Raw genomic sequence first — 144179 nt, 5'->3', positions numbered from 1 at the left:
GGGGTTTGAGTGCTCAAATGATCCTAGAGGCTATGTTGTCTGGGGCCTACATGCCCCTGGTAGGGTCTCCCATGGCAAACAGACTCTAGGTGATGGGTCAGACAAAGAGTGGTTCAAGAATCCCTCATGAGGACCAAAATATCGAGGCACGTGACGTCGCCCGGTACGGCGGAGCCGGGGTCCCACCCTGGAGCCAGGCCTGGGGTCGGGACTTGTCGGAGAGCGCCTGGTGGCCGGGTTGCTCCTCGCGGGACCCGGCCGGGCCAAGCCCGAACGAGAAACGCGAGACCATCCCCCAGTGGGCCCACCACCTGCAGGGAAACCGTGAGGGACCGGTGCAAAGAGGATTGGGTGGCGGACAAAGGTGGAGACCTCAGCGGCCCGATCCCTGGATGCTTAGGCTGGCTCTAGGGATGTGGAATGTCACCTCGCTGGGGGGGGAAGGAGCCTGAGCTTGTGCGGGAGGTCGAGAGATATCGACTAGAAATAGTCGGGCTCGCCTCAACGCACAGCGTGGGCTCTGAAACCCATCTCCTTGAGAGGGGTTGGACTCTCTTCTACTCTGGAGTGGCCCACGGGGAGAGGCGGCGGGCTGGTGTGGGTTTGCTTGTTGCCCCCCAGCTCAGCCGTCTCGTGTTGGGGTTTACCCCAGTGGATGAGAGGGTCGTATCCCTGCGCCTTCGGGTTGGGGAGAGGTCTCTGACTATCATTTCAACCTACGGGCCGAGTGGTAGTGCAGAGTACCCGGCCTTCTTGGCGTCCCTGTCGGGGGTGCTGGATAGTGCCCCTCCCGGGAACTCCATTATTCTGCTGGGGGACTTCAACGCTCACATGGGGAACGACAGTGACACCTGGAGAGGCGTGATCGGGAGGAATGGCCTCCCCGATCTGAATCCGAGTGGTGTTTTGTTATTGGACTTCTGTGCTAGTCATGGATTGTCCATAATGAACACCATGTTCAAACATAAGGGTGTCCATCAGTGCATCTGGCAAACCGTCCGGCGCCTCAGGAGGGGGAGGCAGTGCTTCGCCAACACTGTTTATAGTGGGGTTGGGAGACTGCTGACCTCGACTGAGGACATTATCGGCCGGTGGAAGGAGTACTTCGAGGATCTCCTCAATCCTGCCATCACGCATTCCGTGGTGGAAACAGAGGCTGGGGACTCAGGGTTGGACTCTTTCATCACCCAGGCTGAAGTCACCGAGGTGGTTAAAAAGCTCCGTGGTGGCAAGGCTTCGGGGGTGGATGAGATCCGCCCTGAGTACCTCAAGTCTCTGGATGTTGTAGGGTTGTCATGGTTGACACGCCTCTTCAACATTGTGTGGCGGTCGGGGACAGTGCCCCTGGACTGGCAGACTGGGGTGGTGGTCCCCCTTCATAAGAAGGATGACCGGAGGGTGTGTTCCAACTACAGGGGGATCACACTCCTCAGCCTCCCTGGTAAGGCCTACGCCAGGGTAATGGAGAGGAGAGTCCGACCGATAGTCGAACCTCGGCTTCAGGAGGTGCAATGTGGTTTTCGTCCAGGCCGTGGAACACTGGACCAGCTCTATACCCTCTACAGGGTACTTGAGGGTTCATGGGAGTTTGCCCAACCGATTCACATGTGTTTTGTGGACCTGGAGAAAGCATTCGACTGTGTCCCTCGTGATGCCCTGTGGGGGGTGCTCCAGGAGTATGGAATCGGGGGCCCTTTATTAGGGGCCATCTGGTCCCTGTACGAGCGGAGCAGGAGTTTGGTCCGCATTGCCGGCACTAAGTCGGACCTGTTCCCGGTGCATGTTGGACTCCGGCAGGGCTGCCCTTTGTCACCGGTCCTATTCATAACTTTTATGGACAGGATTTCTAGACGCAGCCAAGAGCCGGAGGGGGTCTGGTTTGGGGACCAGTGGATTTTGTCTCTTCTTTTTGCAGATGACGTGGTCCTGCTGGCCCCCTCTAGCCAAGACCTACAGCATGCACTGTGGCGGTTCGCAGCCGAGTGTGAAGCGGCTGGGATGAGGATCAGCTCCTCCAAGTCCGAGGCCATGGTACTCAACCGGAAAACGGTGGCTTGTCCTCTTCAGGTTGGAGGGGAGTTCCTGCCTCAAGTGGAGGAGTTTAAGTATCTCGGGGTCTTGTTCACGAGTGAGGGAAGAATGGAGCGGGAGATCGACAGACGGATCGGTGCGGCTGCCACAGTAATGGGGGCACTGTGCCGGTCCATTGTGGTGAAGAGAGAGCTGAGCTGAAAAGCAAAGCTCTCAATTTACCGGTCGGTCTACGTTCCTACCCTCACCTATGGCCATGAACTTTGAGTCATGACCGAAAGAACGAGATCCCGGATACAAGCGGCTGAAATGAGCTTCCTCCATAGGGTGGCCGGGCACTCCCTTAGAGACAGGGTGAGGAGCTCGGCCATCCGGGAGGGGCTCGGAGTAGAGCCGCTGCTCCTCCACATCGAGAGGAGCCAGTTGAGGTGGCTCGGGCATCTATACCGGATGTCTCCTGGACGCCTTCCTCGGGAGGTGTTCCAGGCACGTCCCACCGGGAGGAGGCCCAGGGGACGGCCCAGGACACGCTGGAGGGACTATGTCTCTCGGCTGGCCTGGGAACGCCTTGGGCTCCCCCTGGAGGAGCTGGAGGAGGTGTCTGGAGAGAGGGATGTCTGGGTGTCTCTGCTGAGTCTGCTGCCCCCGCGACCCGGTCCCGAATAAAGCGGAAGACGACAAGTACGAGCACGAGTATTTTAATATTTTATCAAATAATATTTCGGTCTGTTAAGGGTTGTCCTGTGAATACCAGCCCAGTAAGGCAGTGGTAATAGGACAAAATCAAAAGGGTGAGCCAAGCTCTGACATTTTTGAACAGCATAAACTCTGCACATATATGGAATGAATTCACACAATTTCTTAAAATACAAGAATTTATTAACAAACATAAGTCAACTCAAAGTAAAACATGTTTCAATCAACAAACTCTTCACCATGCTAAAACAATCCAACTAAACTACCAAGCAGAATTAAAGAATAACGAAGACTAATGGGCTATGTACAACATAAACAAGTTGATTAAAGATGATTGAAAACCATGACCAAAAGAGTGATGCAACATTACCATGCAATGTTTATGTTTGAGGACCAAGGATTATCTTGAAGAATCTGGAAGTGAAGTTAAGTTAGTCTTGGAACCAACTTAGGCAATAATCAGCAAACCTTTAGACAACCATTCACAATGCAAGATCAGATAAAATATTATTTTAAAGAATGATCTGCTGAATAAAACCAACCTTCTGGATGACTAATTCTCAACAGTGTTTCCTTAGCTGCCTTTACTTATTTAAATAATATTTAAAGAAATATTATTAAGGAAATGGTCAAATATTTAAGGGAATATTTTGGAAAAAGCCAAATCTTTCTGGAGAAATGGGGCTTAATGGTGTTTACTTAGTTATCAAATTTAGTAAAATAATGTTAGGGAAATATTATTTACTGGATTGAAAACTAACAACCTTTCAGGGTAAATATTCTTTAGCAACAAGCACGTGTCCTTACCTGTTAGCAGTTAAAGCTAACAAAAGAAGCTAATAGCTTAGCACCAGAATCAAACACACACCTTTAAAAGTACCGTCAATAAAAGGGTTAAAATGCATAAGAGCAGACGGCGCGTTATGATCAATCTTCTGTTTCAAATCACCCTTCAAGTAAAGTTTGTCTTAACTTTAAAAACACACAAACACAGAACACAAACGGAGCATGTGTGCTGCAGATAGCCTGCTAGCACCAAGATAGCTGAGTTTCACACAAACAAAACCAAACTTCATAAAATGAAAAACGTTCCGATCACTTCACCCTAAATCCTTCTCTGCCCAAACCCTAACCTCATGAACCGTGGTGAGGAAACGTTGTCCGGGGCGACAAGGTTTGAAGAACATCCACTGTGAACAAACGGTTAGCTTCGGCTAACCTCCGTAGCTATGGATGAAAGACGGCTCGTTGTGTCCGCCAACCAACTGCACAGTTACTGTAACCATGGTGATGCGGTCTCGGTTGTCCTCCTTCCAGACTGGGAAAACCGCTCCACTCCCCCCCCCCTTTTCCAAATGTTGGAAGTAGATTAAATGCAATTTATTTTGAAAGTTCCAGAAAGTTTCCATGGCTGTGGGTCCCAACAATAATTTACTAAGAATGTACTTTATTTATAGCCAGCTTTATATTTATTAGAGCTGTGACAATATAAATAATCAATGGAAATAGAAAAGTAGTCTACCCTTAATCACGCAGAGGTTATTTCTTTAGCATGTTATTGGCTGTTTCACTGTCAGACCAGCATTAATGCTTACACTGCTAATTGAATAGATAAAAAAAAACATTTAACTTATGGTGGTCCTTGGTCAAATTGCCCCTTTAGCAGTTACATTTTATGTACTCGGATTAGTACGTATCAGTTTAAGTATTTTTTTATGATTTATAGAGATAAATAATCATAAGAATGTTCAAGTTACATGATATTTAAATTTAATTGTATATTATTTCCTGATATTGTATTACACCACCTTTCTGATTCTGTGGTCAAACCAAAATGACTCTGAGCAAGCACCTGCTGATGGATGTTATTAACAGGAGATAACCAGATATTCTATATATATGTAGATTATAGAAAAATAGCATAAATCCTTTTCTTGTGAAGCAGGTTAAGCTTCCCCAATGCAATCACAAATTGTGGTAGATACAAAATGTCCTGATTTAAAATAACCAAGACCGAAAAAGTAAACAAATATAAATATGAAAAATGACCACTACCCACCTATGGTGCATTATATTTTTACTCAAGATTTCTGAGTTACCATTTGGAAAAACCTACAGCCCCTGGGGGCTATATTAAGATGTGTAAACTCAGCGCTTCCTCACTTAACCTGGCTTGAAAAAACAATATGGCTGCTGTGTATATACATTTTGTGAAAGTTGTTTGTTTGCATTTCTGGTGGTTTTTAATCATGTCAATTCAACAACACTGCTACGAGTGTTTCAAATGAACCAAATCCCTTTAGTGACTGACCTGGATCCATAAAATGACCCAGATTTACTCCCTCTATTTTTCAGGTGGGAGGGGGAGACTGATGAAATAACGCATTCAGGAGCATTTGGATAACTAAACTCCCAGCAAATTAGAGGCAGAGGGGAAAAATGTTATAGAAAATTATATCTATTTGGAAAAAGTATCATTTTCATTTCTCACCAGAAATTTCAATATATTATTTATGTCTTCCTGTCCTAACTGCAATTATTTGCAGATAAAAACGGTCTCAGCAGTAATATAAAAATGAAAAACAGTGTTGTCAAAAGTATTGTCTTAGCAAACCTGTTAAAGTTCACAAGTACTCTTCAGAATAAAGGCCTCAATCTTTTCTGATTTTATTTATTGCAAAACTAGTTACAAAGAGGGTATATCACTTAAGGACCAACAGTTAGGCATGTAAAACGGGATTCTGTAGGTCTTTCAGAAAAAAAGGTCATAGAAGCTTCACAATATAAAAGTTTAAATGTTTTTATTATTGAAAAGGTAGGTTTCAGATTCTTCATCAACTTAAAAGAACAAAAATTATGTATTTTGAGCCTTAGTCAGCAGCAAAATGTTTATCATGTTATGGGGCAGTCCACACTATATACAGTGCCTTGCGAAAGTACTCGGCCCCCTTGAACTTTTAAACCTTTTGCCACATTTCAGGCTTCAAACATAAAGATATAAAATTCTAATTTTTCGTGAAGAATCAACAAGTGGGACACAATTGTAAAGTGGAATGAAATTTATTGGATGTGTCAAACTTTTTTAACAAATAAACTGAAAAGTGGGGTGTGCAAAATTATTCGGCCCCCTTGCGTTAATACTGTGTAGCGCCTCCCTTTGCTGCAATTACAGCTGCAAGTCTCTTGGGGGATGTCTCTATCAGTTTTGCACATCGAGAGACTGAAATTCTTGCCCATTCTTCCTTGCAAAACAGCTCAAGCTCAGTGAGGTTGGATGGAGAGCGTTTGTGAACACCAGTCTTCAGCTCTTTCCACAGATTCTCAATTGGATTCATGTCTGGACTTTGACTTGGCCATTCCAACACCTGGATACGTTTATTTGTGAACCATTCCATTGTAGATTTGGCTTTATGTTTGGATCATTGTCTTGTTGGAAGATAAATCTCCGTCCCAGTCTCAGGTCTCTTGCAGACTCCAACAGGTTTTCTTCCAGAATGGTCCTGTATTTGGCCCCATCCATCTTCGCATCAATTTTGACCATCTGCCTTGTCCCTGTTGACAAAAAGCAGGCCCAAACCATGATGCTGCCGCCACCATGTTTGACAGTGGGGATGCTGTGTTCAGGGTGATGAGCTCTGTTGCTTTTACGCCAAACATATCGTTTTGCATTGTGGCCAAACAGTTTGATTTTGGTTTCATCTGAACAGACCACCTTCTTCCACATGTTTGGTGTGTCTCCCAGGTGGCTTGTGGCAAACTTTAAACGAGACTTTTTATGGATATCTTTGAGAAATGGATTTCTTCTTGCCACTCTTCCATAAATGCTTGATTTGTGCAGTGTACGACTGATTGTTGTCCTATGGACAGACTCTCCCACCTCAGCTGTAGATCTCTGCAGTTCATCCAGAGTGATCATGGGCCTCTTGGCTGCATCTCTGATCAGTCTTCTCCTGGTTTGAGATGAGAATTTAGAGGGACGGCCGGGTCTTGGTAGATTTGCCGTGGTCTGGTACTCCTTCCATTTCAATATGATTACTTGCACAGTGCTCCTTGGGATGTTTAAAGCTTGGGAAATCTTTTTGTATCCAAATCCGGCTTTAAATTTCTCCACAACAGTATCTCCAACCGGCCTGTTGTGTTCCTTGGTCTTCATGATGCTCTCTGCACTTTGAACAGAACCCTGAGACTATCACAGAGCAGGTGCATTTATACGGAGACTTGATTACACACAGGTGGATTCTATTTATCATCAGTCATTTGGGACAACATTGGATCATTCAGAGATCCTCACTGAACTTCTGGAGTGAGTTTGCTGCACTGAAAGTAAAGCGGCCGAATAATATTGCACGCCCCACTTTTCACTTTTTTATTTGTTAAAAAAGTTTGACACATCCAATAAATTTCATTCCACTTCCCGATTGTGTCCCACTTGTTGATTCTTCACAAAAAATTAGAATTTTATCTCTTTATGTTTGAAGCCTGAAATGTGGCAAGAGGTTGAAAAGTTCAAGGGGGCCGAATACCTTCGCAAGGCACTGTAGCAGCTAGCATTAAAATTCCTTCAGGAATTTTTGATTATAACTACTTGTCATTATTTCTCGAAATAGCTCTGACCCACATACAGAGAACACTCCGGAGAAAGAATGTAAAGTAATAAAGGTTGTTTATTTGGGAACAAAATGAATAGGGAACGTAAACAGGCGAAACTCCAACTGTTGGGGAACAGAACTGCTAAATACAGGGAACACTCGTAGATGACAATAAACAAGAAATTTCAGGAAAGAAACATAAACGGCTTACTGAATGGATGTGGTCAGGTCACCAGGGAAAGAGAAATTCGGGGTTCGGGTTGTTGAAGTCCAGTCTACTTAGTTGATCACTTGGTTGTGACTTAATTGTGCTTGGTGAAAAGGTGAGGTTGTTTCCTTATGCTGATACTTGCGGTGGAGGGTGGACAGGTTACGCTTAGTTCTTGGTCCAGGAGATGAAGGTTGCAGGAAACTGCCAGCTTGGTTGAAGATCCAGACGAAACAAAGTAGAGAACGAAATCCACAAAATGAAGTTTAACCAGGAAACACTTAGCTCACAGAGTCCGTGGTTCAGAGACATAAATCCCAAATGACCTGGTACTTGGTCTGCAAAAACACATGAACAAAGTTAATCCAAAAACGAGAGACGAAGCATAGACTTTGCATTGGCTGAGCTTGTTACCACAGAAGGCAAACACTCTGGCGTCAAAGTACTGGCAGCCTCCTGCTTAAATACTCCACCAAGCAATCAGCAGGATAAGTGGCACCTGTCACCCAGCACACCTGAGAACTTCAGCACAGTCTGGAAACACTGAGACACAAGTTGCAAGCACAAAACACACAAACACAATCCAGATCCCAACACTACTTTATATATTAAACACATTGTTTGGACATTTGTGTAAATACAGCCTATAAAGGTATGTTTTTTTCTGCGGTTCTTTGGCTGAGTTATCCAAAGCTATTGATAAGAAGAGTACCGAGTTGGTCATGTTTATATTTAGCTATTAGGAAAAGCATGGTGCTTTTAATATATTCATCAATACAAACTGTCAGGTACGTCTTGAGGGTTACATAGATATAACCACCGAATTCAAACTGTCAAGTCAGGCACAACAAATCCTTATTAGTTCTTATCATGTACGTTTCTGACAGTGTTATTAAGGCAGTGCATGCTTGACTGGAATCGGTGGAGGTAGTTGCTAAGGATGAGTAGGTTTTCCATATTGAAAACATTTTTTTTAAGTTGTGGTTGCATTTTTTTTTTTATTTGTAAGCATTTATAGTTCTGCATTTATATTTCACTGTATAAATGCAAGTTAACTGTGTGATACCTTCTTGTTTTAGTGCTACACATGCATGATAACTCAGAGTCTAAACTTAATGAAAGATTTGTTAATTAGATTCAAACTTGCTGCCATTTTTTTGTGCAGACATAAGCCCCACAGCAAGCTCATGCATATTCCTTTGGTTAATAATTCTATCAGGAAAAGCAAGGTCCTGTCACTGACGGTTATTTTCCACAAGGAGATGTTAACCTGCAGATAATGAGTCTGAAAATAAAGGTAAATAAATCCATCATTATTTAAAAAAATATCTGTCTCTCTTTATTAATAAATTTGCATATTACGCAACATGTTATGCTTTATGGCTATTACACCTGATGTAAACGCTTTTCATCCTAGTTGCTCTGAGTGTTTTAGCATAACTACATGATTTGAATGTTCTGATTTCAGCCTTCTAATTAAACTTGTCCATTCTGACAGCAGTTAAAATAATAGACCTGAATGCTTAAAATGTCTGATAGGTACCCACTCAGAGAAGGAAACTCCTACAACCACCAGCTGAGGGGGTCTTCACATTCCTGGTTTCTCTATGAGCTGCACCGCAGCCTAATTAGCCACTGAGAAGGTACACAAGGTAATGTATCATTTATGCAATTAATTTTTTTTTCTGTACCTTTTCATCAATGATACATGGGCCATTTTTGTATTGCGATAATTGTGAAACCTCATTATGATTAACCATTGTTCTCAGAACAAACATTGCTTATCTGTAATTATATCTGGGTATCCATTACAGTCTGTTTGTACAAACACATTATCATACACATTAGAACTTCATTTCATTGTCAAATGATACAATTTGTTTAGTTGCAAAGCCTCGTAATCAACTTGTCCAGTGAATATTTGTACATTTCCAATTTGATTGCATTATCTAAAGGTTAATTATATATGGATGTCATAACGGGCTGTATTGCTAAATGTACAGGAATTTGCAAAGATATGTATAGCCTTTCAACTTTTTAGATTTTGTTGCTTTGTATTTAAACTTTAATGACTGAGATTTTATGTGAAAGAGCAACAGAAAGTAAAGCATAATTTTGAAATTGGAAGGAAAAGGATGCATGTTTTTTTTATTCTTTAGAAATATACATTTGCAAAGCCTGCCATACATTTTCAGACAGGGTCAAAGAGAGCATTTCAGAGAAGCAGCCAAGAGGCCTAATGATGTACTACATAATTTTTGTCTTTATAGCAAGCAAAAAACATTTGTTAAAAGAAACACCATTGATGCAGTTTTCCACAGGTTATGCAGAATACATAGAAAATGAAATAATGTGGCCAGATAAGACTGAAATTGGACTTTGGCCTACATGCCTAACACAATGCATGACAGAAAAGTAACACATTTACATCATCCTGAGCACACAAGCCTCACTATTAAACGTGATGGCGGTAGCATCATGCTAGAAAATAAATGAAACTAAATATAAGGCAGTTGTGGAAGAAAACCTGATAGAGCCAGCAAAGGTCTTGAGACTGGGGTGGAGGTTCATGTATCATTTTACACCCAAATCACAAATATGTGCTACTTTGTCTTAATCTATCACAAAAAACTCCTAAAACATAAAATGAAACTGGTGGTTAAAACAAAACAAAAAGAGCAAAATTTCAATGGCTATGAATTATTTTGTACTGTATAAGTCAGCTACACTGACCTGTGTTGTTGCTGTTAACTGTGTTATAGCTATTTTATGTATTCTAGCAACCTGTCACTGTAATGTACAGAGAAAATGTAGTGAGCAAGAGGTGGAGCAGTAAGAACACAAGCAGCTCCAAATTAAAATACTGAAACAGAAGCTTTACATGAGTCCCCCAATGTCTTAAAGTGGATTTAAAATAGGTGGGAAAAGAAGCAGTGTGGCGTTCTTTAAGGGGAACAAACTTCAATCCCTAAGATGTCATTGACTGTGTACCTCCTGAAGGGAATTCTGAGACTTTCAAGAACTAATATAACAAAAATTATGCTTCTTACCTGGTTCTGACAAAGAAGTGCTTCATTCGTAAAAGCGATTGAAAAGCTAAAATGTTCCGATTTATGTGCAAGGTTGTTATTCAGCTGGAGTCTTTTTCAAACAGAAAAAACATCTTTATTATTTTCCCCTTCTGCTTTTTGCTCTTCAAAGGAATGTATTCCTCCTGTCTGAGTGGATAAGAAGAAACATGTCTGGCTGTATGCATACTGAAGGAATGCTCTATATTTACTCTACTGCTCTATATTTACTCTCACTCACTTAAAACTGTGCACATATATTTATATTATATTGTAGATATGTTTATACTGTTTAATTTGTATTGTATTGCACCGACTACGCCAAAACAAATTCCTTGTATGTCCAAAAACGTACTTGGCAATAAAGCTTTTCTGATTCTGATTCTGATTCTGAGGAATTCGAAATCAGTTTGATACACCCTCCACAAAATTAATGGCCCAGATACACACAACATCTGAGTTCCCAATCTATATGGGTCTACTTACAAACACACAGATCTACAAAATAGATGGAAGGGCTATGGATGGTTTTAGTTACAAATAAGACAAGTCTGTCCAATAACAGACCTTTTTAAGGCATTTTATAGATTATGAATGGCAGATTACAGTATTTGGGAAAGTAATTGTTGTCAAGTGTTATGAACATGCAAAACTCATTCGCCACCCCTGGCGATTCTCAACTGTAGAGATTAGGCTCAGAGGAGAATATTTTCCCTTGATGGAGTGAAGGGGTAAAAAGAGGTCCAGACAGACACAAACGCACTAAGTATGTGTAGCCAATCAGCTTTTGGCTTTTCCTGTGAGCATCCTGTTCCTCTGGGCGTTTTGAACCAGGAAAAGAAAAGCCTCTCCTTTTTTCCCTCGGGTCCTGTAATACCTGCGTGATGAGTGCCAGCAAGCAAACTCAATCCCACCATGTGAATGCCCCACACAGAAAATCCAAAGGCTGTATCAGCCACTCAGGGAACACTGAAGCTCTTTAGAGCCCCCTGGTGTGCCAATGTAATACAGCGTTTACTAAAAACTGCATTTCAGATATTAAAAAAGGAAAATTGAGTGTTTTCTGAGCATTCTAATTGCAAATCCTATTTAAGTTAACAAACATGTAATATGTGTGTGGGATTGTGAATAAGACTGTAAAAAGGAAATCACTAATTGAAATTTACTATTGACATACAATTAAATACTTTATTATCTTTTCATTTAAATCGATGAGTTAAATTTATTTTTTGCCATACAGTCAGCATCCAGTGGTGTGTTTTTTGCACTAACAAAAGTTCACTGGCAATAAAAACACAGGTGGATAATGTAGTACAAAGTTCCACTACAGGATAAAAAAAAAAAATGCAATGGTTTTCAAAACGCACAGAAAAAATAATACTGCTGTGTACTTTGGTCTATGACATCTCAAGAAGCAAAAGAATACATTAATTTGTTGGCATTAGTAAGCATAAAGACTGAGGGGCAACCTTTAAAATATGTCAATAAACACCAAATACAGATATTTGTGCATACAGTGATAAGGTAAAACATTATTACCACTAACAGGTGAAGTGAAAAACCATGTCACGGTACCTGTTAGAGAGGGGAATACATTAACCACCAAAGCATACTTTTTCCTCATAGTCGATGTGTTAGATGCAGGTAAAATGGGCAAGTATATGGATTTAAAAAAGTTTGAAAAATGAGTAGTTAAACTGTCATGTCTTGATGACTGGCTGAGAACCTGCCCAAAAACTGCAGCTCTTTTGCAGTGTTCCTGGTCTGAATTGGTCTGTATCTATTAAAAGTGGTCCAAAAAAGGAATTGTGATAAACTGACAACAGAATCAAGGCTAATTTATGCACATGGATCGTGAAGGCTTGGCCAGATTAGTAGATTAGATTGCTGAAGAAGTTAATGCTGGTTCTGTGAAAGCTACAGACCTGTCAGATTGCCTGTGTTGGTCATAATGTTTTGGCTGCTTAGATTTCCAAGCCACACTTTCACTCTGATTACCCTCAGGCCACAATGATTCATCTGCAGATGGCAAATGTGAAACAAACAGTGATAATGACAATGATTGTCTTCAGAACTTTAACTGGTTCCTGATCTTTTTATATTCCTATTTTCCATATGATTGGTTTCTACAACCCAGTGACCCAGCATACACCAATGACCCAGTTTTCTTAATTAGATTACTTAATTCAACTTCAGCACCAGTAAAGCAATATATTATGAGCACCTGAAAATGTGGATTAAAGCTGTTTTGTACCAGTGACTCAGCTTCACTAGTTAGAATTCAGTGGAATGATTAGACTTCTTAGCACAAGATGCTTTCCCCAACATAGAGGACTTAATGATATAATTACCTCTTTAGAAAGATTGGTTTAGAACCAGCTCTTACCAGTGAAACCCAAAGGATTATTAATGTTATCTGTATCATTGTAATATTGACCAGATACTTTTAGATTTCTCAGAAGGATTCATAGATTTTTAGATTTCTTAGCATTTGATTTGTTTTTCTGTGTTCTTTGTGATTGTATTGTAATTGTATGTACAACGCTTTGAGTGTCTCGTTACTGAAAAGCGCTATATAAATAAACTTACCTTACCTTATGCATACTTAAACCTCATAACCAGAGTAAATTTTGTATTCTGCTTGTATTACTTATATAATTTGCTAGTACAGCACTATGGCACTGTATGCATTTTAACTACTTTATCTTCTCTGTTTCTGACTGCAGAACAATGGGAATATTCTTCCCTACGTCTATGCTGCAGGTGCATGGAAGGTGTGGCTAACCGGTCGCATTGGACTCATTATAACTCTGATCATTTTTGTTGAAGAAGTAGGAGCTCTACAGAATACAAGTGAACACCTTTAAATGAGAAATCTGAATAAAAATAAGCAAAACAAAAGAAAAGAATCACAAAAACACAACTAAATGCATTCTAATCAGTCTTCCCATAGCTCATGTGATGTCACCACAGGCATGTGCATGAAGGAAGTTTGTTCGTGGCAGAGCAGATTTTTTTCTTAGGTAACAACATTTGTAAAAGCATTGCTGAACTAATAACTAACAATGGCATATTGTTCTAAACCAGATTTAAAGTGAGTTTGATTTATTTAACCGAAAATGTAAAAAACAAATTTTACACTTCTGATTTCTTGTTTTCAAGCACTGTGATGGCAGATCACAAATGGAGTTTAAACGAAAATTCAACATGGAAGACTCACCACCCCCACCACGTCCAATCACTCCTCTCTGGCTGCTCCAATCAACGGCAGGTCCGCACTCCTCCTCAGCCAATCATCTCCCAGGGCATGACTTTTAAAGACCCTCTGCATGGAAAACCTCTGACCTGGCTTTACTCTCCGGAATTGCTGCCGAGATTGAAATTTGTTAACAGTATCGAGCAGATAGATACTGAGAGATTATTTACTTTTGGACGTGGCGGTAAAAGGCATAAACTGGTATGTGAATGGTTCAGAATGGATACACAGGAGGACAATATGGACTTTGATGAATGGAAGAAGAGGGAGAGGACGGGGAAGAGGTAAAGCAGAAGAAGGAAAAATGTTAGACAGCCAAAGGAGTAAAAGAGAGTTGGAAGAAAACAGTTCTGAAGAAGAGAGAGTAGTTAGGAGGAAAATTGGAAGGGAAGAATGTAAAATAATATTAAAGATAAAAATGAAGAAGAAAAAGAGAACCTGAGTCCTATTTCACTATCTAGAGAAATAAAAAAAAAAGATAGGAGATGTTGAAATGGTGAAGGTCTTGAGAGATGGAAATATACTGGTGTTGTGTAAAACCGAAGAACAAAGAAGAAAGGCTTTACAAGTTGAAAACATTTGCAAGAAAACGGTGACAGAGAGGAAGATTATAGGAGAAGATTAAATCGTTCAGGGGGTAATTTATGGCATTCATCTGGAGGAAGATATAGACAAGTTAAAAAAAAGCATTGTTGGTGTAAAGGTAAAAAATCTCAAAAGACTGACAAAAAATTTAAATGGAGAAAGAGTAGGAAGCCTGTCAATTTTAATAGACTTTGAAGAAACAGTGTTGCCACAAAATGTCAAAATAGGATATCTGAGTTTTCCTGTAAGGCCTTTCATTCCTCCACCACTAAGATGTTATAAATGTCAGAGATATGGTCATATAGCAGCTGTCTGCAAAGGTAAGAAAAGATGTCCAAAGTGTGGAGAAGACCATCGAATTGAAGATTGTGGGGAAGAAGTGCAGGAAAAATGTTGTAATTGTGGAGGGTAACATAGAGTTACATTAGGGGGATGTGAGGTAAGGAAGAAAGCAAAAGAAATTCAACAAATTAAAATGATTAAAAACATAAGCTATGCTGAAGCAGTCAAAAATGTACAGCATGAAAGAACAAGGGATGTAGGTCAAATTAAGATTCCAGTTTATCAACAAAGAAAAGTAGAATTAGAGAAAAATGTCACAATGTCTGTGGACAAATTTATATTATTTGTAGCTTATGTCATTAACTGCACTGAAGAGGCCAAACACAAAACAGAAAAGATTAAAATAATAGTCAGAGAAGCAGAAAAGTTCTTAGGGTTTAAAGAAAGACCTTGGAAATACATTCATAAAAAGCTGGAAACAGATGGGAGGCAAGGAGGAACCCCAGCTAATAGAAACATATGATAATATTACAGTGGAATGCAAGAAGCCTAATTGCTAATGGACAGGAATTTAAATGGTATATAGATGGAATTGATGTAAAACCAGAAATTATATGTATACAGGAGACATGGTTAAAGCCAAACCTAGATTTTGTGTTTAAAGGGTATAATAGTATCAGAAGGGATAGACAAGAGGGAAGTGGAGGAGGATGTGGAATATTTATAAAAGAAGGAATACAATATCAGATATTAGGAAAAGGTAAAAATTTAGAATACATAGTAGCTGAAATTTACAATAAAAAAGAAAAATGTAAGATAATAAATTTTTATAATCCATGTAAAATATTATCATTCGAGTTGATGGATGAATTAATGGGATACTTAGAAGGAAAAGTAATCTGGTGTGGAGATTTTAATGCTAACAGCACATTATTGGGAAAATGTAATGATAAAACTGGACAGATTATTGAATGGAAATGAAAAATTTGGTATAAATGATGGCAGAGGAACAAGAATTAATGTAAAAACAGGTACAGAGTCTGTGATTGATTTAACAATTGTATCAAATTCTTTAGCCAAATAACTGTGAGTGGGACATTGACAAAGATACAACAGTAGGCAGTGATCATTACCCCATTAAAATCACAACAGGAATATTAATAAATAACAGGAATACAGGGTTATATAAAAGATGGAATTTTAATAAGGCTGATTGAGAAAAATTAAAATATTTAAGTCAAAAGAAATTGGAAGAAATAGATGAGTCAATTGATATAAATAGTTTAAATATAAATATCTGTAAAAAAAATCTTACAGGCTGCAGAAGAATCAATAAAAAAAGGAGGAAGACAGAACGAGAAAACAAATTGTGCCATGGTGGACAAAAGAATGCAGTGAAGTAATAAAACTAAGAAATAAAGCATTTAAAATGTTAAAAAGTAACCCAATTTATCAGAATCTAATTGAGTACAAAAGAAAGCAGGCAAAGGTAAGAATGATCATTAAGAATGCAAAAAGAGAATATTGGAGAAACTTTTGTAATACCGTAGGGAGAGAAACAAAAATTGACCAAATTTGGAAAACAATTAAAAGAATGAATGGTATTAGAAAAGAATATGGATATCATATATTAAAAATAGATAATACAATTATAACGGAAGATAAAGAAAAAGCTGAAATATTAGCTAAAACATTTAGTAAAATTCATAGTTCAAGTAATATTAGTGAAGAGGGAAAGAAATGTTGGGAAATCACAAAGATGAAATATAAAGACTTAATGCGAAATAACGTAGATACGAATAAATTAATAAATGAACCATTTACAAAAGGAGAGTTGAACTTTGTAACCAGGAAAACAAAAAATACATCACCTGGAAAAGATCAAATTTACTATTCGATGATAGAACATCTCAATGGCAAAGCAAAAGAAAAAATGTTAGAATTATACAATACATTCTGGGAGGAGGGAGAGCTGCCACAGAGCTGGAAGGAAGCAATAATTATTCCAATAGCTAAACCAGGAAAAGATAACACAAAACCAGAAAATTATAGACTGATCGCATTAACATCAAATATTTGTAAAATAATAGATTAACATATTATTTAAATATTAATGGGTATATATCTAGATATCAAAATGGTTTTCGAAAAGGGAGAAGTAGAAATGACTCTGCATTGTGTTTAGAATATGAAATTAGGAGAGCACAAATAAACAAAGAAAATGTAGTAGCTATATTTTTTGACATAGAAAAAGCATATGACATGATGTGGGTAGAAGGATTATTAATTCAATTAAATAAAATGGGTATTACTGGAAAAATGTTTAACTGGATTAAAGATTTTTTATCAAATAGAACAATACAAGTAAGAAGTGGTCAAGAATTGTCAGGTAAATATATAATAGGTAATGGTACTCCTCAGGGAAGTATTATAAGTCCGTTATTGTTTTCTATAATGATAAATTATGTATTTAAAAATATTGGTAAGGAAGTTGGTTGCTCACTATTTGCAGATGATGGAGCTATATGGAAAATGGGTCGTAATATCAAACTTATTGAAAAAAACATACAGGATGAGATTATTAGAATAGATCAATGGGCAAATCAATGGGGATTTAAGTTCTCAGTGGTAAAAACAAAAGTAATGGTGTTTACACAGAAAAGGAAAAGAGAAAATATCAAACTAAAATTATACAATCAAGTTTTAGAACAAGTAAAAAATATAAACTTTTTAGGTATATGGTTTGATGAAAACATTATATGGAAAGTACATATAGAAAAAATCATAGATAAATGCAAAACAATATTAAACATTATGAGATGTATGGCTGGTGTTGATTGGGGAGCAGATCGAACATCATTAAAAAGAATTTATATAGGATTAATTAGATCAAATATTGATTATGGAAGTATAATTTATGGATCAGCAACAAACACACATCTTATAAAATTATACAATATACAACATCAAGCTTTACAAATTTGTACAGGAGCAATCAGAACCAGTCCAATAGCAGCACTCCAGGTAGAGATGGGAGAGATGCCATTAGATATAAGAAGGAAACAGTTAGCAATAAATTACTGGATAAACTTACAAAGCAATAATCCGGATCATCCCACATGTGATATTTTAAAACCATGCTGGGAAAAAGAAAAAAAACAAGTTAAGAGTTTTGGTTGGATTATCAGTAACATAGCAGAAGAATTTCAAATATATGAAAAAGAAATAAGTTCAATGTTGCCTTTGCCAGTAGTGCCACCGTGGCTGTTACCAGAAGCAGTGGTGGATATGGCATTGATGGAAAAGAAAAAGGATACGAAATGTAGATTAGATTCAAGTATAATACAGGAATATATAAACAATTACTATCATTATGTCCAGATTTACACAGACGCATCAAAAACAGATGAAAAAATAGGAGTAGCATTTGTAATACCGGAATTTAAAATAAAAGTAGGAAAAAGAATTACAGATGGATTATCGATATATTCAGGAGAATTATTAGCCATATTGTTAGCAGTGCAGTGGGTGGAGGATATAAAACCATTAAAAACAATAATTTGTTCAGATTCAAGTTCAGCATTATTAAGTTTAAAACGTAGTCATTCAGAGGGTAGACCAGACATTTTGTTGGAAATAAAACATACTTTATTTAGAATACAAAGGATGGGATTAATATTAGTGTTTTTATGGGTACCAGCACATGTAGGAGTTGGGGGGAATGAGATGGCGGACAGGATAGCAAAGAAGGCAACACAAAACAACATTAGCTTTATAATTAATATTAGTAGGTCAGAGGCAAGAAATATAATTAAACAGAGAATCAGGAAAGAGTGGCAAAAAAGGTGGGATGAAGAAAGGAAAGGAAGATGGTTTTACAGAATCAATATAGTAATATAATATAGTAATATTAATATTACTAATGATCTAATGTGCATAGACTAATAACAGTACAGTTAACATTTTGAATTGCACAACGATTCCGTTTTATTGTGTAATTATATTAGGAAGAAGGAGTACATTTATTGTGAACAAAACAATTACTGGAGGAAAGCAGATACTGGCAGATACAAATAAAAGCAAATATAGAAACAGTCATATCTTTACTTTACGTAACAGGAATTTCCCAACAGGGATCAATAGTCTGATTCTGATCACCAGGCTTCAGAACAGCTTTATTCGCCTGCTGCTATGTTTTTTGGCAAACACATCCACAAAGTCATCAAGTTCTATTTCGTATAGGCTTCGCCCTTTAAGGCTATCGCTAGTGGGTTTATACCTTCGCGCGCAGCGCAGCACTGAAAACTTTAGTACATGCCCACCTGCTGTGTGGGCCCCACCCCGGTCCGTAAATTACGGTGAGACCGGACAAACGGCTCCCATTTTTTCTTCAACGACAGTTTAAGAGCACTGATTCTAGAAGATCTATGGCTAGCGTCGGCATTATCCGCCTTTGCCCGGCTTGTAATACCGGCTACATCATGAGCTACGACCTGCATGCCATCTGCGAGGGCTGCCTCAGTCCTGATCATGCAAGCCTGGCTTGACCCCGCAGTCCACCTGCCCTTCCTGCAGGCGTCGTCCTCTGGAAGAGAACCAGCTAGCCTTTTTTTCCCCGCTAGAAAGGGAATTCCCCGTAGTGGACTAATGCTCCCTCGATGAGGCATTGGGCATCTTTGGTGTTGGGCGGGAATCGGACGATTCCGCCCCGGAGACAGCAACTGATATCTCCACTCCCTTCCTCCGGATGGAGGACGCGGAGGCAGATGCCAAATCAGTCCAGGCTCAGGGGCTCCCAATGTCTGCGACCATCCCCTTTCCGGTGATGGGCGCACTTGTTAGCGCGCTGCCGGACATCATTGCTAAAGTAGCTGAGGTTAAAGGTGGCCCTGTTCCCGAGCCTTTAGCCCAGCTCCCGACTGATGACCTGGCGGGCAAATTCGCTCCAGCTCATCTATCTCGCCGAGATCCGGTTTGGCCCCGTTTTCCGGCAGTAACCACTTACCTGTCGGGAGCTGAAGGCACCAGTCTCCGCCTTCACACCCATCACGAGGGTGGAGTGCATGACAGATCAGGGGTTTCTCCCAGTTCCTGCTCTGGAGCCCAGTCTGTTGGCAGTTTTTGGGGTTAGGTCGGCCCGGCGTATCGGACGACGGCCTGTGCCCCCCTCCCCCAGTAATCAGATCACGGCCAGGCTGACAGATTGCTCCCACCAATGTGCCGTTCTGGTCGCTGCGGCGACAAACAACACCGCCTTCCTGGCCTACGCCATCTCCAAGAAGGCTCGGGAGATGGAGCTGCCTCCGGAAGATGTGGAGGAATTCTGCAATCTCACACACACCATCCTCAACTTCTGTGCGGCGTCGGCTGTGTGCTCCTCCCGCATCGCTGCCTGGCAGACCCTGCTACAGCGACAGATGTGGCTTTGGCTCTCCTCCTCCATCCCTGAGGATTTTAAGAGGGAGTTACTGGATGGACCGATCAGTCCGAATGGGCTGTTCAGTCCTCATTTCCAGTCCGTGCTGGGCCAGATGCAGACCTCTCAAGAGGAGCTTGAATGGGTCAGGAGACACGGGTCTCTGAATCGCTCTGGCTTCCAGTTGTCCCATACCATCGGCCGTTGGCGGGATTGCCGTGATCAGCGGCATCAGCAGAGACGCTCCACGGCCGCTGCCGCAGCTCCCCGAGTTCCTCCGCCCACTGCTCCGTCTACTCAGCCGCAGCAGCAGCACAGAGGTCGGCAGTTGGCGTGCGCCTGGTCCAACCCTCCGCAGGAGAAACAGTGGAGATTTAAAAAGTGACTGGTGGGGGGGGATGTGTGTAAGAAAACACATACATTTCTCTAAGAGCAAGTTTCCGTTTTATTCCGGCTCAGCCAGATCGTACGATCTCGCTGTGCTTTCCTCACACACATCCCCCACTCCTAATGAGACGGCCCATTTTAAACGACCATTTAAGAGTCCCCATGATCTCACAGTTTCAAAGCATGTCTCCACAAGAGCATCCTATGCTGCTCCGGTAGAGCTCCGCTCGCTGCCTTCTCCGTCCTTTCCTCCCCAGCTGTCAGTGGGTGAGATCACAGAGGATGCACAACAACAGCTCCCCACGAAGCGGCGCACCAGTGATGCCCCCGCTCAACACCGAGCTGTGAGCCTGGGTGAATCCCCCCCTGGTGAGGCTGGTTTACAGCCCTTTCGATCCGAGCCCCCCATGGGTTACCTCCGATCAGAATCCAAGTTGGGTAACGGCGGTAGGGGCTCTAGCCTGGCTCGTGTCCATGAGCACCACGGCACCACAGATAAATGTGCGCCCGCTGTCAGAGCACTACTCAGAGTGGCGCCGCGTATGTTCCCTGGACAGGTGGATGGACAGGCTGATCAGCAGAGGTTACACACTGCATTCCTGTCACACCCCACGGCGTTCAGAGGGATTTTGGAGACAATCCTATCCTCCCCGGAGCAGAGGTCCGTTCTCATGTCAGAACTGCAGGAACTCCTGATAAAAAACGTAATTTCTAAGGTTCCTCGTGGAGAGGAAAACACGGGGTTTTATTCCCGATATTTTCTGGTTCCCAAGAAAACAGGAGGAATGAGACCGATTCTCGGTCTGTCCCTGTTCAACAAAGCGATCGTGGAGAGACGTTTCCACATGCTGACAGTCAGACAGGTGATGGAGAACGTTCACCAGAACAACTGGTTCACCTCCATAGATCTGAAGGATGCTTATTTTCACATCTCCATCATCCCAAAACACCGCAAATATCTGCGTTTCGCTTATCAGGGGATCTCATATCAATTCAACCGCCTGCCGTTCGGTTACTCTCTCGACCCACGCACTTTCTCCAAATGTGCGGAGACGGAGTTGCAGCCGCTGCGCTCGGCAGGGATGAGAATCCTCTTTTATCTGGACGACCTGCTTTTGCTGGCTCGGTCCAGAGAGGAAGCAGCGGTACAGACAAAGAAGCTGGTCGCACATCTGACAGTCCTGGGTTTTCAATAAATTGGCAAAAAAGTTCTGTTTTCCCTTCCCGGATGATCGTTTATCTGGGGGTAGAGTTAAACACAGCCACAATGAGAGCCCGGCTCTCTCAGTCGAGAACAGACGCACTGTCGGCCCTTCTCCTTTGTGTCAAACCTCACAGCGTAGTGACAGCTTTGTCTCTTATGCGATTACTGGGAATGATGTCAGCGGCTCACGTGGTTGTTCCGCTGGATCTGCTTCATATGAGACGTCTTCAGAGATGGTTCATCTGCCTATGCATAGATCCTGTGCGTCAGAAGAGGCGGATGATCTCAGTCCCTCCTTCAGTGGGACCTGACCTGGCCCACTGCGGAAATCCCAGCATCCTGTCAGAGGGAGTTCCCCTCAGCAGACCTGCATCACACGTCTCAGTGTTCACAGACGCATCCCTGTCGGGAAGGGGAGGAACGTGTCAGTCTCAGGCAGTGGGAGCACATTGGCCAGACCACATGTCTCTCCACATAAACATGCTGGAGCTCCTCTTTTGCTCCTCTGCTGTGGGATCAGCATGTTCTGATCCACACAGACAACAGAGTGGCAGCAGCCTACATAAATCGCCAGGGAGGTGTGCGCTCGGCCCAGCTGCTAAACATTTCCAGGCGGCTGCTGTGCTGGGCGCGAATGAACCTGCTCTCCATCAGAGCAGTGTACATCCCCAGCGTCTTGAACAGAGGAGCGGACATCATGTCCAGAGGTGGTCCTCGTCCCGGGGACTGGAGTCTCCACCCCGAGCTGATTGTTCAGATCTGGAGCAGATTTGGGAAAGCAGCAGTGGATCTTTTCACCACACAAGAGAACGCACAATGCCAGTTGTGGTTCTCACTGAGCCCACGGGAGGATCCACCGTTAGGAGTGGACGCCTTTGCTCACAGCCCGTGGCCGAAAACGCTCCTTTATGCCTTTCCACCAGTTCCGCTGATTTCGCGGCTCCTGGACCGAATCCAAGAGAAACAGCTCTCAGTGATTCTCGTGGCCCCCGAGCGCAAAAGCGCGCCATGGTTTCCGAGCCTGCAGCAGCTGGTGTCAGGTTGCCCATGGCAGCTGCCGTGGAGAGAGGATGCACTCCTCCAGGTGGGAGGGGCAATCAGGAGCGTCCCAGAGTTAGGTCAACATCTCTGGGTCTGGCCGCTGAACGGGAGCGTTTAGAAAGGCTGGGCCTCCCACACGATGTGGTGCGCACGATTCAGGGCGCACGAGCCACCTCTACCACAGCGTCATACGCATCAAAGTGGGCAGCCTTTCAGCGCTGGTGTGCAGAGAAAGATGTGGAGCCCTTTTCATGTCCATTAGGCTGCATGCTGTCATTCCTCTAGCAGCTGATGAACAGGAATGTAGCTTTCAGCACCATTAAAACTGGTGGTCATAGCATCATGACAGCCATCTCCTCCTGTCCTGAGGGTTTTGGTGACAGAACGGTTTTTAACCACCCGCTGATGAAGCGTTGTCTGCGGGGTGTACGTAGACACAGACCCGTGTCACGCCCTCTAGTCCCTCAGTGGGATTTAGTGCTCGTCCTGCGCACACTGGTTAAAGCCCCATTTGAGCCCTTAGATCAGGCTCCACTTAAATTTCTGTCTTTTAAAACAGCCCTGCTGTTAGCTCTGACATCTGCACTCTCTGTCGCTCCTTCGTGTCTCAGAATACGAGCCAAAGGCCGCTCAGCTGTGCTGCGTCCTAACCCTGCTTTTACACCTAAAAGCATCACGAGTTCGTTCAGATCGAGAGTGATAACTCTGGATGGCTTTTATCCTCCTCCTCATAACTCTGAAGAGGAGGCCACCTCTCACCTCCTCTGTCCCATGCGCGCCCTTTCATGTTACGTGGCGCGCACGGCTGCACTGCGCTGCTCCCAGCGTCTGTTCGTGCATTACAGAGAAAACTCTGTAGGACGTCCTCTATCTGTCCAGCGCCTCTCACATTGGCTGTGTGAGGCTATTTCACAGGCTTATATTTCCTCTGGGTTGGATCCTCCAGATAATCTCAGAGCTCATTCAATCAGGGGGATTTCATTCTCCATGGCTCTGCATGGAGGAATGACAGTGGAGGACATCTGCACAGCAGCCTCATGGTCATCTCCATGCTCATTTATTCGTTTCTACCTGCGAGATGTGTCAGGTTTCTCCATGACTCATTCTGTTTTCAGGGTTTTGACAGACTGATTATTAGTCGTTGAGTTATTGAGTCACCCTTCCTGCATGCAGACGCAGGGTGCCGTAATATTATTGTCAGCCACGGTTCGTGACTTCTGCTGTTATTGACACTGCGGTTGTATTTCATTAAGCTTCCGTGTGAACAGAAGTTATTCTCCTCTGTTGTGTTGTCTGTGGCACACGAGGTTGTTCTGCTGCATCATTATGCATGATCCAGCTGCTGATCTGTCTCCTCGTTCCCTCCTGGAGATTTTTGACCTGCTCTGCTCATCGTTACACTGTTACAGTTTGTAACCTTCGTTTTCCTATTTACAGCGGCAGGTCTGTTATTTCAGCCTTTCCCTGACCAGATATTCTTCTCTGTTCATTGTGATGCGCAAGACGCTTGGAGTGCGTAATTACGCATTCAGTTTTGGTGTCATTAGGCGAGCAGATGTTTCAGTTGTGGTCTGGATGGACCCAGTGAGGCATAGTCTACATCCTGCTTCGCCTTTAACCCACTAGCGATAGCCTTAAAGGGCGAAGCCTATACGAAATAGAACGTTGGTTACATACTGTAACCCCAGATTCTATGAGTATAGGCGCAGCCCTTTAAGCTCTGGGCCTCACTGGTCCCTGAATGGCTTGTAATGGAAATTTTTTTATTAAGTGCTCCAAAGTGTATGACCTTTAGGTTACCTCAGAACATCTGTGTTAGAGGAGGAAGCTGTAAAGCCATTATCGGAAATGTAATGGTTAAAACCCATCATTTAGGGTGATGTTTCAGGAGGAGCAGATGGGTCTGTTCCTAGATAACTTTGTCACCTCTGAACCCGAGGAGGGTCTAGGCCATTAAAACACAGACTCTTTGAAGTTGAGATAACACTATAATGTTTAGTATAAATACTGTGTGTAAATGTTGATTGGGGCTCTGCTTCACTGACTAACCTCAGTGACAGGGTCTTCAAACGCTTAATGCCTTTGAATAAAACTTATAAAGACAAAGTCCGGATTTTCTCTTGTTGTGAGTCAACTTCTCTCCACTTTGATAAGAAAATTCCACTACAATTTTAGCGTCACGAACAGGATCTAACGTGCCAGAGGAATCTGCAGGAGGGGACACGGACGCCTGGCCAGCCTGAGACATTTTCCTCAGTCCACCTCCATTTTACGGAGGGGAGTCCTCATGGCCGCCTGCGGCTTCTGGCCGATTGGATCCGAACTATTTGTCTTCAAATATATCTGGGTGAGAAGTTGCTCTGTATGATATAATGTGTATTATTTTTTATTGCACATTAACCATCATCTCCTAACTAATTAATTAGGTTCCGGAGTTGCGAGAGGGAGGACATCAGCTGAGGGCCAGGTCACCCTGTTAGGGAAACAGGGAGGTTCTTATTGGTAACAATAAGATAAAGCAAAACACAGGGTTTTGCGGGTGGTTTTTTGCAATTTTCTACACCTCATGAAGGAGAAAAGCCAGACGGCAGACATGCCACTGAACGGGTAAAAAGGAAAAAAATGGTTCCGGAACCGTGAGGCATCAGGGGTGCCTCCTTCTCCAGACTCTGTGATTTATAAAATAATGAAAGGAAAAAAGTGTTAAATGTGCTTTAATTTGGAAGATAAGTTTGGGTTTTCACAGCGTGGAAGTTTGAGTGTAAATAAGTTAAATAGTTGAAAAAAAAAAATTTGTTTATATAGTTTCAAGTAAAACAGTTGATGGATGGAGATGGAAAAATAAAAAAAACATAAGAAAAAGATTAAAAAGCACACAGTGCATCAATTACGGGGTTAAAAAGTTAAAACTTTCCTGAAGGAGGTTTTGTTTGTCTTAAATATTGCAATCAGTCGGAAAAGAAGGTAAAAGTGAAAAGGGACATTAGAAATGGGAAAAGAAAGTTGTTTTAGAAAGGAGTATAGTGCATGTTATGAAAGGAAGTGACAGGCAGGTGGACAACTGACTGACTGACTGATAATATTTCTGTGTGCAAAATCTGAACCTATAGATGCCTTGCAGGTGACGTCACACGCTCACCGAACTCTAGCCGCCGCCATATTGAGTACCTTCTTTGGTGCCCCGGTCGTTGACATCACATTGTCCTTTTCCACTAGATAGAAGTTTGTGTCAGTGTTACAGCTGTTGGCAAGAGAGCTATTTTTGAGGGTAAAGGGACATTTTATTTCAAACACCTTTACCATGGCAGACACATGTAATAATCCCATCTGGCGATGCACCGATCCACGGCAAAGATGTGTTGATGATGAGGCCTGCTGTTGTCACCTGGAAATCTGTGTGATGATCTTGCAACACTTTGATGTATTGTATCCTTGCTACTGGCTCATTTAGATTTCCCCATCTAGAAAAATGATGTTACACATGAATTAGATTGACTCCTACTTACAACAATCACAACCTAGAGTATACTACTTCACATCTAAAACCTGTGCATTAGCTGTTATGCAAACATGATCTAATTATGCATTGTATACATTATCTAACTGTGTAATTACCTGACTTTTCGACATAGCAGAAATGAAATAGTGGAAGTGTTAGGACTGGGATCTTATCTTGAGCTTGCATCACTTAAGTCTTTGACGTGTAATGATAATAACTTTGTTACTCTGCAATATCCCTTAAACATTAAATAAAAACCAACCCTGGGTAAACCTGGTTGGTTATCTAGCCTTTCCATATACACTTCTGTCTTTACCTCACTGCCTCAGTAAAAACCTGACAGGATCGAGGGTAACAAATCCTTTTAATCAAGGATATGGCACTGTCCGTCCTGCCTGCCTCATGGAAGACCGATGCTGTGACTCTGCCTGCTCTTTGCTCAAACCACACCTTGCTGGCTGACTGTTCTCTAGTTGCCTTTTCTACTGAAAATGACTGCAAGATGTTTTGAACACTGAAGATTAGTTAAATGCAGTTTTTAATGTTGATACATCTGTTTATATTAGTGTTAAGCCAGGGGTCTGCAACCTTTACGATCCAAATTTGCCCTAAAATAACTAAATAACACTCGTTTAGAGCCACAAATGTTACATGATCTTTTAAGTAAAAAGTAGTTTTTTAAAAAGGTCTTCAGGAAAAAAAAAACATTAGTTGGTTCTTTTTTATTTTTAGCCTATGTTATCAAGACCCACTGTGGAAGATCCAAAGAGCCACTTGTGGCTTTGGAGCCTTAGGTTGCGGACCCTTGTGTTAAGCAAAGTACAAATAGCATACTTAATACCAGTACTTACCCAATATGCATTTACCAGAAGCTTTTACCAAAAGTGTAGTAATCTTATTGAATATACCAATAATATAAAAAATAAGGAAGTGCTTTACAAATTTAGTGAAGAATTAGACAGCCAATGTACATACCTCTTTTTCCGTTAGCTGAAGATCATCAAAGACCTTTTCACTCTCTACCAGTAGTGATGATAAATCTGCTTGTAATCTTGCATTCGAGAAGAGACTTGTCAGAGGTTGTGGCAAGTTCAGTTGGACAGTCTTTGGTATGTATTTGTCAGAGTGACCCGCGATGATAGACAAAATAGCCGTTCCGTTGGGATTTCCTTCCCGGACATCACACTCATGCAGCTGTTGGAAGAACCTCGTGTATTCATCCTCTGAAGGGACAGGAATGCTGGGCAGTGTAGTGGATTTTGATTTATTCTTCTTGGTCATTGATATTTTGCTCAGTTCCTCATACTGGATTTGAGATGTTTTGCCTGGAATGACCCAGGCACAGGCCTTCTGAGTGCTGGACTGTCCATCTTTGACATTGACTGCTGCCAGTAGTGCATACATCAGTGCAGCTGCATGGGAGCATGCTTCACCCAATCCTGCTTTACAGGTGCAGTGAGCCATTAGCACTGTCCCATCCTCTCTGACAACAACCCAGGGTTGTGTGGGTGTGGCATTTATGGCCTGAGAGTGATTCACCTGAAGTTAAAGAATGTGATCTATTAGTAAAGTAGAACTAGAAAATACTTATCAAGATGAGTGTGAGACTTTAACTTTCTTGGGACAAGTACAACATATTAACCTCAGGTACCCCCTGTATTGTTTGGGATAGGTGGAAAGATGCTAGCTAGCGTGGTACAGTTGGCTGGGGTGGCTTCTTTAGTTAGATGTAACATGCAACTGTACCCCCAAGCATCTTCCGGATACAAAGGGGCTGGGTCAGTGGTTACGTGTGGTATTGCAGATGCACATGCAATGCAGTCAGACCTACATTGTTCCTTCGCAGTTTGGGCCATCCACTGCAACCAAAGATTATCCTCTTCATAACCTGTGGCCATGTGTATTATTTCCCCCCTCGGGGGAAGTCTCCCTTCCCCTCGGCCGTCCCCCAAAACGACCAGCATGTCCCTGATATGGGACCGGGGCCTGATGCCACTGTCCTGCTGTTTCTTGATTTCCAGGAAATGGAGGAGCCTGAGGGGGCTGAGACACTGCACCTTCATACATAATTTTAGGTGTTTTACCCTCCTTTTTCTTTTTCCCCACCTTCTGTTTAGCTCCTGCTAATTGCATGTTCAGGAGCTGAGTTTGTAACGTTTTTAATTCACTCTACTCATTTTGTTTTGCCTCTTTGACTTTAGATAAATGATGTATCAGATGGCGCTCCCATACTCCCGTCTCTGCACCAGGTAGGTCGGGATTATCTTCCATATTAGTTTTAACCTGCAACGGTAACCTTAAGACAGCATCCCGGAACCAGTCCTTTTGGGGACCAGCTCTGTCTGGATTAGTTCCTGTCTGTGTTTGCCACATGGATTTGCACTGATCTAAGTATTCTCTAGGATTTGTGTTTGCGTTCCACTCAAATTTTGGAATGGTACGTCCTCTGGTTACTGGATACATTTGTCTAAGAGCTATGCCTATGAGAGTGGAATAGAAGGTAAATGGGTCCCCATCTGGTGCTGTTGTTATACCCGCAACAAGCTCTATGTCCCTACAGCTGTGTGGCTTCATGCATCGTCCAGCAATGGCCCTGTAATCACCTAGAGCTAAAGTGGTGCCTGCTGTCAGGGAGTCCAGTGTCTGTAGCCATATAGAGGCACCTTCTGTGACAGGGGGAAGTTTCTCACACAAAGTGGTGAGATCTCCCAGTGTGAATGGTTTGTATCTGTTTCCTCCAAATTGTTGTTGGAACAGTGGACCCATATAAGAAGGTTTGGGCTGGGTTCGGGGTCTCATGTTATAGCCATGTCCAGCAGGGGGAGGAGTAGCCTCAGGTACTGGTGGCGATGGGGTTGAGGGAGATGACATAACTTCCTCATTTTCAATTGGTAACTGATTCTGTACTGTAATAGGTGGTGCCTGCATTGCATAATAAGTTACCGCAATCAGTGGTTCTTCTTTTACCCATTTCCCTGACACTGACATATTAACTGATAATAACTGATAATAATTCTCTCTCAGTTCCGATTGATATCGTTGCCCGACGAGCACGCGATGAGCTGTTGCTGCCTGAGCGCGAAACAGCGGCGTGGAGGGAGGGGCAGGAGAGGGCAGCCTACGGTGCGCGATAGAAGGTCAAAAGGAGCGGCTGCCTGGCTGGCTGTGCATTTGGGATGAAATGCTTAACTGATGCTACTATAATTTAAACTGACCAGCGGGGTGGCCAGGCCGTGGCCACCCTTAGTGGCGCCATTGATTCTAACATCTCACTCAGGCGCCGCTCCAAATCCTGCAGGGGCAGCTCATTCATCTAGTTTCTCTCATTTACTGTCTCCCGACGTTGATCACTGTTTCGCTTTACCTGATGGCTTAATGCTGTGTTTAAATTATCTACTCTCCACCTTTCTAGAATCCCTTTTGGCAAGCCTTCGGCCGCCTTTAAGCATTTCAGAGACGTCTTCTGCTCTGTTATCTGAGCGTAGAATAAGTGTGATACCTATTCCTCTGTTATCGTCGACCTTCTTTTCAAACATGGCTTCCAGTTTTTTCTATCATATCACAAATCCTTCTCTGCCAAAGCTGCGTCTAAACTCGCTCAATCAGGAGCTGCCTAGACTGGTTTATTCTCGCCACTGAATTTTGTCATGACGTAAGCTACCTCTGATTCCTGCGGCTCAGTTTGCCTCGTTTCAGTTCTTTTAGGTCTGTTCCATCTCGGTTTATAAAGAGGGTCTCTCAAACAGATGGTTCTCAATCCTCTCGTTGTCAGAGCCTTGCATGTGAACACATCATTATGGCTAAAAAATATACAGAACGTAAATACCTTCAGTAACTCTATCACATATGCTGCTTTAAATCTTTTGCTTTATTATTTACCAGGAATTTTACCTTAAATATTTACAACCCCCGTTTATCTTTGACAGTCTTTCCCTTGAGTGCTTTTACCACGTATAGTTATTAATTTGTAACCGTCGCCTTCTATATTTTCTCCGTACAATAAATTAAATGCAAGGCAAATTATTTTAGTCGCCTGCGACTTTACTTGGCTTATTATATTAAAACTAGTAAACCTTTGTATTAGCTCCCTCTACCGGGGGGATGTACTTTTAAAAGCAACCTGTTTGCGCCATAGAACATTCAAATCATTTACGCATTCGAACATTTATACCAACCTTCTTCCTTTATTAATCAGGCACTAAGGAACCATTTACTTTTTAATATACATCTTATCTATTTTTTATCCCATCTAATCGTGGAGCACATTTTCTTTCTGCATATCGGGTTGGCGCTGCATTGTTCAGTTTGAGTCAACTGATTTACAGCACCTTCCTGGTTTAAGTGTTTTCAAATTTAAGCATTAACTGCATTACTGCCGCAGCAAAATAACAAACTCTTATTCACTTATTGCTTGAACTTCATCGTTTTAAACCCCCCTGCAGGTATCATTTTCAAAAAAAAAAAAAAAAAAAATCTTTCTGAGCCCACTCCGAGCCTTTTCTCTCATTACGCATTAACTTCTCCTCAAATACATCTCAAAACATTGTATACCGCAATGCGTTTAATTCACCAGGTCGCTCCTTTATTTCTCGCCCTCTGAATCTGGTTAATTCCGTCCCCTTTCTGCCAGATTTGGTTTCTTTAGACAAGTTTGCCGCTCTGACCTGTTTTTCTGGTCCTCTGTTCTGCAGAACCGGAATGGTATATCTTTCCTTTATGATGACGTCATCACGTCAGCAGACTCCATTCTGTTTTGCACGGACGCAGCTTCGTCCGTGGGTTTCGGGGGATTTCTTCAGGGTCCATGGTTCGCTGCCATCTGGCCAATTTCTTTCCCCAATCCGAACCATCAGCCTTTATGAGATAATCTCCATCTCTATTGCATGCTGCACCTGTGGCAACTAATGGAAGGAACGCATAGCCGCTTTATGCCACAATGCAGCCGTAGTCGAAGTAAATAAAGTCAATCATGCCAGATACCACCTTGAAGACCTGATACTCGACTAATTCATCCCTCATTCCTCTATTACAATCAGCTAATTATTATTGTAATTCAGGCTTGGCTCCCTCCGCTCAAGTCTGATTCCTTCGCTTACCAAACTTTTTAAAACTTTTGCATCGCTCATAATACTCCTTTTTACCCCGTTTGCATTCCTACCTTCTTAGCTTTTATTACTTATTGCTTCGATGTCTGGCATTTCAAACTCCCTTACTTTAAGAGTTTATAAGCCGGAATAAACTTATCTTCTAAGGACCACTTTTCGAACCCATTCCAAGCCTTTTCTCAAATCATTCCGTTAGACTTTTACTCAAAGGTCTATAAAATCATAGCATTCCTGAGCCAGATCCGAGGAGACTTATCACTCCTCCTATCTTAAAAGTTCTTCTCCTAGTGCTCCGTTCAGCCCCTTCTTCATCTCACTTAAAATTTCTTCTTTCCAGCGCCTGGCTTTCAGCTTTTATAGTTTCCTTAGAGTAGGGGAATTTGCTACTCCATCAAACTCATCCGATTCTGCTCCTAACTACTCCTCATTCAAAGTTCTATCCCGATTATTTTAAAATTTATCTTAAACATTCTAAAAGAAAGGTCCTTGCTTTTATCTTCATTGCTCGTTTTAACGGACCATCCTGTCCCTTTCATGTCATGCTAAATTTGCCATCAAACGGCACAAACTCATTTCATATCGGGGTGGCCACTTTAGCTGCCTCACCAGGAGTTTCGATTTCTTCACTCCAACAACTCGGTCGCGGGTCTCCTCAGCGTTCTCTTCGTATGTCTGTCCTGACTTCCAATCTGTCTTATCCACTCAACAATTTATCAGTTCTTGGGTAACAACTCTCACAATTACTGGTGGTGGTCGGCCTTATCCAATCCTTTCCTCTAGCTAGATCAATTATTAATCTTCCTTCTCTATTCCTGGTTCTCTTATCTAACCATTTTAAATTTGCATATTTTATTCTCCTATTTCAATTCATGTACCGTGGTTTTAGACAGTTTTATTCTAGTTTTCTCTCTTTCAGATTCACCTGGATCTCCGCCACTGGAAGGCAATTCCAACCAGCCTCGTCATGCTCCTCATTCAGCCTCTTCAGGTTCATCACTATTTACGCCATTGGCAGGCGTTTCATGCAGCCGTCGGGCTCAATCGCCATTGGCAGGCGTTTCATGTAGCCGTTGGGCTCTCACACGCCATTGGCAGGCTTACATGCAGCCGTCGGGCTCAATTGCCATTGGAAGGCGTTTCATGCAGCCGTTGGGCTCACACACGCTATTGCCAGGCCTTTCATTCAGCCGTCAGGCTCAATCGCCATTGGCAGGCGTTTCATGTAGCCGTTGGGCTCTCACACGCCATTGGCAGGCATTTACAAACATGCCTTGGCAAGCGTCTCAATCCTAAGCTTGTCAGGCATTCATCTAACCACCTTGACGCTGCCAGGCGCAGCCCATCTTCACCCGACCTGGCATCGGCCATCCACGCATCATCAGTCATAACTCAGGGTAAGCCCATTCGAGACTAATCATTATAAAATTTTGGTCTGCGCTCATCTCAGATAATCAATAACTAATCTCCTTCAGTTTAGCCTCAGCCTGGCCTCGGCCCTTTTGGGGGAAGACGTACCTAATCATAATCCTAAGATGTTTATTCAAACCTACTTCATCCTCAGCGTTTACGTCTCCCTCAGGGGTCCGAGCGCCAAATAAATAATCTTTCATTAATAAATTATTTAACCGTCTTCTTGTTGTTTCTCCTTTATGTGAGTCTTTCCAGGTTGAAATAGTGTTCACAGCAAGTTACCAGCTTGACAAACACCACCACCATGTTACACTTAGATTTCTACATCGTTGTATAAATTTACTGAGACACAAAATGTTATGTCACTGCAAGATTTCTACCAGAGGAAGCAAACTGTAGAATTGTTTTGAAAAATACAAGACAGAGGCCTTGAGATGTCAAGAGGTTACAATTGCTTGTTCAGAAGGTTCAGTGTAAGACAAGTCAAATGTTGTCCATAACTGCAAATGGTCTACACTTGTATAGCGCTTTATCAAGTCCCCAGAGCGCTTTACACTCAGTCATCCACCCATTCACACGCTGACAGTGGTGAGCTACATTGTTGCCATAGCTGCCCTGAGGCAGACTTACAAAAGCAAGGCTGCCATACAATCGGCGCCACCAGGCCCTTTGACTACCATCAGCAGGCAAGGTGAGTGAAGTGTCTTCCCCAAGGACACAACAACTGAGACAAATGGAGTGTGTGGTTTGAACCAGCAACCCACCAGTTACAGGACAGGCTCCTATCAACTGAGCCACAGTCGCTCCAAATCTCATTTTTTAGTTTGTCTTTTATTGTGACTTAATTAAGAATACAAAGGCCACAGATCCTGAAATTACATGTTGAATGCACAGTTTAATGGTTCCTTGGAACTGCAGTTTGAATTAAAGCTGCTTCTTTATTGGATGAGCGCTTGTCATGGATGGCTTACATCATACATGACAAATAAGCCAGGTGAATGATGCAGGTAAAAACCGCATCACAGTTGTTCAAAACATGATCGAGGACAGACCGTGTGAGCCATCACTTAACCAGGTTTGTTTATGATCATTGTTTAATGCAGCCAACAATTAGTCGGTTTTTTTGTTAAACTGTCAAAACTGTTGAACAATAAACTGAATTAAAATCAGTTATTCCTTTTTTTTGTTTCTATAGGGGATATGTGAATTCATTTTTTATAGTTTGTTAATTTCAGTAAAAGAAATGAAAGATCCAGATAAGTTTGAATATCATGAAAAAGTTTATTTATTTCAGTGACTTTTTACAAGAAGAGAAAATCATGTCTTGCATATTCATTACACACAGAGTGATATATTTCAGGTGTTTATTTCTATAGCCAAGGATAGTGGCTCTTGAAGCACTGACTGCTGGATAGCCACAGTCTATGTCTTGTGAATCTCCTCCAAAATATTGAACAGGCTTTGATTCACAATCATACAAAGGATGTGGTCATCTCTGTTGCTTGTGCATCATTTTCTGTCACAGTTTATCCTTTCACTCAACTTTCAGTTAATATTTTCCTGGATACAGCACTCTTCTGAAAAATCAAAATTAAGAGAAATAAATGCTTGAAATACTTCTGTGTGGGCTAAATCTGTATGACTTCAATTGTTGAACCAAACTACTGAAATAAATTACCTTTTGTTGCTATTTGTATATATATTGACATGGACCTCTATGTTAGTCATGTAGTCCTCGTAAAATAAGTCTAACTTTTTTGAGGTATTTCAGTAACATGTCTCATTTGTGCTCAGTTGCTGGGGTAATGCTTTTGTAGGTATTTTTGATTTATTTTTGCCAGTCATTAGTGCTTTTTGTAAAAATACATGGACTGTTTCCTTTTTGGAGAGCTTTTCAGGGCTGTAGCATTTTTGTCTCCATGACAACTAATGTGTCACACTCCACAAAAAGCTCAAACATATTCATTCTCCTTTCGTTTCTGGAGATTCACCTGAGCCAATTCATTACGGTAATTTTCATCATTAAAACAGGAGTGGAAGCTTAGAGTAGAGACACCCTACATTTTCCAAACAGCAGGAAAGATAGTCTGATGATTTCTTTTTTCTGGAAGGACCTGGTGCTTTACATCTTAATTAGAAAGAACAACAGACCAATCCTGCGGACTAATGAAACCAGGCAGCACAACAGTCAGACTTTGTTTTCTGATAATACAACTGCATCACTGGTGATAAGTTCATAAAGGCCACTTTTGAACCTCTTAAAATTCATGAGCACAGTTGGCACAGGCTCTATGCAATTTAACCTCAAAGGGGAGTCCACAGATGACATTGTGTCATGAGCAGAAAGCAAAGGAGCAGCAGGATGTAGAATTCAAGACATTTAGGATGATTTCTGAAACACCACGCTTTTAAAGACTAACTTACCGCCTGACTGTGCATTATTAGCTTGAACTTTTTTGGTCTTTTTCCCATCTGTCTACATGTGGTGTTATCGCTAGTAGCAACTGGATGTGGTGTGCTTTGCTGCACCAGAAATAACACCCACAGTGACATCAAGAGGTCCTGAAATACAGAAAAACATGAAGAAGTCAAAGGCAGCTGGAGACTTGTGCGAAGTACTATACTTCACTGCATCAAAAAGAGAAATTATGTCCCTCAGTCATGACAAACATTCTGGACATCTACTCATTTTCTAACAAAACACACCAGCATGAACTTTCAATCTACTGATTTGTGTTCAGATATCCACTTTTTTAAAACTTAAATTTGATGGGACAAACCAAAATTCTACATATTTTAACAAATTCTTTTTTGCAAAATTGTTAAATCTCAGTCCATTTGAACAGAAAGCAGCTGTAAACATCAATATTCAAGTGATACCATAGATATCAATCAAACTTAGGTCTTTACTTTGACTAGGTCATTCCAAGACCTGAATGTGCTATGATCTAAACCATTTAATTGTAACTGTCTGTATGTTTAGGGCTGTTGTCTTGCTGGAAGGTAAACATTTGTCCTACAAGTCTTTTTCAGCCTCTAAAAGGTTTTCTTCCAGATTTGCCGGCATGATGCACCCCCCACCATGTTTTACTCTGGGTATGACGTATTCAGAACGATGTTCAGTGTTAGTTTTAGCATTTTGCATGCAGACCAAATTGTTTAAATGGCATCTCATCTGACCAGAGGACCTTCTTTCATAGGATTTCCTAGGATTTCCCTTCATGTCTTTTCAACCAACTGCAAATAAAACTGGTCAGTTTAAGTGGACAGCCATGTCTTCTGCCATACTGTTTACATTTCTGGTTGATGAATTTAATAGCCCTTTGTGAGATTTTCAAAGCTTGGGAAAGTATTTTATAACCTAACCCTGCTTTAAACGTATCCCTGACCTGTTTGCTGTGTTCCTCTGTCTTTGTGATGCTGTTTGTTGTCTTATGTTCTCTAACAAACCCCTGAGGCTTTCACTGAACAGCTGTTTTATGCTGTGTTTGAACTGCATAAAGTTGGGCTCTATTTTAACATTAGATGGGGTCTGAAGGCAGTTGCTAGTGCAGGATTTTATTTGGGGAATAGAATACAACTGCATGTCCATTTTTCAGATGATTTGTATAAACAAATTATGAATCATGTGTCATTTTCCATCCACTTCAAATTGATGCCCTGCTTTGGGTTGGCCTGTCACAGAAAATACATTCAGGTTTTTAGTTGTAATGTGACAAAATGTAAAAGGAGGATGAATATTTTTGCACTGCATTTAAATAAGTAAAACACACGACTGCAGCTGATTTTCACAGGTAACTAAGCATTTGGAATCAAAAGTGATATTATAGTGGAGCCAAGAAAAGATTGTTAAGCGATTGAGTTTTAAGTCTCATTGGTAAGTGACTTTGCTGTAAAATGCAATTTTTGGCATTATCTTGCACTTTCTATCCCACCAATTAGAAACTACTTGATTGAGTGTACAACATAAAGATAAGAACACTATTGTAAACTGTAAGAAAATGATCTGGATGGACGATGAACTGCTGGATGGATGCAACACTAATTACCACCTCCTTACTATTTTGGGGTGTGAGATCATAGGGTTCATCCTTGTTATCACCTGTTCTATCAAAGGTGATACATCTATCCATGAAACCTTCTGAGGTGTTTGAACATGAGTACATCTGCATTTCTTTAGTCAGTAATTCTGAAGAAAGCTATTGTAAATGGACCAAACTGCACACGAAAACACACAAGGTTTTTAAGATTATTAGTTTTTTCAAAATATAAGACCGAGATGAATTGTGAAAAATAGCTTACCGGTAATTAAATTAACTCAATAACGTATGCAAGTTAAATATGCATGAACACACAAGTTGGTGTTTTTTGACTCTGGAATGTGACTGTGTTGCTTTGACACAAAAGGTTTCCCAGCTTTAACACCTTCTTGTTCAATCCATAAGCTTCAAGTTAATATTGACTGGTTTTAACCAAACCAAAGTGTTGATTTATATAGCCAAAGCAAATGACAAAAAGCCAATTTCAGCAGCAGTAATATTTAGCTAGAAACTTAGAGGTGATAGTTCTTTCTGACAGAGCGGGCTGCCTGCCCTCCTCATTCTTATTTAAAACAAAGTATAAACACCCAAACTCCTCAGTGAAAATTACAAGGTGAACAGACAGCATCTTTACAACAGGAAAACCATGTTGACTATAGCCTCTCCACATGGTGCACCTGCTCTATCAACTGAGCCAACTCTGACTAGCTTCCCTTTCAGTGCTAAAAAAACATCCCCACAGTATGATGCTGCCACCATTATGTTTAATGGTGGGCATGGTATGCCACACAAAGCATTTTCATCTAGGCCAAAATGTTCTATTTTAGTCTCATCTGGCCACACCAACTTCATTTATTAGAGCTTGGGGTTGTTTGATAACATAACCTGCTTGAAATTTCTCTACATGTTTATTCCTGGCAGGGCACATGCAACCTAATTTCTTAATGTTGCAAATAAAAAAAAGATTGTGGTCGCACCAATGCGAGCAGCCATTCGAAAAGAAATTTGAAGAACAAAAGACTCGGTGACTTGATTGCCTCCTTGTTGTTCATGGGCGTCACCAGAGACGTCTAGTTGCGCAGTCAGCAGCGCAGGTAAAGTCTTTTAGGGATACCTACCATAGCATGACACCTGAACCGGGACACGTGACAGAGATGAGGAGCCTAGAGAAAACTCTTATTTAATGTACATCTGTTCTGTTCAGATCTTTCGGGGGTTTTTTTTACGCTACACATATTAATTCGCTATTTCTTTCACCCTCTTACAACAATATTACAAACACAGCAATCATATTTCAATTTTCAAATCCTCTTTATGTTTTTATTATTGCTTTTAAAATTTATCCTCTTAGATGTGCACCATTTTCACCCTGTCTAGCTGCTGTGACAACTCAGTTTCCCCCATGGGAATGAATAAGCAATATCCCATTAATGATGATTTAGAGGAATGTTATATCATGTAATTTATATATATAATAAATCAAATTCTACAGAAGTTGGCCATCCGAGGGCCATGTGACTGTAGTGGAGGTTAGCTCATAAAACATTGAACCAAGAGATGTTCAGTTTGAAGCCCTTACAACGTTTGCACTTTTAAAACTTGTTACTTTTGTTTTTATATTTATCTGAAGATGCTTTAAGTTTACATTTTGGCTCAGCGAAGCAGTTTAAGCACCAAATGGTTTTTACTAAGTTCTTGTACAATTGTGCTGCAAAGAATTTTGTTTTGACCAGATTGATAATCATCAATACCATCTATATGAACAGCAAAAAACAAAGCAAAAGTGAACCTTTAAAACTGTGGTTTTAAATGCGATTTGGGTGCACTTTACTTTTGTGCTGGTGCACCTAAGAAATAAAATGTAGGCACAGCAGTGCAACCAGAGCCAAACGTATAGAGCCATGCCAGACCTGTCTGGTGAGCTCCTTGGTCTTTATGATTGAGATATTTCAGTAGTATTCTGAGGTCAAGCATCTGAGGTCTTCACAGATCAGCTGTATTTACATGCAGTTTAATTACACTCAGACCAATTAGTGGTAAGGTGCAATTTCTTTAACTGAACTTTATTTGGGGGTTATCAGCCCAAAAGAGGCACACCAGATTTTTAGATGTAAACTTTTCAAAAATGTTTATCCTTTTGACATTTCAAAATTACCCCTCTTTGTGTTACAAAAACAAAATCCCCAAATAATGTAATGAAATGTGTGGTTTTTACATGACAAAATGTGAAAAAGTTCAAGGAGCATTAAGACTTTTGCCCAGGGCTGTAATACTGCAAACCTGCTCACTTCGACACCTTTGTGACAATCTCTGTAAGGATGTGTTTCAGCTTCTCGGTGTGTGATCAATGAGCAGTTCCATTATAATCATCTTGATTCATACCCTCATCAGATAATTAAGATGATTTAGTCACACTTGAAAACACAGAGGAGATGCAGTCCCCTGAACAGCATGAATCTAAAACTGTTTAATTTGAGTTTAACATCATTCTGAATGTGCATTACTGAGATTACATATTGTCTCATCAGTGGGGTGTAGTACACTTATGACATACAGCAGGAATAAAATAAATAAATACAGTGTCGTGTAAGTTTATACACAGTACTTCAAATAGGGGTGTATTTGGTTGTGTCCTTGAGTCAATTTTAACTTGCTTCTTATTCCCAACACGTATCCATCCGCCGTACTCGCACTTTCTGCTTATAGTGGTACTCTTTCAAATGTTTTTTCAGCGCATTTGGAATGGGGAGCATGTTAATGCCGTCGTATGTGGTGCAGCTGCTTATGACAGCTCTGCAGATGTGCTGCAAGCTGAATGGGTGTGTGCGGTGGATGGGATTGGAGAGAAGGGGCTCGAAGAACATGCAAGAGTTGGGGTCCTTGTAGTGCTCCAAGAGCCCCGTGACAGTGGGGGCATGGAAGACGCTGGGGTCGTGGACGTCAAAGCTGAAGTTGTGGTTCCACTGTTCAATGCGCGCATGCAGCGAGCGGCCGTAGCGGCGGAAGCTGACTGAGAAGAGGTAGTCTTCCTGGGCAGAGTCGCGCAGCAGGAAGGTGCCCTCTGGCTTTCCCTCCAGCAGCGTTTCCGCCTCGTAGCGGTCCATGACTCCCCAGTAGCATGGTAGGTTAGTGATCTGCAGCAGGTCTGGGACTAAACAGTGAATGTAATCAATCTGAGTGTGATAACGGTAGCCTTCCTCAGACCGAACCTGATGCTCAGCCTGAGGAAGTGCAACTCTTGAGGTCAAATTGTTCGCAGTCACCTCTGGGTCAACCAGAGAGTCAGAAGCCATGTCAGAGGTGTGGAGAGAAGCAGAGGCTGAGGCTGCAACTTCATCGAGAGTATCCAAGCAGCTCTGAAGCAAGAGCTGGTGTTGCTGTCTTTGGAGAAGCAGCTGTTCCTGCTGATGAGCAGAAGCTCCGTCAGTCCCAGCCAATTCATTCATGCCATGAGCTAACTTGGGGCCATGCTTGTACGGGGGGTTAATTTGAGCTGTCACCTCAAATGTGTGGATCTCTGCATTGGGAGGTGGCTCAACTCCTTGCTCGATGCTGATGCGCCTGCGCTCTCGCAGCTTGTCGTCCACGTCCTCCACAGCAGCCATCGCCGAAGTTGGGGCGCTGCACACTACTGTAGAATCTAACAGGGGAGGCTGGGTAATGGGGGCTGTGTGCTGCTTAATGAGATACCATTTCTGAGCCAGCTCTGATCCTACAGGGAATGGGCAGTCATCCAACATCAGTTCACTAAGATGGATCTTCCGCCTGGAGGGGGCGCAGGCAGCTGACGCCAAAAAGGCCTGTGGGGTTGGAGCTGGTGCTGCAGCACTGTGCGTCTTTATCGGAAAACACTGTCCCATTGCATCCTGGATTTTTTGCCTGAGTGTGCGGCTACTGTTTGAACCTCTGCCCTCTGCCTCGCAGAGAGCAGGTAATTCTGTGGCAGAGCTAACTGGAGCCTGACCTTGCTTGGTTGCTGCACCTTGCCCCAAAGATGATGCAGTGACATCCAAGCCCTGCCATTTCCAGATCTCCTTCTGAGGGGAGGAGGAGGTTTGGCTCCTGGCCTCCAGATCATTTAACAGCTCACCATACTCAAACCCATCACTGACAGGTCGCTCAGCTGCTGCTTCATGCGAGGAAAGCCCTTTTTTCTTTCCCTTTCCACCTTTCCGACCTCCGCCGGAGTCTCTTCTCTCTTCTGACCGGCTCTGTCTCACCTTTGGGCGGGCTCCCCTCTGTCGGTCTTTCCCTCTGTTTTCTGACTCATTTGGTAATGACATTATGGATTATCTGGAGATGCAGTGACAACTGTACCACTCTAGAAAGTTGCCAGGGGATAACTTGGAAATGCAGTTATCTTTCAGCAAGTTTTCCATCCGCATCGCTAGTTTCAAATGTTTCTATCAATGTCCAAGCGTAGTGGCCATATAGGTGTTAAACAACCTGCAAAAAAATAAAAGCAGCGTTTATAGATCATAGCAAAAAATTATGCTGTACATATGCAAAGAAAAGTATTGCACCCCTACCAAGGATGCGTAAAAAGCCTTGAAAATAATGCGGTCTCCTAATCTCTCCCAAACAAACTTGAAACAGCTCTTAGCTTTGAATTGAGTACACTTATTCAGTAGGGAAATAGTTAAAAAATAGTTTTAAAAAATAAAGTAATAAACCACGAGTGGCAAAATAGTTTGTACCCCTACAGTCAATACTTTTTACAGCCGTTAGTCTTCTTTAATAACATTTCACAAGGTTGAAGCCTGAGGAGGCTGAGAGATCTTTGAGCATTACTATTTGTACAATATTTCTTAATATTCCACAGTCCTGTCTTATGTGTTCTAATCTTCAGTAAACTCTGCAGGTTTTTCATAGGATTGAGATCTGAAGACTGAGACGGCCATGGAAGAAAGTTGATTTTAAGTCTGGTAAATTAGTTCTGAGTTGACGTTTTGGATGTTAGTGTGTTAAAACACCCAGTGATGACCCACTTTCAATTTTCTGGCAGACACCATCTGAATTCTATTTAAAATATTCGGATATATCATGAAAATCAACTAGGTTTCCTGGACCTTTTGAAGGGAAGTGGCGCACAGCATCATAGATCCTCTGCTGTAAGATTACCTGTGATTATTAGGTGCTTTTCCACAAAATTCATATTGTGTCCCAGCAGCCCTGCCCATGCTGTAGTTGTCTGAGTCTAATCAAACCATAGTACACAGTTCCAGTGAAAGTCCCAGCGGAGCTTAGCAAACTCAAAATGATTATATTTGTGAAGGCCAAACAAAAAAGGCTATTCACCAGCATACCTTCCAAACAACTAGTTGGCATGTAGATAGTGTTTAAAGATTTTTAGAGACTCGAAAGATGCCACTAGTTCACAATTCTCTAAAAATGAGCTTTGGAGATTTGTTATCTCTCCTACCATCATGCTCACTGTGCAAGGTGGCAAAATAAATAAGGTTACATGTTCAGCCTAGCGGCTAAAATAAATTGAAACTTTGAAATCCAGTAAATAGAACAGTAAATCAAATTAATTAACTACAGTAAACTTCCAGTGAGACTTAATATACAGAGATTGTTAGAGGTATGAACACTTTTGTGCCACCAATAATTTTGAAATAAGCCATTATTTCTAACACTGGGTGTGTTTTCTAAATTGTAAATAAAATAATAGCTGGTTTTCTCTCTATTTTTCAGTGTTAAATTCTGCTACTTAAATGTGTTTGCACATCCATACCAAGGGTGTCAATAAATGTGTTTCTTTACTTCTGGCATTGAAAGGTTGGTTTATGCACTGATACAATCTAAACAACCTGGGTTATAATTGTATTTTCAAGAGGGTTCATTTTTGTAAAGTGATTGAAAAACAAATACTCAAGACAAATATAAGAAAAAAGAAACAATTTTATGGTCAGACAGTATTCACCTTTTCTAGGATCCAGAAAAATATGATTCAATGACTGTCCAAAATAATGCAAACAATCAAAACTGGGTTGCAAAGGTTTCCATCTAATCAGGATTACATATTGCAAGTGATGCAATTATATTTAGTCTTTAGGACTTTGGGGATACACATGCCATAGATTATAATGGCATTTTGTTGGATCCGTGACTTAAAAGTTAAAACTTTTAAGTTAAACGTGCAGATATTTCGACCTGTATATTTTAGACAGTAATTTGTCTATTAGTTTTGCAAGCATAAAGTACAGCTTTATATTAAAGTAAGATTCCTCTTTCTGTTTAATATTCAACTTTAGTTCTAGTCAATTAACGCTAAAGGTAATTTACACTGTAAACTGCAGATTACATGTCTAATGCCCCTCTCAATGTAAAAGCAGCAAACAACATCCATACTTTATAGGAGCGCGGTTTTTGTTAAGGTGCTGCGACATGCAATTTTTTTTAAATGCATTTAACGCATACAGGGGTGGATTGTCTATCCCGTGTTTAACACAGATCCTTTTAACTTAAACTCTGACACGCAAGTTGAATTTATGAACCTTTTAGGATTTATTTTTATTTTTTTACTTCCATTCAAAATTAAAAGTGACTAAAATTAGCGAATAACGTTGTTCTAATTATTTATATTATGGAGAAAACGGAATGGCAAACATAAAGACCTCCGAGTGAAGATAGTCGGTTCATTTTATATTCGGCTTAACGCCAAACACGGCGATGTAAACTTGATTTTATAGTATTTAAACGTCCGGTTGTCTCCTCATATCACACCAACTTACTTTAATGTCGAGAAAGATTTAGACATTTACCAACTTTATCTCTGTGCATTAAACTAACGTTAAGGTTGGAAATCTTATTTTGTTTTTGTCACGAACTGACCTAATATTCCCGTTAAAGACATAAGGGGAAAAATACTGACAGAAAGCGCCAAGTTAGCATCTATGCTAAGTCAGCTGTTATGTTCGGTAGAAGCTAAGTTAGCTTAGCAGCTAGCTCTCTGCTAACTTGGCTACTTAACCCCTGGAAAGAAACGACTTCCCAAAAAGTAAATACTTGTAAAACTCAGCTTTAGTTGCCACTACACAAAGTTTAAACATACCTTAAGCAGTTGTAATTAACTTCCCATCTAAACCAGATCTTCTTTCCCCGATAAAGTAAGGACGTTAACAAGGTAGGAAGCCTTTCATAGCTTGATGAACAGCAGTAGGGGGGAAAAAACGTACGACTCGGAAGTAAAAATCTACACATGATCGTGTCAAATTTATAAAATAAAAGCAAAGACGACATTTTATATTTACTAAAATGCATATCTAATGCACAGAAGTCAATCAGTAAATGGACACAAAAAACAAGTTTAGTTGCAAAAGAACTGAACCTCTTTATTTGGACTGTCAAGGTCCGACGGATGTTGTACTTCAGACCATTCACACACGAGTGACAGTAAAAAAGTAGAATTAAACATGTGATGCAAAAGGTTCACAAAATATTAGAAAATGTCTGGGGGAAGTTAATCAGAATTAAATATAAATTGTACACGACAAATATGCGCAGTGTGACTTACAGCTGGCTGCAAAATTGAACTATTAGAAACCCTGGGGAACACTTGGTAGATGTCTCCATGTGACACAGGCTCTGTACCTCTGCTATTAGATTAAAACATGTTTATATACACCAGGCTGAACACATAACATGCATTTCCCAAACTCATTTCTCGTGTCGCTGGAATGTAAACATGGAGTAAACGTATTCCTTGGCCCGTTGATGGTGTTCAGTTTACTCATTACAATTTTTGGCTCAGACAAGCATTGTCATCCTCTGCTGCATCAGGATCATAAACACACACTGCATTGTACCTCTGTGTCCATTAAAAGTGATAAATAGACTGTTGAAAGCAACAGAGGCCATGAAAAGGATAATCTGAGCCATTTGTAACAACACAGTTGATTAACAACATAGTGGACTTAAAAAAAAATAAGACTGCCTGCATGCATTAATCACACACTGGAGTTCTTTCTTACAATGAGTGTAATGCTTTTTACTAAGTCAGATCTATCCAAGAGCCTGCTCTGAAGAAATCCATGACTAGAATGCAACCACTTTTTAAAATAAATGTTTTGCAAATGCTGGAGTTTTGCAGTTCAGGCACCACATCAACAGTTTTTTAGGACGTGACAAATAACAGTTTAATCACAGGGCCAGAGAAGCCGTACTTTCTCCTTAACGCATCGTCCAGACATTTATAAACAGGAAAAATCTGAGTGCTATTTGGAGACCACGGATTTGGGGGCAGAGTACTTGTTTTTTCCAAGACTCCACCCACACAACTTGTGTGTGAGAAGGCTTCAGATCTTTTAAGCGAGACAACAGATTACTTATGACATCAAATATTATGATTTAGGTATTATCCCAGAAAGATGTAAACAGTGACATTTAGGCGATATGAACATACAACATTTGCTGCAAGATGACGGGTCTCTAGCTGGCACCATCAGCTATCATGCCCTCTATCTACAACAGTGCTGTATTAGTGTGGCAAAACATGCGATTATAGAAAATAAGCATAAGTTATCAATTTCAAGGGAGAGTTAAAAAAAAAAAAAAATGCAACTGGAAATTATATCTGCAAATAACCATCTTTACTAGCCAGGCATCCTATGGCTCAAATAATATATGAATGGTCATCCCTGCCTTATAAAGCAACCAAAAGTGATCCAAAAGACTATTACCACACAAACATGCACCCCCGGCTCTGTCACATTCAAAGACAGAGGCTGTTAAAAGACAGAGTTTTAGATTCAACACTGATACCTGATGAAAAACATTGGAGCTTTGAGACTGAAACACACTTAGACACAAACAGAAAAATATGGACATAGTCAAGCACCTTGACAAAGAATGATTCATCAAATCGTCACATTGGCCATTTTAAAGACGAGGATGCTGTGAGGTTTAGGCGCCGTGCTCTGAGCATATCTTAAAGGATCGAGCTTCATTTACCAAAGCCAATCGTAAAGGAACCAGAGGGCTGAGACATTTTTCATTTAGCTTTCTCATGCCAGCATTGGATTGTAAATTGAAAACACTCTAGCCTCTTCACTTTTATCAATTTAATATCGAATAAGCTCCTGCACAGCACAAACCTCACCAGCTCCTTCTAACCAAACCCTCTGGGGATTCCCTGGCACAAAATGAGATTCATCATCATCATTTATGAAGTAGGACATTAAAATAAGAGACAAATTGCAGCTGGCAATAATTTTTCACACTGTTTTTTTTAATTATTCTGCTGCAACCCACTACAAATATTTTTCTCAAATCAACAAACGCACAACCCTTGTCTTTGGCTTTGTAAAAGCTTAGAGGAGGACAGTCACTTTTACTTTATGTGTCGAAGTGAAACAACCGAGACAAAACATATGCCCTAAAGTTGAAAACTAACTATTTCTCACTCCTTTCAGTCCTCTCTTTTCTGTTTGTGCAAGGAAATCATTAGAGGACAAAAAGAAACAGCCTAATTTATTGCCCTGACTAGAGTTGCCTATAGGATTAGTAGTTTAACACTGATCTCCAGGTGAAACCTCCGTGTGTGTACCTTGAGGGCCAATTACAGTTAGTGCCTAATATCAAAGATAGGTTAATAAAAGTGCCTCACTTTTGGCTGGAAATTTTCTGGATCACGAATGTGTGGTGAAGGGGCTGTCAGTGTGTTGTGGATAGAAAACCTTGTTCCAAGGCAGTAGGAGGAGACGAGCAAATTCAGGGCAGAACCCTTAAAGACAGCACCACTGCTTTTTTCATATCATGGTAAACTGAACCGCTGCACGCCATGCCACAGTCCTGCTGCAGGTGGCATGGCACAGCTGACACAGTTTACTTTTTCTCTGTTCTACAATATAATAATCATCTGTATTCCTTTTTTAATAAACTTAGTTGTATATAATAAAGTACAAAAATATTAGAGAACATATACACAGTTTTTTTGTCATATTGTAGTGACCATGTTGCCTGGGTTTTTTTTAACCATACATCCATCTTTGTGCTGAACTGAGCAGGCCTCAAATGAAGTGTCCTTTTCCTCTCTTCTCTTCATATTGTTGATGTCCGGTCAGTTCCATCTGAGAAGAAGGCAGGACACAATTAGGCAAGAGCCTGCATGGTGCATATATTAACTCTTTGCCTTTCTGAGCAGAACTTTCACTACCAGCACAATCTTTTGTCCTACATTTTGGCACAACTCATCTACAAGTAGATGAGTTGTGCCATGTACTGACTTCAGCTCTAAAATAAAATGACTACCTGTGCACATAACATTGAATCAATGAGGAAAGAAATTATAAAATTTTTTTTTACAAACAAAAAAAACGTACAAGTTTCAGTATAATAAAAGTGTCTTACAGCAAAAATAGTCACTACTACAGGTCCTTCTCAAAATATTAGCATATTGTGATAAAGTTCATTATTTTCCATAATGTCATGATTAAAATGTAACATTCATATATTTTAGATTCATTGCACACTAACTGAAATATTTCAGGTCTTTTATTGTCTTAATACGGATGATTTTAGCATACAGCTCATGAAAACCCAAAATTCCTATCTCACAAAATTAGCATATCATTAAAAGGGTCTCTAAATGAGCTATGAACCTAATCATCTGAATCAACGAGTTAACTCTAAACATCTGCAAAAGATTCCTGAGGCCTTTAAAACTCCCAGCCTGGTTCATCACTCAAAACCCCAATCATGGGTAAGACTGCCGACCTGACTGCTGTACAGAAGGCCACTATTGACACCCTCAAGCAAGAGGGTAAGACACAGAAAGAAATTTCTGAACGAATAGGCTGTTCCCAGAGTGCTGTATCAAGGCACCTCAGTGGGAAGTCTGCGGGAAGGAAAAAGTGTGGCAGAAAACGCTGCACAACAAGAAGAGGTGACCGGACCCTGAGGAAGATTGTGGAGAAGGGCCGATTCCAGACCTTGGGGGACCTGCGGAAGCAGTGGACTGAGTCTTGAGTAGAAACATCCAGAGCCACCGTGCACAGGCGTGTGCAGGAAATGGGCTACAGGTGCCGCATTCCCCAGACCTGGGCTACAGAGAAGCAGCACTGGACTGTTGCTCAGCGGTCCAAAGTACTTTTTTCGGATGAAAGCAAATTCTGCATGTCATTCGGAAATCAAGGTGCCAGAGTCTGGAGGAAGACTGGGGAAAAGGAAATGCCAAAATGCCAGAAGTCCAGTGTCAAGTACCCACAGTCAGTGATGGTCTGGGGTGCCGTGTCAGCTGCTGGTGTTGGTCCACTGTGTTTTATCAAGGGCAGGGTCAATGCAGCTAGCTATCAGGAGATTTTGGAGCACTTCATGCTTCCATCTGCTGAAAAGCTTTATGGAGATGAAGATTTCATTTTTCAGCACGACCTGGCACCTGCTCACAGTGCCAAAACCACTGGTAAATGGTTTACTGACCATGGTATCACTGTGCTCAATTGGCCTGCCAACTCTCCTGACCTGAACCCCATAGAGAATCTGTGGGATATTGTGAAGAGAACGTTGAGAGACTCAAGACCCAACACTCTGGATGAGCTGAAGGCCGCTATCGAAGCATCCTGGGCCTCCATAAGACCTCAGCAGTGCCACAGGCTGATTGCCTCCATGCCACGCCGCATTGAAGCAGTCATTTCTGCCAAAGGATTCCCGACCAAGTATTGAGTGCATAACTGTACATGATTATTTGAAGGTTGACGTTTTTTGTATTAAAAACACTTTTCTTTTATTGGTCGGATGAAATATGCTAATTTTGTGAGATAGGAATTTTGGGTTTTCATGAGCTGTATGCCACAATCATCCGTATTAAGACAATAAAAGACCTGAAATATTTCAGTTAGTGTGCGATGAATCTAAAATATATGAATGTTAAATTTTCATCATTACATTATGGAAAATAATGAACTTTATCACAATATGCTAATTTTTTGAGAAGGACCTGTATGGGCACAATCATAGTCATGAGTTCAAGTAAAATATTGTCAGTGATGCATGAAGTCCACTGTAGTGGACAGATTATCCATTGCATTTTTTTCCAGCATAAAATATAAAACATAAGTTCTTTTATATAAATCCATATTTGTTCATTCAGTTTTGATGCCTTCAGTGAGAATCTACGTACAATGTAAATAGTCATAAACAGGCGCGTAGATAGACCTTCCGGGGAGGAAGCCCCGGATGTTTTCTGAATAGCCCGGACTTCTTGATAGAAGAAATTTAGAAGTAGTAAAAAGATGCAGCCACAAAATGGCATTGGACTTCACATTTTTATTTAAAAACTATGAGATTTTTTCAATTGTGTTCCATATAATCACGTCCCACTTCACCTAACCTGACAATGAGTTAAAAGGAGAAGACAAAAATAGTTATTTGTGCACTCGCAGCACCACGAATTCGCAACTACGCGCACAGCCAGAGATGAACTCCATTCTGGAGAAGTCCAGAACTGCAGTTTACTCCAGGTCGACCTGCCTCCTTCATTACCTGAAAAGTTACACTGAGCGCCTCAAACAGGGATCATTTCAGAACAACCGTGGAGCCACCAGAGAGTGGGAGCCTGGTGGGTGTGTGTTCAGGAACAGGTCGACGCCGAGCGGTATAAACCAGACGAAGATAGCGGTAAAACCTGAATGCTGACTCGGAATGGGCTGATTATAAGTTACAGCTGATCACTGATTCACCCAGCAAGACATGAGGTGGAGGTTCACTCTGATGAGCATCTTCAGGGTCATGATGAGGAACTTTGACCTGAGCTACAGGTGAAGTTAAATGTGGCTGTGATAGAAAACAGTAGCAACCTTCTCTGTGAGCTTCTAGCTGGATTTGCATTAAAATGTGAAAATATCTGGTCCTTTACTTCAGTCAAAATAAAAGCATTTAATCCTAACGTAGCTGAACACATTAAAAGGTCCTTCAGATCCACACATTGATCTCATGGCTGCAGCCGGTCTTAAGAGTCTAGTTCTACATGTAGACAGAACCAGGTGTTGCTCAATAAACCAGGAAAATATCTCCTGGTTCCAGTAAGACGTAGAAGAAAGAGCAAAACTAAGCCTCCCTCTTCTCTTTCATATCTTCTGTGCTGATTCTAAACATAAAGTTCTGGTTTTAAAGATGCAGGATAATTAAGAAATAAATCATAGCAATTAATCACACGTGGACCATTGGTTAGTTAACTATTTTATTTTTCTGAATTATACATGAAATATTATATAAACTAAACTAATTCAACAAGGATACAGTTTTACTGAAGGTGAGACATACATACCATATGTATACAGTTATTAATAACTGTAATATTAGTACTGATAAGGTCCAGGATGAGGCTCTATGCTATATTTTAAACACCACAACTTAACACTCTTTCCTCTCAAAGTGTTTAATAGTAAGAACTGCACTAATGTCTCACATGTTCAGTGCAAAAGACTGTGTTGAAAAATGTTTCTTTTATTATTTTTGGCTGGCCAAAGTTCTTCAGAAGTGGAACGAAGGGATGAAAAGATGGCGATAAAAGAGAACAGGTTCATAAAAGAAGGAACAATTTTAATAAAATGTTTCGAAAGCTCTTGGCATAATAAAATAAATGTGTTTTAGGATTTTACCATTTGACTAAGATTTAGGAAAATCAACTTTATACCACTTTCCTTTTTTGAAATATAAGAATAAAGACAATGGAGCCTCAGGAGTGAAACACTTTGATGAGAATGTAATGTTTAAAAAAGGTTATTTATGTAGATGACAAAAGAAGCACATTTATCTGGCCCAAAGTAAACATCTCTGCGTTTAAGAAAAAACATTTGTCAGCAGAAATTCAAATTAAGTTCTTTTCTAAATATCTCAACATGTCATTACTTGCTTCAGCAAAATGGTTTTTCATCAGACCTAAACTCTCTTTCTCCTTGTCCTTCATTCAGCTTCTAACAAAAATAAAAAGTAAAATTATTGCAAACCTTTTTGGTTTGATTCACAATCATTTACATTCATTCTAAAATCAGCCGAGACAGAGAACTCATACAATATGTCCTATATTATTTTAATATTAAATTACTTACAAATTGTCTTATTTTGGATTTGGGCTAAAGCCCCCAATGTTTTGAGACCCTAAAAACACAGCTGGTCATAAACATAAAGAAAACCGGTAGAGTGTGGTTTATTTGCAAGTAAAAGAAAACAGTTTTTGTATAACTTTCCACTAGTGACACCTATAGATGACAATTTTCATTTCAAGGATAGAAAATGTTTCTAAAGCCAACCAGTTAGTCCATTCTTTTTCACATTCAATGCATGTCTTCCTTGCATGTTTATGGTATTCAAGGCAGTGGATATAAAATATGCCACATTTAGTAAGCTATTTGACTTTTTTAAGAAGTACCATTATCTTTCAAAGTTTGAAAGATATATTTTTTATACCTTTTAGTTTTTCAACTAAATAGTTCCTGATAAAAATATAAAATAATAAAAGTACCACAACCAGTTGAAATAACTATTTTTTAAGAATGTCAAATGATTATTCAGTTGATAGTTTAAACAAACATTACATTAAACTAAACTTGCAGCACAAGGTTTTATGTAGTACAAACATTTAATACATGCGGACATCCTCGGAGAAAGAGAAAATCTCACAAAATGCATCCAGTCTCACCAGTTAAAATGGAAAGAATGCTTTTGTAAGACAGACAGTTTCTTAATGATAAGAATTATTAGGAATAGAAATAAGGTATTAATACACAAACAGATCCCAGAAGTACTGATAAATTAATCCTGGAACTTATCAGTACTTCTGGGATCTGTTTTGCCACTACTGCCCTGGCCAATCTCTCGAAACATGTGGGCTAATTCCACCGAAATGATCAGAAACCAGCAGCACTGTTTGGCAGGAAGTATTACTAATGTAAAGATGCCACCGTTGCTGACCTTATTCAAGAAAGACAACATTCATTATGGCTTTTAAAAATATGACGGCAGTTATTACCCCTGTACACAGCAAGCACTGGGATTAGACACCAAATTCACATATTTTGACTCCGTTAAATGATATAACACATCACTGCACCTCAGATATGTTAACAGATTAGTTTGTTTGACAGTGTGATTATGCATGCTTTTTCTTTTAAGCTGAAACTGCAGCAGAAAAAGAGAAGATAATAATTAGCCAGAACGGTAATTGGGAATATGGCAGATGGCCAAGGATCCGGAGAAAAATGACATACATAGACAAGTGACATATGGCTGATAGAAACAACACGGATGAGTTGATGTCAGGAAAAATGTGGTTTTAAATGTAGGAATATCAGTAATCAGGAATTAAAGTCAGTGGTTAGTGCTGCTTTGAAAAACCATACCAGCAGGAAGATTACATCGGCTGATTTCTACTTAATTGTTATTCAAAAAGATAAAAGATGTAATATAAATCACACACTGTTTGCAAAGAGGAAACCCATAATTTTTCATTAGGTACACCACAAGCTGGTGTTCTTTGAGTGAACAAATGTGTAAGGTTTCCCAACCAGTGGCACTGGTGGCTAGTAGCTGGTGAGGACACTTACCCCCTAAGGCATGCTCTGTCATACTGAGGCACAGTGACTCCAGCGTGGGGTTGATCTCCAGGTCACCACCTGGAACTTGGCATTCTTAAAACAAATAGGGAAAAATCATCTTAGTCTATAAGAATATTAAGAATCCGATTTACTTAATATTTATGATTTTGTTATTTTTTTAAACTACATAAAAAAGTCCCATATGCTATGCTTGCATGCAAAAAGAGGATTAATGTGCTTTTTTAATTTAAAATTAGACATATTGTGAGGCACGCTAAATGCACCAAATCCTTCTGTTTTATAAACAAATATAAGATAGTTAAACTATTTTGAGACAAACACCAAGTTACAATTACCTAAAAGTATACAGAGTATTATGTTAGATGAAAGTGAGTCGCGCTGATAAACAGAGGGTCTGGTTTGTGTCTTGTCTAAGCAATCAAAGGAGTGTAATAATTTTCTTCTTTTTCTTTAAGTTGTATATATCCCCATAGAGACAGGCTTGTAATTATGCAGTGTCTGTCTGCCAAGCTCAAAAGATGACCCAGCTAAAAATGAAGCATATTCTAAAAGACATGCTGCAAACCTGTGGTGTTTTTGTTCAACAGGCTCTCTATATTTGATCATTTCTATAGCCATTAGCAAATGTGTATTTTAGGCTGCCTGCAATCAACTCCACCACTTCCAAATGATATTAATATTAATATTTTTACAGTTTTCCCTTAAAAATGTAAATGACAATAAGCACCATGGTTAAAATGAGTACTAGAAAAGACCATTTTAGTTTCTTATTGATAATAATTTTTTGTACTTAAATAAGGAGAACCATAGCTTGTGGAAAGAACATACGCATAAACATAAAACCAATTAAAATATTGTAGAACTTGAAGGATACCTTGCTGCTGGAACATGAGCATGGTTTGTGGAGATGTGTGGACAGGGAGCGAGTGAGTCCGCTGCACAGAGCTGCGACTCTGACTTGGCATGCTGTTACTGCCCCCGGGGTTGGCAAACCACAGATTCTGTGAAAAAAAAAAAAAAAACGTAGTACATAAATCTCATTCAGACTTGTGGACATAGTTTTCTAATCTTTCAGCTGTAAAATAAACTTCGGATTTAAAGAAAAAGGTGACTTAAAGGTAGAAAACAAAGGGAAACCAAAGCAATACATGCTTGTGTTCCTCAAAGTTTCTCAAGAAATGCATTCAGCTCTGATTAGCCAACCTAAATCTAATCTCATCCACTTAAACATAATTCCTGTAATCCATCATTTTAAAATTATTTATGAATGCTTTGACCTTTTATACAGCAGGTACAAAGCCTTGCAAAATTACACATACCTTTAAAACCTTTCCACATTTTGTCAGCTTTTTTTTATTGAGACATTATGTGATACACCACCACAATGCACTGCATAATTGTTCATTGGAAGGAAACTTAAGCATGTTTCACAGAATCAGAACCAGAAGTCAGTTATTCACAAATCAAATTGTAAAGTGTGAAGCATAAATCTGGGTTCGGCTTCCCCTTACTCAGACACACCAACACAAAACTCAATGTACCTACCAACCTTCTGAAGTTATCCAATCAGTAAACAGAGTACTTGTGTGTAAAGGTTATTGGAGGTCGTCTGTGAAACATCAGCAACATACAGACCAAGGTACACGCCAAGTAAGTCAGGGATAAAGTTTTGGTAAATTTAAAAGCAGGATTAGATTTAAAATAATAACCCAAGCTTATGGAAGAGTGACATAAAGAGCACTATTGTTAAAAGAAGTTCTGTGTATAGCCAGGGGGACACCGCGAAAGATTGAAAGAAGCTCTGCTCTGATTAAACCTCAATTTAACGTTTTGGAAAACATTTAAAAAATAATCACAATTATGCAGTAAGCTGTTTTAGTCTATCTCATAAAATCCTAATAAAATACATGCAATACTAAATTTATGGTTGTCACTTGACAAATACTTCACATGTTGCCTGGTAGGCATAAGACCTTTTTTTATTCACTGGCACCAATACTGACTTGTCTACCCTGTCCTGCCAATGCAGGATTAGTGAGTGTGTGGCGTGGAGACACTCCGCCGATCCCGCCAGGAAGACACATGCGCCCGGCTGGGAGTCCACGAGGGGTCATTTGGAACTGCCTCTGGCCCCGTCGGCTCACACCTCCACTCACAGAGCCTGCTGTGGGGAGGGAGTTTGACCCATAGTTCCAGCTGAAACAGCAAAAATAAAGGAAGGAAGATAAAACAAATGAGCAGCTGAGGAGATCTGTCAGTTGCTACAGCTAGTTCATATGAAATGACAACAATGATTTTAATGAGGAAGGAGGAGTGAAAGAAAAAGGGGGTGAGAATCAAAGTAACTGACAGTAGGGATGAATCCAGTGAGAAGGGTAAAACTAGTTTATGTGACATCTACACTGCTTAAGAGGAAGATCAAAGGTAAAAGAAAGCCAGAAGCCTCACCCTTTCTGTCGGTATGCCGACATGTCCATAGCTTTCCGAGGAAACAGGCGCAGAAGCTTCAGGACCTGCTGCTTCCAGCTGACCAGCCTTTTCTTGTGAGTTTCTGTAAAAGCCTAACAACCAAAACAAAACAGAAAAATAAATTAGCTAAAAATGTAGAAATGATACAACATGCATGCATGAAACATATTAACCAAGAAGAAAAAGGTGGATGCTGGTTCTCACCTCATGTGCCAAACACTTCTCAATTAGTTGAAGGTAACAACTGATGTTTTCTTCATCTGGCCTTGAAACCAGCAGCTGGGTGCACACTAATGTAGCAAAATAGTGTATATTAGAAAACCAACAAAGTAGCACACAGTTGGTTAGTGGGGGAGGGGGGATAGAGGTACAATGGTGAGGTCTGCATCAAAGCACAGAGAATGGCCCAGTCAAAGCCCAGACATAAATCCAATTGAAAGTCTGTCTTTAGACTTAGAAAAGCTGCTCATATATGTTTCAAATCATGTCTGTCTGTGCTTGACCTATTTTGTAAATAGGAAGGAGCTAAATCTATTGTCTCTAGATGAGCAAACCCAGGTTCTACAGGTTCTACAAAGCATTGGCTTTGTCCGTTGATCTGGATTTTTTTTTGTAAAAAAACAAAAAAAAAACACAAAACTTCAATTATCTCGGGCTCACATTTTCTGCAACGGAAAGAATTGAAATTTGTTAGATTAGTGACGGCTTTTCTTGTCCATTTTATTTTTTAATACAGTTTGAACGTTTTTTTTAAGTTTATTTTACTAATCTGTATTTTGTTGCTCTGACACGGCCACTATTAACCGTCTGGTTGGTCTGGCATTTTACTCCAGTTAAAACAATATATCTTCCAAAAGACTAATTTACCAATTTTCATTATGTTTGTAATTTTGTTTAAATCAGCCACAATCTTACCTTTCCCCATGACACGAGTGAACTGTCCGGCAATGTCCCCATCTGAGATAGGCGTAACTGAAGAGTCTCCATCACAGGGTGGTGGGTTGTGGGATGGAAAGTCCTCTGATGTTGGCTCTGTGTCTGCTCCCGTTTTTGTGCCTTCTGTTGAGGAAGTGGAGGCATCTGAGACAGGTTGTGCTGCGCTGGGTGGACTGTAGGCCTTAATGGGTGTGATGATGATCTGCTGAAGCTCCTGCAGGGCATTGCGCAGGTTTCCCCCTTCCAAAATATCCTGACAGGAGATGAGTGCATCAGTGTCATACTTTGTAAAGGTGAGTCATTCGAAAATGCACACTGAATTTAAGGGGTAACGTCTGTGTAAACTGAGCGATTTTGAAGCTGAAAGCTTGTAAGAAAAATGTATTTTAACAACAATGTGTTCCAATGAATCCCTCACAGTTGTCCTTTATGTCTTCTACTTGCACACAAAACTGAGCTAAACAAACTTTCATACTATCATCACAAAAAAAACCTACTCAAGAGTGTTTGTTCAGTAAAGGTGAAAGGTCATCAGGAAAAATGTTTGTTGGCGTTTTTTAGCTTCAGATGACCTTAAATAATCACCTTTTCTAAAGACTTGAGGACACTCTGTCTCTCTCGCAGTTTCTGGATACTCAACGCAATCTTGTGTCGTGCTCCTTTCGTGACGTTCTGAAAAAGACAAATGAGAAATAACAGAATGGTATGTGAAGTCATGTCTTGGGGGCACGCTGCACAATTTATACAGTCACTAAATAACCAACCTAATCACCATCTGTTTCAATAAAGGCAATCAGGACTGGGAAAAATATCCTACTATTTGTACTATGTGTGACTGCCTCAATATAACTGTGGGGTGCATTGTTTAATTTCATGCCTCATTGAGAGCTGATGTATCACCAGGTTTGAAGTCTGCACAGATATCATGCTCTAGTAACAGTGCAGGTATAAGAACAAATGAAAGCACCTGTGATTCTAAATGTTGCTCTGTGAGAATCATCATCTCCTCATAGGTCATCTGCGAGAATAGGGATGCATATTTATGAAGACGAAGGCTCTTCAACCATGCAGGAACATCTAAAACAAAAGGGACACACAAACGTCACAAAAATTAGCACCATCGGGTGGTTCAAAAAAATATTAACCATATAACTCTGAGTGAGGATCTAATCTAATATTAAAGCAGCAGCCAAACCTTTCTCTTTGTGGAAGCCCTCATTGAGGCTAAAGCAACACTGAGGCATTCCAAGAATCGTATAAGGAATGTGTCTGGACAAAGGCGGTTAAACTAATCATAACTTGGTAAGGGGCCTGTTTTAAAAAGTTACAACTTTAAAGCCGCAAAAAAAAAAAAAAATTCTATGTTTGATCATATCTAGATTAAACATGAAAAAAGTATTTTATTTTACAACAGGGTTAATTTCCCACAGTTTGTTATTCACACACTCATCCTACTCATCTTGCCATTTTGTGCTGAGAGACCATGTTGGCACAGATTTGAGATCTGAGGCTGGAAGAGAACATGTGGCGAGTTCAGAATTAAGCCACACTGTCTGTTTTTTCATTAGCAAAAAGTCCCAGAACCAAAATGAGCATATTTAAAACCTGACGTTTTAAATGTTTCTAGAATACAAATAAAATCATGTGTCTACCAACCTTTAAAAAGCAGTGCTTAAAAATCTTGACCCTGAGTTAGTAAAGTTAAAGAGTTCTTCTAATAAATGATTTCAGTGTGCTCAAGAGCTTAGAGCAAAGCATGACCTTCCTCTGTCATAATCCAGGACCCTTGTTGGTGCAGACTACTCTACAGTGGAATGCAGTTTTTCCCCCGTTCTGCCTTTACAACTTTGCGCTCTCTGCATCAAACAGAGCGGAGTTCCGCCCCTACGCATGCGGAAAAAAAAGATGTCGCAACCACCTGCATAACAAGCTGAAATATCCACGTTTTTTCCCCAGAGTTGTGAGGATAGCAGCAATCCCTCTACTGCGAGTAGCAGCCATAACTCTTCTACTCTGTATGCAACTACGGAAATAGTGCTCAGGCCCCGCCCCTTACAAGCAGCAAAAATCGACGCCAGGTTATAAGCTTTGACTCGCCTTAGCTGCCAGAGGGGAAACACCCCACATGGCTGTACGAGACTAATTTTGGTAAGTATGTAAATATATATACAACAATTAAAGATAGAGAGAAACAGATGGATAAAGAAAACAAAACTGGACACTATAGATAACTGAGCAAAGTTTACATTTTTGTTATAGTGTTCTGTTTAATAACTGTTAAATTATGTTGCGTTTATATTGATTACAGTAATCAATTATTACAGTGCTAGTATTAAAGAAAACTTAAAACTAATGGTTCATTTAAGTGCATGGGTTGGTTAGCCCCAACTAAGGCTGTATTATAATGTACGATATAACAGTCACTTTTATTTGTTGGTACAGGTCACTTTCCATCAAAAATAAGAATGGCCTGCAAAGTATCGTCAAGATTTGTAGTAAAATTGCTGTCTTATCTTTTAGTGATATGAGTAACCTACATAATTCTAGGTCCTTAAAGAAAGTTAGGATCATTTTTGGCTGATTCTAGCCATCCTCTTAGGGCAGAATACTCCCTTTTACTATCAAGATGGAGATTTGTGTTTTTTGTATGTGGCTGCTTTCTATGTTTTCACTGCTACCTGCACTACAAATTGTCCCTTGGGGATAATAAAGTTTACTTGACAGACTGTAGACAAGTTTTACCAAGGCCAAATAAGGGCTTTGCCGAGTAATTAATTCGGACCTTTCATGCCGCTGCCATCCTCCAGGAAAGTGTTGCGAGCGGAGCCCTGCTCTTCTGTCTGCTCACTGCCTGAAGAAGCTATGCTGCTCTGAGGTGATAGAGGTGCATGGTCTGTGGAGATAAAGTTCTGTCGCCCCCCTGTGTCATCCTGGCTGCCCCACTCTGAGCCACAAGCCTGGGAATTGGAAGCAATGACCTGCATGGGCTTCTTCAGAGGGCTTGGCTGCATCTGCGCAACCAGACCTGTCAAGGGAGAAATCCATATATGATCAAAACAACATTTTTTTTTACATTTATAGCTATCTAAATTACAAGCGTGGCTGTCTACCACATTTTACTCTCTCTGTTTTCTCCCGAATCAAGAAGCAGAAATTAACTACCATTACCTGTGTTATTGCTGTTAATAGGTGAGGACATCCCGCCTGGAAAAGGCATGTGTCCATTCTGGCCTGCAGGAGATGTGCTAGATGAAGGGGACTTGTCTGGCCATGCGTTGCCTGGGTCGAGAGCCTCAGCCGAGCTGGGCCATTCATCTGAGCCCTGGCGTGGGTGGTAAGGGCTAGGAGGTGCCCGAGATGCATAACCGCTGGAAAGGTGCTCCTCCAGGTGATTTAGCCATGAGGCAAGTGAGGTGCGATCTTCCAGGGTGGTGGCAGGGTGGATGAGTGCATAGGAGAGCAGCTGTCTGCTTTCTTCCACGAAAAGGCTACTCTCAATTGTGTGAGTTAACACCTTCTGCAGCAGCTTCATGTACTCACATTTGGCCTCACAGTTTCGTGGTTGAAGCAGGGGCAAGTGTGACAACAGCAAGGACACTACCTTTTCTTTTGGCTCCTGATGCCACTGACTGACAGTTGCTAATAAAAATCAGAATAAATGAATGTTTTATTACTTAACTGTCTAAGCGAATTGAAAGAGATCATGCTGTTTTAGAATCATTATCAGTTACTTATAATCAAACAGAAAGTCTGAGTTACCTGCATTGTTGGCTTCAGCTTCAAGGATGTGGATCTCAGTGCAGTCTGCCAGCCAATGCTCAAGGCAGATGTGGAGAAAACGAGCCTGGGTGCGGGACACCCTCTTCAGAAGCGACAAGAGCGCCACTGTCTGTTCACACTCATTCCAGCCTTTGAACCAATCTGTAAGGATACCTACCTGATCTCGGAACATCATGGCGCGTCTCCTTGGTAAGGAGAATGGGAATGTGCAGATGGGGAGGGAGTTTTTAGTTTTGCTGCTCTCTCACACAGAGACAGGATGAGTCCTTCCCCGCACAGCGGGGACGTTGTTTCAACAATCCAGGGATCCCCTCAGATCGGACCGAGGGGCCCTCACATGGTTCAGGTGCTGGATGAGCTGCAGACGGTAATATTGTCTGTTTTAGGAAGATGTCTTGATGCTCACTGTGTGTCAGCTGTGGTAGGTAATGGCTCACAATGGAGAAGCTCTTTTACTTCACATCATCCGTGCCCTATTAAATTAACGAACAAAGTTAAAACAATACTCAAAATGCCCTCTAGACTTAAACCCCTGGTAGTTATTATTTTCACATACAGCACCTCACAATAGTATTCTTCCCCAACCAAGTGAACATTATAAGCAAAAAGCATCACAGAATCAAAGAACACACCACACAGGTCAGGCATTAATAGCTTAATAGATCATAAACATTAAACATCTTTTGGAGCAATGTTCAACCCATTCCACTATTTGTGACGGAACACTAAAACTGCACATCCATCACCCTGAACACCCAAACGCCAACATGGATGGTGGTGGCAGCATCATATTGTGGATATACCTTTCTTCAGTAAGGACAGAAAAGTTGATCAAGGTTAATGGGAAGATAGATGAAGCTAGACGAGATACCCTCAAAAGAACTGCAGCTGTAACCGCAGCCAAAGAGGGTTCAACAATTTATTGCTGCTATGAACTATGCTACTATTGATACAAATGCACACTACAATCTTCGGATTTTTATTTGTACAATCGAAAAGTTGTTTAACTTCTTCCTTCTACTTTACAGTTATGTGCTACTGTGTGTTGCTCTCTCACATAAAAAAAAACAAAAAACATTGAAGGTTGTGGTGTGACAAAATTTTAAGAAAAAGTCAGAGGATTAAATACAATTGCCAGGCACTGTATGTTCTTCCCCTGTGCAAGCAAAGAAATCACGATGATGGTTGTTTGAAAACTTAATTGAGAGAAAATTTGAACAGACTAATATGATATGACATTTAAACAAGGCCTGTGACAAAGAATGCAACATCAATAGGAGCATTCAAGAGAAGTGTTCAATAATCGAAAAGTAGTTTCCTAAGTATGTGTAAATAAACCTACATGTTGCAACTATGAAAGTAAACGTATGTATAAGGAAATTAATCAATCCACGCTTGTATCGGCGGATGGGCCATATGTTATATTGTAAATTTGTTAACAGCGACAGAAAAACGTAAACTAAGCATCACTTTATTTATGTTATCAAACGAATAAGGATCCTTTTGTTTCTACCAGATCATTAAAATACAGTTCCCCTACTGAAGAGAAAAAGACATTCAGCACAATATCTAAAACAAGAGAATGTGAGATATAAATGCATGTCAAAATAGCCAACTCCCATCACGGCAAATGGCATCTCTCTTAGCATTTAACAGTGAAAAACAAAGCTCAGTATCGTATAGTGACAGTAATTTAGCCGTAATAAGTGTGGGACTAGTGGTTTTAACATTAATATTTAAAGAAAAACGTATCCCCGGAAAGCTAAGCTTCATTAAATAGCGGTAAACTGGAGTTAGCCTAGTCGGCCGAGTCTCTGGTGAGGGATTCGGGATTTGTATTGTTTTGCGTTGACGCTGCTGCTACACATTTTCTCCGTTGGTACTTAAAGAATTTGGGGCGAAAACCGTCTAATTAAACGTAATTCATTTCGAAATAAGGTAACGGCTAGGTAACAACACAAATGTTCATGAACTGTTATTTACACCACATGGAATTAAATTTTTTGTTTACCTTTTTCAGATGTGTCTGGTTAGCGAGCTAGGCTAAGGTGCTAATCCACAGCTAGCTCGACAGAAGAGTAGGAATAGTTCTGCTAACGGCTGCAGTTACGTTAGCTTAGCTGGGAGAAGCGCTTGTTTTCATCCCCGCACGTAATAACCCCTAAGAATCGTCACTGACAGCAGTGGACGACTGTAGTTTTGAATGTAACATTTCTGAATAGGCGTATGTACAAAAATGCTAGTTGGGATACAGAAAACAAGGAGTGTACGCCTGGAGAAATCCACTTCGATTTTGAGTTGACGTAAGACGTGGGCAAAGCGTCATACGTCTCCACGTACGTAAACTGGTTTTCCGCCGCCTGTTCCAGACATTTCATAGCTTCCGTTGACAGACATCTGCTAGTTTGAAGGTTATCAAAATACCCATAGAGAAATCAGATAACCTCCGTAAGCTTATGGTTGTAACATTAGTTCCCCTAAGAGAAAATCAAAGAGATTCTGTGGGAAGTGTGAGCGTCAGTGGAACACAAGTATGTGGTCTGCCCCACTGCCCTCTGAACTCCTATGTTAAATATACTTATAAGTGTTTTAGGTTTTTTTTTTTTATATATTATTAATATTTAGTATATTATAAACGTAATTCACAAAACAAACAGATCCAATTCATATAAAAAAATATCATATCAATACATCAACAAAGCAGTTTTGACCATTTAAAAATGTTTTCCTTATCTAGTTATCATGTAGTGCCGCCAAATTCAGTTTCTAACCCAAGTAGGTAAAATGTGATCTAAATGAGGAAGCTCAGCTCATCATATAGAGACAAAGATTTCTGGCAGCCCCCCTACTGATCAAGAATGTGGCAACAGTGGATGGTTGAATGCAGGAAGCTAAAAGTTTAGTTTAAAAATACTTTATTAATCCTGAAGGGAAATTAATTGTTGTTGTAGCTCACATTATACAGGTTTCTTCAAAGAGCTGTATTAGATGCTGATGGCTGTGGGCAGGATTTTTAAGTCCCTGGCTGTGATTCTGCTACCCCAGCAGATGATGACAGAAGAGATCACATTCTCCACAACAGACGTATTAAAGATATGCAGCATCTTGCTGCATACACTGTAAGACCTAAGCTTCCTCAAGAAGTACAGTCTGCTCTGTCCCTTCTTGTAGATGGCTTCACAGTTGCGTCTCCACTACAGTCTGTTCTCCAGGTGAACACCAAACTATTTATACTCCTACACCACCTCTACTTCTTCTCCCATGATGGAAAAAGTGGACTGATGGGTGAGTTTTCTTTGGTATCAGAACATGACACAAGGTCTTCCACAACACTAGAACCTTCTTCTGGGCCAGGATAAGGTTGAAGAGGTGCTGCAGAATCCCATAGAGCTGCTCTGCACAGGCCTTCAGGACTCTAGGGCTGACACGATCTGGACCTGCAGCCTTATTCCGGTTCAGTCTTTCCAGTTGTCGCTTCACATGACTTCTTGAGACACACAGGTGGAAGGTGGAGGCAAAGGGACTATCGGTATCTTCTGATTTGATTGAAGTTAAACATGTAGAAGCAGAAGGGTCTATGGCCAAGGTGGAAGGTAAAATATTTGAGGTGTGACAAGAAAGCTGTGGGTCAAAGGAGGGTGGGATGTCTGCTTGGCTGTGAGCAGGAGAGGATGATGCTGAGCTTGCTTCTGCACTAAACCTATTGAAGAATGTGTTTAGTTCATTGGCTCTGTCAAGACATCCATCGGTCTGATATTTTTTCTGCATGAAGCCTGTGATTTTCTCCATCCCTGACCACACATCTCTGATATTGTTTTACTGAAGCTTGCTCTCCAGCTTCTTCTTGCACATCTCTTTGCTGTCTCTTATCTTAACTTTAGGTTGCTTCTGTAACTACTCAATAATTCCCTGTCTTCCTCTCTGAAGGCTCTTTATTCTTGTTACGCAGGTCCTTCAGGTCACTGGTGATCTAAGGTTTGTTAATGGGGAAGCATCTCACAGTTCTGGTGGGGATGATGTTATCCATACAGAAGTTTATATAGTCGGGTACACACTCAGTCATGGCATTGATGTCCTCTCCATGTGGCTGGCACAGTGCATCCCAGTCTGTTGCCTCAAAGCAACCTCGCAGGGTTTCTTCAGCTTTCTGTGACCATCTTCTCACAGTTCTTTTTATTACAAGTTGCCTATGAACAAGGGGCTTACTGTATATTTCGAGCAGAGATAAACAAGACTGTGATCTGATTTGCCTAGAGGAGGTCTTGCTTTAGAGATGTATAAGTCCTTCACATTTGCATAAAACAAATCCAACGTTTTGTTTTCTCTGGTAGAGCAGCTGGCAAACTGTTGAAATATTTGAAGTGTAGCAGAGAGTCAGGCATGGTTAAAATCACCAGATATTGCCACAAACGCATTGGGGTGTTGTGTCTGTAGCTTAGCAATAACTGAGCTGATGGCATCACATGCAGTGTCGGCAACAGCTAAAGGTGGAACATATATTGTTGCCAAAATAACACTGGGAAACTCTCTGGGTAAATAATATGGACGAAAACTTACTGCTAACAGTTCAATATCTGGACTGCAGAGATTACCCTTCACAGTAACATGTCCTGGATTACACCATCTGTTGTTCACAAGTACTGCCAGTCCACCTCCTTTATGTTTGCCGCTCCTCTTTAAATCTCTGTCTCCTCGTATGGTCAGAAAGCCAGGCAGAGAGACGCTGGAGTCAGGGATATGATCCTGCAGCCATGTCTCAGTGAAACACATAATAGTGCTTTCCCGATACTCTGGCTGGGTCCTTTGTAGGGCTTGGAGTTCATCCAACTTGTTTCCCAATGATCTCACATTGCCCATCATGATCAATTGAAGAGATGGTTTGAGCTTCCTCCTTCTCTCTTATATCTTTGCTCCTGCTCTGCATCCATGGCGCCTCCTTTTCAACTCATCAGGGTTTGAGGTAGTAGTGGACGTATTATTTGAGCTTTTGAGATATTAATTATCTGCGCGGCTGTAAAAAAACAACCCTGTTGCCATGGTGACGGATCATAACAAATGTCCAAAAGTAAAAGAGTATCAGCAAAAATCTTTCCAGCTGCATAGCATCTGGCACAGGAGAGGATAATCATCCAAAAAGTATCAATTTTATCCAGCACAAAAGGAATTTGTGTTGTTAAAAAGAAATAATCAGAATAAAAAATAACAGAGCCACTCCAAACTGCTGCCACCTTGAGCGGCGCAATTCTAGAATGCTAAATCCCTCATATGTACTTGCACACAGAACCCACTTAAAGCTTATGGTTGTAATTAGATAAAATGTTAAAACTGTTAAAGGAGTGTGAGTACTTTTACATCGTCCTGTTTTCATTCAACATCTTAATACTGCCCTTTTACCCAGTTTCAACTAATTAGATTCATAGGAATAGACATTTCCTCAGTGACCCCCTTGTCCTTCACTCCGGATACTGGACCCACAAGATATGTTCAGTCTAAACGTTCACATTTGACAATATAAGGGAACAATGAGCTTTTCACAATTGTTCTTCCACTTAAAGAAACTCTGTTTGGATGCCTTATCTTTAGCCTAAACACCAAGTTATTTCTTTTTTCAAAGATTCTGGAGAAAGGAACTGCTGCCTAATTATTAAAAGTTACTGTTTGAATGATGATATTGAAGTTGTACCACACTTCAGCACTGCTTTCAATTCTTTCAACCACAAACAGAATTGAAGACTGTCTTGTATCATTTGGGTTAATACTCAAGATTCGGTTTAGAATCAATTTCACAGAGATCTCCAAAACAGAACCTACCGTTGCTCTCAAAAGTTACACACGCCCACTGGGTCAGCTGATATGTGGAGTACCTTGTGGATTGGTACTTGACCCCTTCCTGTTTTCAATTTATATACCTTAGATTGGCCAGTTCTTTCAGAACAGTTGTGTATATTTCCTCTTATACTGGTGCTACTCTATTCTTCATAAAATTGAAATCATTAGAATCCCAATCTGATTCTCCAGATTGTTTGCGTTCAATGTAACTGCACACTTACTCATTTAAGTATTTAATGAATAATTCTAATGCATCACCACCTGTCACAAAATTGCAACCAGAATGTAAAGAAATATATGAAGTTCACTTTCATAAACAATCCACAATAAATAACCAACAGTCCTATGGCTATTTAGTGCATGCAGAAGGTTTTCACCAGTTTGAAAGTTCTTTCATATGCAAAATAAAAGTTTAGACTGCACCCTAGGCAATGTGAAAGATTACATTTTGGAGAAATTATTTTGGAGAGATAAATGCACCAACTACAATTAATGTAGCACATTAGCAGATAAAACACTTAAAATGGTAACCGTTTAGGGGGAGACAGGTTGTATTTGTTTCAGTTTTTTGAATTTAGAATCCTACAAGATGTTGTCTAACACTTTCCATCCAGTCGGTTTCTCTGATGGTGGAATTTTCCGTTGTCCACATGCATCTGTGTGGACTTGGGAAGTGAAAGTAACTCACAACACCACTGTGACAATGAAAAAGAGGCGATGTGAAAAAAAAAAAAGCCCTGATAAATCTGAAAATATATCTGTTTGGTTTTCATGTTTTTACCTTTATGCATTCAGCAATAAAACACAAAACATTTTTGCAACACACAACACAGCTATACTTGTGCAAAAGAGGAAGAGTTTAGAGTGCTGCCCTCCCCTCACCATCTGCAGGAGGATCTCCCGACAGTCTGACAGAAGCTGTTGCAGTTTCAGAAGGCGGTGTCACACAGAACAGGATTCTTTGAAGATGGTAGGTGCAGTTAATACAATGACTAGTATAGTTTGCATTTATTAGCTTAGTTTTACTGGATTTCACAAAATTTTATGCATTTAAAAATATATTTACATTTATTTAACTTTACTACAAATGGACAAGTCAATCGTTTGCTTCACACTTTCGAACAGGAAACTAGTTTCCTGCTCAAGCAGCATAACACTTCCTGCTGTTAACATGTCAAAATGGTTACATTTGTTAAGATAATTCAACCCAACTATGTAAGGCGGTCTCTTAAGTTTTAGTTTATTTCAACTTCAAGTTCATAGTTCATAGTTCAAATTTACATTATTTTAATGTAAGAATACCAGCATTTCTCTAGTTGATACAATTTGACAGATATTTTTGGGCAACATATTTGCAGTCAAGCTCTCTGGTTGTGTGCGAAGTGGATGACAGTCTAAAAGAAAAACTGAAAAAGTTCAGATTTCGAAAAGAAACCAACAATGCAGCCATACTAAGTAAGTACTGCATTCTGGTAATAAATGTTTCAATGTTTTTTGAAATATAATGCCATTTGCACTTCAGATCAGAAAATACATTTTTTTATTTCAGTGAAAATAGACATGTTGAAACAACTTGTTATCCTTGAAGAGGAATTTGAGGTAAGTTAGTTCCTTTATTTACAGTTATACCCAAAGTAATGTTTTCATTTAAAAAAGAGCTATACGAAGTTTCACAATGTAGGTTTTCATGATCATACCAATACATTATTTATAGATTTCTGCCTCATGAAACTCCCAGATTTGAAATAATTTTAAACAGCACAGCTAATGTAGAAAACTAGAAACAAACAGCTAAGAGATAAAATAAAGAACTTCTTTTTTGATAGAGAGGGGGCTATGAATACAGGGAAAACCTCAACTTCAGAACCTTGAGTGTTCAAACAAGCATCAAGAAAATGTGCATTTGAGTCAGAGGTGGGAAGGTTTAGAACTAACTTAACAGATAGCTGAAGCAAAGTCCAAGCATAAGCCTGTGGAAGAAAAAGACTCAAACTGGTTGCTATCCAAAGGTACAAGGATGAAGAGGGAAGGTGAATGGAACTGGTACCTTGACACTGTTAATGGGATGGGTGTGAGTTTGTGTCTACTTGTGGCATTTTGATGGCTATTTGGGCCTTTTTCACTTCTTCTGGTGCTTGACACATATACTGGTCTGATGTGAAGCTAGGTTTGTATATGTACTTTGTATAAACCAGGTGAACATTGGCTAAGGAGCATCACAATCTCACAAGACAAACAGAAAACAGGAAGTTAATTCATGATGGAGAAGGGGTAGGGTCCAATAAATTATACTTCTCCTTACCCCTTTTTCACCACGAAGATGGCATGTGTGTGTGAATGTTTGTAGATTTAAGAGAGATGTATCTATATAATGATGAAAAGTGTTTTTTATATTCTGCACTGAGGAACATGACATATGTTGATTTTGATATTTTGGTCACTTTTGGTGAAATGACTTGCTAGAGAACAGAGTGTTGGCAAGGAGGCCTTCCAACATCAAAGATTTAGAGCTCATCTCTAAAGATAAATCATCAAAATACCAGTGAAAACATGCATAAAGCTGCCAAGGCTTATGAGAAGGATCTGATTGCGGTTATGCCAATAAAGGTTTTTCCATTAATTATTGAGACGGCAATAAATAATGTTCAACATATCATTTCTAATGACATGTAAATAAGAAAAAACAAATACTACTTCTACATTTATTTATTTATTCTGCTTTGAAATAACTTGCATCCAATATTGTCTTCCAGGATATCTCATTGGATGACCTGAGAAATGAGCTTCCTGAGCGCCAGCCAAGATATCCTAACAGAATGTCTGGTCATCAACAGTCTTTACCTGTTTCATGAAGAGTTAGTTTGCTGCTGACACTGACGTAGAGAGGCATTGTGGTCAGCTCCTGAGAGTACTAAGAGATACAAAGCAATTAACATTCTCCCCTATCTTTGACAAAACCTATGGAGGTCCTGGAAGAATATACAGTACAGACCAAAGGTTTGGACACACCTTCTCATTCAAAGAGTTGTCTTTATTTTCATGACTATGAATATTGTAGCTTCACACTGAAGGCATCAAAACTATGAATTAACACATGTGGAATTATATACTGAACAAAAAAGTGTGAAACAACTGAAAATATGTCTTATATTCTAGGTTCTTCAAAGTAGCCACCTTTTGCTTTGATTACTGCTCCGCACACTCTTGGTATTCTGTTGATGAGCTTCAAGAGGTAGTCACCTGAAATGGTTTTCACTTCACAGGTGTGCCCTGTCAGGTTTAATAAGTGGGATTTCAAGCCTTATAAATGGGGTTGGGACCATCAGTTGTGTTGTGCAGGAGGTGGATACAGTACACAGCTGATAGTCCTACTGAATAGACTGATAGAATTGGTATTATGGCAAGAAAAAAGCAGCTAAGTAAAGAAAAACGAGTGGCCATCATTACTTTAAGAAATGAAGGTCAGTCAGTCCGAACAATTGGGAAAACTTTGAAAGTGTCCCCGAGTGCAGTCACAAAAACCATCAAGCGCTACAAAGAAACTGGCTCACATGAGGACCGCTCCAGGATAGGAAGACCAAGAGTCACCTCTGCTGCGGACGATAAGTTCATCCGAGTCACCAACCTCAGAAATCGCAGGTTAACAGCAGCTCAGATTAGAGAACAGGTCAATGCCACACAGAGTTCTAGCAGCAGACACATCTCTAGAACAACTGTTAAGAGGAGACTGTGTGAATCAGGCCTTCATGGTAAAATAGCTGCTAGGAAACCACTGCTGAGGACAGACAACAAGCAGAAGAGACTTGTTTGGGCTAAAGAACACAAGGAATGGACATTAGACCAGTGGAAATCTGTCCTTTGGTCTGATGAGTCCAAGTTTGAGATCTTTGGTTCCAACCACCGTGTCTTTGTGCGGCGCAGAAGAGGTGAACGGATGGACTCTACATGCCTGGTTCCCACCGTGAAGCATGGAGGAGGAGGTGTGATGGTGTGGGTTGCTTTGCTGGTGACACTGTTGGGGATTTATTCAAAATTGAAGGCATACTGAACCAGCATGGCTACCACAGCATCTTGCAGCGGCATGCTATTCCATCCGGTTTGCGTTTAGTTGGTCCTTCATTTATTTTTCAACAGGACAATGACCCCAAACACACCTCCAGGCTGTGTAAGGGCTATTTGACCAAGAAGGAGAGTGATGGGATGCTGCGCCAGATGACTTGGCCTCCACAGTCACCGGACCTGAACCCAATCGAGATGGTTTGGGGTGAGCTGGACCGCAGAGTGAAGGCAAAAGGGCCAACAAGTGCTAAGCGTCTCTGGGAACTCCTTCAAGACTGTTGGAAAACCATTTCAGGTGACTACCTCTTGAAGCTCATCAACAGAATGCCAAGTGTGCGGAGCAGGAATCAAAGCAAAAGGTGGCTACTTTGAAGAACCTAGAATATAAGACATATCTTCAGTTGTTTCACACTTTTTTGTTCGGTATATAATTCCACATGTGTTAATTCATAGTTTTGATGCCTTCAGTGTGAAGCTACAATATTCATAGTCATGAAAATAAAGAAAACTCTTTGAATGAGAAGGTGTGTCCAAACTTTTGGTCTGTACTGTACGTACTCCACTACTAAGGTTTACTCTCTGGTTTGAGTCCAGAACATTCTCATTGTTAGGAAAAGTTTTAAGCAGTGCACAAACATTCAAACTGAGAGGTAGAACTGTAAATTAAAAATCTGGATAATTTGTACAAAAGTAAAAAAAAAAAAATTAAAACAAACGTTCATCCACCTTGACAACAGCTCACATATATTGCCTACAGCTACAAATATACCCATGATGATGGAAGGGTGTCTTATCCTCTCTGTTTCATTTTCTCAAGCCCAATGGGTAAGTAGTTAGAGCTTCCTGAATCAACAACTTGTATCTTCAAACTGTTATTCTGTTTATGCAGCCCTATGACAATATTAGCATTACTGAATTGTGAGTGAAACCCTTACATGTTCAGAGAAAAAAAATATTATTACTATCCGACTTTTTATAAAACGTAAAGCTGTTAAATCACACAGATGTAATTCTATATTTGTTGACAAAAAATTGCCTCTACACATTTCTTTATAATTCGATACATTTTTCCCTACTTCATGTTGTCAGACAGGTTCATTTTTTTTTTTTTTTTAGATATTTTTTCAGTACTAGTGGCTTTTATTTTTGACAGTAGGTAGACAGGAAAGAGGGGTAGAGAGAGGGGGAGACATTGGTAAATGTCACTGGGTCCAGGACTTGAACCTGGGACCGCTGCTTCGAGGACTGTAGCCTCTGTACATGGTCGCGCGCTTAACCCCTACACCATCAACACCACGCAGACAAGTTCTTTTTAAGTGATGTTTTGAATATATAGGTTAGACGGCTATTAGATCTGGATGTGACTAGTGAAATTCAACCAAAAAAGGTATATATGGCAAATAAAAGTTAATTTATGTAGAGCAATTACTTTTTTATATTGGGTTGGGTTAGTTTGGTTTATTCCCTTAATAAATGAAATTATCATTCAAAAACTGCTTTTTATGCTATCTTGTTATCTTTGTCAGATATTAAAGTTTGTTTGATGATGTGAAACATTTGAATGTTACAAAAAAAGCAAAAACAGTACAGAATCTGTAAGGTAGCAAATATACCATATGGTAACTTTATCCCTATCTTATTATTACAGGGTGTAAGCCAGAGCAGCAGATGATGTATGCAGGCAGCAAGAATCGACTGGTCCAAGCTGCAGAGCTCACAAAGGTAGCAGACTATGATTAGCTTTTATCTATTTCTAGTTGATGAATAAAATGGCTAACATTGCATCATTTTTTGGCAGCAGTTTAGCCAAGCCATCATGTAATGCTAAGAAAAAGTTTAAAATTTTCTTATTCTTTCAAGCATCTAATGAAATACTTTAAGATAAAAAAAAAACTAAAAACATACATTTAGCTATTACAATATCAAAACATATTTTAATCATTTGGAACTAGTCCAAATATCAATTGGACAATGTTTAAAATACAGAATACACGAGTCTAAGATTGCTTTTTATATGTAATTAAGATTTTATTTATTAATGGCATCTCTTGCACTCTGAAAGGTCTTTGAAACAAGAAATGCTGATGATCTGACAGAAGAATGGCTCAAGAACCAGCTGGCATTTTTTCGCTGAAACTGCATCTCCAGCAATTTTCAAACCAGGATCATCAATTTGACTTCCTTTCTTGATCATTGTGACATTAAAACATTCACTGTTAGCAGCAGATTTTTGCTTTCTAAGTCAGTTTAGATGTGACCGGTAACTTGTTTTCCCCTAATATTTAAATGTAGGATTTCTGAATGTTTCAGTAAGACCCATTAAAAAATATTCACAATAACTTAACTGACTTTAAAATTCAAGAAAGTTATAATTTTATCCACTGAAGTTGGAGTTTTCCATGCAACTCCAGTGCTTTAGCTAACCTATAGGTTGATTAATGTAGCACCTTCAGTGTAAACATCTTAACTATTGCTGGTGGTTTTCAGCCAATTACTGAAATCCCAGATCTCAAGCCAAACCTTGTTAAATTATTTTTTTTTTCATCACAAACTAGCTGGTGTTAACTAATTAACAAGAAAGTTTGGATTTTATTTTCCAAATAAATTAAGTACTGCCCAACATAGTTTACTGGTTTAGTGTGTAGCAATGGCCCAGTTCCTTAGCCAGAACTACAGGACATGGAATGAATGAATGTACTAAATGAACTAAAGGGATCCTTAAAAAAAATAAAGGGAGTTAATAAAAGAAGCAAAAAATGAACAAACATTTACATTTTAAAAATCACTAAAGGTAATTTTAGGCCATGTATAGGACATGCAAGTTTATTTAGGACTTTTCGAGCCCTAAAACTGAGGTACTTTCTTAATAGTTTATGAGATCCAACAGAACTGAATGTTACTGGACTAATACTTTGGTATATAAATTCATCACATTGTTTTTTAAAATTAATTATTTCATTGCAGTTATTGATAATCTCATAAAATGTTGCATCTAATCTTCCCTACAGTTCATTAAATAATTGAAAATAAACCAAGTTTTTGACCAAAATGTATCTAGCGATTTATTATCCATTTCAAAAGCTGTACCAGTATAGTAGGTCATACATAAAGAGAACAAAGACATTTTTACATGATCTTACAGTGGTGAAAAAAAAAAATACAGCTACTACTGTGTGATTTAAATCTACAAATAATAACTTGAGTAAAAAGAGACAGATCGAGTTCAAATGGAAAGAATATTTCGCACACATTTTCAATTATCAAGAAGCAACAGATGTCGATAATATTATAGGCTCAGTGAAGGGGTGAGATAGACCAGTTTTTGAGCTGAACATGGAGTTTAAGCTTGCTGCAAATCTTAATCACTGTCACTGGCCTCAGAGGAGTCGGATCCCCTCTCACTTCCACTTTGGGCATGGGTTTCTGAGTGGTCACTGCTGTGGTCAGTGTGTGCTGGAGAGGCGCTGTGGCTCCTCCTGTTCTCCGCTTCATCCTCGCTTCCGCTGCCTTCCTCCCCACTGCTCCTGGCCGAGTTCTTGGGCTCATTGTCATCGCTGTCATCGTCACTTCCAAAGATCTCTTCCTCGTCTCGCATCTCTCGGGTCCTCTCCTCGCCGCTCTCGCTCCCACTGCCGCTTGCCTTCCTCTTCCTCTTCCCACTGTCCTCATCCTCTTCGTCTTCTTCACCGCTCTGCTCCTGGTCTTCCTCCTCCCTCTCAGATTCACTGCCAGAGTTCTCTGCCTCGCTGCCACTGCCCTTCTCTTTCTCGTCACCTGGAGAAACAATTGAAACTTTCATTTGACATTCACATGTCCTACATGTACTCACATTTTAACTGCAAATTAAAACACCATTGAAAACCCAGTGTTTGCAAAGGTCAGTTATTTTTTAAAAGAACTCACCAGAGTCCTGTATATCTTTGTCCATGTCTTCCTCCTCATCTTCTGGCTCATGGTTCTCCAGCTGAGCTTTGCGAGCCTCCTGAAAATCCAAATAGACAAAATCATCAGTGAGCTGACAGAAAACCTAACAATCTTAATAGGATACATAAAGTAATCGAATCTCAATTTACATTTTTATTGTTTTGAAAAATCAGATAATTACTAATACAGATAAGGATGAAAATAAACTAAAAGAGTACCACCAAATATGGATGCAGACGTGTTGACAAAGCTGTCTATTGTTGTAGACAGAAATTGATTCTTTCTTTGACAAAAAAAGACTTTTTCCCACTGAAGTACGACAGCTTATTAGCAAGGCAGAAAAGGATGGAGTGAGCACTCTTGAGCCACGATTATAACTTTGTGCACCAGCTGTTTTAGGAGTTTTTGGAATCGAGTTGCAACACATTCAGTACAGTTCGTATTTTGAACAGCAGATGGCACTGCAGATTAAATCTGTTTGTATTCAACAAACATTTATATAGGAAGTATATAAGTATATATAGGAAATGCAATCCTAATTTAACTAAGTACTATGTTTTTTCTCATAACTTATTTTAGTTGTTTTTCCAAGTCTATCAAACATTTTACAATAATTATTTGCTGTGTGTTTATATTCAACTGTGTATATCCTTCCTAAAAACAAATGAGCTTTCAGGCTCTACCTGGCTGCTCTTCCTGGAAAGCAACAACTGTATTGTGTAGGAGCTGTTACAAAAATGGGGATGTGCACAACTGACCGACAAGGCCGAACATGCCCCCTACAGACAGTGCGTGTGCTTCTGTCATAAGATGCGTTTCTGGTGATATAAACAAATATAAACCAGGCGTTGGTTTTCCCAAAGATCTTTCATGAAGGTAAACGTGTAGAGCTGGAGTGGTTTGACAACGCCTCAGAAGAATGTTTTGACAGCTACATTACAGAAGCATAGATAAACCAAACAGTGAAACTTTTAGCTGCTTCCATTCACTGTTGCCATGTTTTACACAACCAGTGCGCAGCTCGCTAATTTCAAATATAATGGATTCACAACTATTTGGAGAAGAGCTGGTACACCTCTGCGGGCATCAGATCAACAACGCTGGTCCCAACAAGAACAGATGTTACATCTACCTGAAGGCCTACTCACCAGATGGGGCTCTCAGATTGCTGGGTAGGATGCTGGTCTGGTAGGTTTCTTAACTACTTCTCACAGAAAACATTTCTCCTTAATGTCTAAACTCTGCAGCAACAGTGGCTGCCTTATGCTCCCTTTATTCGATCCCCTCTAACTACATATTTTCTGACTTTGGACACGAGAACCAACTAGATTATTGTGAGCTACAAGGTCAAACACAATTCAAAAGAAAATGTAAAATCACTCACCTGGGCTTCCAGTTCCTTCTCATTCATATCTCTGTGCTTACACACCAGCACGGCATTTGTAGTGGACTGTGCTCCAGCCTTGGCTCTCCTCTTGCTCAAGCGTACCCTATAGGTCAAGACATTTTTTTAAAGAGGAATCAAGCAAACCGTAACCATCTTTTTGAAAATAGTATGTTGTTGTTGTTTGAGAATTTACCTAGTCTCCAGCTCGTTGTAGTAAACCCCGTCGCCATCTCTGAAGATAAAGAAGTAGTTCTCCTCGTAGCCTTTGCTGGCTTTGTTCTTGACATTCCAGTTGTATTCCCTTGCAATCTTATAATCATACCTAAAAGCCAAAAAAAAAAAAAAAAAAAAAACGTTTTTTATTACTCCTGGCTTATACACATTAGCTGAAAATAGATATTTTGTTCCTTATTGATCTATTGCTTTCACTTACAGGTCCTCAGGCATATAATCCAGCCCTTCATCACAGTCTCTCTTCCGCTTGCGCAGTGTTTCCTCATTAGGTAAGAAGTAGGCCACAAACTGATTTCCTTCCTCGTCCATCATTCCTCTGTAAAAAAAAAACACACATTACATAAAGGTTAAAGGAAAAATATCATAGTTGGTAAACATTTAGCTCAAATAAATTTGTTAGTAGTTACCTGATCATGGCTTGAGACATCATATCCACACCTTGTGGCCCTGATATATCTTTAGGTGCAGGATCAGAGTCAAAGATAACCTGAGCGCATGGGTTGATCCACATCTGAAGGTAAAATGCATGAGGCTCATTATTCTAATCGTTTTCCACATTTATCCTTCTTTCCTAGTACTTATATAATTTAAAGCACACCTCATCACATTTACAAAGATTGTAAAAAGATTGTGAAATCATTCATTAAAGGTAACCCCACCTTAAAGTCAGGGAACGCAGGCAGGACCTCCACAGGAGTGACTCTGGGTTTACTGTAGTGCTGCGTGATCTGCAAAGGATGACCAACCAAAACATGTTCCTTTAAAAAGCCATCCATACATAAACATGTCCGCTTACCCTGACTTTTTTCTATTTTGGATACAATCAAAAAGCATAATAACATAGCTCAACAAACTGATTTCTTGACGAAAAAAAAAAAACTTCAAAATGGGAATAAGTCCAATATATGGCAATTTAAATCCAACATAGAAAAAGGAAGAGCACTCTTGCAACAACGATCTTCTTTGTAGGAAATCTGGATGAGCTCCATGGAAGTAAGCAGATGAAGAGGACAGATGCATCCTCATCCACCAAACACAATCTCTCAATTTCAAATATGTTTTACATCAGGAATATGAAATAACAAGAAACTTGACTTCAAGGAAACAAACTACCCAAAATTGAGGAAAATAGACCCAACACAGTTCATGCCTCATGACAACAATATTCTAGCAGTGTCAGAGGTCAAACCATCAAGCGTTTACTTTCCTTCTCTCCAAGTAGGAATCTGCTGATGTCCACAAAGATTGTGTTATTGAATAAACTGTATGCTTTCCCACATTCCCACTTCAGCCAGGACTAGTTTTTTTTTCAATGTCTGAGCCAAATGAAGAAAGCAATGTCATCTGATTGTATTTTAACTTTCCTTCTACCCACCATGCAATCCCATTTAGCCAGAAGCGGCTTTTTAGAATCATATGTTATTGTAAGAAAAATGACCTTAACCGACTTATAGAGTCGGTTTGAAGTACGTTATTCTGTCCAAATAGCTGTTGTGGATCAGAGTAACAATGCTGGTCAGAACCGGAGCAGAAAGTAAAACATTTACCTCAACGCTGGCAAAATTTAAGTGTTTTGAATCACAGTTTTTGTCTCCAATCATAAATCAAGTTGGTGAATTATTATTTTTTTTCTTCGTTAAGCAGTCCTCGATTTCAGAAAAAAAAAAATAAAAAATAAATAAAATATATATATATATATATATATATATATTTTTTTTTTAAGTTAATTAGAGGCCACAAGCTGACTAACAGATGTAAACAGTAATATATTTAAATCAATGGTAGTGGGTATGGTGGATGACAGTTTTATTCCCTTTCTATTTTTCTGTTTGGCAACGTTTCAGTGTGATTTATGAATTTTGTACAGAACAGACGTTATAAACCTTTGTCTTCAGCCAATCCTTTTTCTGATGTGTGTTTTAAATTGTAATAGTGACAGTTTATTATTTCAATTTTTGTAAAGTCCTGAAATAAAGTAATTCATTCATTCTTTTGTAAAATTGCTTCAAAGCAACCAATAGTCCTTCTCGATGGCCTTACTGAACTCTTCTTACACCTGAGTTTTTGCCTCTGCTACCTCACAGTTCACAACACTTTGCCTCATGGTACCCCTCAGCTGCCTCAGGAGTCGCACAAGCCAACCAGGCCCGATAAGACTCCTCCTTCAGCTTGACGGCACCCCTTGATGCCGGTGTCCACATCGCATTCGGGGATTGCCTCCACAACAGGCAACCACAGACCTTACAGACACAGCTACGCCATCGTCGATAGAGGGCTCTCCGTCATATGTTCCCAGCAGACCCTTTTTCTACGCTTGGGCCTGCCAAGTCTGTCCGGCTTCCTCCTCTTTAAACACACCACCAGGTGGTGACTGGTGGACAGCTCAGCCCCTCTCTTCACCCAACTGTCCAAGACATGTGGCCGAAGCTCTAAAGTACAACTACAAAGTCGATCATTGACCTCCGGCCTAGGGTCTCCTGGTGCCAAGTGCACTGATGAATACCCTTATGTTTGAATATGTTGTTTGTTATGGACAATCCGTGACTAGCACAGAAGTCTAATACTGAAACACCACTCGGATTCAGATCGGGGAGGCCATTCCTCCCAATCACACCACTCCAGGTGTGGCTGTCATTTCCCACGTGGGCACTGAAGTCCCTAATGACAGAGTCCCTGAGAGGGGCACCGTCCAGCACCCCTGAAAGGAACGCCAAGAAGGACAGGTCTCCCACACTGCTGCTTGGCCAGTAGTCTAAAACAACGACCAGAGATCTCTCCCCGACCCGAAAGCGCGCTGATGTGACCCTCTCATTCACCGGGGTAAACCCCAACATGAGATGTCTGAGCTGGGGAGCAACTTGCTTGTCATTCAAGTTGTGTGAAAGCAAAAATATATATATATATATAAATCTAATTTATGAGATTTCAGGCAGAACCATAAATTAAAAAAAATCCTTGTAATGGATGAGATTAATTCTTCCCCAGACATTCCCAGAATCGGAGTTGTACACCGTATATCCACAGAGGGTCTATCTACCTTGAGTGTTTTCTCTGCCTCCTGAAACTCACCGATTTCTGTGCATCCTCAAACGTCTTCTCAATGGCAGAAATCTGACTGTCTCTATCCTTGTAGATCTCTTCTTCTGTAAACTGCTGTTTGACAGACACGCCAATCCTGAACACAAAACATGTCTGACTCAGACTCTAGCATACAAAAACATTAAGGCACACAAACACATCAATGCCTTTAGTTTATAAAAAAGAAAAAAAGTCAAACTTACTTGACTTCAACTTTCTCGTTAGAAACACCGTATCTGTTAAACTCTGTGGAAATATATTCTGTCTTCCTCATCCATGGCACAACCTTGGCATGCTGCTGTGACCTTAAAGAAAAAAAAAAGCATATGTTTTTTAAAACATTTTTGAATAAAGGTAAAACATTAAGCCCCTTATTTAATTAGCCTTGCCTTTTGGAACCGGATGGAGCCTGGATGTCCTCTTCCAACAGTTTTTCATCAGCAGGGTCCAAAAGAACTGGAAGTTTAAAGTGTTTGCTTATTTTACATTTTATTTAGGATTTTCAGTGTTTCTGTTGTGATTTAAGAAAAAAACTAAAAGAAAAAATAAAAAAAAATTATGTGCATTGTGTGTGTGTGCCCCTAACTTACTATTGGGATCGATGCGGTAGGTGTCTGGATTGATGAGGTCAATGGTGACCCCAAGATCTGGTTCCGTCAGGAGCTCATGTTTATGTTGTTTCTCTAGAGAGGTGGCTTTATATTGGACAAACCTGCCAAAACAGAAAATAAAACAGTGTTGCTCTTGAAGAGGTTGGATTCAACAGAGTCATGAGTGGTTATTAAATTAACCGACCTGTGCTGATCAAACGGATAGGTGATGAATTTGGGATCAAATGGGATGTCGGGCAAGCTGTTGCAGTACTTCACTCGGCAGACGATTCCCGACCTGCACCAGATTCACGTAGAACATTTATAACTGGCCTCAATTAGACATATTAGTTACAAAATAGTTAATCTGCTTACCTCTCTGGCACGGTTCTGTGAGACGACGGCCTGCTGGAAGGAAATTTAAAAAAAAAACTGTTAAACATTTAGATGTATTACAGTCTCTAATGGATTACTGCCAAATCCACTGTTATAGTAAAGAGTTATTACCACTACCTTTAGTGATTTTCCATATAATGCCTAAACCATTGGTAAGACACATTCCTGGAATCTGCTGTAGCTCAGCAGATAATTTAAAGCTTCCCCACCGTCATGTCATTGCATCCTTGGGATAGACACTGAACCTCAAGTTGGCCACCAGGCTGTGTTTTAGTGTATGAATAGGCAAATGTCACTTGTAGTGCCAAGGTGCTAAACATGTTAAGTCCTTTCACTTGTTCTCTGTTGTGTAACCTACCAGAGATTATTGCTCTTTTGTTAAAAGATCTGTTTACTGGCTGACTTTTGGCCCAATATTGGGATTTAAAACCTGGGCTATTATACACATGTAAACTAAGAGTCAAAATAAATATTTAAACTTGGAAAATATCTAAATACACTTCTTTTAAAAGTAGGTTCTTTTCAAAAGAAGGTTCTATATTAAACTGCACTAAAATCTTTTTCCTGACATTTTCTTTTTGACCAGTAGATTAATTATTTAGAGTTTTGACACCAGAGATTCAATATGGGTTTTTTTCTCAGGACGTTACATTATGGTAATTGTGTCTATACAGGTGTCAAGCAGCTGCAACTCGTCCCCATAGAAATAGATCATAGCTCACTTGTCCTTAAATTACTGTCCCACATTTGAAATGTTTTCTTATTTTTCTACAAAGCACTAAATGGTCGGGGTTCTAAAGACAGGTATGAACTATAGAGACACCAGAGGTCATCAAAGACCTGCTTGCCCAGTGTTCCCAGGACCAGGATTAAACAAGTGCAGGCAGCAGGTACGGGTGAATCACAATACATGACAATATCATTGAATAAGGCATTTACTTTGGTAATTCAATTAGAAAAAGTGAAACCCATATTAAATTGATTCAATGCACACAATGATGTATTTCGAGAACCTTTGATTTGTTCTCTCAATTTCGAATATTAAGACTTACAGCTAATAAAAGCCCAAAATACAATTGGCATTTGGCATAGGATCCAATAAAAAAAAAAATATTTCTAATACTTCATCATGGGGAAGATTGCTAACTTAACAGTTGTCTTGGAGACAGCCATTGACACCCGCCACATGGAGCGTAAACGACAAAAGGTCATTGTTAAAGAATCTGACTGTTCACGGAGCTTTGTGTTAAAGCATGTTAATGGAAAATTGAATGGAAGGAAAAAATGTGCTAGAAGAAAAAAAGAAAAAGCAACGGGAATAACTAGAGCCTTGAGTTTAGGAGGATATTCACAAGATGTGTACCGTCACAGACCATAAACAGAACCCTTCTGTCTTTAAACCCTTTTTTCATTGGTCAAACGCAGATATATCCCAATATATGGGCTACAACCAGTGTTGCCAGGTGTACGATAATTTCCGTATTTGTACGATAATTTTGCTCTCTGTACGATCAATATTCCTAAAAAAAGCCAAATGTACGAATATTTGACCATTCCGTGAATGTGTGGTTGTAATCAGTTGTCATCAGCCTATCGCCAAAGTCTGTCGGAGTTTTTTTGTGAACCTTGAAGGCATCTGTGTTTCCGGATTCGGAAACAAATGCCCGAAATTCCAGCCAATCGTGCTTTTCTAAATGTGACCTACGTGTGACGTGAATGCGTTGGCCTCAGAACAACGGCTATGATTGGCTGAATAGTCCGCCCATGATTGAGGAAAAGAAAAAAAGAAAAGAAGAAGCAGAGCCCGGCACTGTGGGGCTGCAGCTGTTGATAAATCCTTTCCATACTGACGCCACAAAGCTGCTAGTGCCTGTTAGACGATATTCAACACATCAACAGACTTGTTATTTTGGTTATGACGAGTGTACGATAATTTCCCTCAAAATACGATAATTGTATGTCTCTAATACGATAATCCTACATTTCTCACCTGGTAACACTGGCTACAACTGTCATCTGCTGGTGTTGGTCCATTGTGTTTTATCGATGGTTGTTGTACGCGACTTTAATCGTAATTTTTGGTTAATGTTAAACAGAAAATGGTAATCTGTTGCAGTTTGTTTCGAAATGCACCATTTAAATGAGTTAACGCCTTTGCCATTATAAAAGTATAGCTGTTGTGTACCTGTGGCCGTCTTCCCGTTGAGCTTGAGTTTGGATCGTCGGAGCCATGTTTACGACAAAACCTCCCTCACAACTTAAAACAAAGCTGCTCGTTCGATGATCGAAACAGATCCGAGTGAGGTCAACAGCAATCTACAGCTTCACACAATATGTAACACGTAAATATTGCTACAAACAAAGCAACAAACTAAACATTTTTATTTCCTCACGACGAAACAGCATCAGGAGGAACACGACCCGGTGGTGAAACGAGACCTCCGAATCCGACGAGGGTTCTCTTTGTTGTGAGCGACCCCTGCTGTCTCGGAGTGGTAGAGACTTTAATGTTATCAACAAACTAATATAGTTTTATTAAATCAATATACAGAACACAAACATTCTTTGTCATAGTTACGAACAGACACCAAAATCTGCAGCTACATACTAGTAAGGGAAATAAATGTGATGCTTTACCTAAAGACCCTTATTACCGGATATGTCCCATCTGATGTCATACGAGTCGGCATGAATTTTTTATTTATCAACTGAAAGATGACAACAGAGAAAGATTAACATGCAATAAAGTTCACAGAATACGACAATTTCTGCTGTTGAAACAGAGAATACTGCAAATAGTAATTCAAAACAGAAACTCTCCTTACTTTGCAAAAACACCCCTCAATCAAGTCTAATGTTTTTAAAAGATGAGTTTACATGTTTTAGGATAGAACAAAGATGAACTCAAACATCAGATTGACTGCAATCTGTTACCTGAAAACACAAATATGGTTGCAACAAGCAAACAATAATTGCATAGAGTAGGTGAAGGACCGAAATGATCAGTGCAAGTGCAAAAGGAAGTTTAAAATGGAGTGAAGAAGTAAAATGAAGCTGCATTGAGCTCATATGAAAATCATTATTGCATATTTTTATATTTGTTTTGCTCCCCACTACTGACAGCATAAACTCACAGAGGAGGTCATAATGAACTATATTTGGACCTTCACAAAAGTTTAACCTCTTTTCTCACTATTAAGAGTGGGGCATTGGACATCATTGTGAAAGCGAAAAGAAGAGGAGCAATTAGCTTTGTTCGTCGGTTCTTCAGTCACATGACAGCAATAGTCCTGTCTTAAAAGTCTTCTTTAAACCTCTCGACGCATTTCCATCTCAGGTCCGTGGCTCAGTCTCTGCAGAGTTGTCAGCTCTTTAAAAAGACAAGAATTTAAAGCTTGCAAACTATTCAAAACAGCTTTTACACATAAAATGTCACAAATTCAATTATAGGGAGCTAAAACGTCTTACGTGCTCAACATGTAAATTATCTCCCCAGGATCATCTGCAAATACCCTGCAAAATTAGAAATGTATTAGAAACCAGTTTATTTCTACTTCATTGATTTGGTCAGAGCTGGAGGAAAACATTTTCAACTTTCCAAGTGTCAAAAACAAACAAAGGAAAACTCTTACCCATCTCCCCAGTGGTAAAAAGCCTGATCCTGGTAAAATATGGACAAAAACAGCCATACACTTATTGTCTCGGCCCAGAAGATTACAAACAGGAACCATAGTGATGACAGAAGGATTTCACACAACATCATTGGGCTCTGTAAGAAAAATGGTTACACATACACACACATAAAAATGTGACACCTTTCGGTAGAAAACAACTTACATGAATAATGCAAAACACCACTAGGAAGTTCTACAGCTTGTTAGAATTATTTCTCAGATTTGAGCTTTCAGGCAAAATATAAAATGCAACTCTTAAAGGAAAAAAAAAAAAAAAGGCACAACTACCGTATCCCCATTCCAACTCTGATGGAAGCAGCACCAATGACTCTTTGAAATCCTTAACGGAACATTGAGCTCAAAACTTTAAAAACTGTAAAGGGCCAACGGCAACAGTCCATGAGCTGAATATTAGGGCCAAACGGTCAGGTGTCAGGATTGTTTGTTCTCGTCGTCTTACTGTGCAAACCTGATTTATTAAAAGGGACAGTCACAAAGAGAGGAATCAGCTTATAAAACAGCATAATCACTGTACACTAAAAAGAAAAAGTTTTACTATAAAAATATGCAAATTCACTGTTCAAACTAACTGATGTTGACCTCACATAATACAGTGACTTTTGTTCAAGTTTTCATCCTATTGAATAATCAGAAGACTCAGACTCCCTTCTGTATTCATATGCAATCGTAAACAGGAGAATCTCATCTCACTACAGTGCCTTGCAAGCGTTCATAACCCCCTTGAATTATCTGACACCACAAATACAAACTTCTACCAACAGGGCTTTAGACTAACAGTCTTGCTCTGGTTGCACTGGTGTGTCTAACTTTCTTTTTTCTTCTCCTTTTTAGGTGAACAGCACAAACGTTAGGTGCACCTAAACTGCATTTAACCACCGCAGTTTTACAGATTTGTTGTATTTTTTTTAACACTGTTCATATAGACAGTATTGACTAGTAACAATCTGGTCAACATAAAATTCTTTATTTGAAGCACATTTCTACAAGGATTTAGTGAAAAAGTGTTTGTGCTTAAACTGCTTCACTAAAAGTGTAAATTAAAAGTGAAAGTGTTTTAAGGGCTTCAAACTGAACATCTCATGGCTCAATGTCTCATGGACTAAACTCCACTGCAATCACATGGACCTCGGATGGACAACTCCTGTAGTTTGGTTTTCTATCTATCTTTGATAATAACATCCCACTAAATATTATTATTAACGGGATTATTCTTTATTAATTCCTACCGAGGAAATTGAATTGTCACAGCAACACGACGATAAAAAGGTGCACATCTAAGAGGATCATTTTTTATTTTAAAAGTATTTTAAAAAGCAGACATGTAGAGTTTACAACTTGCCAAGAGTCAGGTTAATTTATTAAATCCGTATACATAGGCTCAGAAATTTCCCGGACAATTCCTATAACATTATCTCAAAAATTGACAGATGACACAAATATCACGGATTTTTATCTCATACTGAATATACAACTAGAAAAAGAACTCAAACATTTAAAGAACTGTACAAATCACACGTCTATATGCTCTTCTCCCTCTCTGCTCACACGCACCTCAGTTCCGGTGTACAGGTGTTGTGCCAAGGTTGGTATTCCCGACAGAATGTTTCCCCTGCGTCAGAAGCGCGCACTGGGCAGGAAGAGCGGATCCAGTTGACTGCGCGTCATTTCCAAACAACTAGACGCAGAAGACGTTTTGTCGTTCAGTTAGTGGGTTACAACGAAAAGAGACACGTTTATTGTCGTCACGTGTGAATGCCACGTGATTATTTCAACAAACGGAGAACGTTTGAAAAAAATAACTTTTCACAAATGTAAAACATCCCTACCAGCTGTCAACTGGATCCGCTCTTCCAGCAGCGTTCGCGTTTCTAATCCAGGGGAAATACATTTTGTCGGGGATGCCTACAATGGCACAACACCTGTTGTTGTCTGGTCCACTTATTACTGTAATAATCGAATGTCTCTGAAAAGCGCAGCGTGTTTCATTTCCGGGACAGAACTTTAGTGCACACGGACAAAACATGGCGCACATCAGGTTTTATTGGAGCGGTACTGCCCATACCGACACGCACAGCTGCTCTACAGGGTTTGGGCAATGAAACTGAAACACCTGTCATTTTAGTGTGGGAGGTTTCATGGCTAAATTGGACCAGTCTGGTAGCCAGTCTTCATTGATTGCACATTGCACCAGTAAGAGCAGAGTGTGAAGGTTCAATTACCAGGGTAAGAGCACAGTTTTGCTCAAAATATTGAAATGCACACAACCTTATGGGTGACATACCAGAGTTAAAAAGAGGACAAATTGTTGGTGCACGTCTTGCTGGTGCATCTGTGACCAAGACAGCAAGTCTTTGTGATGTATCAAGAGCCACGGTATCCAGGGCAATGTCAGCATACCACCAAGAAGGACGAACCACATCCAACAGGATTAACTGTGGACGCAAGAGGAAGTTGTCTGAAAGGGATGTTTGGGTGCTAACCCGGATTGTATCCAAAAAACATAAAACCACAGCTGCCCAAATCACGGCAGAATTAAATGTGCACCTCAACTCTCCTGTTTCCACCAGAACTGTCCGTCAGGAGCTCCACAGGGTCTATATACACGGCCGGGCTGCTATAGCCAAACCTTTGGTCACTCATGTCAATGCCAAACGTCAGTTTCAATGGTGCAAGGAGCGCAAATCTTGGGCTGTGGACAATGTGAAACATGTATTGTTCTCTGATGAGTCCACCTTTACTGTTTTCCCCACATCCGGGAGAGTTACGGTGTGGAGAAGCCCCAAAGAAGCGTACCACCCAGACTGTTGCATGCCCAGAGTGAAGCATGGGGGTGGATCCGTGATGGTTTGGGCTGCCATATCATGGCATTCCCTTGGCCCAATACTTGTGCTAGATGGGCGCGTCACTGCCAAGGACTACCGAACCATTCTTGAGGAACATGTGCATCCAATGGTTCAAACATTGTATCCTGAAGGTGGTGCCGTGTATCAGGATGACAATGCACCAATACACACAGCAAGACTGGTGAAAGATTGGTTTGATGAACATGAAAGTGAAGTTGAACATCTCCCATGGTCTAAAACCAGGTGTTTCAGTTTCATTGTCCAACCCCTGTAGATCACATTACAAAACCAATTCAGTGGGTTTTATGCGCTAAACTAACAAACCTATTGCATAATTATGGTTTTGAAAAGAAATGATGGATGTGCCTCAAGCGTTTAAAAGCGTGATGTGTAAAGGGAACACTCAAATAACACATCCTAGATCTGAATGAATAAAATGTTCTCATTGAATACTTTGTTCTGTACAAAGTTGAATGTGCTGACAACAAAATCACACAAAAATTATCAATGGAAATCAAATTTATTAACCAATGGACGCCTGGATTTGCAGTCACACACAAAATTAAAGTGGAAAAACACACTACAGGCTGATCCAACTTTGATGTAATGTCCTTAAAACAAGTCAAAATGAGGCTCAGTATTGTGTGTGACCTCCATGTGGCTGTATGACCTCCCTACAACGCCTGGGCATGCTCCTGATGAGACGGCAGATGGTCTCCTGAGGGATCTCCTCCCAGACCTGGACTAAAGCATCCATCCGCCAACTCCTGGACAGTCTGATGCAACATGATGTTGGTGGATGGAGCGAGACATGATGTTCCAGATGTGCTCAATCGGATTCAATTGTCTTTCAGTGTTTAACCATTTCTCTCTCCTAGACATAGCTACTGACTGAGCTTTTACTGTGACTAACTCTATGAGCTCTCTTTCAGACTAACCTTGAAAACTGGCTCAGAGTTTATCTGTTCTTTCTTTCTAGGTGAAACGACTAAAGGAGCTACATCCATTAACATTTACTTTTCCTTCCCATAGAAAGTACTCCTGGATCAGTGCTTCTGTGTTCTTTTTGTGTCTCTGCTCTGTTCTCTCAAACCCCCAGTCGGTCGTGGCAGATGGCCGCTCACACTGAGCCTGGTTCTGCTGGAGGTTTCTTCCTGTTAAAAGGGAGTTTTTCCTCTCCACTGTCGCTACATGCATGCTCAGTATGAGGGATTGCTGCAAAGTCAACGCCAGTGACTGTCCACTGTCTCTACATGCTCATCTGGGAGGAGTGAATGCTGCAAGTCACTGACTGGATGCAATCTGCTGGGTTTCCTTAGATAGAAAAACTTTTTATCCAATTTGAATAAATAACTGAATCTGACTGCACTGTTCAATGATTAGGATTAATTGGAATGTATGTACCTGACTGTTGTGAAGTGCCTTGAGACGACATGTGTTGTGAATTGGCGCTATATAAATAAACTGAATTTAATTGAAATTCAGGTCTGGGGAACGGGCGGGCCAGTCCATAGCTTCATCTTGCAGGAACTGCTGACACACTCCAGCCACATGAGGTCTAGCATTGTCCTGCATTAGGAGGAACCCAGGGCCAACCGCACCAGTATATGGTCTCACAAGGGGTCTGAGGATCTCATCTCGGTACCTAATGGCAGTCAGGCTACCTCTGGCGAGCACATAGAGGGCCGTGCAGCCCTCCAAAGAAATGGCACCACACACCATTACTGACCCACTGCCAAACCGGTCATGCTGAAGGATGTTGCAGGCAGCAGATTGCTCTCCACGGTGTCTCCAGACTCTGTCACATCTGTCACATGTGCTCAGTGTGAACCTGCTTTCATCTGTGAAGAGCACAGGGAGCCAGAGGTGATTTTACCAATCCTGGTGTTCTTTGGCAAATGCCAAGCGTCCTGCACGGTGTTGGACTGTGAACACAACCCCCATTTGTGGACGTCGGGCCCTCATACCATCCTCATGGAGTCAGTTTCTAACCGTTTGTGCAGACACATGCACATTTGTGGCCTGCTGGATGTCACTTTGCGGGGCTCTGGCAGTGCTCCTCCTGTTCCTCCGTGCACAAAGGCGGAGGTAGTGGTCCTGCTGCTGGGTTGTTGCCCTCCTACGGCCTCCTCCACATCTCCTGGTGTACTGGCCTGTCTCCTGGTAGCGCCTCCAGGCTCTGGACACTACGCTGACAGACACAGCAAACCTTCTTGCCACAGCTGGCATTGATGTGCCATCCTGGATGAGCTGCACTACCTGAGCCACTTGTGTGGGTTGTAGAGTCCGTCTCATGCTACCACGAGTGTGAAAGCACCACCAACATTCAAAAGTGACCAAAACATCAGCCAGAAAGCAGAGGTACTGAGAAGTGGTCTATGGTCCCCACCTGCAGAACCACTCCTTTATTGAGTGTCTTGCTAATCGCCAAAGATTTCCCCCTGTTGTCTATTCTATTTGAACAACAAAATGTGAAATTGATTGTCAATCAATGTTGCTTCCTAAGTGGACAGTTTGATTTCACAGAAGTTTGATTTCCTTGGAGTTATATTGTGTTATTTTGGTGTTCCCTTTATTTTTTTAAGCAGTATATATATATATATATATATATATATATATATATATATAGCCCCCTTCTAATACCCCTAAATAAAACTCATTGTAAACCAATGATCTAATTAGCCAAATCCACTAAGGTGCAATTTAACCTCGGTATAAATTCAGAGAGTTCAAACACAGCAGATAGGTCGGAGAAAAAGCTGGACAGAAGTTTAAAGCAAGGTTAGATTGTAAAACAATATTCCAAGTTTTGAACTTCTCATGGAGCACTCTTCAATCCCTCATCTTAAAATGGAAAGTGGCTCAAATGGAAACCCGAGCCCTAATCTAAGAAGCAGTCAAGAGGCTTATGGTAACTGAAAGAGCTCTAGTCAAATAATACCAAATCTGGACTTTCTTACTTAAATGGAAAGTGTGGGCCAGAAAACTAAGGAAGCACATCATCATAAATACATGATCCCCATGGTAAAACATAGTGTTTGCAGCATTATGTCTTTGGGATGTTTTTTCTTCAACAGTTACAGAGAAGCTGGTCTGAGTTCATGAGAAAATGAACCGAGTTCAATGTGGGGTAATGCTGGAAGAAAGCCTGTTAGAGGCAGCAAAAGACTTGCGAGTGAAGGACAACACTAAAAATTCAGCCAAGCATTGACTCAGGTGACAACTCAATAAAACATTTGGAAAACCATGCCATCTGTTCCTTCCACCTTTAAATAAAAATTAAGGGTTAAGAAAATTTTCCAGTATTTCAATTCTGATTTATTTCCATTAAAAACTATCAATAGGAGTTTCTTAAAGAAGAGTCTTCTGTAAACAAAGTTATATTGGTTTTTCTGATTTAGGCTATTTAGGTTTGAACATTGGCTACACAGTGATGCAGTTGATGCAACAAGAAGGTCCTGAGATTGAAACCTGGTTTGGGTTTCATGGATTCTCTGCAGGTACACTGGCTTTCTTTCATAGCCCCCAAAAAAAGACTGTTGGGTCTCTCTTAAAAATGTGCTTAGAATTGAGTGTGTGCATGCTTGTTTGTCATTTGTGTCTCTATGTTACCATTTGACCATGTGATAAACCGGTGACCTGTTCAGTCAATCGATCAATTTTAATTCATAGGGCGACTTACACACCTAAAGTGACCAAAGTCCTGGAAATAATGCTGGAATTTTATGTGTAAAAAAACTGAAATTTAAAGCCAAGTTAAAAAGATGAATCCTGAAAAGAGATTTTAAAATCATTCAAGGTGTCTGCCATCCTTACAGTGATTGGGAGATTGTTCCAAAGTTTGGAAACTGCAACAGAGAAAGCTCTGTCTCCTCAGCTTACAAGACGATTCCCAGAAACATCTAAAATCAGCAGGTTACCTGACCTCAGAGTTAAATGGGAACATGCTTGTGCAAGAGCTCTGATAAGTAAGGAGGTGCCTGACCATTTAAACATTTAAAAACCAAAAGTTAGATCTTTCAAACAATCCTAAAACGTACAGGCAGCCAGCACAGGGAGGACGGTATGGAAGTAATGTGCCCACGTCCGCAGAGTTTTGGACCTCAATCCAAGTTTTAAAGTCCTCCAAACAGTTTAATGGGTTTCCTACTATCTGGACACCAGTGGCTTTTAGCGGGACATAGATCTCTACATCATCCGCAAAACAAGGAAAAGTTATACTTTTTAAAAAGTGAGGGTGTGGAACGGCTCTCGCCGAATGACTGCTGGAAACAGGAGGAGATGGAGGCAAAAAACATCATAAAAGACATTTCTCAACCTGGACATTTACTCTTTGAACTGCTCCCATCAGGGTGAAGGTAGATGATTATAAAAATAAAGAGAAGTAGACCAATGAACAGTTTTTATCCCATTGCAGGTGCCACACTTAACACTGTCAATACACGACATTTAAAGATCGGTGCAAACATGCTCATGGGTATGTTTGTGTGTTATTTATAATGCGTTATTACATTCTTTTTTCCCCTTTGGTTCTATTAAATCCACTAATCGGATACTTTAAAGTTGTTGTAGGTGTTATAATGGGAATAAAGATGATCCTGATTCTGATAGACACCCTCCTTGCAAAGATAAGCGGATTTAAACAATAGATGGATGAACTGTGAACCTTCTTTTTTTTAATCGTATAATAAAACCTGGTTATTCAGTAAGTTGATCTAGTTCGCCAAATCAAATTTAGCACTGTGTTCATTATGCTTATTGATTAGTCAAAGAAGCACGGTTAAGCGTGTTTGAAACCGTTTAGCTTAAGTTTGTGCATAGTTACCGTTACTTGAATATTCGCAGGGGAAAATGACTGAGCAGTAAAACAATGTCGGCTAGCCTGGCTGCGGGCAGCTAAGGAGTAACTGTTCAACAAAGCTAGCTACAGTTTAAAAGCGTTTAGTTTGAGTTGCAGCTCGGTTTCCCTGTGTGTGCATTCTCCAGAGGACTTACATATGGCATTACACAGAATTAAAACATAACCATATTTAACGCCAACAACAAACAGACTAATTTAAATGTACGGACACAATGTGGGCCTAATATTAGCGACGTGAAGTAGAAAACCGCGCTTAATGAGACTATTTGTATTTAAATCCGAATACTTACTCAGGTCAAACACTGTTGAGACTGCATAACTTTTACAAGCTAGCTCGTTTACTTTTGTTTACAGTGCTCGTCATATTTTCGTTGACGCACTTCCGCTCATGGCTCGCGGTTATTGGATGGTGCCAAACCTGTGGAGGTCGGACCTTTAGTGGTTCTTTCAGCCCAGTTTAAAGGGACCCGCACACAGCAGGGTGTCCAACTTACATATATATCACAATACCGCTAAAAGTTTATTAATGTTACATTTCAATATTTCAACTTGAAAAGCGAATGTCATATAGATTTATTTTAAAAACAGAGTGATACATTTGAAAGGTTTGTTAATTTTGATGATTCTGGCTTACAACTACTGAAAAATCCTAAATTCAGTTTTAGAAAATTAGATTACATGACACCAATTTAAATTTTTTGAGTTTCATAATTTTGAAATTTATAACTAAGCTTTTAAATCTTAAGGTCGACTTTAAAAGTCAAATATTCATACAAGTCAAAGTTCTGACTTTGTATGAAATAATTATGCTTTTGAATTTTGCAATTATGACTGAATCACATTTTGAAAATCAAATGTATGCCTCTAAATGTCGCAATTATAATCTGTTTATTTAAAAACTCAAATGTGTAGTCTCATTGTAAATATAAATATAAAATGTATGAAGCAAAGTCAAAATTATAATTCTAAAAGTCAAATGCATGACTTTCGTCATAACTATAACTTTGAAAGTTGAAATTATGACTTTTCTAAGAGTCTAAATATGACTTAAAAATGTAAAATAATAATTTAAAATCTCAAAATTATGACTAAGTCCCATAGTTGACTTTGGAAGTTATAATTCTAACACTGTATCTTATAATTTAGAATTCTAAAAGTCAAAATTATGACCATATATGTTTGGCAGAAATGGGCATCCATTGAAAGCTTGTTTATGTTGCCTTTAAAGATTAAAGCTTCAAATATTTAATCACTATCATCTTTGCAAAAATAACTTGTGCAATCACAAAAGATGGGTTGGATTCAATATTTGGTAGGGTAATATACATACCCTCTCACATATCTTTTGGAACCTTTGAAAATCAATTAATACATTTTTTTATCATTAATATCAAACAGCATTTTAAACACTAAGGATTGCATCTAAACTTAAGGATCTCTCAACAAGTACCATCTTTTTGACTTGGACCAGTTATTTTGTTCAAATTCTATTTAAATATGAACAAATCTGTGGTTGGTAAATTTAAATTGACTTATTAGTTGATAAGCAGGTTTGCAGGCAAGCTCAGTCTTTGATTAATAACATATTACACCTGGGTCACGGGGAGCTGGTGCCTATCTCCAGCAGTCTATGGGGTTGGGGGGTACGCCCTGGACAGGTCACCAGTCCATCGCAGGTGGACCAGTATGGATTAAGCGGTAAAAAATGACTGACTATATTACACCTGCTTTGTAATACATGCACATGATATACTCTATACAGTTCAGCAATAATACACAAGGCAAATTATACTAAAATTACTTTATTACAGCTGATTTCTGTTCGATGTCCCTCTGCCAACACAATGGTAAATACAATACAAACAATATAGTAATGGATCCTATTTTGTTCCATCTTGTTTTTTTACACAATTTAAATCCACCTTTAGTTCTTTACCATCTCTCATGTATCTTCATAACATCTGACATTCAATTACAAGCTCCACCATCTATACATTTTAATACAAGTTATAAATTGTAGTGGTCATGTGCCAAAGAATACTGACATCTTCAAAGAAATGCAATCTTTTCATCATTTGTCTGTAACTCCACCATTGTTTAACTGACCCTTTATTACTTTAATCTCAAAGCCAGAACCAACTGATCTTCATGATTCATTTCTAACCAACAGTCCCCCAACAGGTGAAAGCATGGAGATGAAACAGATGCACTGATGTTCGGGCTTGGCGACTCTGGTATGGCACAGTGTTTGACCGTAGAAAGAATCCTTTTCAGTTACCGATTCACAATCCTGTATCCGACTTGCTTTCAGTCAGTAGGATGTAAAAACTGAGTTATATGAAACAATAAAAACTATAAACAAAAACTAGGGGCTTATGAGGTGACTTGACTGGCGGAAACATCTAGATTTAGCCACATGTGGCATTACAGTGAGCATAATTGTCCATATCAATGTAAAACTTGGCATGTATGTGAGGTTTGATTGGTTCAACATTCAAACACTTGGTCTTGGCTTTTGATGTGTGGTAAAACTCCAATTATTAGTACTTTCTGATTTTCTTTTCAACCAAGCATTTAAAAAAAAGATGAAAATCAGAAGAGGATTGAATACAACTTACTTGGATAAAGTAGAAGTAGGCATAAAACAGTTTTTGGGGCCATATACAGTACTATGTTACTTGATAATGTCCAAACTTTCTGTAATGAAGTATATACAGAAATTAAACTCCAACCTGAAACGAAAAAATAAAGATGCCACCACATTTTGTGTCCTCAGATGTGACTGGAAGATGTCAAAGAACATCATTCAGGAAGAGCCAGAAACTAAGTTTAATAACAGTTAAGAATCACTCTGGAACGAGAACAAAATCCTTGAAGGTGCGCAGGCAGCACTGAGAAAAAACATTCAGTAATGCTCAGCTGACTTCATAAGTGGCATTTAAAGGAGATGATTGTGAATACAAGAATGAGGAATAACAACTGGACTAAGAACGTCTTTCAAATAAGCTACTTCCACACAACTAGATGAGACGTACGAAAGAAGAGGGCCGATACTGTGACATCAAGCTCAGAAAATGTTTTTCAGGTAAACACTTTGAGCAAGCGCCTAAAGAACATGAAAAACGTGAGTATCTCCAACTGAGTCTTAGGAGCACAGACCCAAACTATCTGGCCTTTCATCTTTCCTGAAAATGATCTTCTAAAAAGTTAAAAGGAGGCACTTTGTTGGCTAGAAAGCAGAAAACTGATCCTATGGAACTCAGAATAATGGGGTACTTACAACCCTTTAACTTTTCATGTTTTGTCAAGTTACAACCACAAACGTCAAAGTCTTTGATTAGGTTTTATTTCTTTTGGACTAAAAGATAATCTGATAAAGAAAAATAAAATCTAGTGCAACTGAATGCCTTCTGAAAACAGCCATTAGGTATAAATCCAGCTGTTCTGTAGAGGCTTAAAATCTTTGACAGGGAACTTTAAAAAACTAACACATCTTGAAGTCCAAGGAACACACGATCCAAAAATGAAATGTGTATGGCATACATGGAAACCGTAACCAGAGAAACAGCAAAAAGGTCCAAGGTAACTCTGGAGGAGTGGCATAGATCCACAGCTCAGGTGGAAGAATATTCAGGTAGGACATCTATTGATCTTGGCTGAGTGGCAAGAAGAAAGCAGTTGTTCAAAGAAAGATGCAAGTCCAGTAAAGGTTTTGCCAAAGGTGATGCAGAGGATAGGGCAAACTCAACTTTGATCACCATGCAAAAGCTACGTGTGGTGGAAAACTACCACTGCACACCATCCTGAAAACACCATTCCCACTGTGGGAAGCAGCATGCTGTGGGGATGCTTTTCTTTTGAAGGAACAGGGACCCCGGTCAGAGTTAATGGGAGGATGCATGGATGGATATAAACAGTTACCCTACGAAATAAAAAGGATTGTTGAGACTGTTAAAGACCTAAAACTGTAAGAGGACCAATGAGAAGAAAAAGCTTTGATCTATAAATCAAAGCACACACATTTATCAGAATGGCAAAGTCAAATTCGACAGACCCCTCTGTGGCAAGACTTGAAAACAGATGTTCACAGATGCAATCTGACTGAACGTGAGATATTTCCCAAAGAAGAAATGGAAAAAGATTCTGTTTCTACATTTGCAAATGTAGCACAGAAATACTCCAAAACACTTGTAGGTGGAAGTGCATCAAAAGGCAGTTTTAAAAACTATAAATTTATGAGGGCTGATGAATGCACAACACACATTTCCGATTTTTATTTGTACAAGTTATAAAGACCATGTATGTTTTTTATTTTACCATTACGTGCTACTTCGTGTTGGAGTATCACATACAATCCCAATAACTTTACTTTGTGGTTATAATGTGACAAAATGTGGAAAAAGTTCAATGGGTATCAATGCTTATGCATGGTAATGTGTCTACAGCCCTGCAGGTCCTTGCCAGTGTGTTGGATGAGCTCAACAATTACATCTCTACTAACCTTTAGTGTTTTTCTTTTAATTTAGGCCTCAACTTTTTATTTTCAAAAGTAGTGCTTAAGTTCAGTAGCGCAAAGCCTGTTGTCTTGGTCATAACTCACTGTCTACACATAAAAGATTTCTCAGTTAACTTTGTTCAGTTGGTTTCATTGAAACGGTCATCTGTACATAACTAAAAACACTGTAGCATCGTCACATTTTCTGTTCAGTCAACGTCCCACAGAAACACAAACAGAAGCAGTAACAAACAGCTACAGACTCAAAGAACAAAGCTGTAAAATTTGGAAAATGCTCATATAGTGTCTGTTAACATCCAATAGCCTCTTGCTGATACTCCTAGGAAAAAAAAAAAAAAATCACAGCACAGGTAAGTCGGACTTCTCTACATGCGTACCAATGAAACATTCGTTCACCGGGAGCTTCGAGAAAAGAAGTCAAATATTAATCTTACACTCGTTGAGCTGTATAAAGTGCTTTGCAAAAGGCAGCAGTTTTAAAAGGCACTAATAAAAAATAAAGATTAGCACTAAGATTGTTTTTGAAGGCTAACAAGTGACATTCTCTGCAGAGGTAAAGTTTACCCCTGAAGTATCACCCTCAGGCATAAAAAAAAACAAAAAAAAAAACACCAACATGCCAAAGTAGCTTTGACTTTGTTTCTCCTCGCTATATTTAATTAATATAAATTTATGCAAAACCATCTGGGAGGGCTGGAAATAACATCCCAGCCTAAAGACCAGAGATCAATACGTATCTGAAACTGAACTGGGTTATCAAAGCTTAAAAAAGGCACAGTGTTAGTAGAAGCACACGTCTAAAGCAATTAGATTTGTTTGGTTCTGTATTTGCGAAGTTCTGTTTTTTGGTTAATCTTCAAGAATTAAGGTGGAACAAAATGTCTCAATAAAAACCAAATAATAAAAAAGAAGGAGCCTAATTTATCACAAAGACCATCGATGACCAGTACAGCAGGCTGGTAGACAACAGCAAAGCATCCCCAGTTTTTTCTGAGGGGTTCTCTACCGTACCACAGACAGATTGGCCAGTGCATTTCTAAACACAAATGGGAAGATCAAAGTGATGATGGTCCTGAACCTAAATCAGTTTTATGTTATGTTTGAATCTACACTTAAAAAAACGTCAAAGGCTTTAGAGTGGTGTTTTATGTGCAAAACGAGAGCAATGGCTGTGAATAGCACAAACGTATGTCTTTAAAAAATGTCCTCTGTAGAAGAGAACTGTAAATAAAAACAAATGAGACTTACTTATTCATACTCATGTTTGTGTAACATGCATTTCAGAATCTGTATGTGTGCTGATAAACTGCCTTGAGGATGGGGTGGGCTTTTCCCTGCCCCTTTTGACCTGAGCAACATTTATTTCACCACACATCCACATCTGTACAGGGGAGAAGTTTTGAGATAGTGTCACAGGCAGAGAGAGGACAAGAGCAAAGCCAGTACATTTTCCTGCTGTTAGATTTTCTATATAAAGTGACTCCATAGCAGGCAGGGCATCTAAGAGTAGGAAAGGTGCGACCCGTTGGATATTTGTGAGGTGACACTGGAACTCCTGCTCATACCCTGCTCACCGCGCCCTCCCATTGCCTGTGGGCTGCGAGAAATCAGGGCTCCACCTTGTGGGTGACCCCAGGACATCTGACCCCTTCCACCCGGTGAGCCTTGCCCCCAGGCTTGCTGCATAGGTGACCCTCCGGGACTGGAGTGATAGTGGTGATGGCTGCCTCTGTGATTAGAACTTAAGCTCGAACCCCGGCTACCCCATTGCGGCCCTTGAGAACTTGAAGAGGGGCGCAGGTGCTGATGTTGGCTGTAACCTCCTGGAGCCCCGGGAAAACTATTGCTGAGAGCCTCGGGGGAGATGTCTGCTAGCACCATGTTGCTGAAGCCCAGGCGCATACTCTCTGAGTCAAAAGCCTCAACTTCTCTGGCTTGACGTTCCAGCAGGTTCTGGATTCGCTCTGTGCGTTCGCTTTGTAAGGACTGCATTTCTTCCTCAATCTAAAGGAAAAAAAAAACAAAAAACAAGAGAACATTATTCACAGGTACGAGAGTAACGGAAAGGGTCACTAATGGAAATTTAGATTTTGATGTAGGGTGACTATGATAACAAAGCATGAACTTTACTTTTTTTTTTATATGCCGACCACAATTTCAGTGGCATTACCAAAAAAACTACATGAGGTGAGCACTCTTACTTTGTCCCATAGATCCTCTACAAAAGAAAAGTGTGCAAACTTTATATGGAAATAAGAACAACCTGTATGATCTTGAAACCCAAAGCCAATTTAAAATGAAAACTTATAAAAATTATATTATATGCTCTTGAATGTAAAACTTTCAACCTTTTGCTCCAGTAGTGCTCTTCGGAGTGATACCCTTTGTTCCAGATCATTCTTCTCACGGTCATGCTGGGCCTCCGTCTGCATCTTGATCTTGCTCTGGTAGGCGTTGAGAAGCTCCAGCTCCTGCTGTAGCTGGATCCGTAATGCTTGGCACTGGGATTCCTGAGTCACATCCAGGCGTAACTACAGACAGGGAATGAACATCCAAGGTGTAAAAACTTCATGCAAACATTACTCATCTTCTGACTGCATCAGCAGTCTTGAATTGACGCTTCTGGCACTACCAGACTCACCGCCTGAGTTGAGAGCATTTCATTGATGGACTGGTCATACTGCTCTGCTAAAATGGCGAGTTTGCGATGCTGCTCCTGCTTCAGTCGTTTAAGGACAGCTTTGTGCTCGGACTTTGCCGTGGTCTCCAACAAGTGGTTTCTCAGTGCTTTATACTGCCGGGTCTGGATCTTACATGTGTCTTGCAACTGCTTTTTGATCTGGAGCTCTTTGGACTTGGAAACATGAAAAAAGATATTAACTTCATAATATATGTAGACCTTAATCACAAACATCTTTAACAGACTGACGGAGAAAGTAGAATTAGTACCTCTTTTTTTGTCAAACCAGAGACAAAAAAACTGGTTCAGTCAATCTTAACGATACAAATATCAAATGAGTTTCAAGTTTGGTCAGAAACTAACCTTGAGACTCTTGGGTTGCTGACGAACCTCCATGGCATGTTTGCGTCTAAGCTCTCTCTCTCTCCTTTTGTTGTACTCCTGCTGATTGGTGAGCTCTGTCTGATGCTGCAGACGGATCAGCTCGACCCTCGTCTTTTGGATGTTGTTAAGCTGGCGGAACTGAAGCTCTTGCATGGACTCGTGGTGCCGGAGAAGCATGGCGTGCTCCAAGTCCTTCTGGGTCTGACGCTTGTTTAACTCCTATCACCAAGCACACAGAAGAAATGACAACAAGAAGGAAAGGTTACTGCTAAAGATGGAAATCAAAAAACAGATTTGACTTTGTAAATAACTCATAGAGAAGCTTAGCAGTGCTGACCTCTCGCAAATGCTGCTGTTCAATTATGTGGCGAGCCATCAAGATTCTTCTTTTGAACCTGCGACACTCCAGCTCCAGGTACTGCCTTTGTCTGTGCTGCAGGTTGGCCTCTTCTGCTGCTTGGAGGTTTTGGAAGTTCTCTTTCTGCTTGGTCAACCACTCCTGCTTTTCTTTCTTGGGCGTTGACTGGTTTTCATTCAGTTCCTAACGAAAAACAGTCATTTAACCTCACTATCAAAGTTGAGTTTGTAGATGTAGTTTTTTTTTAAATTATATTTATTACCTCCAAGTACATGGAAAGACGTACAGTATGTAAGAAAAGAGCTTGACAGAGTTTCTAACCTCTTTCAGTTTCTCCTTGCGAAGCTTGTATTCCCGTTTTTGGGATTCCAGGAAGCTGTTTAGCTCTTTTTTCTGCTGACTCTGGATATGATGTTGAAACTTCTTTTCATCGTTGCTGAATGTTTTTGCCTAGTGGAAGAAAAAATACACACCAGTTTCAGTCCGATCAAAGCAAAACAGCCGCCAATGTAGGAGCCTCTGTTAGACTACATTTGTATGCAAGTATCCAGATCCTTTATTCCAAGGAAAGAAGGATAGGATATATTAATTTAATCTGTTGTTTCTGACAGTGACTCACAGGTATACGGTAGATTAGCAAATAAAAAAACAACTCCTATGTTGGGGATTCAAACTGTAGACTAAAAGTAGTCTTCTACCAGTTTGCAAATGTGGCTGGAAAAACACAAACATCTGGTTGTAAAGCAATTTCACTGATACAACAAAGACAATAGAGAAGATGCCTTATCTAAAGAAAGGAAAGTCGTTTAAAATAAATCTGAGGTTTGGAGGTATCAAAGGTTTGTTTTCTAAATGTAAACTCTGCTGTTGCCAAGCATAAAAAATGGTTCTGAGGTTCTGTGAAACTATTGGTTATATTTCCCTTACCTGTACTGTTTTAGCTGACTTTAACAATTTAAAACAACTTAGCAGTCCTCTTGTCTAACTGACCAACATTCAGAATATGATCGAGGATTATGAAGGATTCCAGTTTTTCCAGGTCTCCGAGTAATTTGAAAATGATTCCAGATTTCCAAATCAGCATATGTCTGCCTCGCTTCCATGTCTGACAGGATTTACATACTTTTCCAACAAGTTCATAGTAAGATGACATTTTTTACTGCTGGTAAAAGGAAATTTTTGTCACAGAACCTCACTAGAAAAATATCCTCAACAACCCTTTAAGCGGTTGCTTCTGGCAGGGCTTTATGGAAAAACATTGTTTCTTAATGACTTGACCGCTGTACCACCACTTTACCTTCGAAAACATTTTATCCTTCATTAAACTACAAGCAACACCAAATATGTTAGAGACATAGACAGCCTGAAAGCATGGTGCCTAAACAAAAAAAAAGAAAAACATTTATTGTAGTCCAAGCAGTTTTTTGCAATATGAATGTTGCATAGCGCAGCCCTAATGTAATAGCTGGGTTAGTTTAAAAACATGCAAGGAATAGGCATCCAATCAAGTATGATCAGAACTGGAAAAAGTTCTAACTTCTCTGTTACTGAACAAAGCGCAAACAGATCTCCAAGTGAATAAATGCATGTGTTGAACGCATACATCTTTCTCCACAGATGCTTGGTGTTTCTTGACCAGCTTCTCCAACTCTTGGGCAAAGTTATTCCTCTGGGTCTCCAGCTCCTTGTCCAGACGGAGCCTGTGTTCATCCATTTCAGTCTTCAGCTTGTTTTCCAGAGCCAGCAGTTGTTTCTGATGCTGCCGCCTCATTCGTTTGTAGCCCAGTATCTGCTCTCTTAACTCGGAGTCCTGCTCATGCTCCTTCATCTGGCGTGTGAGCTGACAAACACAACAGACATTTAGTTTTAATTAACTTAATAGACATGTTTTTGGGATGACATACAAGCTGTAAGGATGTGAATCACTGGTTTGCTCTTCTTGGAAGATAAAATTCTGTTTTTTTACCCTTGATGCATTGACTAAACACAAGGCAAAGACAATATATTGTCTTTCAGATCATGTGCAACATAATAGGCAGATATGCAGCTTATATCAAAAACAAGCCTCGTCTCAGAATTACAATTTGGTAACACCTGGCTCACAGGTAAGGAAACAACGTGCTATAGTGTCATACCCAAACTCTGCCATGCAACAGACATGCTGTCATTATTTCAGAAACTCAGCAGTGAGCTGAAAAAGGTCCAATTTCTTTTCATTATGAATACTTATAAAAACAATCTTTCATAGTAGGTTTTTATAATAAAAAATTAAAAGATAAAACCTTATTCAAATGCTTAGTAAAAAAACAGTCCACGCGCAAATCAGAGAAGTGCAAATGTCCATTCAGCCTTTCTCAATAAATATCGATTGATACACATGATCAAATTAGAGCAAACTGTGCTGGGTTGAACCCACAAATTATTTATTATGGCACACTTGCTGTACATCTCCTTTAAAAATGTAGGTGTCAATACTTTGAAAATTCACTTTACAACATGCATAGAAGCAACAGAGCCTAGGGCTGGCAAAATTATCAATAGCATCCGTGGGAACCTACTCAGCTGGCTCTAGTTGATCATAAAAACAATAAAATTAGGCAAAATTACTAGAAACACAGAACCCGAACACGCCTGCTGTGAAATCCATTTGAATACCAGATCCTTGTGTACACAGTTAAAAAAAACTGTTTTCCAATCGTTCAACCAAATCCAAGATACATTCTTCACTGCAGAATATTAATACTTTTAGCAAGTGTTATCTTGTCTTCTGTGCTGCTTTGCTAAGTAATCACACTTTTACATTTACAATATTTTTTACTAAATAGCTGCTCAATTTCCCACTATTTACTGGTTATGCACAAAATAAGAGACAAAAAACACTGATAGTGTTATTCTTGATATACTTAACTGATCTTTTTTTTCTTTTTTTTAAGAAATCTACATCCCAAAAACATCCAAAACGTTAAAAATGGCATCGGGTATCAGGTATTTTTCTTAGTAGTGTGGTGAAAACCCGATTAGAGCCGTAAAGTCATACAGGACATGTCTAAAGTTCATTCAAGCATTCAAGCTGATAGAGTTTGAGAGAGAGCAACACCTAAAGTAGATAACAGGAAGGCTGAATAGACAGCAAATTCAATAATAGTAAGATATTAAAGACAGTTGAGAAAGTAAACTCTATAATCATGATGTCTTTGTTCTAAATTTATAGTAACACCTTGTTTTACAGCAACTCCTCTTACGCAGCAGTATGACGCCACCTCTGATCCTAATGTGAAAAATTATGAAAGGCTCCTGGCAGAAAGGTTAAATACAAATATTTCAAATCACTATTCTTAGATCTTCTTATATTCCATAGTCCATGTAGAGAAATCCAAGGTAAATTATTATAGGGGCATTACCAGATTTTGTTTGTACAAAAATGTAAACACTTGTATCCAGATTTTCCACAGAAAATGCCTATTATCACAGCTGCTTACAGATGAGTTCAAACAGACAAATTCCCACATCTTTAGTCAGGATAGAAGCTATTTTTACCGCTGAAGCTGTGCGTATTGTTGCGAAGTCTTCACGGTTTCGTCTTGGTCTTTGAGTTTGTGCAGGGGGAGATTGTGGCTCTGTTGTGGCTCTGCTGTGAGGCTCTGACTCTTCATTACACATATCTTGTTCCTAAACATAAAAAAGAAGCAGCAGAATAAACTTGTCAAGTCAGAAAGAGAGATATTGCATACCAACCAGAAGCAAAATATACACACACACACACACTCTTGTTTTGCTATATGTAGTGAGGACCATGTGTTGACTCCCATTGATTTCCAGTCATTTTCAACCCTTTCTATGCCCTAACCCTGACAATAACCCTAAACCTAACTATTACCAGTGCATGCCTAACCCTAACCTTAACCTAAAGTCAATTCACACTTTAGTCCTAAACCTAACCGTTAGCAAAATAGGTCGTGAGGACCAGCAAAATGTCCTCACTTTGGTACAAACGGTCCTCAATTTGATGGTGAAATCGGGAAAATGGTTCTCACTGTGATGCCAAGACAGGAACACACACACACACACACACACACACACACACACACACACACACACACACACACACAACAGCTCTGTTGTGATGAGAATACTGATAAATCAAAGGTACACAGAACACTGGGACTTTGATCTCTTACAGGTTTGAGATTGATCACTGAGCTGTTGGACATCACTGTGCCGTCTCCATCCATGTCCGGCTCGCTTTTGTCATCGCCCGCATCAGTCAGACTGTTGACGGAGCTGCTCTGGGAACTAGCACTGATAGACATGCTGGGTATGGACTGGTTGCTCCCAACGCTGTTCACTGTGCCCGTTCTACTTACACTGTGCTCTGGCTCCTAAACATGTCACACAGGAAACAATAAAAGGTTACAACAATGGAGGCTAAGATTAAAACATACAGAGGTATGGTAGGGGCTTGTTAAAATAGTCAAGAGGCAGACCTCATCTTCATCGTGCGCCTCAGTTGAGGGGCCATTGTGGGCTTCCTGAAACAAGATCTTCTTCATCTTACGATACTGCAGATTGTCTAGTTCCCTCACTGCATCTTTGGTCCGATTTATCAGATCTATTAGGACTGATTCCGGTCGTTCACGCAGGATAAATGCATGCTGCTGACCAGAAAAGTAATTAAGCATTAAAGTTGGAACGTTTGCCAAGGTTTAAAAGAACTGACCGCAAAGCTGAGACGAACCCCACCTTTAGGAGCTCCTCAGAGTTTGGTCTTTCCTGAGGAAGTTTTTGAAGACAAGAATCCACAAATTTTCGAAAATAATCCGTCCTACAGTTGAGTAAAAAAAAACCCAAAAAAAACCACAAAGTTTAGATTAAAGTATACTACTGAACATCTTGTATCAAACAACATGCTGAATCTTAACAATTTTCCCTCACCATTCAGTAGACTGCAGAACTGGGCTGTCATTCTGTGCTATATGGTACAAGGCACTCATTGCATTCATGTTGAACAGTGGAGGCTTCCTCTCAGCTATCAACCAAGAAGCAAATCAGTTTAGAAATAATATTTGCAAGCAAGAAGACAACAGAGTAAAAACATAACAATAATTTATGGTAAATGTATGGTTTCAGATTCGAAAGCAGTAATGTCCAAAGTGTGGCTCAGGGGCCATTTGCAGCCCACGATTTTGTGCGGCTCCCAACTGCAGTTCAGGAATGATACATATTTGGCCCGCAAGAACAGGTGGCTGATGCAGATGGAGACAGTTTCTTTTTAAGACACAATAGTTCCTGCCAATTTAAAATCTTACAATGTAAAATATCATCTTTTCATAACCACACTTTTAAAATTATTTTTAATTTCATAGTAAATATGACCACATCTATCCAGCGACTCTTGCTCAAAAGCAAATACTGCAAGCTTTTTCAAAGATAAAGTGATCTAAATCCTGCTCTTATTGCTGAGATTGGACTTCTTTTCCCCCCCAATTGAGCCCCCAAAAAATGTACAATTATTTTGAGTTGACCATTTGGGCCTGCGTGACAAAAGGTTTGGACACCAATGCTCTAAAGGTTCCTTTGTACGGCCAAACACATGTAACTGTGCAGAAGGAGTATTTAGATCATGTATGCCCTCAGTTAGAAAAAATACAAAACAAAGCAAAGCTTACGCAAAGCAGAAAAATATGAATGCTTGGTGCTTTCCACACCTCTAGAATTCTTCATTTACCAGGTAAAAAGAATGCAGAACAATCACATGCCTATGCATTGAAAGTATGTTATGTATGAACCAAGTCGCATGAGGGGAAGCACAGCTTGTAAAGGCTTCTGCTGTTGCAGGAACCAGCCTAAATGGCATAAACTAATGTTGACTGACAGCAATATTTAAATAATGAAAACAAAAAAAAATCCAAGGAATAATGGCATACCTAATTCAATGCAAGTTATTCCTAAAGACCAGATGTCCACCTTTCCATCATACTGGCCCTCATCCATAGCCAATATGACCTCTGGAGCCATCCTGAGAATAAAACATATGTAGTAAGGTAAGTTTGTTAAAAAAAAAAGTATGAAAAGACGGATGAGCAAAACAATTAATTAAACGCTAATTCCAAAACGGATAACACAGAAACAGTAAACAGTGGCATCTCTGTGTATTAGATTTTAATTAGACTGCAGTATTTTAAGGGTTTATTGTTGCTAATTTGGATGAATTATGGCTTGGAGTTAATGTGACACCCTCTACAAAGAGGGTAACACACAAAACATCATCTTGGGGGAAGCAAGTCATTTGAGAGTTTGGGAGATTCACGAGGCCTGGACTACAGCAAGGCTTTGCCAGAATCGGCGCTTAAAGAGCCAATACAACAAAACAAAAACAAAAACATATCCAGGCCATGGGCTACTACAGTCACATTCATTGCATTGCGATAAGCCAATTCTGAACTAGTGGTCCTACAATAGTGGGATGGATTGGTGTTTTCAGATAAATACCTTTTGTTTATATTCTAATTTACTGAGATTCACATGTACATAGCTGTTTACATACCAATATGGAGTCCCAACAAATGAATTTGCTGGACAGGCAATGGAGGCCGAGCCAAAGTCTGCTAGTTTCACCTGACCGGGTTCGGTCAATAAGATGTTTCCTGCCTTGATGTCACTGAGAAATACATAGAAGGAAATGATTAAGGTTTTCCTGTGATGGCAGAACCCCAAAACATAACACAAAAGTCTGCTTGGAAAATACTCACCGGTGAATCATGTTGTGGGAGTGAAGATAAGCCAATCCTTGAAGAGCACCATGAGTAATAGCAGCTATTTCAACTTCTTGGAGGGGTTTCTTGTGAACTGGAAAGCATCAAATCATCAGTGATGCAAGTATGACAAAAAATGGCAAACTTGCAAAGGGGGAACAACACCCCCATATAGTGACTGAGTTAACTAACCTTCTAACAAATCTGAGGCTGAGCCTAGACAGTACTCCATTGCCAGCTGTAAAGAAATTAAGTGATTTGTAAGTATTTGTTTTTTCTTTTTTTTCTAATTATGTAAATCTGAGTGTGCGAGTGCCCCTCCGTGATTGTTGGATCCAGAAGAATACGGATTGGTTACCCAGGTGGAGATGATGCATAACATTCCTCTGCTCATCCCAACCAGTCATGCCTTAGTCTGAGTTGTCTGGTAGATGCAAATACTTTGAGGAGTTCGTAGGGGTGAGCTGCCTTTTATTTTTAACTCCTGTTCATTTTAGTTATGGAGGCAAGTTATTGTCATTTGGTTGTTTTTTTTTTCTAAGAATCAGATAGTTTCTCTTTGTTTTTTGTTTTGGCCTAAAGTTCACCCTGAGGTCATTCTGCTCCTTCTTCAGTGTGAAAACATTTAAATATTCACACCATTGTAAATAAAATCAGTTAAAACTGCACTAACTGTGTTGTGGCTGCTTCAGGTCTGACGAGGATGGATCATTTTTCATGTTGTGGTCTGGCCACTGCTAGATAGGTCATTACATAAGCAATAAATCAGATTTTTCATTCAAGTTCGATTTTGGTTCCAAATGGTCAGAAAAACAATGCAATTATCAAACACCTTCCACATCATTTCAGCATATTATGCGTTCCAAATACACTCTTATTTTGTATTGTCTTAAGACTGATGTGCACCCTTGATCCATTCAGTGACAGAACCTACATGTGTTCTTGTTTTGAAAAGTGCAAGTAAACATGGCAGAAAGAGGAGAAGCGGTGAACCTTCTCTTTGGTAAGTATGGTCTACGCAAACATCTCGTGTTACATGGCACCATTTAGTACCTTGAAATTTTTTAATTTGCGTAAAAACACAGTTTTAAACACAGATGTGGATCAAAAACACGTGCTGTGCAAGATTTGCTTCTCAGTGGTGTCTGCACTACTTGACAATGCAACACAACTGTGCAAAAACCTGAAATTTAAACACAGATGGACCCATTGACGATTAATATATAGATATATTTAACCAAAATGTAAACAATGAATAGGATGTCTCGGTGACTGTACTAAAATGTGAGCAAATGTGCTTGACTCAAATAACTTGGTCTTTTAAAACTTCTTGTAATTTATTTTCAGTTCATCAGTTTGTTTTCCAAAGATTGCTGATGAACACCATGCTGCTGCTTTTCCTTCAAATGTTTTAGTGCAATCCTACATTTGAACAAAAGGTATGAATAGAAATTTTATGTTCAAGGCAACTAACTGCTCTTCAAGCGCAGCGTTTCACCACACTGTGTGTCAATTCGTTTTAAACTCCAGTGATTAAAATACTTGATTTAAATTTTTTCCATTATCATGCAGCGCTAGTAACTTCTCATTTTTCCTGGTTTTAAAATGAAAACCTTACCCAAGCAGTATGCTCTCGCAGGTAACATCCTTTGTACTCTATGCTATTCGGGTGTTGTATTCTCCGCAGGAACTTCACCTCCTTGATTATATCTTGCCATTTCTGTGAAATCCACACATAGAGTAAATTTAGAAAAAGATTTGAGAGCAAACATACAATTATATATATATATTTCAAAATGTTACAAAAGCTAAGTGTGCTGTTCATTTAGACAAATGGGGAAAAGCAACAACTCTAAAATGCTTAATTTGCCCACATGTTTCAGACTGTCACTCAAACATGGGTCAATATGACAACACATAACACTTGCTGCCTGGCCAAAAATCCCTGCACGTTCTACACATAACAGTAACACACATGAGCTAATGAATTGATGTTAGCGCAACCAAGCTAACTTCGTCCTGAAATGATCAGCCCATTTGCACCAGGAGTTTTGTGAAAAACTTACTATGAAATTTATCACAAGCACGTTGTCGAGTAACATTGTATTCATATGAAAGAATATCAGCCTGGTGAGCCTTCAGGTGCTGCCTAAGACTTGTGGTATTTTCCCACCTAGTTTGTGGTCACATTTACCGCCGTCTCTCTACAATACATTCGTTTTTTTTTCTTTCGGATGGATTCCGTTTTCATGGAGTCAAAGAAAACTCACACGGCTTGTTACAATTTTGTCATCAAAGGACCACGTTTAGCTCATCATCATCTCTGTATCATCATGAAAATAAAGAGGCGTCAACGAAATGATTTTATTTTACATCGTTGACGTAAACAACACTGGTAAGCGGTCATAAAAATGTAGCTTCTCGCGGAGCCGAGTACGCCCGACTATGTGGAGCCTTTATAGTGTGAACTGCAATAATTGTTGCTGTTATACTATAAACAGCTGATCAGAAAAATAGAACGGCTGGTGTTTATTGGTACATAAAGCAATTCATTATTTATGTTCTTTGACCATATTTTTGTATTTCTCAACCAATGAAAACACTGAGTCAAAACCTAAAAAAGTCAGGACAGAATGCTAGAGGTCTCTTCATGTTAATGGTTATCCTTAAGATAACATCTTTAACTTTGCATTTACTGCAGTTAATCACTAACTGACATAACATTAACCATTGAGTATGCTGAAAAATAATAAAGAAAAGAAAGATTTTAAACTGGTGCCACTCACTGCAACTATATTCATTTTAAAAAGTTGGTTTGTGTAAAAGAACTACAGTCAATGTTGCATCTTTAAAGGGTTGACAATAATTTCAAAAAAACTCAGACGTCAGCTGTGAAAAGATGTGTTATTATCACAAAGGTTTGGAAAAAGCCATTTCACCTCATTGGACTGTTTCCCACTATAAGACATCTTCTTGATGGCCACCACATCATTAGACCGCACATCCCGTGCCTGGAAGATGGGAAGAATTGATTGTGAGTTTAAACACGGCGACTTAACAATGACTGAAAGATTTATTTTCTTAACCTGGAGTGAACAGGCAGAACCAAAACAGACTTTACATTCATGTGTTATTTTTTTTGTAAATAATCGTTTTAATTTTTATGCAGAAAAGATCCACAAATTGCAAAATGAACTGCCTTAACCAACTAACCACCGGTGTGGTGCTACTGAACCATTATACCATATACAACACCTAAACATTTGATGTACACTGAGTGTAAAAAAAAAACACTTTATTAAGCTTGTAGATACTGATCTTGTAAACTCCATCAAACATAAAATGCATAGTTAGGGAAAAAAGCAGAACAATGGATAACCAAAGAAACAAAACCTATAGACTGGTTAATCAACAGCAAAAACATTGCCTTGGGAATACTCAGAAATGTCTATAAGCCACCAAAAGCCTTGATGTTGCAGACTCAAATTATTTCTTTGATACATACACTATATTGTCAAAGGTATTGGCTCACACCACCAAATCAATGAACTCCAGCACTCTGTGCAGAAACTTGACTGGCCTGCACAGAGTGCTGACCTCAACCTTCTTGAACACCTTTGGGATGAATTGGAGCGGAGGCTGAAATTCTGGTTTTGTCATCTAACTATGAACACAATCCTAAACCTTATGGAAGATTTTTACAGAATAGCTAAAGTTGCTATTGCTGGCAATTGTGGGTAGTAGGACTGGGCGATATGAACCAAAAATAATATCTCGATATTTTTAAGCTGAATGGCGAAATACGATATATATCTCAAAATAATTTTTTATACATTTTAGTATACATCTGAGTCAAAGCTTTGTCCCAGATGCAGACGCATGTAAACAGCTGTAGATGTACATAAGAAATGGCTCAAAAATAATCTACTGGCAAATATTAAAATAATCTTCCTCAAATAATATGTGCTACACGTATACATTTGTGGAAGCACTTCTCTGGCAAAATAATTCCGACTCGGTAGCTGGTATCTTCGGTCAAGGACTTTTAAGCAGTTGTACAAAGCCGTCTTGTTCCACAACTGAGAGCGGGACCATGTCTTTAGCGATATGATACGCCGCAGCTTTAGTAATCTCACGCCACTTGTCACTTTTTCTCTCATAAGGGACAGCACGGGTATATGAGTTTTGTAATGTGGTTTGTTTCGGTGCAGGAGGCTGGGAAGGCTTCACAGTTTGAACTGCAGCACGCAGTTCAACACACTCTTCATATTCTTTTTTATGGTGCTGTTTTAAATGCTGGAAAAGATTTATAGCGCTCAAACCTTTTATCGGGACTTGATTTCGGCATTCTCTACAAAATAAATCTTTCGGTTGTTCATCTGAGATTCTGAATCCGAACCATCTCCAAATGAGTGAACCGTTTTTTGGTTTTTTTTTGCTCAGCAGGTGCTCTCCGATATCCTCTCCTGTGCTTTCATCCTCACCTTCCATCTCGTGGCTGCTGTAGCAGCAAACTTTCTAGCTCAGCTAACCACTAGATGAGGCAGTGGGGAGGGGTGATTTGTCTTCAATGTGAGGGAGGAGGGGCCGTGGGAAGTTCGACACCGACATATGAGGAAGAAGACAGAAGAATTGGCACATCTAAAAGAATAATTAATATGCAATATAGACCATTTCGACCATACTCTCATATTATAACTCTTTTGAAAAAATCTCGATAGTTTTAAAATCTCGATATATCGCCCAGCCCTGGTGGGTAGTATGACTAAAGTGAACGAGGATGTTGGATTTTCTGTAAAACCTTTTCAGCAAAGGTGCTAAAGGTCAAACCAGACAAGATTTGAGCCATAAACATATCTATAAGGACGCATCGCTCAAGTATTTATAGTCCAATATAAATTTATGCTTTTCTTTGAGGTCTAACCTGCGGATTGTGATGCTATTCTAAGGACTAAGAACACATACAATTTCACTTGTACAAAACTTGTTTTTGTTCAACAATTAAATTTAAACTATAAAACGTGCTGCTGGATTTTTGATCAAACTAGTCTAACAGAAAATAAAAGATTACAAAATAATCTCCATTTACGCATATCGCTAACCTTTATTCAATTTATACTAAAACAAAAAAAAAAGGATACATCACAGAGATTGCTGCTTGTTGATGTGTTTATACAGCATTAAAAGAGGAAGTCTTCAGTTTTGATGCACTTAACGATCAAGTACAGAAAGAAAAACCTTCTTTTAGAGCCGATTAAGGGAAAATAAGTGGATTTGATCACTGGGCAATTGACTGGTGCATTATTATGTATCCAGTAAAATACTCACAAAATATACAGCTCCAAAGCTGCCATGTCCAATTTCACGCAGATCTGTGAAGAGCTTTTCTGGATCCTCCCTGAAGAAGAGTTCTGAGATTTCGGGGTCCTTCAGGTTCCCCACCCGGCTGTTGTTGGGCATACTGGGGAGTTGGGGGCAATGCCGCTGTCGCCAGGAACTATCTGGGTCTGCGACAGCGACGGAAAAGCCCCCTGTGACGGCTCATCTGCAGGACAGTGATTTCATATGTGTTCAGAGCTGCAATACAAAAAGAAACAAAACTGAATGTTAGAGATTTTTTTAAAGGTTATGAAGATCTCTATTTAAAATATACATTTGCACAATGTTAAATTTTAGGGAAAAATAGGGACTAAAAAGTAACACAAAAGAGAAAATGTCTTTAAAAAGGGTAGTAGATTTGACCTCCCCTCCAAAATGTATATCAATATGCCAATAGCCTAAAAAAGGTTAATGCTTCTGATGTATGTATTTATAGATGGAAAACTATGGAAAGTCATGGTTTAAATGCATTTAATAAACAGCAAACAAATACTATTTCTCAGTATTTCATTAAAGTAAAACTAGTAGACTTCCGTATTTGGCTGATTAGTTGCTGCATCTGAAGTTAACTGTTTTTTTTTTTTTTATTAATTATGGAGAAAAAGGTTAATAAAAAACCCTTATATCTCACATACAGTCTAATTTTATTGAATATTAACTCTTAAATAGGTTTATGATAGAACTTACTCTCAATATGGTTGGACTAAAAGGATATATGACAGATTATGATTCCTGTTCCATTAAAAACAACACTCAAGCAACCTCAAGTAGACTATGAGCAGATTATAAAAAATTAACTGTCAAAACGTCAAAAAAACAGATACATATTGACATACTGTCAGTAGAAAAAATCTCATGGCAGATGGACCCTTTTGTACCTGAAGAAATCCGATAAGAAATTACCAAAACTGGAAAAGTACACATTAAAAGACACAACACATACCTGACAATTTCATATTATGTTTTCAGTGTAATTTGATTGTTAGCTGATAAAATCTCAAACAAAAAGCTATACACAATGGTTTCCAACAAAGTGGAAACGTTCAGCTTTCAACATCTAACAGAAAATCAACCGCGCTGTTTTGTTATTTAGATATTAACACAGCTGAGATTTACCCAAGTCAAACTTTATTCTCCTACAAACTGCGTCCAATAATGTAGCTAAACAGATGCCATGTGGGAGAAATAAAGGGAAATAAATGTGTGACATTACAAAACTCAATTTCAGCACGCATACACTGAAGATTTCAACACATTAAAGAGCACACTCAAAAAGCCTACTTAGTATGTTCTTTTTAACCAAAAGACATACAAGAAATCACTCAGCTGCTTGATGGGTGTCACATTGAGTCAGTGGGTGTCCTTTAAGAGTTTTATCAGGACAGACTGCATACAGACTACTGAACTAATACAGAAAGTGTCCCAAATCCAATCAAAACGTGGCTTGAGAGAAACCATCCTTAAAACATGTTTTTGGTATGCACCATGGTGTGGGTGTGATCAGACTGCATGGTACATGCATTAGAGCTAGCTCTGAGTGGGGTCTAAGTTGTTTGGTGGAAATGGAAACATTTTACCAATAGAGGAAAGAGAATAAAAACTGTTTAGTGGTGGAAAACAGCTCCTGATCAAAAGAGCTGAATATGAGAAGAAGAGTGTCACAAAAACTTGTTACAATAACTGAGTGACTTAACGGAGTTTTCAATTTAAAGTTTCCTTATTGTTCCCATGATAGGGGCTTGTACCAAATATTTTTGCTTTTTTGTGCTCATGATGCCTGTTCAAATGTTACGCAACTAGAGTTCTTATGAGGAAAATGCTCCCAAAATATTAGGTAAAATCCCTCTTTTAATAGAAAATACAGAGGTAACCACAACTCCACTGTCAGGCTAAAAATTCCATTATTAAACTGTTTCTATAACAGCCCTACGAACGTAGACTGTAAAAGATCACTGAGGAAAATTTACTGAGTGCATCCAGCTCAGATGATCAGTTGCAAACAGATGCATAGCTGACGCTAGAGTCACAAGACTTCTTTCCCAGCCTGAGAGAAACAGCCCCCAGTTCAAGCAGACATCTTTTGTCTCACAACAACACTGAACAACCCACTATTTTACACAGATGCAGCCACAGTCATGAAATAAAAAGTCTAATTACCATGCAAGACTGTGCCTCTTTATTGCCATTGTCCTTTATATAACTGGTGCTACTCATTGAGCTCTGTTGTCATATGTCACAATACTGTTTTCGACCACTGACATATGAGGAAAAAAGTGCAGATAACTGATACCTTCATAAACCAGGACAAGCCTTTCAACCAGTGCTTACAAAACGCTTAAGAATGCAGCAGGACAGGACAACAAAGCTGGAGGGCTGGAATTCCCAATGTATGCCCTCAGTACGCTGCATTTCTCAGCACTTCCTGTTCACATTGCTCTATCGAGGTAGGAATGAGCCCTAGTGAGAATCTTGACAAGTTACATCTAGCATCCTTGGCACAAAAACAAGAGCAAACACGCATTGAAATATTTGACAGCAAAGAGAAATCTCTAAAAGCAACACATGACAGGCAGATCTGCTGTCTGCTTTCAGTTTTGAGAGAGAATGATCCAAATCAGACCTTATTCCACCTCAGTTTCCATCAAAAAATTAATTTCTTTTTATTTATCTCAGCTTCATAATTTAGTTAAAGATTTAGCTGCAAAATAATGTGAGCAGTATTTTGTTGTTTTTTTTTACCAAGTAACAAATGTAACCTACAGGTTGAATAAAGGAACTGTTATGAAAACTATTATAAACTGAAATTCTTATGACCAAAATGGCAAAATACTCATTGATGATTGTTTGTTGAACATTTTAAGTCAGTTAAGGAACATAAATTACCCCAGAATTTCAGTTTAAAACGCTGTAGCTGTCTTAGTTTTTAACCTACACACATGACTGCAGTGTCATTTGGAAATTCTTCAACTGCACTTTAAATTGAAATCAGAGTGGGTTAACATTTTTAAATGTTACAAGATTATTTTAATTTGAACCTACTTAGGATTAGGAGCTCCCCTTAAACATTTGAAATTAAATTGATGACTGATCCACAGGACATAACCAAACAAAAACAAAAAAACACAGGGGTTACAGTTACTCCATCTTACATTTTTCTGGAGGGAAAGGTGGATAAATGTGGGCTTTGGTTAAATACAGCACTATCTCTGAAGCAGGTTTGAATATTTAAAGTTTACTTCACTTGAAGCCCATGTGAGTACTTTTGGGGTCTGAACAACAACATGTTTTACCTGGGCGTTTCAGCTCATGTCACTGCGGATAACTCCCTTCCTTTACAAGTCAGCTATCAATCTTCACACTGTTTAGTTTCCTAAAAGTAGTCACATTTTTCCCCCGTCTGTTGTCAATCATCAAAGATAAAATTACAAATTTTAAGAAACTAAAACCTAACTTTAGGCTCCAATAAAAGCATATAAATCAGGCGTCAAATGATTCCCAATGTTGACTAAATGTTAGCTCCAAACTTCACGTTAGCTAAGTTACGCGTCTAAGGATGAAACAGTTCAAGCAGTGTTCATAATGTGTGACGAGCCCGAACAGTTATGTAACTACTAAAAAAAAAAAAAAAAACATTGAGTTAAACAACAATTTGGTTTTAATGAAAATAAAATAAAAACGACCTAATGTTTGCTAACTTAGCTTAGCCGGTTAGCTTGAACTTACCCTGCTCTGACAGGCCAGCAGCTCTGAGCGACGAGCAGAGTGGTGTACACTTCAAAACAGTTTGGGATTATAAAATACTTTTCCAGTTGCATTCCCAGCACGGAAGCTTCATGAGCTAAATCCCCGTGGTTCTTCACGCTGTCGGCCGATTTCACCGAGCACGTCAGTGAAATTACTAAAGATTAAAATGCCCACCCTTGAAGTAAACTGGGGTGCCACAGTAGTCAGTTCCCACTCCCAGGCAAGCTCCAAAGATGGCTGCCGAGCGCTCCGCCGCCGCCTCTCTGAGTGAAAAATACGCTGGGGAAGAATGCGAGAAAAGTTCGGACAACGCCAAAACACTCATAAACAAGTCCCAGTACGATCTGCGAAGTCGTTCAACGAACTGGATATTTCACCTAGCCCACTGACACCTGAATTATTAAGTTATGTAAAGGTCTTCTCTTCGACATGGTACAAAATGCAGTTCCGCCCTGCCTGTTGCAGTAAACTCTCCCTGACCCAGGAACATCCAGAGGCGGAAACTCCACAGCCCAAGTAAAAAAACAGACCTTTAAAAGTTGCCTTTTAAACATACAACTTATAAAAAACGCTAAGTGGTAAAACAATATTCGCCATGTCATCCAAATTATGTCTTCATTGGAAAAGTTTGAAGCCATTGATTCAACTGTGATAAATATTGTTTATTATTTGGGGATAATTACAGCTTAGGCCTGTTATGCATGAATTATAAGGAAAATTTCCATTTTCATCTTTAGCCATGGAAACAAAATTCTTCTCACACCATGAATTCTTCACATACCATCCAGGTGGGCAACATGGGTTTAGGTTTTAACATTTGTTATGTTGAAACCAGAGTTCCCAGAGAAGTACATGTTTTGGTGAAAAATATGCATATCAACCCCATTACAAAACCAAAAGACCATTTCGACATGATTGCTAAAGCTTGTATAAGAGTATATTACGCACAGTGAAACCAGTTCTGGACCCACCGAGATGTCTGAAAGGCATAATCTGACTCAGTTACATCAATTTTGCCTGGAGGAATTAACCAAAATTCTATAAACTATTCTATAAACGTTTGTGAGACGTTTTAGAAGGTTACCCAAAACATTTGATACAAGTCATACAGTTTAAAGGAAATTCTTACAAATACTATCACATTTCAGAATTTGAACAAACTATGTAATGTTCTGAGAAAAAAAAAAATATTTCTTATTATTCAGGCATTTAATTCTAACAAAAAAAAAATACATCTTTTTGTACAGTGCAGGTAAATATCTGGTTTTATGTGACAAGCAAATTAATAATACTAGACTGAATGAAGCCTTCATGAGGACCGGCAGGAAGAGGACGTGATGTTCCTCGTGAGCACCTGGTAGCCGGGTTACAACTCGCGGTACCTGGATGGGCCAAGCTCAAACGAGAGACACAATACTATCCCCCAGGGTCCATTACCTGCAAGGGGAAGCATGCGGGGCCAGTGCAAAGAGGAATGGGGGGCAGTCGAAGCCTCGACAATCCAGTCCCCAGATGGTCAAATTGGGTCAAGGGACGTGGAATGTCACCTTACTGGGGGTAAGGAGCCCAAGCTTGTGTGGAAAGTTTAAAGATATCTGCTAGAAATAGTCAGGCTCACCTGCACTCACAGCTTAGGCTCTAAAACCCCCCCACGTCAGTCGTCTCTTGTTGGCATTCGCCCCGGTGAATGAGAGGTTGCATCCCTGCGCCTTTGATTTTGGGAGAGGTCTCTGACTGTTGTTTCACTCTACTGGCCAAGCAGCCATGCGGATTACATGGCCTTCTTGGCATCTCCATCTGGGGTACTGCACGGTGCCTCTCTCGGGCACTCCGTCATTCTGCTGGGGCACTTCAATTCCCAAGTAGGAAACAACATCGACACCTGGTGGGGTGTGAGTAGGATGGATGGCCTCCCCAATCTGAACCTGAGTAGTGTTTTGTTATTGGACTTCCTTATTGGACTATACCAGTCATGGATTGTCCATAACGAACACCATGTTCAAGCAAAAGGGTGTTCATCAGTGCACTTGGCTAGGCCAGAGGTCAAAGATTGACTTTATAGTAGTGTCTTCAGACCTTCAGCCGCATGTCTTAGAAACTCAGGTAAAGAGAAGGGCTGAGGTGGTGAGTTGGAACCACTAGAAGAGGAGAAGGCTGGACAGACTCTGCAGGCCCAAGTGTATAGTGAGGGTCTGTTGGTAACATCTGGCGGAGCCCTACATCAGGGACGTATTCAACTCCCACCTCTGGGAGAGCTTTTCCCTAATCCTGGGGGAGGTTGGAGACATAGAGTCCTAGCGGACCATGTTCTCCACCTCTTTTATCAATGTTGCCGCCCATATCTGTCCCCTTTAAAACAATTGCTTTAAGCTACTCAAACTGTTTGGCCATATAAAAATGTTTTTGGAATTTTTTTAATGTTTTTAGAATTTTTTATAAAATGTTCAGTGTCATGTTGACTCTTTAGATTCTCCCATGAAGAACACTTCAGCAAAAAGAGCAAAAAATAACCAATGGCCAATACCACATGAGTCTGATTACAAAAATCTTTCAGCACAACCAAGGTACACAACATAAGGCTCGTGCATTAAAACAGGTTCTTTTTGAGCTTCCACATATGATGTTTTGAGGATATTTTGCTTACTATTGTCCTTGGGTTCCATCAGATGAAAAATCATAAACCTTTTCTGCATCTTTAGGTGTTTCAGTAGCCTTAGCTCTTTTCTCTTAAGAGAGAAGGAACTGAGACATACTAGATGTAGTGATGGTGGACCATGGTCACTTTAAATATTATTATACTCATTTGATTTAGATATTAGGTCCACTACCCCACCTGTAGGTCTTTCTTGCACTTCAGCCTTATAAAATGAAAAGATTCCAACTGAAACATACACAACTGAACTAATCTGCTAAAAATATTCTTTTGATTACAAAAAACTGTAGCAAAACCCAGTTTGCATCTGCAAAGATATTCACTGCTGTTGAATTATCCTCAAGAATGTAATTCTATATAATAGTACTAGTAAAAAAAAAAAAGATAGGTTAAATGTAACCAGTTATGCATAAAGTCCATTTAAATAGACAGGTGATTAATCAAATTTTTTCTCAACATAAAGTTATACCTAACTGTAACTTTATTTATAGTTATTTGTGAATCGATGTTACCAATATTTTTACAAAGGAGTGTGTTAGACAGTGGAAGGCTGCCAAGATTTTCTTTTTGTGCAGTTACACAAGCTGACCAGCAGGGGGCAGTATAGGAGTAATACACCAAAGTCCACAGAAGTGGCTCATGACCGGAATTTCAAATAAAAGTAGGAAAACGAATCACAAATGGTTTATCAGTATACACAGGAGAAATATTAGCAATACTTTTAGCAGTACAGTGGGTGGAAGACATAAAGCCTTTAAAAACAATAATTTGTTCAGATTCAAGTTCAGTATTATTGAGTTTAAAACATAACCATTCAGACGGTAGGCCAGACATTCTACCAGAAATACAGCATACTTTATTCAGACTATAAATGATGGGTTTATGAATAGTATTTTTATGGGTTCCAGCACATATTGGGGTTAAAGGAAATGAGATGGCAGATAAGATGGCTAAGAAGGCAACACAAAATCATATCAATTTTACAGTACATTTAAGTAAATCAGAAGCAAAAAGCATCATCAAACAAAAATTGAAGGAAGAATGGTAGAAAAGGTGGGATGGAGAAAGAAAAGGAAGATGGTTTTATAGGATCAAAAAGGCAGTCGGTGAAAAAAGAACTGGAAGAAGGAATAGAAAGGAGGAAAGGGTAATAACAAGACTAAGATTAGGACATACAGGACTTAATTATATGCTTTTTAAAATACATAAACATAATACAGGACAATGTGACTACTGTGGGATGGATGAAACAATTGAACATATTTTTATAGTGTCAGAAATATGAGCTGGAAATAAGAAGCATGAAGAGAGAATTTGAAAGGATTAAAGAAAGGTTTAGCTTAATAGATTCATTACAAAAGGGAGCAAACATATACAAATTATTTTAAGATTTCTAAAAAGAACAAAATTATTTAATAGGATTTGAGTATATAAGATATTAATCCATGTTGAATCACACTCCATACCAGTGGTGGCAGTAATGCACGCATACAGATTCATGCCAACCGCCATTAAACACCAAAAGAAGAAGGAGAAGAAGAAGTGGCTCATGTCCAAGTTTGCTGTGAACATTGAAACATTTGACAAGGGCAGCTTCTGAACACCTAAAGAGGGAGAGGTTAAAAATTAAATTTAAAATGTAACTGTACTTTCTTTAAAATTTGTAACCGGCAACTGTGTACGTTTTTTTTTAAAAGCTCCTTATCAGATTAAATTACAGAAGTTGAATAGAAAGGGCATTTACAACCCGAAAGCGTTGAACTGTCTGTTGTGGCTCTCAGTTCAACTATTATATTAAATATTTGCTTTTCTACTGTCAAAAACAATGACGAACAAACAAACAAACACTATGTTTTGGGATCTCTGTGTCATCTGTGGATTATTATGCTGTTCTAATGAGCCAGAGAAATTCTTCTCCACTCTTCTCCACAGTAAAAAAGGCAGAGAAAACAGTATTATCTGGTCTGGATACTTATCATAAAAAGCCATAATGTTTATGGTCAATCGTGATTGCTGCTTTTTTCATAAGAAGTTTCCAAATCACCAAACAATATACCAAACAAAATAAGTTCAAGTCTTTCATTTGTTCAACACACGGTTTTACAGTGCAAAAGCGTTTAAGTATAAAAAAATCTGGCTTTTATTCTGAAGAAACAAAAAATACCGTTGAAGACACGCCTTTAACTGTGACGTCCGAGAAATCCGGAAGTAGATTGTCTTGCATTCGCACATGGTAAAAATGGCTGCGAATGAGGAAAAACAACAAGGCCACAGACCCGGCGTTTACAAGCAAAAAAATAAAGGACACAAACATGGCAGACACAGGACGAAAGGTGAACTCGACAGAGAAAACAAAGGTAAGTCATCCTTAGTGGCGAAGTGTTACAGTTATCGTTAAGATTATTTTTGGTTGCTTTGATCAACACGTGTTTTCAGTCTGAGGGGTTTTGGAGGACAGGATAGCACCTTCTCAGTAAGATCATTTATGACATCGTTTTTTCTGATCGTGTGTTGAATCTCATCTTGGGTATATTCGGGATGTTCAAAGTTCTCCACTTGATCCACAGGCGGTTTTTGGCGTAAGAATTACAATCAGTTACACTATATTGCTAAACGTATTGGGTCACAACCCCAATCAATGAATTCCGGTTTTCCAATCACTTCCATGGTGCAGGTTTATAAAGTTTGGGTTGGAGAAATTTGACTGGGCTGCACAGAGTCCTGACCTGAACCTTCTTGAACACCTTTGGGATGAATTGGAGCAGAGGCTGTAATTGTGCTTCTCTGACTCACACCATATTTCTGACGCGCAGCTGGGCTTCATTGCATGATCAAAGTTTGCGTCATTGTTTATAAATATGCAAACTCTCACATGTTCAAATTGTTACTAGAACCTAAGACTTAATTTTGTCATAAATCAGCTAAAATTCAAAGAGTTACATGTTTCAAAATCATTACATGATGCAAGTTGAAAATAACTCATATATATTTTGATATGCAGAATGAAATTGAATGTTCCGTTTGTTGTTTAAGATGTAATAACCAACTAAATACGTTCAGTGTTTAGGGGTAATATTTTGTATAGAGAAAAATGTTATGTCTGGTAATGTTGGATCCTCCACACCGCATCAAGCAATTGTCAGCCACAGTGGTGGAGGAAACATGATTTGGAATGCAGAGACTGTACTTCCTGAGGCAACTCAAGAAGTACAACCTTCCACAGGAGCTGTTGGTCATCTTCTACACTGCCATCATTCAGTCTGTCCTGTCTTCATCCATCTCAGTGTGGTTTGGCTCATCCACAAAACAGGACAGGTCCAGACTGCAACGAATAATCAGGACTGCAGAGAGAATAATCAGAGCTGACCTTCCCTCCATCCAGGACTTATACAGGTCTAGGGTCAGGAAAAGAGCTGCTAAAATCTCTGCAGACCCCACACACCCTGCACATAAACTGTTTAGAGTTTTACCTTCAGGCCGCCGCTACAGAGCACTGTTCACTAGAACCAGCCGCCACAGAGACAGTTTCTTCCCCCAGGCTGTTTCTGTGTTGAACATTCAATAGAGTACCAAACAACAGCATACAGATGTTGCAAATGCACCTTTTTATTATATATGTGTATATTGTACATTGTAAATATGTATATTCTGTAATGCAAAAACAAAACCAAAGAGCAAAGTGTACCGGAGTCAAATTCCTTGTTTGTTTGTACAAACTTGGCAATAAAGCTGATTCTGATTCTGAGATTGCAGTAATTGTCTTGATTGCATACATGATCAGGTATAATAATATGAGGATTGAGAGGTGAATTGAGTAACACTGATCCTCTCTTCGTTGTTGCTTCTGTTAGTGGGGGTAGGATATATTAGGCACCAAGAGAACATTTTATCCATAGAGGTTATGTGTTCGAAGCAGTAAAAAATGGGAATATGTAAGGATGTGAGTGAGTTTGATGTGGGCCAAAGTGTAATGTGTAGATGAGTGGGATAGAGCATCTGGCCTGAAGCGCTCGCCATCTATCAACAGTAATGGGTGTTTATTGCTGTTTATGCCAGTGTATTCTATTCATTTCGCTGAGCTGAAGCTTGGTCCACATGTAGTCAGAACCATACTTACTTGTGCTGCAGCAAATCTATAAAAGAATGGTTGAACTTCCACAGTGCTTCTGCGTTTTGTTTTTGTCCAATGAAAAATGATGTAGCATTTCATGTGTTATAAATTTGAGATTGTACAACATTTTTCCTATTTAAAGAACTGGTATGGATCAGACGACATTTGTTTTCTCCTGATATTTTAAGAAGAAAAAGCACAGTGACTACACATGGGTGCAAAGTTTCAGCTTCATACTCTCCATGGCTGCTAATTGTTTTCCTGATCTTGAAAAACATTCAGCTGGTTTAACATGCTTGTCCTTAATTTCCTCCTAGGCAGAGTGCCAGTAACAACCCTTACTAAAAAACAGAGGAAGGAGCTGAAGAAGATGGACAGAAGACATAAAGCTAACCAGCTTCGGAGAACTAAGAAAGACCAGGTGATTTCCATGCACCTGAAGAATGACAGCTTTTATTTTCTGGACTGGTGTTGCAAAGTTTTTATTGTTTTGTCGCTGTAGGTTCTGACAGAAAAGCGGCGACTCGGGAGCAGGGACGGTCCCCCTCACCTGGTGGCTGTGGTGTCCCTGCATGCTAATGCGGATGCTGCAGCGGTTACAAAATTGCTACGGGGAGAAGACGCCGGGGGTGTGGTGCACCAAGAGGAATGCATCAGCGGTGTCCGTGACAGCTTTGGACTGATTCTGCCTCGTTTCAAACAGAGGTTCACGTTTTTCAACCAGAGCACAGGTATGTTTTGTTGAATGTGTAATTGTGCTTTTAAAGATGGAAATTCAGTTTTAAATGGTCAAATGAATGAAGTAGGTTGATGATTTTAAATCCCATATAATCCCAAGGCGTTCCCAGGCCAGCCGAGAGACATAGTCCCTCCAGCGTGTCCTGGGCCGTCCCCTGGGCCTCCTCCCGGTGGGACGTGCCTGGAACACCTCCCGAGGAAGGCGTCAAGGAGGCATCTGGTATAGATGCCCGAGCCACCTCAACTGGCTCCTCTCGATGTGGAGGAGCAGCGGCTCTACTCCCAGCCCCTCCCGGATGGCCGAGCTCCTCACCCTATCTCTAAGGGAGTGCCCGGCCACCCTACAGAGGAAGCTCATTTCAGCCACTTGTATCCAGGATCTCGTTCTTTTGGTCATGACCCAAAGTTCATGGCCATAGGTGAGGGTAGGAACGTAGACCGGCCGGTAAATCGAGAGCTTCGCTTTTCGGCTCAGTTCTCTCTTCACCACAACGGATCGGCACAGTGCCTCCATTACTGTGGCAGCCGCACCGATCCGCCTGTCGATCTCCCGCTCCATTCTTCCCTCACTCGTGAACAAGACCCTGGATACTTGAGGTAGGAACTCCCCTCCAACCTGAAGAGGACAAGCCACCCTTTTCCGGTCGAGAACCATGGCCTCGGACTCGGAGGAGCTGATCCTCATCCCAGCAGCTTCACTCTCAGCTGCGAACCGCCCCAGTGCATGCTGTAGGTCTTGGCTAGAGGGGGCCAGCAGGACCACATCATCTGCAAAAAGAAGAGACGAAATCCTCTGGTCCCCAAACCAGACCCCCTCCAGCCCTTGGCTGCGCCTAGAAATCCTGTCCATAAAAGTTATGAACTGGACCGGTGACAAAGGGCAGCCCTGCTGGAGTCCAACGTGCACCGGGAACAGGTCCAACTTAGTGCTGGCAATGCGAACCAAACTCCTGCTCCGCTTGTACAGGGACCGGATGGCCCCTAATAAAGAGCCACCGATTCCATACTCCTGGAGCACCCCCTACAGGGCATCACGAGGGACACAGTCGAATGCTTTCTCCAGGTCCACAAAACACATGTGGACCGGTTGGGCAAACTCCCATGAACCCTCAAGTACCCTGTAGAGGGTATAGAGCTGGTCCAGTGTCCCACGGCCGGGTCGCAAACCACACTGCTCCTCCTGAAGCCGGACTCTCCCCTCCAATAACCTGGCGTAGGCCTTACCAGGGAGGCTGAGGAGTGTGATCCCCCTGTAGTTGGACCACACCCTCCGGTCACCCTTCTTATGTAGGGGGACCACCACCCCAGTCTGCTAGTCCAGGGGCACTGTCCCCGTCTGCCACGCATTGTTGAAGAAGCGTGTCAACCATGACAGGCCCACAACATCCAAAGACTTGAGGTACTCAGGGCGGATCTCATCCAACCCTGAAGCCTTGCCACTGCGGAGCTTTTTAACCACCTCGGTGACTCCAGCCTGGGTGATGAAAGAGTCCAACCCTGAGTCCCCAGCCTCTGTTTCCACCAGGGAATGCGTGATGGCAGGATTGAAGAGATCCTCAAAGTACTCCTTCCACCAGCCGATAATGTCCCCAGTCGAGGTCAACAGCTCCCCGCCCCCACTGTAAACAGTGTTGGGGAAGCACTGCTTCCCCCTCCTGAGGCGCTGGACGGTTTGCCAGAATTGCTTGGGGGCCAACCGGTAGTCCTTCTCCATAGCCTCACTGAACTCCTTCCAGGTCCGAGTTTTTGCCACTGCCCGGGCCGCGGCACGCTTGGCCCCACGGTACCCGTCAGCCGCCTCAGGAGTCCCACAAGCCAACCACAGCCGATAGGACTCCTTCTTCAGCTTTACAGCGTCCCTTACTGCCGGTGTCCACCACCCGGTTCGGGGATTGTCGCCGCGACAGGCAGCACAGACCTTACGGCTGCAGCTATGGGCAGCAGCATCGACAATAGATGCGGAGAACATGGTCCACTCGGACTCTATGTCTCCAACATCCCTCGGAATCTGGTCAAAGCTCTCCCGGAGGTGAGAGTTGAATACATCCCTGGCCAAGGGGTCCGCCAGACGTTCCAAGCAGACCCTCACTATACGCTTGGGCCTGCAAAGTCTGTCCGGCTTTCTCCTCCCCCAGCGTATCCAACTCACCACCAGGTGGTGATCAGTGGACAGCTCAGCCTCTCTCTTCACCTGAGTGTCCAAAACATGCGGCCGAAGGTCTGATGATACGACAACAAAGTCGATCATCGACCTCCTGCCTAGGGTGTCCTGGTGCCAAGTGCACTTATGGACACCCTTATGTTTGAACATGGTGTTCATTATGGACAATCCGTGACTAGCACAGAAGTCCAATAACAAAACACCGCTTGGATTCAGATCGGGGCGGCCATTCCTCCCAAGCACGCCTCTCCAGGTGTCACTGTCGTTTCCCACGTGGGCGTTGAAGTCCCCCAACAGAATAATGGAGTCCCCAGAGAGGGGCACTATCCAGCACCCCCGACAGGGACACCAAGAAGGCCGGGTACTCCGCACTACCACTCGGCCCGTAGGCTGAAATGATAGTCAGAGACCTATCCCCAACCCGAAGGTGCAGGGATGCGACCCTCTCATCCACTGGGGTAAACCCCAACACGAGACGGCTGAGCTGGGGGGCAACAAGCCCGCCTCTCCCCTGGGCCACTCCAGAGTAGAAGAGAGTCCAGCCCCTCTCGAGGAGATGGGTTCCAGAGCCCACACTGTGCGTGGAGGCGAGCCCGACTATTTCTAGTCAATATCTCTCGACCTCCCGCACAAGCTCAGGCTCCTTCCCCCCCCAGCAAGGTGACATTCCACGTCCCTAGAGTCAACCTAAGCATCCGGGGATCGGGCCGCTGAGGTCTCCACCTTCGTCTGCTGCCCGATCCTCTTTGCACCGGTCCCTCACGGTTCCCCCTGCAGGTGGTGGGCCCACTGGGGGATGGTCTCGCGTATCTCGTTCGGGCTTGGCCCGGCCGGGTCCCGCGAGGAGCAACCCGGCCACCAGGCGCTCTCCGACGAGTCCCGACCCCAGGCCTGGCTCCAGGGTGGGACCCCGGCTCCGCCATACCGGGCGACGTCACGTGCCTCGATTCTGTAGTCGTCATGAGGGATTCTCGAACCGCTCTTTGTCTGACCTGTCACCTAGAGCCTGTTTGCCATGGGAGACCATACCAGGGGCATTTAAGCCCCAGACAACATAGCCTCTAGGATCATTCGAGCACTCAAACCCTCCACCACGTTAAGGTGGCGGTTCAAGGAGGGGTGATGTGTTTTATAAAACTGAAAAATGGTGGTAGTACTTGGTTATAACGCCTTTAATAAATAGGAATTTTTTATTTGATTTTCTTTTTTAATAATGGAATACGTATAATAATTAATCCATTATTAAAATGGTTCAGGCCAAACTGACCCTTGGCCTGATTAAAGGAAAATTTACTCATTTAAATTTTTTGGCAAACTGAGTTGTGCATCTAAAGTATCTATATTTTTAAGTTGTTTAAAGGTTATTATGATCATTTCTTAATTAAATAAAATGTGCATGATACAAACTGCCATATTTTAAGAGTACGTTTTAGGTTTTTACACAAAATTTCTGCTTAAATATCGTGATAACTGCCTAAACGTTTCTGTTTTGTCTTTGTGTTCAGCTTTTTCTGCCATTCTCAAGCTGTTTATTGTTGTTTCTTTGGACAGCTGACATGCACTCCCTGCTGGATGTTGCAAAGGTTGCAGACAGCCTCCTGTTTGTCCTGGACTCAGCTGAAGGTTGGGACAATTATGGAGATCATTGTCTCTCCTGCCTCTTTGCTCAGGGCCTCCCCAGCCATGGTCAGTTCATATTTTTGATACAATGTGTGGAAGATTTGACACACTTTTTATTTTCATACACCTCTTTTCTCATGTATTTTTTTAGCTATAATTTCTCCTTAATTTCCCCCATACAGCTCTGGTGTGTCAAGGTTTTTCTGACATTACTGTGAAGAAGAGGGTCGATTTCAGAAAAGCTCTGTCAAAGATCACGGAAGTCCGGTTCCCGGATACCCGTCTCTTCCCGCTGGACTCAGATCAAGATGCCACTCTTCTCCTCAGACACCTAGGAAGTCAGAGGCAAAGAAAGCTGGGTTTCCGTTCTAGACGGTCCCATCTTTTGGCTCAGCACGTCACCTTTACAGCGAACAGCCCCGTGGAGGGGACTGGCGGTGGGCTGACTGACCTGGGAACCCTCTGTGTATCTGGGTATGTCCGTGGCCGTGCTCTCCATGCTGACAGACTGGTGCACATCAGTGGGCATGGAGACTTTCAGCTGAGTCAAATCGATGCTCCACCAGACCCTCTGCCCCTCAACCTGACAAGACCAACAAAACCTGGAAAAGGAAGAGATGTTGAGATGCAGGTAGGTGTTTTATTGATCGAACTTATCAGGTTGCCTAAACTCTAAACCACCGACATGATGATGTACCTCATGAACTTGCATGTCTGTTAAAGATGCATAAAATCCCCTAAAATACATGTAGCAGGTGTGGTAATAAAACAGTTTTTAAAATAATTACTTGGGACCTCAGTTTATTATTATTGTTTGTCTTTTTTTTAATTTTGTAACTAAGCAATTCTAGACAGCTGAATTAAAGTCATAATATGAATAAAAGGGGATTCTTGAAGTCTTAAATCAGAGCCATGGTTAATAAATGTGTGTTGATTTAAAAATGTGCCTAAATGCTGCAACCATTTATCTTAGGAAGGTATAGGCTGGTATAAGATGGTCACAGTATTGTAACTTTGAATAAAAATACTATGGGTATATGGTTTTTACACAGACATTTTTAACAAAAAAGCTAAATATACTTTTATTGATTTTTGCTGGTGGGGAGTGGCTTTGCTGTGTTACTCTATGTGTAATACAGCTGGAATAGGCTTAGGTTTTCTTTTCAGAAATCTCATTTAAGAGTTTAAACTGGAGGAATGGTATGAATTTTTTTAATCGATGTGAGTTTTACAGCTTTTGTTTACCTGGATAACTGTAGTCAGACCTGTGCCTGGTCTTGCCTAACATCACGGAGAAGGAGTTATTAATAATTGCTCGTATTTCCTCGTTTATTTCTTCATGTTTATTGGCTGCAGGTTGGAGATGAAAATGAGGCCCCGGTGCGGGTGTTGATGAAAGCGGACCTGTCCAACCGGGAGAGTCTGCGGGCGGAGGCTGAGGTAGACCCCATGGATGGAGAGCAGACTTGGCCGACAGAACAGGAGCTGTTGGAAGCTGAAGGTGAGGAAGCATGATCAATACACTGTGAGCTATTGAGATGAGGCAATAATGGGGGAAATTAGGATAAGGAACCTCAGAGGCCACACTTATTTCACAGAGGATTTACTATGTAATGAAGCTTATGGATATAAAATTTCTAGAATCAGTTACATAGAGCTAATATAGATTTTATTTTCAGTTTTCCATAATGATATTATGTCACATCCTCAAAATAAACTGGTTCTGTACATAAAAACATTCAAATATGTATAATGAAAACAAATGTGCATCTTTATTCAGCAAACACAACCTCATGCCTGGTTCACGGCAGGATTTTCAAGCTGATTTTTGACCAGATCTTCCCCTTCCGACATGCCCAAATATCGTGATGGCTCTTAAGATAATCTTATGAGACATTCCTGCTGTGCGGTGTGTGATCTAGTCTGTTCAGGAGGACGCTGGGATCTCTCTGACCTCAAATCTGGGATATTCAACATGTTGGATTGTCTTGGCCCCATATCCTAGCATGTGGGGTGTTCCCCGAGGACAAATGAGCACACTGCCTGTTGATTGTGATGTGTAGCTAATTACAAAGCAGCGTGAGGTGTTTACCGAGAAGAAAAAAACACAACAGCTCACCTTCATATCATAGTACAGCAAGTAGAGCCCCTGCTTGCGCTGTCTCCACCCCTTTAACCAACGCATTTTCAGTTTGTAAAGTTTTTTCTTTGTTAAAATTAATCCATAAACAATCACCATTGCTTCTTCCTCGTCGGTGATGTTTATTTACTCTGAAATCACGTTTGATCTTGAGAGGTTTTGCAGGATATCCCGTCTGACATCTGAATGCTTGTGAGTGAAATCTGTTTGTTTGCCCAAACCTGTTATATCTACGTGTGTAGCGTCTCTCAGGTTTTGAAAATCAACCGACCATTTCAAAATCTTGCCGTGTGAACCAGGCATTACAAAACATTTATGTGATTTATGTGCCTACACATACATAAAAGCACTCAGTATTATCTGCAGGTAAATATTTTACTCTCCTGGATGTTCTTAACTTTCTTTAGAGGCCAGCAAGATCAAGCATGTGATGAAAGTTCCAAAGGGAACATCGGACTACCAGGCCACATGGATCGTCGATGAAGAGGAGAATGGTGAGACAGAGGAAGAAAGCAGTGATGATGATGACCTAATGGATGAAGCTATGGATGGAGAGGATGAGGAGAATAACTCTCAGGTAAGCATTTACAGATGGAAAGATGACGGAAATTACAATTTTAGACCGTGAGATTTTAAATTGCCCAATAAAGTAATTTAGGTTTAAATGGAATGATAAAACACTAGTTATTATAATTGAATAGTTATTGTTGCATATTTTTAGGTCAGCTTTTTCCTGTTGCTCCTTGTTGTCTTAGTAACAGCGCAGTTACAGGGGTTGGACAATGAAACTGAAACACCTGGTTTTAGACCACAATAATTTATTAGTATGGTGTAGGGCCTCCTTTTGCGGCCAATACAGCGTCAATTCGTCTTGGGAATGACATATACAAGTCCTGCACAGTGGTCAGAGGGATTTTAAGCCATTCTTCTTGCAGGATAGTGCCCAGGTCACTACGTGATACTGGTGGAGGAAAACGTTTCCTGACTCGCTCCTCCAAAACACCCCAAAGTGGCTCAATAATATTTAGATCTGGTGACTGTGCAGGCCATGGGAGATGTTCAACTTCACTTTCATGTTCATCAAACCAATCTTTCACCAGTCTTGCTGTGTGTATTGGTGCATTGTCATCCTGATACACGGCACCACCTTCAGGATACAATGTTTGAACCATTGGATGCACATGGTCCTCAGGAATGGTTTGGTAGTCCTTGGCAGTGATGTGCCCATCTAACACAAGTATTGGACCAAGGGAATGCCATGATATGGCAGCAAGATGTGTGTGTGAGCAAGATGGCAGCCTCGGAGCTTCGCTTTCTCTTTGTTTTTGTATTTTGTGTGTTTTTATGTCTTTTGAGCCACAATCCTGTGGTCTCATTCAATAGGAACTTCTCAACATCAGAGAGTCCTCTCTTGGGATTTTTTTCACCATCTTTCATTGATCCGAGGTTCACTAAGCTCCTGGCAAGTGGAGCTGCGGCTCTATACGGGATACTGCGCCGAAAGCGTCGGCGGGGAAAGCGTGCTGGCGCGCTGGTAAAGCTCCGCAAAAGAGGACTTCGCACACCACTGCCTTCAATCCACCTGGCAAATGTCCGCTCTCTAAGCAACAAGATGAACGAGCTGCTTCTTCTCACCGGTAAAAACACGGACCTCCGCGGATCAGCGGTTCTCTGCTTCACCAAGACATGGCTGAGTGGAAACATCCCGGACCGCGCACTGCTGTTGCCGGGTTTCCAGCTGCTCAGAGCGGATCGCAGCGCGGAGCTATCGGGGAAGAAGCGAGGAGGCGGAATCTGCTTTTATATAAATGAAAGTTGGTGCAGAGACGTAAAAGTGCTGGGAAAAACATGTAGTCCGGATCTGGAGTCATTTTCCATAATCTGTAAACCGTTTTATTCACCGAGAGAGTTTTCCTCGTTTATAATAATTAGCTCATATATTCCACCGCATGGCTGCACTTCTGCCTCGGAAAAACATCTTGCTGAACTGATTACAGACCTGGAGAAAAAATACACGGACTCTTTCATCATAATACTGGGAGATTTTAACAGAGCAAACCTCTCAAATGAACTCCCCAAATACAGACAGCATATTAAGTGTCCCACCAGAGACAAAAACACACTGGACCATTGTTACACAGCTTTAAAGGACTCATATCATGCTGTTACCAGGGCTGCTCTTGGTTTTTCGGATCATTCTGTAATCCACCTCATCCCAACCTACAGACAGAGACTAAGAGCTTCCAAACCCACGGTTCACACTGTTAAGAAGTGGACTGAGGAATCAAAGCAGATGCTACAGGCCTGCTTTGAATGCACAGACTGGACTGTTTTTGAAACCTCAGCCACTGACCTAAACCAACTAACTGATGTGGTGACATCATACATCAGTTTCTATGAGGACATGTGTGTGCAAACCAAGACCCCCTGCAGTTTGCTTACCGAGCAAACAGGTTGGCAGATGATGCTGTTAACTTAGGTCTACACTTCATCCTGCAACACCTCGACCACCCAGGGACGTACGCCAGGATCCTGTTTGTAGACTTCAGCTCGGCCTTCAACACTATCATACCAGACATCCTCCACCAGAAGCTCACACAGCTCAACGTCCCAGCCTCCACCTGTCAGTGGATCAACAGCTTCCTGACAGACCGACAGCAGCAGGTGAGACTGGGGAGCATCTTCTCCCGATCCAGATCAATAAGTACTGGTGCCCCCCAGGGGTGTGTTCTATCCCCACTCCTCTTCTCTCTGTACACAAATGACCTCATCGGACTCGTCCGTGAAACTCCTGAAGTTTGCAGACGACACCACTGTCATTGGACTGATCCAGGACGGTGATGAGTCTGCATACAGACAGCAGGTGTATCGGCTGGTAGACTGGTGTAGTCAGAACTACCTTGAACTGAACCCACTCAAGACTGTGGAAATGGTGGTGGACTTTCGGAGAACACCACCCCCATACACCCCCCTCACCATCCTCAACAACACTGTATCGGCCGTGGACCACTTCAGGTTCTTAGGAACCACCATCTCTGAGGACCTGAGATGGTCTTCACACATAGACACTGTTCGAAAGAAGGCCCAGCAGAGACTGTACTTCCTGAGGCAACTCAAGAAGTTTAACCTTCCACAGGAGCTGCTGGTCATCTTCTACACTGCCATCATTCAGTCTGTCCTGTCTTCATCCATCTCAGTGTGGTTTGGCTCATCCACAAAACAGAACAGATCCAGACTGCAACGAATAATCAGGGCTGACCTTCCCTCCATCCAGGACTTATACAGGTCTAGGGTCAGGAAAAGAACTGCTAAAATCTCTGCAGACCCCACACACCCTGCACATAAACTGTGTAGAGTTTTACCTTCAGGCTGCCGCTACAGAGCACTGTTCGCTAAAACCAGCCGCCACTGAGACAGTTTCTTCCCCCAGGCTGTTTCTCTGTTGAACATTCAATAGAGTACCAAACAACAGCATACATATGTTGCAAATGCACCTTTTTTTTTATATATGTGTATATTGTACATTGTAAATATGTATATTCTGTAATGCAAAAACAAAACCAAAGAGCAAAGTATACCGGAGTCAAATTCCTTGTTTGTATGTACGAACTTGGCAATAAAGCTGATTCTGATTCTGAAACCATCACTGATCCACCCCCATGCTTCACTCTGGGCATGCAACAGTCTGGGTGGTACGCTTCTTTGGGGCTTCAATGTTTTGAGCAAAACTGTGCTCTTACCCTGCTAATTGAACCTTCACACTCTGCTCTTACTGGTGCAATGTGCAATCAATGAAGACTGGCTACCAGTCTGGTCCAATTTAGCCATGAAACCTCCCATACTAAAATGACAGGTGTTTCAGTTTCATTGTCCAACCCCTGTATGCATATGCCTTATATTTATTCCCCTTTAGCTTTCTTTTTTTTTTTTTACATTTTGTTAAATCCCAAACAGAAACTACAATGTATCTTATTTAGTTTTAAAGTGAGAGTGACAAAGTCAGATATAATTATGATGCTGACGTAAAAGGATACATGGTTTTCGAAGTTTTCTCTCATAAAAATTGGTAGTGTGGCTTCTATTTGTATTCAGCCACCTTTACTATGATGGGGGTAAAGTTGTGGGAGCACTGTTCAATCCATCGCTCGAAAAGAACCACACTACAGCAAACATGAAGGCATGGTTGTTTGTCTAAACTCTTTGTTTAAGCTATGCGATCATAACATTATTCAAGCAGCCAATTAGGCCCGTAGTATATCTAGGGGTGCTGCAGAGATTCACAGCTCAGGCGGGGGAATCTGTTGACAGGGAAACTATTAGTTGTGCACAATACAAATACATGCCACACCTTTGATTTATTATTTGTTAAATATTAAAAAACCAAACCCATGTGTCATTTTCCTTCTTCTTAGCAATTATTCACTACTTAGTGTCCGGTTTATCATATATGATTCCAGCAAATTACATAAAAATTTGTGGTCTTGACAAAAAGGGCCTTACAGGGCCTTTTGCAAGGCCTTTTGCAAGGCCCTGTAAGATTTGAAGTTTCCTATTCACAAACAGGTGCCAAGAGGGCACAATTTAGACTACCAGAGACATGCAAATGAGCCAGCCCTAAGATTGGTTGCCATGGTCACAAAACAAGCTATGCCATGGATGAGGAAAACTCCTGCAAATGGATATACAAGTTAAACACAAGACACATTTGTGTTTGTAAGTTTGTAAAATGACATATTGTGAAAAAGTGGTATGAATGCTTTAAAAGGCACTCCAGACACCGCCATGATTTTGATAGTGATCAGGACAGTAAACTGTGCCAAAGCCACAAAGCAACCACACTTCCAGGCCGAGAGCAGTGCATACGTGACCCATGGATAGTGCACATCTCTGCTGGGAGGCACTGTTTGTTTTCTGTGTCTGTCTCTAGCCTGCAGTGCCAGGCTGCTCACCACACCACAACAATAGGGTTTGCAGCCAGAGTCCCGAGAGAAGCCTCCTGTCTTCCTGTCTTGTGAACAGAACTTCCTGTCTGGACATAGGGAGGGGTCAACCATTTATTTGTTTCCAGAACTGCTTGAAAAGAAGTTGGGGAAACTGGCCTTATGAAAAGGGTTCATTACGATCTGTAATTGTTAATAGCGTCCATTTGATGTCGAGGTCAGCGAGCAGGAATATGTATATCATAGAGGGTAACAATAGGCGAAGGGGCACTTCAAATGATAGTGATTATTATTACTGCAGCAAGGATGTTGGAGAGGTTATGAATCAACCCCATGCTGTGTGTTTTCTGCTCATGTGTCTGACTTCTCCTGTAATTTGCCATCGGAGCGACCCCTGTGTACCATGGCCCCTTTGATGATTCATTCCTCCCACATGTATTACAGCAGGAAGTTGGATCTGTAGATGTTGCGATAAGGGAGGATGTCCTGCCCTGTCCATACTTTGCATCCTTGGCAAAGTCCTCCATTTTAACTGTATGCAAAGCAGCAATTCCACTGGTTTAAGTCTGAGACAGTCCTTGTCCCATCATGTTTGCAAATACAGATGCAGACTTTCTAAAATGATGAAAATAAACTCCTTGAGGAAGGCGGAAACACGTCAGGGCTTTAAAGTTTGAGATGACATTTTTGACATTCATATGTCAAAAAATTCTCTGTCTGCTCCATGTGTTGAGAACCTCCAACACATCAACACAGACTTCAGGAAACACTGCCGCAGAAAGAACATTTCTGAGTAAACAAACACAGTTTGTTTATTACCACTCAGTTGGTCTTGGCAATAAAACAATCCCAGTTTCTATACTTAGAATCTGTCTGAATGCACTTGCGCTCACAGAATGCTTGCTTGGTAAATATTGAAGATACAGTTAAGGAAACCACACTTGCAAAAGTATCAATTCTATTTTCAAGTTCTTCACAACAAGCCTCAATATATTCTATTGGGATGTAAAGTGATGGATTGACACAAATTAGTGCAAGGTGGAAGGAAACTGATATATGGTCTTCAAATATTTTTACAAATAAAAATCTGAAACATCCAGCATGCCTTGGTATAAAACCCTCCTGTGAATAAACTTTGGACAATCACCTTTAGCAGGACTTGCAAGTTAGAAAGAATTGCAGATCCAGAGACTGAAACTACTGCCTGTTTTTCTTTGGTAAAAGAGTTCACGTTCACTCAGAGTGGATGGAGACATTCTGTGAACCTACATTTTCAAGTCTTGAATTGGAGTCTGGACTTCAACAAACAGAAATATGCCTTGACCTAAACCATTCCCTGGGAGCTCAGCCTGCATGTTTAGGGGTATTGTACTACTGGAGGGTGAACCTCTGATCCTGTCTTTTGCAAACTTTAACAGGTTTGGTTCCAGGATTGCCCTGTATATAACACCATCCATCTTCTCATTAGTTCTGATCAGTTTCCCTGGTCCTGCTAAAGAAAACTGTCCCTATGACATGATACTGCCACCACCATGTTTCAATGTGTGGATGGTATGTTCAGAGTGTAGTGAGTGTGGTGGCCACACCTAGCTTTCTGCATGTAAGCCAATGTTATATTTTAGTCTCATCTGACCAGAGCACCTTTTTTCACCTGTTTGCTGTGTCCTTACATGGCTCCCGGCAAATGGGTTTTCTCCATGCCACTGTTGCTGCTGTATGAAGATCAGATTTGTGGAGATTTCCAAGCGGCTGCAAACATTTACAACATGTTCCAAAGCGAACAGAGGTTAAACTCTGATGGTTAAAACAAAGCAAATTTAGTGTACTCCATCCATCCTTCCTGTTATCTGCAGAAGGCCACCCTGTTGTAGCATCATGCTTCTATAGAAAATACAGTTTTGTTTAATTTGCTTCTTACACCTTTTCTGCTTCATCAAAATTTTTTAACATCTCACCAATTCTGGAAATGACAAACTTTAAATTCTCTTCCCTCAGTAACAACTTCCTCAGTGAAAGTTGTTGTCAGCTGGTAATGCCGCTGTGGATCAAACAAGATCCGATTTTGGGGTTTCCATTAGTTTGGTCAGGGTCTGGGTTCTGTTGATTTTTTTAATGTGTTAACAAATTTCACATCATTAGCTGATTTCATATTTAATTAAAGAGCAACACATTTTGATGGCGTGCTTCTGATCTACATCATGATTTACAATTTACTCTGTTATGTTTGTGTCATAAACCCCTTCAGCTGATTTGAAGGGTGGAATTTAGGCTCGAGAATATTTGTTTATGCTGTGAAAAAAACTGTTGCCAGCCTCATTTTTATAGTTTTAATAAACAGGAAAGGATAGCAGGAAACTTCTAATGTCATTCTTCTTTCAGCTGTTCTTTGGCACTGTGGTCTGATGTGCTCTGTGTCCTTCTTGTCCAGGAGGCCGGTTCCCATTATGCTTCAGAGGAGGAGGATGATGTAGAGGAGGAAGAGGAGATGTGCTCCACAGAGAGAGCTGGAGCAGATCAGCGGTACGATGACAACGTGGATGAAGCAGCAGAAGAAGAGGGCCTGAAACGCTACTGGGAGGCTCGATCCCATGAGATGTTTCCTGATGAGGTGGACACGCCCCTAGATACTCCAGCAAGGATCAGGTCAGTGACCTTTTTTGTAGGACAAGATGTACCTTTTTTAAATAACATTACATGAGAAAATGTTCGTTTATATTTACTTACTTCCATTTGAATCATCACACAGATTCCAGCGTTTCAGAGGCCTGAAAAGTTTCCGCTCCTCACCATGGGACCCCATGGAGAACCTGCCTCTTGATTATTCACGTATATTCCAATTCCAGAGTTTTGAACGCACTCGCCGTAGAATCCTGGCAGAGGCCGCAGCCGATGAGGATGGAGCCATGGTATAAAAAACAGCAGCTATCTTTACCTGCAAAACAAATGTTTGTTGAAAATTTCCTTTCTGACTGTGCTACGTGTTCATTTTCAGGACGGCTGGTACGTCACACTGCACATCATTGATGTTCCTTTCTCTGTGATGGCGAGCGTCCAGTCTGGCAAGCCCCTGGTGCTGGTGTCTCTGTTGCCACACGAGCAGAAGGTATTGGCATCCCAATGTCTCTGTTTGCATCGCTTTAACAGCATGCTTATTGATGGACTCATTATTTTTAACTTTGAACAGATGTCAGTGATGCATCTCTTGGTGCAAAGACACCCCAGCAACACGGAGCCAATCAAATCCAAGGAGGAACTGGTGTTTCACTGTGGATTTCGAAGGTTTCGGGCCTCTCCTATATTCTCTCAGCATACTACAGGTAAAATATTTAATAATTAAGCAGAAAAAAAAAGTGCCCTTCAAAAGTTGTTGCATTACAACATCAATTCTTAATGTGTTTTATTGGGATTTTATGTGAAAAAGCAACAAAAAGTAAAACATGCTTTGTTAAAAATCCTTTTGCTATATTTTGGGGTATATCTCTGCCAGCTTTGCAAAATGACTCAAGTTCAGTCAGATTAAACATCAGTTTTTAAATCTTGTCACGGATTCTTAATTAAATTTAGGTCTGAACTTTGACTGGGACATCCTCAAACATGATTGTTTGATTTAAACCAGTCACGGTGCAGTGCTGCAGTATTCAAGATTAATTAACTCAAATTCACAATCAAAACCTAAAGAGTGCCAGAAAATAACATCAGAAATATTACAGAATTTTAATATGCCAACACTATGTTTACCAATTAATTAACAACATTCAGAATATTTTTTCTAGTCTTCCCGCACTTAGCAGTTAGCTTATATTTTTACTTACATTTATTTTTTTTTTATCACACCTGAGCTGTGGAGGTCTGCAGCTCCACCAGAGGTGTCATTCCCTTACTGGTTGCTTCTCCTATTAATGCTGTCCTTGCCCAGCCTGTCAGATTAGGTGGATGGTTATATGTTGGTTGCTTTGCAGTTGTGCGATGCTCTTTCAGCTGATGGATTGGTCAGTGCACCCATGGGCAGATCAAAGCTTGAAATGTTGTTTTGTAACCTAAACCTGCTTTAAACATCACCACAACTTCATCCTTAACCTGTCTAAACTTCTGAGTCTTGACAGAACATTTGTATTTATGCTAAAATTAAATACGCAAATGGACTTGTTACTAATAAAATGACTCCAGAAGGTAGTTGGTTACACTGGGTTTTACTTGGGGGTATCAGAGTAAAGGGGTCTGAATTCAATGACACACAACACGTTTTAGATTTTATTTGTAAAAAAAAAAAAAATGCAAATCATGCACCATTTTCCTTTTACATGCTTCTTTGGTTGGTCACATAAAATAGAAAATGCATTGAAGTTTGTGGTTGTACAGTTACATACTTTTGCAAGGCCCTATACATGTGTTACCTTTCTGTGTGCATTTATAACAGCAAATGCATAATAAAAGTCATTTGCTGCTCTTCAGCTGACAAGCATAAGATGGAGCGCTTCCTCAGGCCGGATGCCCCTACTGTGGTGTCAGTGTATGCCCCCATCACCTTCCCCCCTACAGGAGTGCTGCTCTTTAAAGAAAGAAACGACGGTAATATGATCACTCTCCCTTTTATAAAAGTAAATCCTGTATTTTGTTGGAATTCACCTCCTCAGGTTAATTCCTCTCAGGTCATTTTATTAAATCATGCCCCCAATCAAGTTCTGAGTTTTTGTTCTTTTTTCTGCGTCTTTTGCAGGCGTCCAGGATCTGGTGGCTACAGGGAGTCTGCTCAGTTGCAACCCTCAGCGGGTCGTCCTGAAGAGGATCGTGCTGAGTGGACACCCGTTCAAAATCAACAGGCGTTCGGCTGTTGTACGGTACATGTTCTTTAACAGAGGTGAGAGGAGGGCCTAAAAATCTTTTCCTTAGACTGTCTGCAGAAACATTTACTTGAGGTTATTGCTTTTTTTCTTTGTTTCTGCAACAGAGGACATCATGTGGTTTAAACCAGTAGAGCTGCGGACAAAATGGGGCAGGAGAGGCCACATTAAGGAGGCTTTAGGTGAGAAAACTGCCAAACGCATCTTGTTTTCTGAAGGCCCCTTCCCAATGTGACTTCTAAATACTTTGCTTTAATTCTTTCAGGAACTCATGGTCACATGAAGTGCGTATTTGATAATCAGCTTCGCTCCCAAGACACCGTCCTAATGAATTTGTACAAGAGAGTGTATCCTCGCTGGACGTATGACCCGTATGTGCCCCCACAATTACCTTGGTTCAAGAAAGAGGTTACTGTTGAAATGGATGACTTGGACATGGAGTAGAAGAAGAATAAACCTGCTTACGAGAGACGGATGATTATGAAATGTTAAAAAAGTAAAAACTTATTAAATAAACTAAGTATCTTGCAAAGTTTCTGTTTAGTCCTTTGATGCCTTTAACTTGGTGCTAAATTTATTTGTGCCACTAGATGGCAGTCATGAATAAGTTTTCATAAGTTACGTTTTTACTTTTAAAATCAACTTTTTCTTAATATAGGTCAAACAAATTTGAGTGAAGACTTGTACTAAGCAATAGCAGTGTGCTATTAGCACTTAATGATTAAACAAATGCTAGACCTGCTGCCAACTTGTAACAATTCAAACATTTAGTCATCCATCACATACTTTTCCCTCTTTGAAGTCAGGCGTGTGTGGCCAAATGCCTGCAGTCGAATTAAAATGCAACAAGGACAAAATAATTATATAGATGATGTGATATTTGAGGAAGTGCAACCATGGAACAAGAACTCCCAAGTTGTACTCAAAATACAAATTCTTGTCTGCAATCTATCAATGAATTATGTTTCATTGATATAGCAAATAGCAGCTGTCAGGTTTTATTTATTTATCTTTTATCACAGCCATGCTGGATTTTGGTCCAAAAATAAAAAAAAAGGAAATGAAAGAGGCTATCAGGGTGAAAATAATCACTAGTTTCAGAATGAGTCTAATGGAGAAAACTACAATTGTGGAAAGTACAATATTAGACATTTAAGATGTTTCAAATACGTGGCAGTGCCAACATTATGTCAGTAGAAAGGCAGGGAAAAAAAGAATGGAAACATGATGGCTTTCCAAACAGTGCCTACAGCAACTTTTTCACATTTTGTCATGTTAAAACCAACTTCAGTGAATTTAATTGGATATTATATGATTAAAAAGTACTGCATATCTGTGAAGTAGAAAAAATGACACTTGTTTTCCCAAAACCAATAAAAAACAGATTTTCTAGAACCATTGATGCAGTTACAGCTACAGATCTTTTAGGATAGGTCTGTACTAGCTTTTCATATCTAGAGACCAACATTTAAGACCAACATTTATGTCTGTTTTTCATTACAAAATAGCCTAAGCTCTTTCAGGCTGGCTGGAAAACATCTGTGAACATCAATTTGTAAATTTTGCCACAGATTCCCAATTGAATTTAGGTTAGGACTTGAATTAGGCCATTTAAACACATGAACATTTGAATATCCAAACCTTTCCACTGTAGCTGAGTAAGACTTGGTAAGGCTGAGTAAGTCTTTTACACCAACTAACAGCTTTCCAGTAGCTCCATCCATCTTCACCTCTGACCAACTTCCCTGTCCTTTTTAAAGGAAAACATCCCCACAGTATGATGCTGCCACCACCATGTTTCACTCTGGCGATGGTGGGCTCAGGGTAATCTGCAATGTCAGCTCTCCTCCCCACAAAGTATTTTGAATGTAGGTCAAACGTTATATTTAGATCTTACTTGACTGAAGCACTTTGGGGCACATAGATCTGCTTCCTACATGACTTTTAGCAAACGTTTGGCTGCTTCCTAATCACTGCTCACCTTGCCTGGCCTGTCATTTTAGGTGGATGATCAGTTCTTGATACATTTGCAGTTGTACTATACTCTTTCCATTTTCAGATGTTGGACGAAACAGTGCTTCATGAGCTGTTTAAAGCCTTCAATATTGTCTTCTAACCCTGCTTTAAACGTCTCCACAATGTACGCCTGCTGTGTTTCTTGGTCTTCATGATGCTTTCGGTTTACTGTTCAAACCTCTGAGGCCTTCAAAAACAAATTGAATTTACTAAATGGGTGAGTTTTGAATGCAATTGGTTGCATTGGATTTAATGTAACGGTATCAGAATAAAGGGGTCTGAATACTAACAAATTCCAAACGTTTCAGATTTTTATTTGGAAGCATTTTTAAAATCACTTTCCATTACCCTCTCTCTTCCTCGAAATCGTGTGTTACTGTGTGTTGATTTGTAACAAAATATCTGATTAAACTCCATAGATGTTTGGTATTTTAATGTGAAAAAGTGAAAAAGATGCATAGATAGGTTTGCAAGGCATTGTACACCACATCCTCAGAACTGAAATGTTGACGTCTTTAATTGTTCTGATCGAACTTTGTCTCAACTCTTTCTGTCTCCACGGTGGTCTTGCCCTGACCCATAACCCTCTTTTTAGATCCAGTCAACACACACTCACACTCAGATCATGACCTCTTTGTTGTTTTGAAACTAATACCGAAGCGCTTTCCAGTTTTGTGTCTTTCCCTGGCCCGTACTTTCTTGCGTAGGAAAACAGATTTATGACATGCAGTATTTATCATAAAAAAGCTGAACCCTCACACGTCTGCTGCTACATGATTCATCCATACACTGAATCGGGACTGAACCGCAGAGGCATGCCAATATGTCTGGGAAATCAAAAGGTGAGGACTTTGTTCGTTTTTATTATTGAATTATAGTTGGGAAAGGTGGAAGAAGAAAAAAAGATAAAAGAAGTGGGCTATAGAGGGGCAAACTAGAAGTATATATTAAAAGCAGTTAAATGAATCTTTTAAAGACTGAAGAAAACAGTGTTCTCTGCTGGTTGGTAGTTTAGGGTGAGGGGAGTAGAGTTGAGGGTCCCTATGAGTTAAAGCGACTACAAAATGGGTCTGGGTTGAGTTTGACATTATCTTTCACACTATTAATTTAAAACAGATAAACACTGAGCTGCTTTACCAACAGCGACGTGGTAAGACTGACTCCAGCCTATAAGTGAAGTGTGCGTTTGGCACACGCTCTCGTCAAAGGACACGAATGCTGGTGACTTAGTGCTGCTGGGATCAGGAATGTCTTGCGGTTCCCAGATCACTGCCACCACACTCAAGTTGGCTCTCACCAGAGATATAATGGGTGAGAGGTTTTTCCGTTGGATGTGGATAAAGAGACGGAAGGAGAGAGAGAGAGAAAAAAGGAGGGGGCAGGGATGGAGTGAGAGATAAGGGCTGTACAGTGTAAAAAGGATTGAAAAATAATAAAAAGGGGGATATGTAAAATTGGGAAATTAAAATAAAACATTAGTGGGTGACAAAAAGAGACAAGAGTGAAGCGGATGAGTGTGAGAGTCTGAGGCAGTGTGGGCGAGGGAGCAGAGGAGTGAGAGTGGCTAGCGTTTATGGATTGCAGATGTGGCGTGCTAGGGTTTTGGCAGGAGCTCTTAGTGCCTGAATCCTGCACGGGCTGGGTGGCACCAGGGTGAGAGAGAGGTCACAGCACCACAGCACACAGCCCATAAAACACTTGAGGAGGGTGGGGAGAGGGGGTCTCAAACCCTAACCATTTCAGGACTCCAGGGCAATATGGACGAGCAAGACCCAAACTACTACCAAAGCCACAGGTCAATGCAAAACACTTAGAATGTCGCCGATAAGATCACAAATTTAAAAGGATGATCCCTCTGCAGAAGCATTTCACAACCATGTGACAACATGTCGCTTCTCTTTCTGTCCTCGTTGAATAGTAAACTGTTACTGGAGTTAATTCCAGGAAAAATTGCATTAATAGTACTTTATGTGCCGCAGCTTTTGCATTTTATGTCTTCCAAGGAAAACATTTATCAATGGAATATCTAAGTTACAGATAAAATAGGTTTCAGTATGTTTATGCAGATAGGACAACAATTAAATGAAAAGGTCAACGATTCTTCTGAAGGAAACAGCTCAATAAATTTCAGCAAAGTATATCTGGGTGAACTACTTCATTGTACAATGACACAATGACCATACCCTGAATCACAAGTTCAAAAATTGTCACTGACCTTCCATGCCTTACAAAGAAATAGCTCTGTGATTTATAAAACTGAACCCAATTCTCATCGAAAGGCTTGTCCCCAATCTGTATTTGCAGTTTTGCAACTTTAGACGAGCTACCATGTTTTTTTATTTTTACCACTGGAAGTGTTTTCCCTTAAGCACATTTTACAACTTTTTAAACTTTAATGAAAGAGAATATCTAAGTGCACGAAGGGCTGCAGTATCCAGTTGCCATGGTACGTTCAGGAGAGCACAAGTCTATAGGACCACTGACTAAGGGGTAGAGACGCAGATGAAGCTGAACTACGCAATCAGTGATGTGCTGTTTATGGCATACAACAAAGCATGGCTTTCTGACTCTGAACAGACTAACAGTCTCTTTCCCAACAGCCTCTTGTTAAGAAGAGAAGAGTAGTTTTCATCAGAATTGATCTGTTTTTAATGAAAAGATGAATTTGTCAATTAGCTTCAGACAAGTATCAGTTTGACAGAATATCTGAAACTCATTTACAAATCTGTTTTTGTTGTTTTTTGTGTTTGTTTTTAGGTCACTCCAATGGATAACCATTTAAAAGATATAGTTAAGACCAAGGGTATTCATAGCCATGAAATAAATGAGACAGACATTTCTGAGAAGGTCAGAAAACAATGTAAAAAGAGTATCAGTTTCTAAAAAACATTACTATTTCTCTGCCTCTATTTAAATTTATTTTTTAAATGGCATGTCAAAAATTATTTATGGCCTTCTCAATAATCAGTGGCAAATTTTCTATTGGCAGTACAGCAATAAAGCCTTTCTGCCTGTTCCCACTGGTGCGCTAACCGTTTATCTTAGGTAATGAGCTCAAAGTCTTTGAAGTTTTGAGGTCTCCTTGCCATCACCCTAATCTTTAGTTCCCTACACAGATTCTTTAATCAGATTTAAGTATGGATTCTGACTCCCTGATCCAAAACCTCAATATTGATTTTGTTCAGAAGAAACATGCTGGTAAATCAAAAGATTACTTTCATTTTAAAGCTGGCAGGGGTGAGAAAAGGTGTTGGCTAAACTATAAAAAGAATAAGGGGGAAACAAAAAAAGAAACTGTTACAGTTTGCAAAGTACTTGAGGTTGGGGCGGAAGTTCACCTCATCCCTAAAATACAGCCAGAACTACAATGTAATGGTTTAACCAAGTTCATGTGTTAGAATGGCCTAGTCAAAGTCCAGACCTAAATCGGACCACTTTGTGAAACATGTGTACATTTGAAAATGTTTAAGTGGTGTAAATACTTTTGAAAGGTACTGAAATTAGAATATTTTGACTCTATGTAGGCAATTAACAATAATGGCAAAAGTCTTTGCTCTAACCTTTACCAGGGGTAAATGCCTTAATTAATTAAAATTGATGTCTTCCCTTTTAATTAATGATAAAATACAAATCTGATTTTTTAACACAACACAGAACCAAATGGTGGCATGTGCAGCAAAACAAAAAAAAAAAAAAAAGCAAAAACAAGCTGGCAAAAACGTTTTTTTAAACATATTGTTTGCTCTTCAGATTATGTTGCCTGACAGTGCTTGCATATTACCTCTGCTCTGTTTTCCCCCTTTCTTTTGTGATATCCTTCATTCCCTCCTCTGTTCCCCTTTTTTCTCCCTCTCAGCCTGGTCTTGACTCCCTGCTTCCTGGGGCCTGGCCAAGGCCCGTGTCCCTGGAGGAGCCAGGGAGGAGATGGAGAAGGGGGCAGCAAGGGGGTGCGCAGAGACCAACTCCGAAACCACAGCTGCTTTGGCCCTTCTTCTCCTCCTTTCTCCTTTCTTTTCTGCTCTCGCCTGGCACTGAGGAAAGGGTATTTCAGTGTTTGTGTGTACTGACAGAAAGTTGGTTGGGTCGATACTGATGGTATGGAGAGCAAGATCTAACAACAAAGCCAGAGAGTTCACGCAGAGAACAAAAGGGGGTGGGTGGGAAAGAGGATGACAGAGGAAAAACCTGGCGAGCAGATTGGAGCTGCCAGCGACAACGAGCGAGATGATATGCAGAAGTTTATAGCCCCAAAGGATGAGACAAAAAAGCATCCTTAGATGCCTAGAACCAGCTTTGTAACTCTCAGAAATCCCCTAATACTGAGAAACTCCTGACATTGTTTGGACAAAAGTACTGAAGCTGCACCTGCACAAAAAATTTGTAATAGGTTCACTTGGCCAACAGTCCATGACCTGACATGTTAACAAATCACATCAAGATTCCCTTTAAGGTGTAGATGCCTCTCTCCCTACTCTGATTATCCAGGTGGGAATTAATGGAAAAAAAAAAAAATAAATAAAATAAAAAGATCAAACCTGCTCTGACCCCCCTCACCCACCAAATTTGGGCCTCCCAGAGTGCTTTTATGGTGACATCACTTTACAGAGACCTGGCAAGCCAATTTCTCTCTCTGCTGCTGTATCATTTGCTTCTCCCTGCTTCCTGCCGTGATGATGTCACACTCCATATGG

The 144179-nt window shown here is 40.4% G+C and overlaps 6 protein-coding genes across 9 annotated transcripts; 2 read left to right on the top strand and 4 right to left on the bottom strand.

Annotated features, from left to right (window-relative positions):
* Positions 1 to 39262: 39262 nt before the first annotated feature.
* Positions 39263 to 44014, bottom strand: socs9 (suppressor of cytokine signaling 9). Its single transcript, XM_047391619.1, has 2 exons — positions 43875 to 44014; positions 39263 to 41263 (listed from the first exon to the last, which is right to left on the bottom strand). Exon 2 carries the CDS (start codon positions 41098 to 41100, stop codon positions 39475 to 39477), a length of 1626 nt encoding a protein of 541 aa, XP_047247575.1. The 5' UTR covers positions 41101 to 41263; positions 43875 to 44014; the 3' UTR covers positions 39263 to 39474.
* Positions 44015 to 44128: 114 nt separating this feature from the next.
* On the bottom strand, positions 44129 to 61708 carry LOC124884033 (protein Smaug homolog 2). Its single transcript, XM_047391618.1, has 13 exons — positions 61571 to 61708; positions 59539 to 60032; positions 58948 to 59418; positions 58562 to 58804; positions 56747 to 56856; positions 56365 to 56451; positions 55759 to 56032; positions 55048 to 55133; positions 54823 to 54935; positions 54378 to 54570; positions 53249 to 53375; positions 52363 to 52446; positions 44129 to 46890 (listed from the first exon to the last, which is right to left on the bottom strand). Exons 2-13 carry the CDS (start codon positions 59732 to 59734, stop codon positions 46862 to 46864), a joined length of 2013 nt encoding a protein of 670 aa, XP_047247574.1. The 5' UTR covers positions 59735 to 60032; positions 61571 to 61708; the 3' UTR covers positions 44129 to 46861.
* gmfg (glia maturation factor, gamma) lies at positions 61381 to 72496 on the top strand. 3 transcript variants are annotated; one of them, XM_047391624.1, is made up of 8 exons: positions 61381 to 61497; positions 66222 to 66358; positions 66747 to 66843; positions 66938 to 66987; positions 68142 to 68191; positions 70190 to 70272; positions 71096 to 71169; positions 71510 to 72496. In XM_047391624.1, the coding sequence occupies exons 2-8, from the start codon at positions 66356 to 66358 to the stop codon at positions 71579 to 71581; spliced, it is 429 nt and encodes a 142-aa protein (XP_047247580.1). In that variant the 5' UTR covers positions 61381 to 61497; positions 66222 to 66355; the 3' UTR covers positions 71582 to 72496. The 3 variants fall into 3 exon arrangements, with proteins under 3 accessions (XP_047247580.1, XP_047247579.1, XP_047247578.1); XM_047391623.1 differs by lacking the exon at positions 61381 to 61497 and adding an exon at positions 61766 to 61895; XM_047391622.1 differs by lacking the exon at positions 61381 to 61497 and having other exon boundaries at positions 66213 to 66358.
* Positions 72497 to 81517, bottom strand: paf1 (PAF1 homolog, Paf1/RNA polymerase II complex component). 2 transcript variants are annotated; one of them, XM_047391621.1, is made up of 14 exons: positions 81242 to 81517; positions 79036 to 79065; positions 78866 to 78958; positions 78661 to 78782; positions 78460 to 78526; positions 78274 to 78375; positions 78062 to 78167; positions 75652 to 75720; positions 75400 to 75503; positions 75192 to 75308; positions 74952 to 75080; positions 74756 to 74861; positions 73351 to 73429; positions 72497 to 73221 (listed from the first exon to the last, which is right to left on the bottom strand). In XM_047391621.1, the coding sequence occupies exons 1-14, from the start codon at positions 81286 to 81288 to the stop codon at positions 72806 to 72808; spliced, it is 1587 nt and encodes a 528-aa protein (XP_047247577.1). In that variant the 5' UTR covers positions 81289 to 81517; the 3' UTR covers positions 72497 to 72805. The 2 variants fall into 2 exon arrangements, with proteins under 2 accessions (XP_047247577.1, XP_047247576.1); XM_047391620.1 differs by having other exon boundaries at positions 79036 to 79068; positions 81242 to 81516.
* A 10724-nt stretch (positions 81518 to 92241) lies between these two features.
* taok1a (TAO kinase 1a) lies at positions 92242 to 114754 on the bottom strand. Its single transcript, XM_047391722.1, has 20 exons — positions 114248 to 114754; positions 110474 to 110722; positions 108085 to 108156; positions 106764 to 106865; positions 105338 to 105383; positions 105143 to 105239; positions 104938 to 105051; positions 104318 to 104409; positions 103326 to 103419; positions 103134 to 103215; positions 102878 to 103045; positions 102572 to 102772; positions 101931 to 102062; positions 99997 to 100233; positions 98715 to 98843; positions 98373 to 98576; positions 98015 to 98254; positions 97613 to 97825; positions 97320 to 97502; positions 92242 to 96975 (listed from the first exon to the last, which is right to left on the bottom strand). The coding sequence occupies exons 2-20, from the start codon at positions 110603 to 110605 to the stop codon at positions 96472 to 96474; spliced, it is 3042 nt and encodes a 1013-aa protein (XP_047247678.1). The 5' UTR covers positions 110606 to 110722; positions 114248 to 114754; the 3' UTR covers positions 92242 to 96471.
* Positions 114755 to 119121: 4367 nt separating this feature from the next.
* Positions 119122 to 138004, top strand: tsr1 (TSR1 ribosome maturation factor). Its single transcript, XM_047390777.1, has 15 exons — positions 119122 to 119278; positions 121350 to 121453; positions 121535 to 121763; positions 125483 to 125617; positions 125734 to 126182; positions 126908 to 127052; positions 128099 to 128268; positions 135060 to 135274; positions 135378 to 135537; positions 135624 to 135734; positions 135816 to 135948; positions 137084 to 137200; positions 137349 to 137489; positions 137580 to 137654; positions 137738 to 138004. Exons 1-15 carry the CDS (start codon positions 119152 to 119154, stop codon positions 137914 to 137916), a joined length of 2490 nt encoding a protein of 829 aa, XP_047246733.1. The 5' UTR covers positions 119122 to 119151; the 3' UTR covers positions 137917 to 138004.
* Positions 138005 to 144179: the final 6175 nt, after the last annotated feature.

The sequence above is a fragment of the Girardinichthys multiradiatus genome, chromosome 18, assembly GCF_021462225.1.
Source record: "Girardinichthys multiradiatus isolate DD_20200921_A chromosome 18, DD_fGirMul_XY1, whole genome shotgun sequence".
NCBI lineage: Eukaryota > Metazoa > Chordata > Actinopteri > Cyprinodontiformes > Goodeidae > Girardinichthys > Girardinichthys multiradiatus.
The sequence above is the reverse complement of the archived record's forward strand: the minus strand, read 5'-3'. Positions and strand labels throughout refer to the sequence as shown.

Excerpts from the sequence above, each read along its gene's own strand:
- socs9 (XM_047391619.1), bottom strand. The coding sequence starts at position 41,100 with ATGTCATTACCAAATGAGTCAGAAAACAGAGGGAAAGACCGACAGAGG.
- LOC124884033 (XM_047391618.1), bottom strand. The coding sequence starts at position 59,734 with ATGATGTTCCGAGATCAGGTAGGTATCCTTACAGATTGGTTCAAAGGC. Across the intron at positions 56,857-58,561 it reads GGATGGCAGCGGCATGAAAG|ATGTTCCTGCATGGTTGAAG; the intron begins GTCCGAATTAAT and ends CTTTTGTTTTAG. Across the intron at positions 55,134-55,758 it reads CACTCGTGTCATGGGGAAAG|TGTGCACCCAGCTGCTGGTT; the intron begins GTAAGATTGTGG and ends TTGCTACATTAG.
- taok1a (XM_047391722.1), bottom strand. The coding sequence starts at position 110,605 with ATGCCCAACAACAGCCGGGTGGGGAACCTGAAGGACCCCGAAATCTCA. Across the intron at positions 108,157-110,473 it reads GCTTTGGAGCTGTATATTTT|GCACGGGATGTGCGGTCTAA; the intron begins GTGAGTATTTTA and ends CCCATCTTCCAG. Across the intron at positions 106,866-108,084 it reads GTGGGAAACAGTCCAATGAG|AAATGGCAAGATATAATCAA; the intron begins GTGAAATGGCTT and ends TGGATTTCACAG.
- tsr1 (XM_047390777.1), top strand. The coding sequence starts at position 119,152 with ATGGTAAAAATGGCTGCGAATGAGGAAAAACAACAAGGCCACAGACCC. Across the intron at positions 121,764-125,482 it reads GTTTTTCAACCAGAGCACAG|CTGACATGCACTCCCTGCTG; the intron begins GTATGTTTTGTT and ends TTCTTTGGACAG. Across the intron at positions 126,183-126,907 it reads GAAGAGATGTTGAGATGCAG|GTTGGAGATGAAAATGAGGC; the intron begins GTAGGTGTTTTA and ends TATTGGCTGCAG.
- gmfg (XM_047391624.1), top strand. Across the intron at positions 66,988-68,141 it reads TCCTTGAAGAGGAATTTGAG|GATATCTCATTGGATGACCT; the intron begins GTAAGTTAGTTC and ends ATTGTCTTCCAG. Across the intron at positions 71,170-71,509 it reads AAGCTGCAGAGCTCACAAAG|GTCTTTGAAACAAGAAATGC; the intron begins GTAGCAGACTAT and ends GCACTCTGAAAG.
- paf1 (XM_047391620.1), bottom strand. The coding sequence starts at position 81,288 with ATGGCTCCGACGATCCAAACTCAAGCTCAACGGGAAGACGGCCACAG. Across the intron at positions 78,783-78,865 it reads TATCCGTTTGATCAGCACAG|GTTTGTCCAATATAAAGCCA; the intron begins GTCGGTTAATTT and ends CTGTTTTGGCAG. Across the intron at positions 75,504-75,651 it reads CTGCGTTCCCTGACTTTAAG|ATGTGGATCAACCCATGCGC; the intron begins GTGGGGTTACCT and ends TTTTACCTTCAG.